This window comes from Gymnogyps californianus, chromosome 10, assembly GCF_018139145.2.
Source record: "Gymnogyps californianus isolate 813 chromosome 10, ASM1813914v2, whole genome shotgun sequence".
NCBI classification, from domain to species: domain Eukaryota; kingdom Metazoa; phylum Chordata; class Aves; order Accipitriformes; family Cathartidae; genus Gymnogyps; species Gymnogyps californianus.
This window is the reverse complement of record NC_059480.1, coordinates 17753985-17878281: the sequence shown is the minus strand read 5'-3', so window position 1 is coordinate 17878281 and position 124297 is coordinate 17753985. Positions and strand designations below refer to the sequence as shown.

General features: G+C 60.3%; 6 protein-coding genes and 1 long non-coding RNA gene across 9 annotated transcripts; 3 read left to right on the top strand and 4 right to left on the bottom strand.

Moving 5' to 3' along the window:
• The first annotated feature begins 495 nt into the window (after positions 1 to 495).
• On the top strand, positions 496 to 20022 carry RUBCN (rubicon autophagy regulator). 3 transcript variants are annotated; one of them, XM_050902368.1, is made up of 21 exons: positions 496 to 642; positions 3258 to 3341; positions 4294 to 4453; positions 4630 to 4736; positions 5667 to 5823; positions 6060 to 6608; positions 7166 to 7210; positions 9094 to 9189; positions 9365 to 9480; positions 9969 to 10170; positions 10542 to 10643; positions 11445 to 11519; positions 14232 to 14292; positions 15309 to 15441; positions 15800 to 15945; positions 16308 to 16372; positions 16953 to 17191; positions 17593 to 17654; positions 17853 to 18006; positions 18393 to 18486; positions 19394 to 20022. In XM_050902368.1, the coding sequence occupies exons 1-21, from the start codon at positions 604 to 606 to the stop codon at positions 19555 to 19557; spliced, it is 2850 nt and encodes a 949-aa protein (XP_050758325.1). In that variant the 5' UTR covers positions 496 to 603; the 3' UTR covers positions 19558 to 20022. The 3 variants fall into 3 exon arrangements, with proteins under 3 accessions (XP_050758325.1, XP_050758326.1, XP_050758324.1); XM_050902367.1 differs by lacking the exon at positions 11445 to 11519 and having other exon boundaries at positions 551 to 642; XM_050902369.1 differs by lacking the exons at positions 7166 to 7210; positions 11445 to 11519.
• Positions 20023 to 22510: 2488 nt separating this feature from the next.
• On the bottom strand, positions 22511 to 26169 carry LOC127020314 (deoxyribodipyrimidine photo-lyase-like). Its single transcript, XM_050902827.1, has 9 exons — positions 25784 to 26169; positions 25451 to 25596; positions 25123 to 25305; positions 24784 to 24942; positions 24260 to 24458; positions 24018 to 24170; positions 23633 to 23754; positions 23373 to 23532; positions 22511 to 23177 (listed from the first exon to the last, which is right to left on the bottom strand). The coding sequence occupies exons 1-9, from the start codon at positions 26013 to 26015 to the stop codon at positions 23023 to 23025; spliced, it is 1509 nt and encodes a 502-aa protein (XP_050758784.1). The 5' UTR covers positions 26016 to 26169; the 3' UTR covers positions 22511 to 23022.
• Positions 26170 to 30207: 4038 nt separating this feature from the next.
• On the top strand, positions 30208 to 34202 carry LOC127020315 (mucin-2-like). Its single transcript, XM_050902829.1, has 5 exons — positions 30208 to 30338; positions 31541 to 31966; positions 32153 to 32269; positions 32586 to 32671; positions 32919 to 34202. The coding sequence occupies exons 1-5, from the start codon at positions 30257 to 30259 to the stop codon at positions 32991 to 32993; spliced, it is 786 nt and encodes a 261-aa protein (XP_050758786.1). The 5' UTR covers positions 30208 to 30256; the 3' UTR covers positions 32994 to 34202.
• Positions 34203 to 51698: 17496 nt separating this feature from the next.
• Positions 51699 to 64210, bottom strand: MUC4 (mucin 4, cell surface associated). Its single transcript, XM_050902660.1, is given in 28 exon segments — positions 51699 to 51860; positions 52088 to 52185; positions 52276 to 52313; positions 53174 to 53347; positions 53434 to 53602; positions 53822 to 54021; positions 54310 to 54374; positions 54698 to 54771; positions 54863 to 55045; positions 55641 to 55739; positions 55836 to 55995; positions 56136 to 56314; positions 56419 to 56553; positions 56932 to 57168; positions 57376 to 57477; positions 57670 to 57840; positions 58086 to 58164; positions 58894 to 59096; positions 59309 to 59428; positions 59539 to 59643; positions 59646 to 59681; positions 59782 to 59958; positions 60279 to 60367; positions 60602 to 60732; positions 60914 to 61069; positions 61151 to 61315; positions 61521 to 61660; positions 62008 to 64210. Coding segments are annotated over 28 exon segments (5850 nt in total).
• A 4994-nt stretch (positions 64211 to 69204) lies between these two features.
• On the bottom strand, positions 69205 to 82230 carry TNK2 (tyrosine kinase non receptor 2). Its single transcript, XM_050902515.1, is given in 17 exon segments — positions 69205 to 69492; positions 69605 to 69732; positions 69823 to 69918; positions 70398 to 70960; positions 70963 to 71712; positions 72045 to 72089; positions 72615 to 72706; positions 74238 to 74432; positions 77431 to 77525; positions 77877 to 78023; positions 78112 to 78238; positions 78314 to 78591; positions 78788 to 78940; positions 79030 to 79242; positions 80498 to 80568; positions 80714 to 80891; positions 82138 to 82230. Coding segments are annotated over 17 exon segments (3201 nt in total). The 5' UTR covers positions 82201 to 82230; the 3' UTR covers positions 69205 to 69485.
• Positions 82231 to 93064: 10834 nt separating this feature from the next.
• On the bottom strand, positions 93065 to 107490 carry TFRC (transferrin receptor). The gene is made up of 18 exons (XM_050902151.1): positions 107403 to 107490; positions 105497 to 105710; positions 104651 to 104873; positions 104308 to 104451; positions 103482 to 103578; positions 102962 to 103084; positions 101634 to 101729; positions 101321 to 101460; positions 100806 to 100966; positions 100379 to 100498; positions 99677 to 99762; positions 99491 to 99554; positions 99086 to 99153; positions 98629 to 98696; positions 98137 to 98218; positions 96985 to 97206; positions 96364 to 96504; positions 93065 to 96072 (listed from the first exon to the last, which is right to left on the bottom strand). The coding sequence occupies exons 1-18, from the start codon at positions 107433 to 107435 to the stop codon at positions 95830 to 95832; spliced, it is 2325 nt and encodes a 774-aa protein (XP_050758108.1). The 5' UTR covers positions 107436 to 107490; the 3' UTR covers positions 93065 to 95829.
• Positions 107491 to 108625: 1135 nt separating this feature from the next.
• On the top strand, positions 108626 to 110165 carry LOC127020237 (uncharacterized). The gene is made up of 2 exons (XR_007767037.1): positions 108626 to 108872; positions 109840 to 110165. It is a non-coding gene; the product is annotated as an uncharacterized LOC127020237 (long non-coding RNA).
• Positions 110166 to 124297: the final 14132 nt, after the last annotated feature.

Below are 124297 nucleotides of genomic sequence, written 5' to 3'. Positions count from 1 at the left end.
GGGGAGTATTGCTCTCTGTAAATGCGAGTGCAGCGCGGTCAGTGTCTACTAGATATGGTGGACATCATGCCATTGCCTTACAGCTGCTGTACTCCTGACGGGCTGCTGCTCTGAACGGTCTCTGATAGAGCATGTGAGTGAAGCAAGCAAGAGGCTGGCTGGAAAGATGCCCTCCAGCTTTGTTGGCCCATACTAAGCAAGTGGTATATTGCAGGAGCCATCAGTCTTTGTTCTGGCTGTCTCCTGAGACCACATTGGCGGTGGCTACCAGTCATCACAAGAATCACTACGATACGGCCTCTTGTCCACAAACCATGCATGGGAGACCACAGGGAGGTGTAAAGTCCTTTAGCTCACCTTTGCTAGCCTCTGGACCACCAAAGGTTTCAGCCTGACCAGAGTCTCCTTGGAGAGAGTGCAATACCGTGGTCCTGTTTCGAAGCTCCTCTTGCTGTATATCTGATGCAACTTGCTGTGTTCCTCTGCAGGAAGGAGCATTGGAAGCTGCTAGGCAACCTGAAGACCACAGTGGAAGGTTTGGTGTCCACCAGCAACCCAAATGTCTGGTCCAAGTATGGCGGCTTGGAACGGCTCTGCAGAGACATGCACAGCATCCTCTACCACGGGCTCATCCACGACAAGGTAGGGCTCTGTCCTGCCAGCACTGCTGTCTGTCTGTAGCAGCTTCGGTGCCTGTCATGAGCAGGTGGGGCAGTCCTGTCTGCTGCAGTTCGCTTCAGTGCTCGTAGCACGGAGTGGGTACACTGCTTGTAGCAGTGTGGGAAATGATCGAAGCAGGGACTGAGCTTGCCTGGCAAGTGCTGTGGTTGTCAGAAGGACCTGGGCGCATGTTCTTTCTGTCTCATCCACCTTTGATGTGGTTTTTCTAAATACCTGTGCCCCCCGTGCTGAGGCCAGCCCCTCTCCCCTTACTTCCTGCGGCAGCCAAGTGATAAAGTTGCATTTGCAATGAGTCAGCCCTGTATCGTCTGCACTTGGACAACTCCTCAGCAAGGTCTGGCAAGAGAAACCTCGCATCTTTACTGTTTCTGGTTAGCTGTGTTAACAGGAGCTGGCAGCCAAATCCACGCTCTGCGTGAATGGGATCTCTCTTTCCAGGCTCTCATCGTGCCTTGCAGTTGCTTACCCAGCCGTTCCCCCTTCCATGGCTGCCTGGAAGAATTTCTCTTTCCCACGTGTGTGCAGAGGCCTGAAGATCTCCCCTTCAGCTTGCAATTATCAGCACAATTAATTTACAATGGAAAGTTGAAGCAAGTCTGCAGGGTGTGCCTGGGGGCAGGCTTCCCATCCGCAGCTCTGCCACCCAGAGAGCGATGCAGAGAAGAGAGCGATGCAGGGGAGCCCCAGGCAGCTTGCATGGGCCAGCTGGGTCCAGGAGCAGAAAAACCGCACCTATGCAATGCTGCACCCAAGCTAGTAAGCCTCCAGGAAGAGCCAGGCTGGCAGGTCATCCCAGCGGGCTGCTTTGCTCCCTGGATTTATTAAGTTTGCAGTCAGCACTCGTTACGGTGCTGCTCTGTTCCCGTCAGTCCCCAGTGGCATGGACCAGGGACCTTCTTTGGGAGATCCACAGAGAGAGAAGCTACCTTTTACATGTGAGGAATGCAGTGCTCCCTTCTGATAGACATGCTATTAATAGGCTTCAGGAAGTGAGATTTAAATGATTTATACTTGTCTGTCTATTGGTAACAGTTCATGCTAGACCTGCAAAGCAGGATGGTGTGTTGCCTTTATGCTTTCACTATAGGAAAAGGCAGCTCTTTCACATAGAAATGTCTCCCCTGCTTGGGCACGTGTGACACCAGTCAGGCTATAAGAGCTGCAATGGGAGGTCTGTAAAAATACAGGTTCCTAACAGCAGTTTTCTCATAGTTGCTCCAGTGAAACACTTCCTTTTACTTATTATTTTCTTACCAACTTTTTTCCTACAACTGGGAATAAATAAAAAAAGGTGAAAAAATGCACACGTACATGTTAAGAGAACTAGGGTAAGAGGTTTTTAAACTTTTGAGTGAATTTTATTTATTTGTCCAGAAAACCCCAATTCAGTCTAGAGGACTAAAATTGCAATGTTAGTTCTCTAGTCTTAAAAAAACAAACCAACCCCCCAAAACAAATAAACCACAAAACAGAACCCATTCCTCTGATGCTTGTGAAAGAGGAAATAGAGATGGAGGAAAAAAAAAATCAGCATTTTGGTGAAGCGAGACATTTTGGGGCTGTTTTTACACCCAATAGGGTGGTGAGGACGACAGCAACTCTGCTGCAGTTCCTCTTTAACGGGAAGAATAACTAAGAAAAAAAGAACTCATTGTCTCAATAAAGCTGAGGCAAACAGCAGCAAAGAGCTGATAGAAATGCAGTGCCAAATTTCTTACCTGGGGTGCTCAGCCATGCTGGTGTCCTCAGTGGTGGCTTGCATCAGAAGACGGCAATGGTTGCTGGTTTTGCTGGGATGTGTTTCCATGTTGCCCTTTGTGTCCCCTCGCTGAGGTCTGACTCTGTGCGGTGCTGAGGTGTCAGGGCTCCCTTCCAGGTCCCGCTCCGGCAGGAATGGGAACGGTGACGTGGGAACTCGGTTGAACTTGGCAGACCTTCAAAGGACCAGGGATGCATACGTGACACTGCCATGCACAGCGTGGTTGGGAGGACTCGGGCAGAGCTGAGCCCTCAAACACACTTTGTTGTAGGTGCAGCTGGCACCTGAGGTCTGTTCCCACCTCCTGTCTGCGTGCCCTTGCCTGCCTGGCAGTAGAGGTGCAGGCTCTGCTCCGCGATCCACTGATGAGCTGCAGTTGGCCTTTGGGATCGTTATTGCACTGCAGCAGGGGTGTGAGCCCTTCAGTGCCACGTCCTGTCCCTGTCCCAAGACCTCTCCTGTCTCCACGGTATGAGGGGCTGGGATCTTACCTGATGGAAGAAGAGAAGCTTGGGGGATCTGTTGTCTGGTCACTTGTGGGCTGACCACAACTGAGAGGTCACCGTGGGAGGGGCAGGAGACAACTTATCTACGTCATGCCAGTGTTTTTTGACTTGGTCCCTTGATCTACAAAACTGTGTTATACCCTTGCTTTGTGCCTCCTCTGTAAAGCAGTGCTGCTCTTCCTCTGCCTGTTTTCTGGCCTGTCTTGCCAGGTTTAGGGGCTGTCCTCTCATGGTAGCAAGGGGCTAATGGAGGATGTTGTCATTTAACTGGGACTTGGGTGGTGGTATCTAACTGTGCCTGTCCCGGGCAGGTGTGCTGCAGACAGAAGGATTACTGGCAGTTTGTGAAGGACATTCGCTGGCTGAGTCCCAGCTCTGCTCATCACCTGGAGAAGGTGGGTTCTGGTGGGGTGGCCTTGTGCGCCCAGCAGGGAGGGGAGAGGGCAGCTGGGCTGTGAGCCTCACCGGTGCGATAGCGGCGCCTTGGCTGTTGGCCTGCTGTGGGTAAAGTGGCTCCACAGCTTGTAGAGGCTGAAGCAGCCGTGTGTTTGTGTACAAGCCACATCCCGGGACCTCAGCGTGGCTTGGGCTGAGACAATTGGCTGCTTATTTCTCCCAGGCCAGTCTCCAGCTCAGCTCGGCCGGGTGCAACAGGCATCACCAAGGGAACTGGCACAAGCAGCACTTGTGTGTGTGCAGGGGTGATTCGTGTGTCTGTGCAAATCTCTAAAGGTCTGGGCTGTCCCATTTCTGGGTTGTGGCTTCACCATGCATTTGGTTCTCCCGTTCCTGGCTTGTGCTGACCGTTGGCACACGGGGATGCTCCAGGTCCTCGGCTGCCCCATGCTGACATCCGTGGTCCCCGCCATGGATGGGTGCAAGGGGCTGGCCACTGGTGGGTCCCTATGTCCAGCCTGCTGCTGGGGGGACATGGGATGTGACTCCAGTCCAACTCTTCAAGCTGCAGCAGCTCAGGCATTGCTGTAACCTTCCCCAGTTAATGTGTCAGCAAGAACATGACCGTCACCACTGGGGTCAGGTTGGATTTGGGAGCGTGGGGTCCCACCGGGTCAGGGGTGAGGCACACGGGTGGGAGAGCATGCAAGAGAAATTCATAGCGCTGGTGGCTGTCGAAGGACTTTGGTCGCTGGCTGACCTTTGAAGCGTTGTTTCTGCCCGGTGCTTTTGCCTCCCTGGTGGCTGGGGAGCTGCCGGGACATGTCTTCCTTCCTGCTGATGGTGACCGGCGCTGGAAAGCTGCCGGTATCAGGGGGACCAAAGCCGTGCGGTGGAACAACCCCTGCTTGCCTCTGCGTGCCTTAACCTGTGCCTGGCGTCCCTTTCCAGTTCATCAGCCTGCAGGAGAGTGGCCAGCCTGACCCAGAGGGCCCGGAGGACCAGGCCATTGCGCAGCTGTGGCTGCAGCACAGCCTGCAGTGCCACTGCCTGTCGGCGCAGCTGAGACCGCTCCTGGGGAACCGGCAGTACATCAGGAAATTCTACGCAGGTAAAGAGAAATGGGCCTTTTCCTTCTTATTAGGAAAATACCTAGCTGGTGGTGTTTCCAAGCCATGTGGGAGTGAGGGAGGACGGCAGAAAAGGTGGTTTGTGTGAGAGCAAGCAGCGCTGTCAAACCACACGGGTGAGAGGGACCCCCCCCGAGCAGCAGTTTTCTCTCCCCAGACACTGCCTTCCTGCTCAGTGACGCCCACGTCACGGCCATGCTGCAGTGCCTGGAGGCTGTCGAGCAGAACAACCCCAGGCTTCTGGCTCAGATCGACACCTCCATGGTGAGTTGAGATCCCGGCTTTTACATCTGGCTCTCCCCAGATGCTGCTTGGCTGTGGCTGCTCATGCGAGGTCTCATTCAGGTCACACGGAGCCCTTGGAGAAGGGGCTGAACTTGGAAGTAGCAAAAGGAGCTCCAAGAGGGGAGGAGAGCAGTGAACTGGTCCCTGCGCTGTCTGCGCGAGCCTGGCAGGGGTCAGGGTGGGGGAGATGGCTGTGTGGAGCCTGTAGTGGGGCACCTTGGTTCTGGCTGGCATCGAGGATTTGAGTATGAGGACCTGAGGACCGGTTCCTTGCAAGAGGCACCTCTAAAGCCCTCTCCAACAGTCCCAGGTTTCAGGGCCAGCAAGCAGACCTGCCTGGTCATGAGGGACAGCCATCCTCGGAGGGGCTGAGCAGCACCCCAGGACACCTGGGTGCCCACTCCTGCTGGTGATGCCAGTGACCCCCCGTGCAGCCCCGTGCCAGCTGCCCCCTCCCCAGAGGAGGGAACAGTGGCTGCTTTCTTTGCACAGAGCTCCCCAGAGGAAGGCAATTAACGAGGCTTCGTTAAATGGGGGCTGTGTTCTTTCAGCTGGCTGGCACGTCACTGCCATCGCTGTGCGCATCAGGTCCTTCTGCTGGGACAAGAGAGATGTGTGACCACAACGCTGAAGGACACGAGAGCCGTCTGCCTGGGGCGCTGGGCTGCCTGGATCGTTTCACTGAGAGCCTGGTAATTTCCCAATGGGAGCCTGCCACGTAGCTGCGAACAAAAAGCCCCTTCCTTACTGTGCTGCCACGTTTTTCCCTCCCCATCCTCCTACCCGAGGGCTGCTGCATCCTTTGCTGGCTGGTGACCAGGCACTCGCAGATCGATTCCTTTCCGTTGCTGCTTCTTTGACGTGTAGCCCCATAAATGCTGATTTATTAATGATGCCACCTCTCTTCAGCTTATCGGGAAGAGTGACGGTTCGCCTCCGGTGACCAAGAGTCAGAGCCTGACTGCTCTCCCCGCGTCCCCGTATGTCCCAGCTGCAGGCTGCGCACAGCAGCGCTGCTTTGGGTCCTTCTCCAGCCTCCACCATCCAGCCTCCTCTGGCCTCTCAGGTAACGAGGGTGGGCTGGGAAGCTCAGGATAAAGCTGGAAAAGACTTTACCTTTTTTTCTGCTCTTGGATTCGTTGTGGTGGATGGGTGCAAGAAGATCTCTGCCTGCAATGGGAGGGAGATCCCTGGCCTCTGCCCGTGGTGGGTGGGCATACTGGTGTGAAGCCACAAGCTTATTGCTGTAGGGTGGTCTGCTTGTGCCAGGGTGTGTGACATCCTGCTCCTGCCTCTGTCCAGACAGGAGACCAGCGAGCTACTCCGTCAGCTCCAGCGCCAGCCAGCCTCAGGAGCGCTGCCCATCAACCCGGTCCTCCTCCTTCAGTGAGGGCAGGTCCCCTCTGGAGCAGCCCGGCTCTGTCACCCGCTTCCACGTCCCGTCATCCAAAGACCCCTTCTCTCCAGCCAGCGAGATGAGCTCCAGCACCACCAGCCAGAGCGAGGACACTTGGACGGGGAGTCAGGATGATCCGCAGAGCGATGTTAACGATGGGCCGGAGTACCTGGCCATCGGGAACTTGGGGCGCCGGGGCCGCGCATGCAGCAGCGCCAGCACCAACAGCACCAAGAGCAGTAGCTCCAAACTCTTCTCCTCCAGCAGCTCCCAGAAGCTGGACTCGGTCTCATCCCTGGGGGAGCAGGGGGCAAGCGGAGGTGGAAGCAGGGGCCTGAGCCTGTTGCGCCGGTCCAGTTTCTCGGAGGGACAGTCATCAGCTCCGCAGGGTATCCTCAAGAAGAGCCACATGCGCTCGCACTCCGACACTAATGTGGCTTCGGGGAAGTTGCACGGTAATGGGGCAGCTTTTCTGGGATGGCTTTGGGGTGTGGGAGTCCCTGGTACCGGGAGGCTGATGCTGGCCACCCCTTTGACTCCATGGATCAGGTCGGCGAGGGAAACAGTGGGTGAGCGGTTGGGAAATTTAGTCTTTGCCCTTAGCTTTCCTGCTCCACACTGGAGTGATGGGCTGACATCTTGTTTCCCTGAATGTATTGGCAGCTTTCACCAAAAACTTAGAAAATGGCAGCAATGCTGTGGCATTAGCCACCCTGCTTCCCCACTGGCCTTGCCCGGCTGGGGCATGGGGCCATGGCAGGGCACTGGGCTGGGGCTTGAGCTCATCCAACTGGTAGGATGTCATCCTACTGGTAACCTGCTGGGTCCTCCTGTGCTCTTGAGTGGGTGAATGCATGGTGGGGGGGAGTGGGATGTGAGGGGACAACCAGTTTATGGGATTCTGCCCCACCGGTGCTGCCTTCATGGGAGAAGTGGAGGTCCTTGCTGAGTAGTAACCAGTCTGTCTCTGTTTTCTCTCCCTTAACGCTGTCCTCCTCCTCTGTCTGCCCAGGAGGCCTCAGGGATATCACCATTATAATAGAAGATCCAGTGGCAGGTTTGGGAGCCAGCGTAACAGCCCTTCATTAGTGATCATTGCATCAAGTTCAGGATTTCCATCAACCCATTAGTGTCCATTTAGAAAACCAAAAAAATTCTTTCTTCCCTGTGTCCCAGCTGGTGCTTTGAAGCGTGGTCCGGTTTATGCATGCAACCTGACTGAAGAACCCAGCTTGGTTTTTGGGCGCAGTGGACCAGACTCAGAAGGGCTCCCCTGCATGGCATTAGGGAGTGCTGGCCACTGAGTCCCTGAGCTGCATCCCCTGCCCTTCCCTCCACCCCGCTGCCTCGGGAGCCAGGAGAGGTTTTGTCTCTCACCTAGCGAATAAGGGCTGGCAGCTAAGCAGGCATGGGCTTGAACATCTTATTTTTCCTTTCATTAGTGGATCTGTGGCACGGGGGGGTCTGATGTTGGCTGAGTTCAGCTGCGTCCCAGCCAGCTGTGCTTACATCCACAGCCAGGACTCCCAGGTGCTCTTCTGGGCTCAGGGCAGGTTTCTCCCTGAGCAGAGGTGCTGGGGTGCTGCCATCCCTTTGCCCCACATGCAGAAAGAGTCAGCAGCTCAAAAAAATGGGCTGTTTTCTTTTGCATCTGTTGAACAGCGGCACTGGGTTTGTTGAGCTCACATCTGGGTGCTAGGGCTCTGTGGCTGGGAAGGCTCCTTCCTGGAGGTGGTGCGCATTCAGACGTGTCCAGCCCAGTGTTCTGCTCCAGCAGAGGATGGCAAGCACGGCCTCACTTTACCCTTCAGCAGTAGGCTCTGTTGTACGTGGCATCCCCCCAGGCTGGAGATAACGAGGTGGTTTCTATGCTGGTTTTCAGCAGAATTGAGGTGGCTGCAGGATACCCTGCCAGGCTGCAGTGATTAGCTGTGACAGCCTCCCACCCCGACAGGTCTCCTTTGTCACCCAGCCTGTGGGGTGGGTTGGTCCCCATCCTGGTGGCTGCCACTTCATGGTCTTGCAGGGAGATGCTGGCGTTGGTGGGCTCAGGAGCCTCCAGCCACATCAGGGTTATGGCACAAAGCTGGGAGCAAAGAGGAGTAGGAGATTGAGAGGATGGGGTTGCCCTTCTGTTGTGCTCGGGATGTCAGCCGGTGCCTGCCCCGCGTCCACACCGGTATGCTCCTGTCCTGCTCCAGTCAGGGTGTTTTCAATCTGCTTCAGCAGTCCTCCGTCACCCAGCTGCTCCATCCAGGTGCTCCCCGGGGCCTTGGCTCTCCTCAGAGCACCAGCCATTGTTGGTCAGGCCAGCTCCTGGCAGTCCGCGCCGGCTCAGCCCGGCAGGGAGTTGCACCACAGTGCGTGCGTGGGGCAGAGCCCTGCCCACAGCCTGTGTAGGTCACCTTGAGCACTGCAGCCCAGGCTCCAGGGTTGTGTGCAGGGAACCCTGGCTTCTAGCTGAGCAAGAGCATGTCCTTCAGATGCCTCCTTCAACTGTTGTCCAGGCTGCTTTGCAGGGCTCGGAGCACCACAGATCCCTCGGCTGCTCAGGTTTCCCCTTGTCTCCTGACTCTCTGCCCTGGAGGATAACTCTTCCCTTGAGATGCTCCAGCAGGAAGAAGGGGCTGGCAGAGGCCTGGTGTGTCCCCCAGCTCTGTTTGGGGGTAAAGAGAGGAAGGCTCGGGTCTTGACTGCTCCATGGCTCTCATGAGCTTCTCTCCTTCTTTCCCCTTCTCCTCTCCTGCCTGAAATGCCCTTCTAGTTTTGTCCCCGCCTGGGCCTGCCCTCAGCCATGGCACAGAGCAGGAAGATGTCCCTCCTTGCTTCCCATCCATTTGTGCCTGCCTGTGTGATGCTGAGCCCCTTTCATTTCACACTGTGCAATGGCTGGGCACCTCTGGGACACTGATGTATGCCTGGTGTTGTCTTCCGTTCCAGAGTCCCACGGCGATCCAGGCGGAGCGAGAGGGCCGGTCTCTGCTTCCACCCAGAGCAGTGAACTGAGCACACCCAGCTCCCTCTACATGGAGTACGGTGAGTACAGCCAGCCTCAGCGAGGACACTCGCTCCTGGTCAGGCTCCTCCATCGGCTGTGGTGGCCTCAGCTTCTGGCACCTGCTTGTTGGATGCTGGTTGGGCACTAGCAGGTCTCGTTAGCATGGGATAGCAGCAGGTCCCTCCCTCATATGTTTGTCTCTTGCTTTTGTAGACTCTGGACAGTACCTGAGCTCAGGGGAAGGGATGTTCAGAAGACCCTCGGAAGGGCAGTCCCTCATCAGCTACCTCTCTGAGCAGGACTTTGGCAGCTGTGCAGACCTGGAGAAGGTGAGGGAGGCAGCAGCAGCCTGTGTGCATTGGAGAACATATCTTACTGCAGGTTCAGTGATACTTCCCTCCGTGGGGAAGGTAATCCCATAGTATTTCCTGCTATAGAGCTGTGCACAGAACTTCAACGTTGAGTTCCTCAGTGGTGTCTGGCAGCCAGGTTCTGCCCATCCAGCATATACACAGCAGCTTTGCAACATGTTAGGCCTCCTCAGGGACATGTGCTGACTCCCCAGAGTGGATGTGTTGCACATCCTCTTCGTAGGATGCCCTTTGTGTTTTGTGAGTATTCTGGTGCTTAAGAAGGCTTTAGTTTCTAGGTCCTCATAGAAGAGTCAGGTTTCGTGGGGTCGACAGGGATTAAGGTCTTTCTACCACCCTCCATGAGTAATAAGCTCTTTCCTGTCACAGGCAGGGAACAAGATTTTACCAAGTCTTCCTGGTTTCTCCATGGTACAGCCTTGAATGCTTTTGCTTTTGCCTTGCAGGAGAATGCGCACTTCAGCATCTCAGAGTCCCTGATCGCTGCCATTGAGCTGATGAAATGCAACATGATGAGCCGGCAGCTGGAGGAGGAGGACGAAGACAGCGACAAGGAGATCCAGGAGCTTAAACAAAAGATTCGCATTCGGCGCCAGCAGATCCGCACCAAGCACCTGTTCCCGACCTGCCAGGAGATGGGCTCAGACAGTGGGTGATGTGTTTTGGGCTCATCAGCTAGTGGGATGTGGGTTTTCTGTCTATTGCCTGTCCTTATAGCATCCTGCCTTCCTGCCTGTTCGTGGGAAACAATCATATTGCTACCAAGGTGCTGCAGAGATTTGTGAAACTCTGCTGCTATTGAAGACCATAATGGGACTGATACTGTACATTGATAACACATGTGTGCTGCTGGCGCTGAGTTATGGAATGTAATTTCATTTTGAACCCATAGTGTTTTCCATCCATGACCTCCATCCCTCCCTGCCCTGGCCATACCTGGCTATCAACTTCTCCCTTAGCTGTCAGTGACCCTTCAGACCACTTCCATTGATGACCTGGCTGTGTTGCATTTCTCCCAGGTCTTGTGGCGACAGACAGCGGGTCCCAGTTCAGCTCCCATGGCTCCATGCGGCTCTCTGACTCCGGCTCCACGGAGGATGTGGAAGAGTATGAGATCCGAGGTAGGAGGGAATGGCTGTGTTGGCTTCTTGCATAGAGACAGACTTCTCCTTGGTGTGGTTGTGTTGAGGTCAGTCCCGCTGAAGAAGAGCGTGTCCCTCTGGCCTTCAGGATGGCTTTTCCCAAACAAATGGCTGAATTCTGAGCATGAGCAGAGCAACCAGTTTCCCTCATGTGGTGGCATGACTTTCCTTCGAAATTCTCTGTAACCCTCTAGCATTCAGTGCCTCTGGCTGGCAGGTGATTTCCATTTCATTGCCTGGTCCACATAGTGGCTGTCACAGCTAGAGAGAGGTGGGAGAGCTGCCATCCTGCTCTCCTTCTCCCCAGGCAGAAGGAGCCATAGCTCTGACCACTTATCTCTTGGGTGGCAGTGGTGGGCACTGGTCACATCTTGACCTGTAATACCTGTAGTCTCTGCTCCTGGCAGCTTGGGTGGCTGAGCTTATTGCCCACAGGAGACCTGTCTGGGTCCCTGGGTGTCCCTTTCCTTCAGAGCCTTGTTCATCCTCTGAGGTGGATGACTGACTTCTCAGCAGTACCTCCATCTCACTGACTTTAAAAAGAAGATGGAGCTGTTTAGTCTCCAGCTATAAACTTCTCATCTCTTGACTGTTGACAGCAAAGCCCTCCTTTTGGTCATTGAGGGCTAGATTTTGGGCTCAGTTTTGAAGCCCATGGAGGGGTGTGTGAATTCAGTTCTGGGCTTCTCTCGTGCGAGTGCTGCTCTTGTATTGTGCCCTTTCTCTTTGGCCTGGCCGAAGCACTGAAGTCAACTGTTTTGTCATCACCATGTTATACAGATGGTAACGATGGATCTAACCTGATTCAAATGTCCAAGAACGGCCTCTCAGTGTCAATGGCTTCCTTGTTCTCAGGTAGTACCCCGCAGTGCTCCCCTGCAGCACACGTGCGTGTATGTGCAAGGTGTGTGTGTGTGTGTGTGTGCACGTGCACACTTCTCAGAAATCTGCCTGATTTGGGAACTGTGAACAGTATCATCCAGACGTCGGCAAGAAAAGCCATGGCAGGATGATATGGCAGGATGGAGCAGAGAGGAGGCAGAGGAGCTCTGCCGTGGGCTCCATCCCCCAGGGCGTTTTGCCGTGCAGTATTTTGGATATACCAAACATGCCTGCTGTGGTGAGGACCTGTCTTGCCTGAGGTAGGGCTTGGCAGGGCGATGGCACAGCTTTGTGGCTCTGTAGCTGCTGAAGGCTGAGCTTGGGCTGGATGAGAGCAGAGTCCTCTACAGTGTGGGACCAGGTCTCCATCCCAGGTACCTTGGGGAGCGTTATCCTGCTTGACCTGGCAGAGCTGGTGTGCCGTAGCTCTGATCCGAACCACGGCCAACCCTTCCCGTCCTGCTCAGACTTGACTTGGAGAAGAATCCTTCCAGAAAGAAGGTCCTGAAGGGAGAAGTAGTGAGAGGAGAAAGGCAGAGGCAGTTTGTTCACGCTGGAGGCCCTGGGCACCGTGATCGCATGCAGCCAGGTCTTGCTTAGTGTTTTTATTGTTTACAGTACTACTAGATAATCCTTCTGGTCTGCTGGCTGCATTTAAATAACCTTCATGTGTTCCCTGTGTGCTTTAGCAAGGGAACAGCCTGCGTGGGCTGCTGCTGTTCTCTCCTGTCAGGTGTTCGGCGCCAGCGCATTGCTCCTGCCGGAGATGCTGGTGCTCAGAGCTTCCCCGTCAGCCCTGCTGTGTCCTGTGTTTACAGCCCAGGGGTTTAATCCAGGGGGGCTCATCCTGGCCTGAAGCTGGCATATGGGGGCTGGGGTGACGTCCTTGGGTTTGGGGGCTGTTCACAAGCCTCCTGAGGACTGTCCGACCTGGTGATAGCATTGGCAGCAGAGGCGTTTTGGGCAGCTAACTGGAGGCTTTTGGAGAGTGTCTGCAGTTAAGGTTGGGAAGCGAGCAGCAACAGGGTCCCAGTGCTAGGCCCCGTGGGAGCCTTGGGTCAGATTTGGCTCCCTCTGTCATCCCTGAGACCATGCCAGTGCCTAAGTGTGCTGGTTCTGCCTCCCCACTTGGCCCACACTGTGCTGCGTGTGCCCCGCTGTTTGCTCATGTTCATCATAGTCTAGGACCATGCGGCACCTTCCTGCGCAGAGCCGAAGGCACCAGAGCATGGCAGGTATGTCTGGCTGGTGCCCTATGTGGTCAGGACACTACGTTTGCCTGAATTCCCTGTTTCCTGCAGCTAGAAGTCTGTTCGCATGATGTAGATATGTGGATTCCTTAGCATTAGGATGCTTTCCTGTGCCTGTTTCTAGCAATGGATGTCAAACAGGGAGGGTCAAGCATCCATGCTGAACTCCACTAGCGTGAGTCTGTAAATTTAGAGGCTGGACTAGGACTTGCTCCCCTTGCTGCCGGGGCTGCCCCGCTCTTCCTAGGGGAGCCGACGGCCCGGGGGGTGGCACTCTTCACTCAGCCGGGCTGTGATTCCCTTGGCCTTGGTGTGTGGTTGGTGTCTGGCCGGGATCGGATGGGCTCTGTGCAGGTCTGCGTAGCCGACCTGCTTGGGGTGGAGGAGCTGGGACCCCGAGCTGTACCTCCCCTAGCCAGGCACTGGGCCACTGGGTCGGGGGGAGCTGCAAGCCTGTGTTTGGGGGTGGTATGGTCGCTGCAGACCCCGTTCCTAGAGCTCCCCAGAGGTACAAAACAGGAGACCTGCTGGGCTGAAGGTTGTGGCATTGGCCTCTCTTCTGTCCTGACCTGTAGTACTTTCCCCTTGCATGCCCTCCTCCCCTTTTCTGGGAGTCTGTCTGCAATGAAGCAGGGTTTCTGCCTGCCTTGTACTGCTGGAAGAGTCTCCTGTCCCAGGGTCCTTCCACCATTGAGATGAATTCTCTGTCAGGGTTTAACCTGCCAGAGTGAAAGAAAGATGAGTGACGAAGGTACCGCTGGGTACTTTGGGGGGCTGTTGGGCAGCTGATGGAGGGGTGGAGGGAGCAGGACGCCAGTGTCCTGCATCTTATCTTGGACCTCGGGAGATAGGTCTGTGGCCTCTGTAGAGGGCTGGCCCCCGTGGCTGCTGGCCCGCTCTCTGCGTGGATGCTGATGTGTCTCTGGAGTGCTGGGCTTAGGCTGCCAGCCCCGGCTGTGCAGTCACTGACAAGCTGTGGCATGGCCACCGTCTGATCTTACAGGTTGCAGTCAAGTAGAGAGAAGGGCTCTGCATCCCATTGCTAATCCCCTGCAGCGTCTATACTGTGTGTAGAGAGCTACTAAACCTTCTTGCTAACCTTGCTGTCCTGCCCTTCTAGCTCTTGTGTGTGTACTGTTTCGGGCCATGTCACTGCTAGGACTTGGTGTGTGACCTGTACCAGCAGCCACTTGTCTCCCCCAGATCCCAGGCTCACTGTTGTCACAGCATCCCACCATGTCCTTCCCTTGTAACTCTGACAGGCAACTGATCAGACTGCACCTCTCCTTGCTGCTCCGTGTCACTGGTAGAAGTTGATGCTGTAGTTCACATGCTTTTGGACAGCTTGATGAGTTTTACAGTGAAGCTTTGGTTTGAAATGAGTGTATTCCCCTGCACTGCCCCATCTGCTCCACCTTGTCTGTTTGTGATTCAGATGCAGACATCAAGAGGAACCCAGACTCCAGCAGGAAGTCCTTTCTCTCCTCGGAGTCCATGTACGTCTTCAACTCATGGCAAGACATCTTACCAAGTTCCTCTTCCTGCCAACTCTGCTCTTCCACGTACATCAGCTGCTATTTTGCACTGGAGTGGACATCCCTCCCTCCTTCCCTCCCTTTACTTAGCAGTGGGGCACTGGGTCCTAGTCTGAAATTTGGGAAGCAGCACCTGGGATGATCAGGATATTCACATGAGGTAGATACGATATGGACTGGTGTCAGGAGAGATGCGCATACCTCCTAGTAGGTAGGAGACTGGGGAGAGGACCTGGCACAACCTGGAGCATCTGGACTGGCTCCTGGCTTGCTGCTGGCTCTGAGCCTCCCCTGCCTCCCTCCTCTCAGCTGGGACAGCCAGTTCAACTACATGGTGCTGCCTCGCTGCTCGCCTTCAACCCTTGCTGCTGTGCTGTCACCCAGAGGTGGAACCACTGGCACACAGCGATGCTCACAAACTCTCTGTGCAGTGCAGCAGCAGCTTAAACGTGAACTGCTCCGTCCTTTCCCAGTACTGCCCTGGCGTGGGGAGGTGGGGGCTGTGAGGAGGTGAATCACAACCTGTTTTAAGCACAGCTGCTGTGTTAATGCTCTGAAAGCAAAACCCCTTTGGGATGCAGGGATCCCTCTGCTCGTTGGGTGAGATACAAAGCTGTGTCCGCGCTTGGCAGCTTCTTGAGTAGGTTCGTATTGGGAGGGCAGTCACTTCTGGCTTGTACAGACACTGGCTCTCACTTTGCAGCTTCCCCTGCAAACAGGCCCAGGTTTTGTTAAGTAAGATACATTTTGCTTGCCTTTCTGAACAGTTGTTGTTGTGCCATTAGCCAGCTTTGCTTGGGGGAAGCTGCAAAGACAGAAATCAATCATATATATCCATTTTAAGCCTGTGTAGCAGTGCAGAAATAAGGTACCAGAGTTGAAGGGAGCATCTTTGGCTTGACCTGGGACCAGCATCAGGGGTTGTGAGGAGGGCACAGCTGTAAGACCCGGTACTAACCACTCCCTTCGCTGTCTAGATCGCACTCCTTCCTCAATTCCAACTCGGCGGAGGCCGTGGCCATGGGCTTGCTGAAGCAGTTTGAGGGCATGCAGCTCCCAGCTGCCTCTGAATTGGAGTGGCTGGTCCCTGAGCATGACGCCCCGCAGAAGGTAGGGGTGTGAGTCCCTGGTCACCGATTGCATTTGATCTTCCCTGAACCCCTGGCTTCAGCCCACTGCCGAGGGGCTTTGCTAGTCCTGGTGATCCCTTTGTGGAGCTGGAGGAAGGGTTTTGTCTGGGCTCTGGAGCTGGGTGCAGCCAAGCAGGGCTCTGCCACCACAGCCTCCTACAGCAGAGTGCCTGGATCCCTGGGGACATCCCTTCTCCAGCCCGCATTCAGCTGGAGCAGCAGCTCGGTGCCTGGCAGTTTTCCAGAGGGCTGTAGTTGCAGGTTTCTGGCAAGCCAGCCAGGTGCATTGCCTTTGTGGTACCAGGCAGGTATCTGACCTTCTTGCCTGCCTCTCCCAGCTCCTGCCCATCCCCGACTCGCTGCCCATCTCTCCTGACGACGGAGAACATGCTGATATCTACAAGCTGAGGATTCGGGTGCGCGGAAACCTGGAGTGGGCCCCACCACGACCACAGATCATCTTCAACGTTCACCCAGCCCCAACGTAAGGACCCATGCGGCCGAGGGCTCTCTGGGGACCTGCCCTTTCCAACCCTTTTCCATCAACATCAAGGTTGATTATCCTCTCCTTCCCACTTGACCGCCGGGGCTTCCCTGTTCTGAGCCTGGTAAATCCGCGGTGGGCACCACCGGCCGCTGGTGCTGTGAGATGGAGCCAGTGCTTGCGGTCGGTGCCTTTGGTGTGCACCAGGGCACATCAGGGCTTTTCCCCTTGGATTTGTTGTCCATACTTAAGTGGCAAAGCATGTGGCATGTCTGCCATCCAGACCTGTGGCAGTGCCCATCCTCTGGTGCCAGGTGCTGTCAGGGCTGGACTCATGCATGTTGTCTTCTGTCTCTGGACAGGAGGAAGGTGGCCGTGGCCAAGCAGAATTACCGGTGTGCAGGCTGTGGCATCCGAACTGATCCTGGTGAGTGCTGGGACCCTGACCCATAGCTGGAGAGTGTGGAAGAGCCTGTGAACAAGTGGGAAGATGCAGAGTGGGTGGGTGGTGGCAGAGCTCAGCGCAAGGTCACTGGGGAAATGGTATGCTGCTTTTGCCAGCTCTGCCTGCACATTGGTGTGCACCACCCACAGAGGAGTCTCCTTCTCCAGAAGGTCATGGGGCTGGTGGAGGCAAAGAGCAGCCAGCCTGTCCTTTGGAGGGCGTTTCAGATGTTGACTCTTCTAAGGCAAAAAGTCATCTGTTGGGGTTCTAAAGCTCGCAGAAGGTTCTGCTGTGGGTACAGCTGCAGAGCTCTTTGATCAGCTGTCTTTCCTGAATGTGTAGGTAGATGTGGCTGCATGAGACTGGACTGTGGTCCCAAATGCTTTTGCAGTTGGCAGGGGTGCTTGCAGATCCCAGTTGTGAGCGCCCTGGGGCTGGAGGAGGTACCGGCAAGGCAGACTGCCTTGCTTGTTGGAAATACTGAGCAATGTTGGGAGTCCAGTAAGTGGTTGGGAAGAGCCCGTGCCTCGGCTGACCTCCCTGTCTGCCTGGATTTGGCCAGATTACATCAAGCGGCTGCGGTACTGTGAGTACCTGGGGAAGTATTTCTGCCAGTGCTGCCACGAGAATGCCCAGACGGTCATCCCCAGCCGCATCCTGCGCAAGTGGGACTTCAGCAAGTACTACGTGAGCAACTTCTCCAAAGACCTGCTGAGCAAGATCTGGAGTGACCCGCTCTTCAACGTGCAGGATATCAATCCTGCCCTGTACCGAAAAGTGAAGTCTCTCAACCAAGTGTGGGTAAGACCCTTTCCACGCCTTCCTGAGTGGGGTTTGGGTGAGGTGGGTGGCTGCCAATTGTAAACCGTATTCCAGGGAAGCTGGGGAGAAGCGGATATTTCAGTTTTTGAGGCTTAAAACCTCAGCACCGTGGGTTTCCATTCACCTCTTGTTATTTGTCCAATAACGTAGGAATTTCAAAAGGAATTTCTGCCTGGTATCCAGCTGGGCTTTGGTTTATCTCCTGGAGCATGTGACAGTGGTTGTGTTCACTTTGCCCTGCGTGGTGTAAACACTTCGGTAGCAGGGGAGCAGCAGCTGAGGAGCAGCGGTCGTTTCACCAGCGTAGGAAACGGGGCAGAGCTGCTTGGCCAAGGACTGTGCTCTGTTTACTGATTCTTGTGTCCCCCCTTCCTCTCCAGCTCCTGCGAATCCAGCTTTTCCACATGAAGAACATGTTTAAGACGTGCCGGCTAGCTAAAGAGTGAGTCCCAGGCTGTGAGATGAAGCTGTTTCGCTGTCCTGGATCTGTCCCGTGCAATTTGCACTGGGGATCTGTGCAGCCTGTGCAATGAGCAACTGGGGGAGAGGGGAGTGGAGGGGGAGAGAAAGCAGAAGCAGTGCAGAGAGGGGGCTTAGTGGAGTTGCTTTGCTCTGACCTCTGGTTTCTCTGTCCTTCCAGCCTCCTAGACTCCTTTGATGCGGTGCCTGGCCACTTGACGGAGGATTTGCACCTCTACTCGCTGAGTGACCTCAGCGCCACGAAGAAAGGGGACCTGGTGCCTCGCCTGACGGAGCTCCTGAAGGCAGGCAGCCTGCACGTTGAGAAGTGCATGGTAAGGCCTCCTCGCCTGCCTCCTGCACAGCTCCCCACCCTCAGGAGCACCCTTGGGAGCAGGCTTTGCTGCAAAGATAACCGATGGGGAGACCTTTGACATGCAGGGCAGCCACCAAATTAACCGATTCAATGCTAACTGCTCCTGCCTGCTCCACAGAGCTCCTACCCAGCACGTATGGGATGTTTGTTATCCCATTTTGGCTCTCCCCAACCCCTGACACATGCTGATTCTGCCTTGCTGTGCTCCATGCTGGGGAAGGGCTGTCCCACATCGTTAGAGCAGGGCACTGTGTCCTGCTGTCTTGCTCCGCTCTACCTCCTGCCCTGCTTGCCAGGGAGATGAGGAGCATTTAGCTGCTTTTTCCTCACCTTTTCTCTTTCCAGCTGTGCCAAGCCAAAGGCTTCATCTGTGAGTTCTGCCAGAATGACGGCGACATCATCTTCCCCTTTGAGCTCAACAAGTGCAGGACATGTGAAGGTGAGATGCTGGGGAGAAACAGGGAGGGGACAGACCCTGGGTCCACCAAGGTCTGCCTCCAGTTTGAGTGGCATTTGTGCTAGTGAGAAGTATAGAGCCAGAGCCAGCCAGACCGGAGTGCCTCTGTGCATGGCCTGTGTCTCTGCACCACGTTATCACAGCAGCAGATCAGCATCGTAACGGTGTTTGGCCAGAGCTGCTGGTGCAGTGGCGCGTGTAAGCCCCTTCCTGACCACGCTGTGTGCTGCCTGCCCTGGTGGCAGCAGGCAGTTGGGTTGTGACTTCAGCGAGTGGGTGTCTGGGAGCCCTGGCTTCCCTTCTGCTGTGGTTACAGGACAGGCTGCAGCCTGCACGCAGCTCCCCTGCCCCTGCTTGGATGGCTGGAGCTGACCTTGTAGAGCAGAGAGAGACTGAAGGCTTTGTCTCCATGCCCTTCCTGCCTGCCAAGAAATCCCCAGGCCCCTTCAGGAGTCATCCTCAATAATGCCCAGTACTAATGGCCAAGCAGAGCTTGTCCCTGCAGCTTGGGACCAGCCTGTGAACTGGCTTGAAATGGCTCCTGACAACATGCAAGCCTTGGTTTGGCAGGCGCAGTGCCAGAGAAAACTTGGGGCAGAGTCACTGTTTCCTTAGAGAATCAGGAAAGTTTGGGGAGGGACCTTGTGCGGAGCAGACAACCTCCCGCCCGTGCTCCCAAAGGCTTTGCAAGCCGGTGCAGGGACCCTGCAGCGTGACTTCTTGCTGCTTCCAGAACAGTGCTTGGACCCCTGCTTCTGGTGCTTGTTCTGCCATGGCTTTGGTTTGAAATGTCCTTCTGGACAAGCCTAGAGCATCCCTCCCCGGGGTGCAGAGCGTCAGGCAGTCTGTGTCAGCCTCTGCCAGCTCTCAGCCATGCTTTCCCCCGCAGAGTGCAAAGCCTGCTACCACAAATCCTGCTTCAAATCCACCTGCTGTCCCCGCTGCAAGCGGCTTCAAGCCCGGAGAGAGCTGCTGGCCAAGCAGAGCATGGAGTCCTACGTCTCGGACTACGAAGACGAGCTGGAGCAGCCAGAGGTGGTGGCAGCTACATGAGCATGTTGCAGTGGAGGAGCAGATCGTGGGTTTATTTATGTGCGTGGCCTTCATCACCAGAGACTGAGCCACGCAGACTGGAGATGAGGAGGACTGTCAGGAGGCCTGGAGAGCTGTCGAAGGGATCTGTTTTCCCCTGTGCAGTAGTGCTGGGCTGGGGAAGGGGCATCTTCCATCGTCCGGGTCTGCTCCAGGTACCGCTCACACTCCCCGATGCCTTTGCCTGGGGAAAGGCGGCTGCTCCTGCCAGTCCTGCAGGCAGAACAGGGGCCTTTTCCGAGCAGTTGGTCATGCTGGACCAGGCAGGGCTGTGCTGCCAGACCCTGTGCCCTGCTCCCCGGGAGGATCCCCTCGGGGGTCAGCACTTTCTGCTCATCAGCTGTATACTAGGAAGCTCTGGCCGTGTCTACACCTTGGAGGGGGGGAATCAGCTCTTTGAGTCCTCCGATCCCCTGTCCTGCTGCTGGGGGTAGTGTGCATGGAGGGAGGGTGGGGGTTTGGGGTTGGTTGTACATTTAACAGCTCCCTTTCTCAAAGCTGGCTTGGGACACTGCCGGAGAGCCGTTGCTCTCACTCCAAGATCAGAGCAGAGGAGGTGGCAGGGGTGAAAATGCCAGATTTCTGCCTCACCTCTCTGTCGTCTGTGCTGAGCTGCTTTCCCTGCCCTCCGCCCGCAGCCTGTGCTGCAGAGGGCATTGCCTCCAGGGCAGCTGCACAAGGGGACTGGTGCTGTCGGGCTTTTGGTGGAGGCAGATCCTCGAGGCTTCCAACCCCGCTTCCTCCTCATGCTGCCGGTCTGTCCTACCAGGGGGACGTCCTCCTCTAAGGGTGACATGGGACCTCACTTTGGTGGCACCAGGACCTGCCTTGCATGCAGCTGCCTTCTGCCCAAGACCTGTCAGGTGAAGGCTCAGCCCTCTGGCTGCATCCCCCGAGCCTCTGTCTTGATTTGTTCTTTTAGGTTGGGTTTTTGTTTTTTAATCTGCTGGATTTGGTTTTATTTTTTTAACGCAGTTGTTTGTATTTTTTACTGTGCGTTCCCCCCCAATGAGGTGCTGCTTGAAATGCCTCTTTACGGGACATGCGATCTGCTTGGGACTCACCAGTATAAAATCTCCAGGGCTGTCCTGCTCCTGGTTCCTCACCCCTAGATGGGGCTGGTGTTTGCCAGGTGTCCCCTCTCCCAGCAGATCTCCAGCTCCCCTTGGGAGAGGGGTCCCTGAGCCAGGCAAAGCCTCGAGGCTTCCCAGCTGCAGTGCAGCAGGGTGGCCAGGCAGCCTGCTTGCAGTGGGGGGTGCACAGGGGAGAGGGGTTTGGCACTGGGGTGCTGCAAAGGGTTGGTCCCTCGCCGATGCAGAGCTGCCTGCCACGACTGACGGCTCCGTGGGGTTGGACCCAGTGGTACAAGGTGGGCTCTGTGCCCTGGGGCTAGCGGTCAGTCGAGGAGGTGCCTCTGCATCGCAAGGGGATGCTTTAGCCCATGGCACAGGTGAGTGGTCAGCACCACCTTAGCATGGGTGGGATGTGGGGTGGCAGTGGGGTGTTTGGAAGGACGATGTGGCCTGTGTATGTGCGAGAAGGGTGTTGAGGGACTGGGGAGCAATACACTGGCAGAAGGCATCTAGGGGCAATGGCTCTTGCAGTGCATGCCCTGGCTTGAGGCTGGGATGTGACCCCTCGGGGGCTGTCCCTGCAGGGGTGGCAGGGTTGGGGAGGCGGGGGGGGAGGCTGGGACCAGGAGAGGTGGCTGCGGGGCTTGGTCGGGGAGGGTGGCTGCAAGTCTTGCTGCTGGGAGCCAGGCTGCTGCACGGCAGCATCTCTCCCCTGCTCTGCAGCACCCTGACAAAGCCAGGTCTAGCCCAGGAAAGGGGGTTCAGCTCCCCAGTCGCTCCCCTGGGGTTTTTGCCGCCTCCTGTCTTGCTTCTGCTTGTTCTTCCCAGGGGAGCAGCTGCTCTCCTGCTTGCTCTCCATCTCTGCAAGCCCTGGGGCTGCCAGACGCTGGTCTGCCTTGGTCTCGCCTGTCCCCAACCCCAAGCCAAGCCCTCCCACTGCTGCCCGAAGCTGGCACCCCCTTCCCTGGAGCCACCTCAGCAGCACACCTCCATCTACCCTGTTTTGTTTGAAGCACTTTAATGTCATGGGACAGCAGCTGAGAGGCTGCCCGCATCCCTTTCTAGAAGCACTGAGTACATTTAGAGAAGAGGGAAGGGATTTTGGCTTATTTGTGGTTTTCACCCTCCGTCTTGGACTTTGTCTGGAAGCAGTGGGACTTGCAAACTCGGCGGAGGTCTCCAGGGCAGGGTTGTGCCCAGCACTGACACTGCTGGCCAGCACTGACTGCTATGAGTAACACTGGAACTGGCCAAGGCAGTGAGCTCTTTGTAAGGGAGAACGAGGGGCTGCCCCGGCTGCCAACTGGAGCCCTCCCCATGGGATTATTGCACAGTGTAGCAATGAAAATGCCGTCCCTAATAAACTAAGTTAATAAGGGGCCTGGTTGTGTTGTGGCATCGTTTCAGGTTGGGTAACGGTGTGTATCCCCCCACCTTGGGGTCAGTGCTGCCAGTGTCTGTTGGCCCCTGGGGCAGGGAGGGAGCGGGACGCACTAGCTGATGGCAGGAAGCAGTGGGGGGGGCAACTTGTGCAACTGGTGATGCATTGCCAGATGTCACTGGGAGGGGGTTATTGTCACCACCCCTTGACTAATCCACCTGGTTTGTGGCCTCCCTCTGCAAACTGCCCACTGGACTCGGGGCAGGAGGTACAAGCCACTGAGTAAGGGGCTGTCTGTAACGCCTGTCCCCTTCCTGAGCCTGCCTTTGCTGCTGGCACAGGGGGCTAGGGGCATGGCCTTGGCTGCCCCATCCTTGCTTGCATCCCTGTCCCATGCAGCCCGGCTCTCCCCTCACAGCAGTGTCATGCATCACCCCATAAACACCACAGACACAGGAGATACAAACTGTAAACTTTAAAACAACTGTTGAAGGATGCATGTGCAAGCCCAGCACAGTGCTGGCTCCGCATGGGGCGAAGCAGGCCTTCCCCGCAGGCAGCACTGCATGAGGAGCCAGTTTCTGGGGGCTTTTGCCCAGAAAAGCCTGCTCAGCCTAAATCTAAGCTATGGTTAGCAGCAGCAATGGCAACTTGGGCTTACTCCTGAGCATGGCGGTTGTAGAAAAGGTTTCTGGCAGGCATGGGCACACTGAGGATGGGCTCTCGCAGCTGCCAGCAAACCCGTGGCAGCAGGAGGGCCCTGCACCGCAGCATGGCAGCTCGAGCAGGGGGTGATGGCAGAGAAATGAGACCTGAAAAACCCCAGGGCTTGCTGCTGTTACAGCGAGCCCTCCAACAGCGTCTGGGGCAATCCCTGGCCCTGGGGTGTAAGTTGCGAGCTGGCACCTTGGCAAAGGTGCGTCTGCCCCCAGCATAGAGGGGCACGAGCAATCTCAAGGCATGCCGTGCCTGTCACTGGGAGAGCGTGCGGGGGGCGTAGCGACGCTCGAACTGGCCCACGTCAAACTTGCGCTTACAGCCAGCGTAGTTCATGTAGCGGATCTTCCCAAAGATGGCCCGCTCTGCCCAGCCCTGGTCGTGTATGCCACAGATGGACCAGAGACAGCCTGCAGGACGGAGCGTTAGCTCTCCCCCTTGCTCGGAGGCATCCAGAGAGCAGGTGGGATGTGGGTGCAAAGCAGGACGGCCTGGAGCATGGGCCGGGTTGTCTGCAGAAAGCCCTCCCCCCCCCCCCGCCCCCCTGCAGCCTTGGCCATCAGAGATAAGACCCCCCCACCCCGTGCCCCCATCCTGCAGCTTGCCTACGTAGCCGTTGGGGTCCCTCCCGTCCAGCTCATAGCGGTCGTTGAGGTAGATGGCAAACCGCAGGGCCTCCTCAGGGGAGCGGGTCCACTCCAGGATCTTCTTGGCCCAGTACATCCGCAGGAAGCCGTGCATCTTGCCCTCCCGGACCATTTGGAGCTGGGGAGAAAGGGACAGCTGCAGGGGTCAGTCTGTGCCAGCTCGCCTCTGCCCCTCGGGAAAAGGCTCAGCATTTTGCGTGGGAGATGCGGGACACTACCTGGGCAGCGTTCCAGAGTGGGTCATGTGTGGTCCCCTGCTCCAGCTCCTGCAGCTTGTAGAGAAAAGGCCTCTTGTCTTTGGCGTGGAGCTTCAGGGTGGTTTGTGCCCAGTCGTAGGCACCTGTGAGCAAGAGAGATGAGGAGCAATGCTGAGCAACCCGCTCCTGCAGGGCCCTGAGGAAGGGATGGGGAATATGGCTACTGGAGCCCCCAGCCTTGAAGAGGGCATCTGCCAGCTCCTGTCCTACCACCAGAAGGTACCAAATGATGGCACATTAGTGCCCCCACAGCCCCTCTCCTAGCAGAAATGGGATTGCCAAGTTGGGGTGACCAGTTGGGTACCAGCCCGGCCCCCAGCATTCCCCACTCGACCCGGGATGCTACCTTGCACGCTGTCATAGTTCTCATTGTAGTAGCAAAAGTTTTCAGCCAGCTCCCGCCGCACCACGGCCTCCTCCACAAATGCGTCAACTGACTCCTTGTACTTGCCCCGGTGCTTCTGCACCTCCAGGATGACTCGTTGGGTGGAAACCTGGCCTGGGGATTTGGGGAGGGAGCAAGTCAGGCTGCCGGTCCAAGCCACCGTGCTCGGTCCTGCGGCAGAGTGGGAAGCCTGGGACACTCACCAAAGTGGAACCATGGGGACAGGTTGCTGAGTGCTGCCTTGTTGGGGTCATTCCGGTGGGAGCTGAAGGATTTCAGCCGCTCTGCGATGAAGGACTGCAGCACAGCCAGCCCTGCAGCCGTGCCGGGGGTCGCCCACTCCACCTCCTTCACGGTGCGGTCCACCTGCAAGCTGGAATAACAGGCCTCCCAAGCAATGGGCTGGGTGGCGACCAAGCAGCATGAGTGCATTTGCAGATGCTCTTCAGCCAGGGCTGCCCTGAGTGTTACATCCCCCAGATGTCCCCAACCAGCAAGTCCCCAGCTCATGCCAGCCTTCTCCTCTTAACCAGCTCTGCATGGCAGAGATGTGGGAATTGAATGAATGCGGCGGGAACCTCCCTTCCCCAGGGTATCCCCATCTCCACACCACCTGCACATGACCTCAGGCAGGTCACTGTCCCCATCCCCTCCCAGGATCACGAAGCAGCTGTGAAGCTCTCTGGGACTGGCTGCGAGTGGGTGTGGAGGTGTCTCCTGCTGGTACCTCTGCCGGGCAGGAGGGAGGATACGGGTGATGAATGACGGGGGGGAACTCGGTGAGGAACTCGGGGAGCTTAGCGTGGATCTTGCCCCGGATGGTCCTGGCGCTGTACTCCTGCTTGGGGGAGGCGACCCAGCAGGGCACGATGTTGTGGGCATCAACCTGGGAAGCAAAGCCATGGAGGAGGGCATGAGCAGGAGGAGCAAACGGTCCCAATGACATGACACACACACTCCCTGCTCAGGTCACTCCAGCACATCTCTGCAAGCACAAAACGCAGGAGACAAGTTTCTCCCACGTCTCACCAGCCAGAGTTTTCCCCTCCAGAGCGTGGGCACCCACCTGCGCAAACGGCACATCCTCCGGCAACCGCTCCCTGACGTCCTCCACCCACTGCCGGGGGAGGCGGAGGGGGCAGAAGTCTGTCACCAGCCCGCCCACGCCATGCTCCACCACGAACGTGGGCAGCACGTCTTTGGCGTAGCCCAGCAGCAGGTGGAAGGGGATGTTCAGCTCTGCACACTCCTGCAGCAAAGGGGAAAGGGCTATGGGATGGTTCATGCCTCTGCAGACCTCATTTCACCACCATCCGCTGAAGGGATGGATCTGCCTTCCCCCTTCCCCAGGAGCCCTGTCCCACCCAGTGTGGACATCCCCGTAGCAGCCGTACCTCGGCCACCTCCTGCAGGCCCCTCAGCATGAAACTGTAGTGGCGGATGGTGGCATCCAGGAATTTGGGCACCAGGCAGAAGCAGACATGCAGAGGCAGCTCCTGTTTGAGGGCCAGGCGCTGGGCGTAGAGGAAAGCCCAGTTATCTGGGGAGAAAGCACACGGGGCAGTGTCGGGGGGACACTTTGCTGAGGGGATGGAGCCGGGGTTTCGCAAGAGGAATCCCCCCTGCAGAGGGGGGACCAGCTCCAAGGCCTACCGTGGGAAGGGACCAAGGCTTTTGCCACCCATGGGAGCTCCGATTCCCGGCCCCCTCTGCCAGCTGGTTCATACCTTGCACCCGCTGGTCCCGGGACATCCAGTAAAGGATGCACCGAGCATTATCTTTCAGGTCCGAGCCCTGCGAGACAAGGCGAACCCGCTTTTTGTTGTACTTGAACTCTCGCACGGATGGGGCCGCCCTCCGCCGGGCCTCCTGCACCGCCTCCTCTTCCTCCTTCCTCCTCCGAGACACGCGTGGCAGCTCCGTGGCCTCGGCCTTTCGCTTCCCTTGCCCCCGCTGCATCCTTAGGACTGCCCGAGCCGGTGCCCGGAGCAGCGTGGTTGCGTGCAGCCGCTGCGAGGTGAAACGGGACCGTACTGAGCTCCCGGTGCCTTGCCCATCCCGGTCCCCGGTCTGCTCCCAGAGGCCGGGGGATGCTGGTACCCTGCGGTCCCGGTCCCGGTCCCGGTCCCGGTCCCGGTCCCGGTCCCGGTCCCGGTCCCGGTCCCGGTCCCGGTCCCGGTCCCGGTCCCGGTCCCGGTCCCGATGCCTACCTGGCAGCCACGAGGCCCTCCGGGTGTTATACAAGCCGGGGAGGGGGGCGGTGCTTAAAGGGCGTGACAGTGGGCGTGGCTTTTGGGAAAGGGGCGTGGCGCCAGCACCTGGTACCGCCCCCCCGCACACGGGGGGCGATGCTCCGCCGATGTCCCCGGCGCGCCCGTGGGCGCGCCGGGACATCGGCGGAGCACCGGCCCCCGGGAGTGGAGGGCAGTGCCCGCCGGTGCCTCCCCTCCCTGCCCCGGGAACGAGGAAGCGGCTCCGGCGACCTTCAGCCGTCACTCGGCAGCGTAATTCCCCGCTGCCACCATCCCCTCGCCCTGCGTCCCCCAGGGATCTGTCCCCATGCGGGGAGTGGGGGTGCTGGCTCTGGACATGGCTGGGCTGAGAGGAGGGCTGCCCCTGCCCCTGCTGCTGCTGAGCCTTGCCGTGCCGGACCTCACGCTGGGTAAGGGCTGAGCGGGATGCGGTGCTATCTCGGGGGCGGGTGGTGAGCAGGGAGCATCGTTCCCCAGGGTGGTGGGTGGTGCCGGGGTGGCTTCACCCACAGAGGTGAAACACTGTGGGTGCTGTTTGCTCTCCGACATCTCAGCCCCGTCCCAGTGAGCGAACAGGGATGCGCTTCTCAACACAGGAGCGACAAGCTTGGCTTTATTTCTTTTGCCTCTCACGTGTGTCTGTCTGGGCAGAGAAGATCTGGGTCCCAGCTGGACCCTCTTGCTGAACCTTGGTTCCTGCTGGGCTCATTGCCTTTGCTACAACCTGCTCACCAGCACCAAATGGCCCCACTGGGATGGCAGTATCACCAGGGGACATCGCGGGCCTGGAAAACTGCAAATGCCGTCCCAATGCTTGCACTTGACACAAAGCAAGAGCAGTGTTGAGTCAAGCACAGGGAATAAACCTGAAGCTTGTACCTCCTGTGAGCCTTGGGCTACAGCCGTAGGTCCCCTCCTCCTGTATCTCTCAACCCCTGCAGAGCTTTCATGGGTCGCTGCACGTCTCTAATGACCCGCCCTGAGCTGCAAGCTGGGGTTTCTTCCTCTGTGGCCCCCCTCTGCAGGGCTGGTTCCCCCGTTACCATTATTTACGCCTGGCGCTATCAGTTCCTGACTATCTGCAGCAGAGAGGTTTGTGTAAACTGTTGCTGCGGTGGTTCCAGCCCGCCTCACGGTCACCAGTTCCTGCACAGTTCTTCCTGTCAGACGGGTTTGTCTGACTTGCACCAGGAATGGGTGCAGGTGGTGGAACGGGTCTTAGTGCTGGTGCCTACAGGAGTTTCTGCCCTGAGACCGGCGATGCCCATGGCTTGTTCCTGCTTTGTCAGGCTGGGGGATTTACGTGGCCTGCCTTGCTGATGCCCATTCAGGGGATCCGCGTGTTTGATCCATTCAGGACAGTGAATCCCCATGCCCAGTGCTCCACGGCTGATGGGTAACTTGGGGAGCTCATGGTGGTGGTGATGCTAAGCCATCCCCAGCACAGCCAGGGTCTCAGACTTCCACCACCAGCCCTTGCGCACCTCACTCTCCCACCTCTTTGCAGGGACCACCACCACGGATGTGACAGTCACCGTGTCCCCGACTCTCCCTACCTCCTCGACACCCACAGACACCACGGCACTGCTGCCCACCACCAACTCCACCACCGCAGCCACCCTCCCTCCCTCCAGCTCTGAAACCTCCACCCCAGAGGTGCTGACGGATGCCTTCACAGCCAGCGCTGCAACGCCTCAGGGGAGCAGCCCAGCAGCCTCCAGCATCACCACACCGCAGACCAGCGGCAGCACAGCCCACAGCACTCCTGGGTCGCCTGCCAGCACCACAGTGCAGCCTGACCCCACCCCAACAGAGCTGGGGCTCACCACTGGCACCCCAACAGAGCTGGGGCTCACCACCGGCACCCCAACTCCAACCCCCATGGCTATGACACCCAACTGTGCTGAGACGACCATTGTCACGTCTGTGGGGACCAGCACAGCCCTGGCTGTCAGCTCATTTGGAGTCAAAACGAGCGCGCTGCCTCCCCCCACCTCTACTCTTCTCCCCTCCACCTGGGTCGGCACCATGCTTGGCACCAGCACCCGCCAAGGGCCAGCCGTGACCACGCCGCTTGGCAGCACATCCCCAGGGACCGGCAGCGCCTCTTCTCCCACCACACCAGCACCGACAGCCACCTCGGACGAGCCCTTGACAACCCCGCTGGACACCACAGCCACCCCCGTTACCAGCATGGGGGTCCCCAGGAGCACCCCTGCCCCCAGCCAGCCGGCCGGGACCACGGCCGGGACCACCCCTGGTACCTCCACACCAACAGCACCCAAGACCCCCAGTGCCGCCGTGGGTGAGTGCGGCCATGGGGCACCCGGGGGGCAGGGGCAGGGTGACAAATCCCCGCGGGATCTCCCGTCCTGCTCCCGCCAGGCACCAGGCTACTTCGCCCCAGCCCAGCCCAGCCCACGGCCTGGCCCCCAGCCCTGCGGCGGCCGCCGCGTCTCCAGGCTCTGCAGGCCGGCGAGTGGGTCCCACGCTGCTCCCCGCGCCCAGGCCGAGCTGGCCGCCCCGTCACGCAGCGGGGACGGGGCGCTCCCTCACACCCCACGCTGCCGGGCGGGGACGGCGCTACCGGGCCCGGGCCTCGGTGTACCGCGGCGCGGCGCTCCGGGCCTCACTCAGGGCGGGGCTAGGGGCGGGGAAAGCGTGGAGGGGCGTGGCGTGTGGTAGGGACGTGCCCGCCGTGGGTAGTTGGGAGGGGGCGGGGCTTCGGGAGGGGGCGGGGCATCCCCGGCCCGGCGCTGGCGGCGCTGCTTGCGCGCCTGTACCCCGGCTGTGCAGCTGTGGCAGCAGCAGTGCGCCTGTACCCCGGGGGTGTGACTGTACCCCAGGAGTGTGACTGTACCCCGGCAGTCCCCCCAGGCAGCTGTACCCTGGCAGAGCCCCTTCCTGGGCACCTGTGTCCCAGAAGTGTGACTGTATCCCGGTGGCTCTCCCAGGAGCATTTACTCTGGGGCTGCAGCTGTACCCTGGCGATACCCCCCTCCATGCACCTGAACCCAGCAGGGAGACTGTACTCTGCCCCAGTGCCCCTGGCCCTGCACATGCCTCCGGTGTCCCTGTACCCCAGTAGAGCGACTGTATCCTGACAGAGTACCTGTACCCTGGCCCAATGCCTACAGCGTGAGAGCACCCCAGCAGAGTGCCTGTACCCCGGTGATGCCCTGCCCTGGCAGTGCCCCAGTATACCTGTACAGCAGCAGGGTGGCTGTGCCCTGGCAGTCTTCCAGCATGCCTGTCCGCCTGCGGAGCGCCTGTACCCTGGCCCAGTGCCTGCAGGCACCTCTGGCTGGTCTTGTCCCTGACCCTGAGAAGAAGGAAGCGGCTCCAGCTGTCAGCGGTGTGCTTCAGCCATGACATGCTGTGACATGGGGAAGTGATGTCTGTACAGACAGCCCAGGGGACAAACCCTCAGCCTGGAGCACGCCCTTCCTGAGAGCCGCCTGTTCTCTTGGCCAGTTCCTCGCGCTCAGACAGAGCGGGCTGTTGTCTCCCGAGGGCGTTGGTGCCGGGAGCCACCACCAAACATCAGCCCTGTGGTGGAGCGCAGGGACGGTCCCAGGCAGCCCAGCTACTTCCCTGGGCTTTTTTCCGTTGTCACCGTCCGCTCAGCAGGCAGAGGACAGCAGGGTCCCCGGCTGCAGGGACCTGGTCTGCTGCAGTGGTGGCCCCGCCGGCCTGCCCTGCCTGCTGCTCGTGGCTGCTCTGGGTCCAGCCGTGCAGCTGATGTCTGCTCAGCATTGCGCCCGTCTCTGGGAGTGTCCGTGTCGGGTGGAAGCCCCCCCTTCACTGCCAACACCTGGGGAATAAAAGGACCCATCTGGATGCTCCTCCTCTGCTGGGCAAAGGTGACCTGGAAACCCCAGTGCCGGGGCTGTGGGGAGCGCTCGGAGCGGTGCCTGCGGGGGGGGATCGGCTCCTGCCCGCCCGGACATGGCTGGGCAGAGAGGAGGGCTGCCCCTGCCCCTGCTGCTGCTGAGCCTCGCCGGCCTTGCTGTGCCGCACCTCGCGCTGGGTAAGGGCCGAGCGGGATGCGATGCTCTCTGTGGGGCAGGTGGCGAGTGGGGAGCATCGTTCCCCGGGGTGGTGGGGTGCTTCGCCCGCAGCAGGCGCCTGTGGGGTGCGGGGGGCGAAACGCTGTGGGTACTGTTTGCTGTTTGCTAAATGGGAAGCAGAGGTGGACATACAGCTCCTCCTTTGTGTGAAGATGGGGCCCTTCAGGGCAGACACCCACCCGGGCACGGGCTGGGATCAGACCTTTGCCCTTCTCCACATTATTATTTAACCAGCTGTTGCCTGCAGCAGCTCAAGGAGGGAACTGCTGCCAGGGGCTTTGGGAGTTTCTGGTGGGGTTGGCTGAAAGCAGCCGGCAGCTTGCGGCTTAGTTCCCCACCCCTATGTGAGCAGAGCCCCAGACTCACCGGATTTGTGCTGGGATCACTGGGGAATCCAGCCTGGCATCTCAAAGCCACTGCCTTGCAGGCACTCCTTGATGGAGGCCCGGGCAGCCAGGTTGTTTTGTGCATCCTTTTGGAGAGGGTTACAGATGTCCAGGCTTCCCCAGGGACAGCACGCTGCCCTGGCACGGGGTCCGTGGGGGCAGAGAGGACGGCCCTCACACATCCCTCAACCCCCCTGCAGAGCTTTCGTGGGTCACTGCACGTCTCTAATGACCCGCCCTGAGCTGCAAGCTGGGGTTTCTTCCTCTGTGGCCCCCCTCTGTGGGACTCGTTCCCCCGTTGCCATTATTTACGCCCGGCGCTATCAGTTCCTGACTATCTGCAGCAGAGAGGTTTGTGTAAACTGTTGCTGCTGCGGTTCCAGCCTGCCTCACGGTCACCAGTTCCTGCACAGTTCTTCCCGTCGGATGGGTTTGTCTGACTTGCACCAGGAATGGGTGCAGGTGGTGGAACGGGTCTTAGTGCTGGTGCCTACAGGAGTTTCTGCCCTGAGACTGGCGATGCCCATGGCTTGTTCCTGCTTTGTCAGGCTGGGGGATTTACGTGGCCTGCCTTGCTGATGCCCATTCAGGGAATCCGCGTGTTTGATCTATGCAGGACAGTGAATCCCCATGCCCAGTGCTCCACGGCTGATGCGTAGCTCTGGGTCCCTCAGGGAGCTCATGGTGGTGGTGATGCTGTGCCGTCCCCAGCACAGCCATGGTCTCAGCCTTTCACTGCCAGCCCTTGTGCACCTCATTCTCCCACCTCTTTGCAGGGACCACCACGGATGTGACAGCAACCATGTCCCCGACAATCTCTACCTCCCCAACACCTATGGAGGCCTCGGCGCTGCTGCCCACCACCGACTCCACCACCGCAGCCGCCCTCCCTCCCTCCAGCCCTGAAATGGGAGCCTTTACCCCGGAGAGGTCCAGCACATCCCCGGGGACCAGCAGCGCCTCACCTCCCACCGTGCCTCCTCCCAGCACACCAGCACCGACAGCCACTTTGGCCAAGCCCTTGACAACCCTGGCAGACACCACAGCCACCCCCATTATCAGCACGAGGGTCACCGGGAGCACCCCCGCTCCCAGCCAGCTGGCCGGGACCACATCCAGGACCACCTCTGGCATCTCCACCCTGACCGTGGGCCTGACCCCAGGCACGCTGACAGTATCTGGAACCCCCAGTACAGCCACGGGTGGGTGAAGCCATGGGGCACCTGGAAGGCAGGGCATGGTCAGGGTGACAAATCCCCACGGGGATGCTGGGCATGTCCTTGGGTGGCTTCATGTAGGTGGCTTCATTTAGGCTCGGTCTGTCCCCAGCTGTAGGAGTATCCTGCACCTCTCTGCAGACAGCACTAATGTAACGTTGCTTTGCCCAGGCACGGAGCCCTCTTCCCCTGCCACCGACTCAACCCAGACCCCAGAGGTTACCCTCAGCACCCCTGCAGACCTGCCAACAACGCTGCCTGTCTGCCCCACTGCCACATCCAACACCAGTAAGTGCAGTGCCCCATGGGCATCACCACCCACCCAGCACCGGTGGCTTTGAGCTTCCAGGGTCCAGCGCGGGGCGTCCTGGAGCCCCACTGCTTTTGCCGTGCTCTCAATATGGGGGCATTGATGTTCTGTGAGACATGTGGTTTGCTGTACAGGTGGAGGGTTCTTCTCCTGACAGTGTAGGGTGTCCATGACATGATTAACCTGGGAGGAGGTCCTGTGTCTGTGCCAGCGATCCTGGGGAGAGACCATCAGATCCTTTGGCGCAGCCCAAAGTTCAAGGGCAATAACCAGAGCCACATTTTTCGTCCCTAGGTGCATCTCACCTCTTTCTGTCACTGCGGCTAACCGTCCCCCTGGACCTGGGAAACACCACGGTGCAGGAGCTGGTGTTGTCCAAGGTGAGGTGTTCCGGGAGGGGACGCCACTTTGCATATGCCAGCCATGGTCCAGCCAGCCGGGGAGGGGATCAGGCAGCCAGTGGGAGGGGAATGGCTGGGTCTCACATTGAATGTCACCTGGAACCCTTTCAGATGAAGGGGAGACTCTCCTTTGGCTGCCATGGTCCAGGATCAGGCCCCTCGTAGGTGGGGAGCGGGAGTAGGAGACCCCCTCCGGTGCGGTTTGACAGCTGTCCTCTCCCCCCAGCTCCGCGGGGACCTGCAGATGACATTCCCGTGTGCTGGCCTGGCGGTGGAGTGGCGAGGGCAGAGGAGGACCTGACCACTGCTCCTCACCTGGCTGACACCCACGTGGACTGGCAAGCCTTCTGCTCCCAGCTCCTTACTCCATGGCGGTGCAGCCCTTTGGGATAACCTGTACAGCTCCCGTTGAACCTGGGACCCCCCCGCCCTTCACTGCACACCCACAGAGGACTCCCAGTGCCCCCCATGGGCTGGGGTGCCCCTGCCCCTTCCCACAGCTTGTCTATAGAGCCCAAGCCCTCCTACCACCCTGCACCAGACCTGGCTCCTGCGGTGGGACCCCCCAGTGCTGCTGGGGGGCTAGGAGGAGAGGACCGTGCAGGGGCTGGGCTTTTACAGCCGGGTCTGATATGGCTCAGCCACAAAAGCCACCCTGGGAACCGATGGATGAGAGAAAGGAGACCTGGAGCCCCCAGTACTGCTGTGCCCAGGGCACTTGGGGGTTCAGTGCTGGTGACCTCTGAGGTTTGCAACCCAGGGAGGCTGCGGTGCCCGAGGTCTTCAAGAGATGCTCCATGTCTGCTTCACATCCAAAGTGGGCCAAGATGGAGCCTGGGGTGGCTCTGGGAAGGAGGCAGGAGAGGAAAAGAGCCCCCCGCTCCCACCTGAACCCCTTCCTGGGGCCAGCCGAGCTCCTGAGCCCTGAAGCACAGAGGGTGAGTGAAGCCAGAGTCTGGCACACCAGCTCTCCTCAGCTCACCTGCAGTATTGCTGACAGAGGAGCATATCCACACCAACACGGGCTGGGCAGTAAAGGGGAATCCCACGTTTTCTGTGGCAAAGATGACGACTTCTTTTTTTGCCAAGTTGCCTTCACCAGTTTTCAGCTTCACCGTCTAGCAGAGGTACCGGCAAGGAAAATCGTCTGAGTCCCAAAAGCTTCGCAGTGGAGAGATGGGCTCAGGGCTGTGCCCTCCTGGCAGGGGCTGCTGCAGATGTTCCCGAGGATGGCTCAGCATCCCAACAGTCTGGGGGTCCCTGCTTTGGTGCTCTCTGCCCCATGACACCCCACGGCTGCTGGGGCAGCTGTGTGCACCGTGGAGCCGTGGAAATCCCGTGGGCTGTGCTCCTTCCCTGTTTTTTTCCAGTCCCCAGCTAAGGAGACGGCCGCAGCGTCTGTCCCCCTGCAGCAAAGTCATTTATTAACTGATTAATTAGCCAGATAAAATCCAACCGAAGCAATTATTAGCCTAAGCAAGTCACCTCGCCGGGAGATTGAAAACTGAAATAATTAGCAAAATAGCCATGTTGCTCATCAGGGGTTATTTTCGGCTGATGCCTGCTCGTCACTGGCAGCCTGCGCTGCCCTGGCACGGGGAGGCCTGGGAGGGGGTGCATGGGGCTGTGGGATGCCAAACCCGGGGATGGATCCCGGGCTTCCCGGGTTGTCACCTGGCTGGGAAGGAGCCAGCAGCCGGACAGGACGGGGAAAGGCACCCTAGGATCACCCGGGGCTGGGGGAGGCTGGGCTGGGGCTGGAGGCTGAGCCCAGGCAGCTCGTCAGGATGCTCCCATTTGGGATGCCCCTTGCATCCCAGGGTTGCCCCTTTGCTCTCTAGGATGCTGCCTGGCTTTTGGGGGCTTGTTGGAGCCGTTGGCACCAAGAGAGGTCCCTTAGCATCCGGGCAGGGAGCCGGGGAGCAGGGCAAAGCCTGCTGGAAGGGGTCCCTGCGCCAGACGCCTGGTGGGGCGCTGGGAAAGAAATCCTCGTGCTCTGCCTACGCCGTGGAGCTGGGCCAAGAGTCCTCCCACGCCGCGTCCCACTGGGCTGCTTTCTCCGGCTGTTGAATCCATAACTTCAGACCCCGGGACATGGCCGGGGGCCAAGGCCGGGGTAATGGAGCCAAACTGCGTCACAAAGGGAGGAAAAGGTCCTGAAGTACTGGGATGAAAAGGTGACCGGGGCACTCGCTGTCCCTTGCCGGCATGGCTGCCTTCCACCATTATCGTGGTTGGGGGATGGTGGGGGGAGGAGGTGCTCCAGTCCCACTGAGCCCCTCTGCCCCCCAGCCTGGGAGGGAGAAGAGGGGCATGGTGCGGGGACATGGCTCCCATGGGGATGGTGGGCACTGCCTGGGCGTTGGCGACACAGAGCTCTGACAAGCTCCTGACACTGCCCGTGCTCTCCGTGCCTGCCGTCCTTGAGGATGCTGGCCGCCACCTTCACCCCACGGCTGCTTGCCTGCCATGGACCCCTGACCAGAGGGGCCTTGGGAGGTTGGATCCGGGTCCCGCTGCTTTCCCAGCCCGTAAATCATTTCTCAGCCTCTTTGCTGTAACCCACTCCCATCTATCAGCATTGTCCAAAGGAGCAGACGCTGCGCCCAGCAGGACTGTCACCTTCGGAGGGCCCAGCAGCATCATGGGGCACATGTCTTGAGTCCCTTGTGACTCAGGTGTCCCTTCCAGTGTCCCCCTCCCCTTCACCCTCGCCGGTGGCTATAGCCTGGCTCCCGCTGTCCAGCAGGAGGGTGTTGCAACACACCCAGCTTGCCAAGTCATCCAGAACCTGCGGAGTTGATGGATAACCCGGTTCCCCCCTGCCACCCCTGAGCCCTCTCCAAATGCCCTTGCCAGGAGGCCGGAGCGGTGCTGGTAGGAGATGCCGGGATCTCCACAGGGCTGGAACAACCAGCCCATTAATTCCAGGAAGGCTGATAAGGCACCATGGTGGGCCATGCCATGCTGGATGGTGCAGACCCCCCGGGTGCTAGGATTCACGGCATTGCCCCTGGCTGCACACTCCTGAGGGACTCCAGTGCCCATACGATGCTTTGGTCCTTGATAACTGTGGATGATGGTTATCCTTGCAGGAGCCGGCAGCTTGCCGGGACCTTGGTTTCATGCGTAGCAGAAGGATCAATGAAAAGCCCCTTCCCAGGCTGGGAACAGGTCACCATCCTCGAGACGAGGGATGACCCATGGTGGCTGCAGGCTTTCCTGGCAGGATATGCCAATGCCAGAGCAGAGGGATGAGCTTGGTTTGTCATCCCCGTGACTCTGCTGGAGGAGCAGCAGGGAGATGGGGCTTTTTGGGGACAGCACGGGCAGGAGGTGCAGGCATAAGGGTCTCTGGATGGTGCTGGTCCCAGCGCACCACGGGCAGGAGCTTGCAGACGGGCTGAGGGCGAGGTGGGCTGGAAGCGCGTTGCTTCAGCTGAGTTATTTTCCCCTATGCTGAGCAGCACGTTTGCAACAATCCCTGTGGTTCCCACCACGTTTTGCACCTCAAACACCAGCTGGAGCAACTCTCTCCAGCGTCAGCACATATTCCCCGTCAGGGTGGCTTTCCAAAGCGATACGGCACTGTCAGCACAGGCAGGAATGACTCTCCCACGGCGGGTTTGCATCCCTCTAATCCTCCATCGGCCCAGGTGTGACAGCCGCTCGGGTGGTCACTGGCTGGGCGGTCACCCCGTGATCTGCAGTGCTGGTTGCACAGGCCCCCGACGCACCGTCCTCCCCCCGGCTTCGCCCCCGCGCTGGCATTTTCGGTGGGCAGGCGTTCGTTCCGGGCGAGCGGTGCTCTCCCCCGATTTACCGTCTGTGCCCTGTTCCTGCTGCTGGGGGTAATGCGTGGGTTTACAGGATGGGGTTTCATCGGCCGTGACTTGGCCTCCCCTGGCATTTCCCCCATCGATGCTGCCTGGCTGGTGGGTCGGGGTGTCGCTCGGCGTGCCCTGCCGCTGCTGCCTGCCCAATGGAGGCCGGCTCTGGCGGGACACTGTGTACTGCCTAACACCCCTAATAACACTTTGCAGGAGTCGCCTGGGGGTATTTCTGGTTAAGAAGCGTTTAATTGACTACAAAACCATGTAGTGGTGGGGGTTTGCATAATGCTGTTCATGGAGGAGCTGGCGGCAGCAGTTTTTAAGGGGGGGAGTGGGAATTGCTGCTCCAGGGAAAGGGGGGAAGGGGAGAGATAGGGGTGAAGTGACCCAGGGGATCCTCATAGCAGGGGAGGGGGTCCAGGGCTGCGCCTTTTCCTGCTCCAGCTCTGGGGGTGCTGGTCCCACCTTGCAGAGGAGCTTCCCTGGCCCATTCACACCCTCCCAGCACCCCGGCACTGCTGTGCCCATACTGAGGTGCAGGTTTAAAACCCTGCTGGGGCATGCTGGGGCTCTGGACAGGGATCCCCAGTGCTCCCAGTTGCAGCTGAGTGCTGGGGGGCTCGGCTGACACCCCAGGGCCTGCCCCCAGCCATACCTCTCCCTGCTTTATAACCTGCCTGTCCTCCTGGGGAAGCCTTGAGCCAAGTGGGGACTTGTGTCCTGCCTTGCCCCGGCTGAGGCATGGCTCAGCTGCTGATTTTAGTGCCCACGGTGTCCTCACAGGCATGGTGTGCCAGCTGGCATTGCCCTGTCACCACCACCTGCTGCTCCATGGCCCTCTCCCCTGCATGGGCAGCAGGTCCTGTGGGGTCTGTGGGGTGGCTGCCGTGGGGAGCAGGTCCCATGGGGACCACGAGGAGGCTGCTGTGGGTAGCAGGTCCTGTGGGGTCTGTGGGGTGGCTGCCATGCCACTGTCGGCAGTGCCATGCAGTGCTCCGAGCTCAGCTTTGCCAGCTGGTGCTGGTGGCCCGGGGAGCTGCACCGGGTTGTGCCCAGGTCCCTGGGGGGACTGGGTCCCTGCAGGGTGGCCTTTGGGTAACCCCCAACGCATGGCCCAGCTGAACATGACATCCAGCCCTTGGGAAGGGGAGGGCTTGGCAGGAAGGGAATGGTGACAGGGACATTGGAGGGAAAGCACCAGGGGCGGGAGGGGACGGCGGCTACAACCTGCCTCCTTCTGCCTTCCCTATAAATAGGAGGGAGCCGGAGCAGGATTGCACCTGTGAGACTCCAGCTCTGCAGGAGAGGCAGGGAGGGACGGACGGAGCTGCTCCTTGCTGCTCTCGCCTCCCTTTGAGCTTCCCAGTGCTCTGCCTGCGTGGAGGCCCGAGGCATGGGGACCAGGGGATGGACGCTTTCCACCTTTGTGGGATGCTGCGTATGGATTCTGCACGGTACGTCCTATATTTTTCTGCTAGCACACGTGCTACCTGAGCCCCTGCAGGGCAAAGCAGGTACGCTTGTGAGGTGCTTTTCCCTCCTGGCTGCACTGGAAACTCCTCTTATGACCAGTCCTTGCAATACATTGCAGCCAAAGAGCTAGAAAAGTGTTTTACCAGGCAGGCATCACCCTGAGGGGCTGGTTGCAGGCGTGGACCCGTGGGAGAGGCGAGAGCCCAGCCCGGGAGCCTGCATGCAGCCGCATACCCCTCCAGCAAGGGAGGCAAAGGAAGCCAGCCAGCAGAGTTGGGCTCCAGGGATGCTCCCATTCCTCCCACGTCCTGGGGAAGAGCAAATGCCGGTGCTCCATGCTGGGGCCCCTCTTGCACAAGCTTCCCATGAATGGGCGGCGTGGGGTAGATGGCGTTTCCTGCTCCGCATGGAAGAATTAAGATAAAACACGGATTTACTGGGGTGAAGTGTGCCAAACTAACCTGAGGGGACTTGACTGATGCGCTTTGTTTTTCCCTGAGATGGAGAGAGAAGCGGCTGAGCTCCTCTGGCTGAGGGGGGGTTGGTGCAAAAAGCTTATTTCAGCCGGGGAAGATGGCAAGGAAGCAGCCTGTCAGGAGGGGGAACAGGGGGGCTGGAGGAGGATGGACCCCTTGAGGACTGGTCTGGCATAGGAGATAATGTTCATTAATGACTCCAGCACAAGCTATCCGAAAGCTAATGAGCTGAGCTGGTGGTGAGGTTGGAGGCACCTCCGCTGCAGGGGGATCTGGCTGCCTGGCAGGGGGAACCTGATGAACCGGAGCACCGGGATGGGGAACAGGCTCGGGCCGTCGGGCTGCGGCAAAACCCTGCTGGGTCTCGCCCTCGGGGTGCCCTTCGTCTCCCCTAATTGCAGCCACCTAAAGCCAAGCGTCAGCAGATCTGCCCGGCTCCTCCTGGAGCCAACGGTGGCAGCTTGGTCTCCCCAGAGCCCACGTCCCTGTCCTACAAATAAGACTGGGTGAAATGTCACCCATGGGTACCAGTGGGTGCCTGGAGAAACGCCTGGGATGTGGGGTGGTGTCTCCTTCTCCTTTCAGCGAAGCTCCTGGATGTGGGGCAGGATTTTGGTAGGAGGAGGAGGGAGCTGTAAGCAGGGCTTGGCCCTGGGAGCTCATGAATATTCCCTCTGCGGGCAGGGAACCCCTGGTGTCTGCACCCAGCTGGGGGCAAGCGGGACAGGGGCATGAGCCGGCAGGCTCCCACCCTGGGAGAGGTTTAATGAACCTGCTTTAACTGCAGTGGGTCAGAACCCATTTGCAGTCAGGGAATGTTTCACTAAGCCCTGGCTGTCCTATCTGCCAAAAGCCTTTGGGTAGTGTATTTAAATGTCCCTCAGACACCCGAAAAGTGAAAAACCACAGGAATGCCCCAGGCTCTGCAGAAGCGACTGCGCTCAGGGCTGTCCCTGCAGCAAGGCAAAGAGGGCTGAGGTCCTCGGGTGGCAGAGCTCCACAGACACCCCTGGGGCTATGAACTAGACTCACTGGGCCTCAGCTCTTCCCAGTGGCCAGGCGGTACCATCCCCAGCGTAACTGGGCTGGGTTGCAGCGGCTGCCTTTGCCTCCGTGCTTGCACCAGCATCTCTCCCTGACCTGTGATGAGTTATGTCCTGTCTCAGCCAGTGCCTGCTGATGCTAGGGATGCAAAAGGTGCTGTGCAGTGCTGTGCCTAAGGCAGCCCAGGCTGCGCTCCTTGGCTCTTAAATCAGAGCCTTGTAAGGCCGCAGGATGAGGCAGTAGCGTTTAAGAAGGGGCGGGAGCTTCCTGATGCTCAACAGGAGGAGGCGCGCAGCTGAGCCTGGCAGGCTGCCGGCTCTGGCACCCGGTGTAATGCTCTGCTTTGTGCTTCTCTGCAGGGCTCAGGGCTGCTGCTGCTGTCCCTGTCACTACCGAGGAGCCATTTGCTGCAGGGACAGCTTCTCCCGTCACGGCAGAGGGTGAGGGGCCCCATGCCCTGGTGATGGGCACTATGGAGACAAGCACCGCGGTGGCTGATGCTGAGATAGCTGAGAGCATCCTCGTGGGGAGTCCATCGAGCCCGTCCTTCCCTCCCGGGGCTGAGCCGGATGCTTTGGTGACAGTGGCGAGCGAATATGGCTCTACAGTACCACGTTTGACGAACGTGACCAAGCCTCTTAACGCGTCTCAGGATATCGAGAGGGGTTCGGCTGCTCCCGCTGCAGCCACGACCGCTGCCGCCATCTCCGCACAGCACCCTGCTGTCACCCCAGAAACAGAGCTTGACGTAACGGGGGCCACTCCCGATGCCCCCCTGGGGACCACCCCACTCTTTGCAGATGTGAAGGAGGACATCCTTGGGGATGTGACCAGAGAAGGAGCAGAAGATCTAGAGCCCACCGCTGGCGCCGTGTCCCTCCCCACCACCCCTCCACTGGCAGCCGCCTCGGGGGCACAGACAACTGTTGGCAGCCCCGTGGGTGCTGATGTCACTGCGCTGCCGAGCCAAGGGCTGACCACAGCCACGGGAGCGGTCAAGGAAGGCGTAACCCTGCCTGTGGATATCCAAAGCGAAGCCAGTGCCAACTCCTCCAGCCCCAGCCCCGGTGCTGGGGGGCTGCTTACGACACAGCAGGATGGGGCGATGAGCGGGGCCGTGGGCATCACCCCAGAGCCAGTGGGAGAAATGGCCCCGGCTGCCGAGGAAAATCCCTCTACTTTGGTGCCTGGAGACGCGGGAGATGCAGTGAACGGTGAATTCAGCACAGCTGGCTCATCCCACCTGCCTCCAGAGAGCCCAACGGTGTCCGGAACAGTGGGAAACCCAGGGGAGCCCTCCCTCCTCCCTGGCCAGGCAGTGCTGAGCCCGGCTGCTTCGCTGGCACCGGCCGGTGGTGGGGACAGGGATGGGCAGGGAGCTCCTGGGGTGTCATCGGAGACTCCTGGTTCACCCCTGTCACCTGCACCCAGCGAGGCACCCGTGGCACCTGAGGCAACAGGGGACACAGCCACTTCACTGCTGGCCCCAAGGGTTCCCACTGATGCACAGAGTGACATGAACCCCCCAGTCCTGGCCACTACGCTGCCCACAGGGGATGTGGGGGCTGTGGGTCTGGCCAAACCATCCCTGCAGCCTGCCCCATGGCAGACCCCCACCAGAGAACAACCACCGCTGCTTGCTGCTGCTCTGCCATCTCCCACGGACACCCCCAGTGCTCCTGGGGCTGCTTACCCACCCCTGGGTGCTGCTTACCCACCCCTGGGGGCTGCTTACCCACCCCCAGGGGCTGGGACCGGCACCCTGCCTGCAGCTGATGATGGGACAGAGACACCAGCAAGCCCCAACCTCACTGCTGCCCCAGGAGCACCCATGTCTCCATCTCTCGGGGGGTCACAGCCATGGGGGATGGCAGCTGGTGCTCCCCAGGGAGCCGATGGACCTGGCACTGGCTTGAGTTCAGCTTCATATGCCCCCAGCCCAGCATCTTTTGTACCTGATGGACTGGCATGGCCCGATGCTGGGGTCCAGGGTCAGTGGGCCGATGGTGCAGGGGACACGGCACAGGCAGGAGGTCCAGGGGATGGCAGTCCCTATGCAGACACCCAGAGTGACACGAGTTCTTCAGCCTTCAGCACTCAGCAGGATCCCGCTAACACTGGAGAGCTGCCGGCAGGAGAAACAGGGGCTTTGGTGAATGCTGAACTGTCCCCTCCATCAGCTCTCGGGGATGGAGCAGGAGCAGCACCGGTACTGGGACAAGTGTCCCTGCCTGGTCCCGCACCTCCCAGCAGTGCTGGGCTGGAGCCCAACCTCTCGGGGGCTGAAGGACCAGGGGACCTGCCCGGCAAACCCGCTACCGCTCCTGGGGCTGCTTACCCACCCCTGGGGGCTGCAGGTGGCCCCATGTCTGAGGCAGAGACACCAGCGAGCCCTGACCTTGGTGCTGCCCAGGGAGCACCTGTGTCTCCATCATTCGGGGGGTCACAGCCATGGGGGTCGGCAGCTGGTGTTCCCCAAGGAGCAGGTCTCCCTGGAGTAAACGGACAAGGCACTGGCTTGACTTTGGCATGGGATGCCCCCAGCTCAGCAGCTTATGGACCAGCAGGACCCCCATCACCTGCCCTTGGGGACCAGCTTGGCACAAACCTGGGGCTGCCGGCAGCGGAGGGGCAGGGAGCCAGCATGGTGGAGCAGGTGCCGGGAGGAGCAGGCAGCGGGACTGGGTTTGAGCCGTCCCCGAGCTCCGCTGCAGGCAGCGGGATGGCAGCTGAGATGGATCAACTGCCTGGTGCAAGTTCCTTGTCCGGTCCTGCCTCTCCCAGTGATGTAGTGGCAACATCCTCCGTTTCAGAGGGTGATGGAGCAGGACCCATCCCAGCCGCAGCCCCTGGCCCTGACAGCCTGTCCCCGGCCTCTCTGGACAGTGAAACTGGCCCAGAGCTTGCTCTGGTGCAGGGGGCTGAGGGTGCAGGGGAGGCAGCACAGGCTGGAAACCCAGAGAGTGGAAGTCCCTACATGGAGACAAGTCCTTCAGCCTTCAGTGCTCAGCAGGATCCCGCTAACACTGGAGAGCTGCCGGCAGGAGAAACAGGGGCTTTGGTGAATGCTGAACTGTCCCCTCCATCAGCTCTCGGGGATGGAGCAGGAGCAGCACCGGTACTGGGACAAGTGTCCCTGCCTGGTCCCGCATATCCCAGCAGTGCTGGGCTGGAGCCCGACCTCTCGGGGGCTGAAGGACCAGGGGACCTGCCCGGCAAACCCGCTACCGCTCCTGGGGCTGCTTACCCACCCCTGGGGGCTGCAGGTGGCCCCATGTCTGAGGCAGAGACACCAGCGAGCCCTGACCTTGGTGCTGCCCAGGGAGCACCTGTGTCTCCATTGTCCGGGGGGTCGCAGCCATGGGGGTCGGCAGCTGGTGTTCCCCAAGGAGCAGGTCTCCCTGGAGTAAACAGACAAGGCACTGGCTTGACTTTGGCATGGGATGCCCCCAGCTCAGCAGCTTATGGACCAGCAGGACCCCCATCACCTGCCCTTGGGGACCAGCTTGGCACAAACCTGGGGCTGCCGGCAGCGGAGGGACATGGACCTGGCGCAACAGAGCCAGTGCTGGGAGGAGCAGGCAGCGGGACTGGGTTTGAGCCGTCCCTGAGCTCCGCTGCAGGCAGTGGGATGGCAGCTGAGATGGATCAACTGCCTGGTGAAGGTTCCTCGTCCGGTCCTGCCTCTCCCAGTGGCGTGGTCACAGCATCCTCTGTTCCAGATCCAGCCAGCCCGAGTGTCCTTGGAGGAGTGGGCGGTGCTCCTGGAGCTCTGCAGCCTTCCCTGGGTGCTGGGCCTGGGGTACTTCCAGCTGCAGAAGAACGGGCAGGTGACGCAGCTGGTGACGGAGGGTCCCCAGGACAGTCCCAGGCTCCTGCCGGAGAGGGACCAGCCAGTTCAGGAGCCCCTGATGGAGAAATGGGAGCCGTTCTGCAGTCTGTGTCTTCTTCCCCATCTGGGGAGGGGTCCTCATCACCTGGGACAGCTGGCGAGGCTGCTAATGGAGCAAGCCGTCCTGGAGCTGGTGGAGCCAGCGGTGGCTTGGACACAGGCTTGGAGGCTGCTGGTCCCGAGGAACCCCCTGTGTCTGCCCCCAGCATCCAGAGTGGTGCCGATCTTGGACTTTCTGATGCAAAACTGAGCCAAGTCAATGTGGTGGAGCTGCCTGGAGGAGCCTCGGTGAACAGGGGATCTTTCCCTGGTGTCAGCCTGGGAGAGGGTCCAGGAGCCATCGTACAGATTGCATCGGGAGCGCTGGCCCCGTCTGCCCTTGCCTCCCCCCAGGAGATGCAGCCCCTGGTCCCAGTGACTCCAGATGGCAGCAGTGTCTCTGACAGCATGGCCGCCTCACTGGCTGCTTCTCTGCTTCTTCCCGGCCATGGGCTGAGCTCGGGGCTGGCACCCAATGGGGACCCCCACCCTGCCCCCGGCACCCAGAGTGGGAGCAGACCCCTGGTGCCAGGGGCACTGGGTGGGCCGGCAGAAGATGCTGGGGGCACTCAGACATGGTCTCTTGAAGACGAGGTGGCCTCAGGGATGCCGGCACCTTCGGGAGCAGCATTCCCCCGTGCCCCCGCATCCCCCAATGCTGCCCCAGCGCTGCCTTCTGCTCCACAGAGAGAAAATGCTGCAGAGGGGGTGTCCGCCAGACCCGGGCTTTCTGCTCCGCTTTCGGCACGTGAGTCGATAGCAGGGCCCTCTGCAGGGGGAATGGGAGAGCTGGGGGCTGCCACATCGGGGGGCCCTGCCCTGCTCCTGCCTCCCCACCAGCCAGGAAGCCCCAAAGCCCCCTCTGGGGATGCTGACAGCCCCATGCCTGGGGAAGCGAGTGCCGTGCTCCCTGGAGTGATGGCAGGGCGAGGGGACATGGCTCAGCTCCTTCCCAGCGTGACTGGAGCCGGGGCAGGTGTGGAGAGCCCCGCTCGCTCCCCGCTGGGGGGGAGCCCAGGGCTCCCTGGCCTTCCTCCCACCGGAATCGCTGCTGGCAGCCCCGGATCAAAGACCCCAGGGCCAGGACCTGCCGGTGGCTCATCACCCGCTGCCCTGCAGCCATTCTTGGGCGGTGAGCTGACCACCAGCCTGGCAAACGGAGCCCCTGCCGCCGGTGGGTCAAGCCTCCCCGCAGCGTTCCCAGCCCAGGAGGGAGCCCGGGGGGGGTCCCCAGCCACCGCACGTCCAGCTGTGTCCTGCAGCCCAGCCACCGCCAGCCCAGCCCCGCCAGCTCCCCTCCCCAGGAGCAGGGAGGTGCTCGCCAGGCCAGGAGCAGCCACTGTCACCTCCCGCACATCGTCCCCCGTGTTTCCAGCTCTGCCAGGAGGGCAAGTGGCTGCCCCAACCCCACCGCCCGGCCCCACAGGTATGTGATGCTCGTGAGGCAGTCCAGGTAGGAGGAGCACGTCTGGCCTCCTGATGGACTGTCCTGGGGGACACTCGGTGCCCAGAGACTGAGGGGGCTATTTGGGGCCAGGACCCCTGGGGGAGACGCACCATGAGGAGCTCCTGCACATGAGCTTGCATTTTTGGCAGGCTGAGCCTGCCTTCAAGTATGGTCCCATCAGCTGGAAAACCCATCCCCTGCAAATGCTTTGTTTTATTTAACAGATATAAATAGGGAGCTGGAGGCTGTAAACATCTCTAGAAAGAGCTGTGGGTGTTTAATTCCCTGCCGTCCCCCTACCACAGTCCCATACAATGTTCTTCCTGTCCTGACAGCAGTCCTTCAGCGTGGTGCCCCAATGGGGCTGAAGCAGGAGGGGACAGTGACCACAAAGGCCATCACAGCAGGTTTAGGGCAACTGTGTATGTGTAAGGCAGCGAAAGGGATGGGAGCAAGCTCCTGCAAGGGAAGGTGACATGCGGGGTGTCCCAGGCAGGTATTGGCAGTGTCCCCCCATCCTCCTGCTGCCCAGGCTGTGTCCCTTTGGAAGCAAAATCATTTCAACCCTTTGAGTTTTTGGCACAGATCAAAGGCTTTGCTGTAAGTGTGTTTTGGGGTGGGGTTCTTTTGTTTTCTTTTCCAGTTGCAGCTGTGCCCCTCTATGGGTACGGAGCGAGGGAAAATGATCGGGAGTACGTGGAAAGGAGGGTGGATTTTAATTCTCCGCTTTTCAAGCCCGAGACTGGATTCCCATTTGGGAAAACCCTGCGCGACTCTCTCTACGTGAGTCTGCCTTGGCTTGACTTGCTGTTGGGCAAGCGGCCGTCCCCCAAAAACCTGGGGGAGGCACCAGGGGCCAGGTGCCTGGGATGGGACCTTTGTGGGGGTGAATCAATTGGGATGCTGCCGGGGTCTGTTTGCAGCAGGACGTGACTTTGTGGCCATTTCGGTGGTGGTGGGTGGTGGCCTTCCTTGGACATTGCTCAAAGTGGGCTTGGAAATGGGAGGGCTGCCATGCCTGTGTCAGGGGGTCCCGCTGGTCCTGACCTCACTTGATGGAGGGATCCCTCTACTCAGTTTACAGACAACGGACAAATAATTTTCCCAGCCTCGGACAACAGCATCTTCACGTACCCCAACCCTCCTCCCAGTGGCTTCAACGGCTATGAGGAGGTTCCCATGATCGCCGTGTTTTGGGACAACGCCGACTTCTCCAGAGGTGTTGGCACTACCTTTTACCAGGTGAGTGAAGCCACCTGGATGCATGGTTGCATGAAACACCTTTTGATGATAAACTCATCACCTATTCTGTGGATGCCCCTTGAGATGTGTAATTGATGGTGCCCATGAGCAGTGTTTCCCTTTTCTGGGCCAAATCTAAGAGCTGTTGGTCCTGTGTGTGTCATCTCTTGAGCCGTCCAAACCTCATCCAGACTCTTAGTCGCAGTGCTCCGTGCATGACCCCAACCTAGACCTCTCTGCCCTACTGGGAGCTAACGCAGAGGTGGGTGTACCCAACCCGCAGGAGTTCTCCACCCTCAACACGGCCAAGCCTCCGTTCGTCCGCGATGTGGAAGCGAAGGTTCGGCAGTACCTGAGGTCCTCCTACTCCGCAGCCTGGACCCTGAAGATCACCTGGGAGAAGGCACCTGCCTATGCAGCACAGACTGACACCCAGAGGGTAAGGGGCTGATGGAGTTCAAGGGCTTGTTGAGTTGTCAAAAAAAACCCAAGACCCATGGGCAATCAGTCTGTGCCTGAAAATAAGAACCAGTTTTGTGAAAAAGGTCAGTCTTGAAGACTTTTGCCAAAAAGAACTGGGCTGTGCCCATGTTTTGGTGGTTTTCAGGTTTTTTGGGGGACATCTTTAGTTGAACTCTCCCTGCTCTGTAAAGTCTTTCTCTTTAATGTGGTGGGACTTTATTGTGCACCAGAAACACTGTTCTTCAGGAGCATAAAATTGGGTGAATTTGAGGCTTCTCATGGAACAGCATCAAAGTAAAACCATCAAATTTTCCATGCAAAATGCAAACCAGCCCAGGCTGCGTTTTGCCTTGCACATCAGGACCTCAGCCCCGCCATTCCCCAGCGAGCACTGACCCACGCTCCTAATTTTAAACCCAACAGTTTTGCTCGCTTTCTTACCTGTCCGCAACGCTTCTCCCCAGACGATCACATACCAGGCCGTCCTGACCACCGACGGCTTCAGGTCCTACGTCCTGATGCTGTACCAGGAGGGAGGCATGCAATGGGATTACACCAGGCTCCCTGCCACCAATGTGCTCATCGGCTATACCAGGTACCGCAGGCTCAGCACCCTACCCCTGCCTCCTCCGAGCACCAGGCTGCGTCCCACCCCCGGCTCCGGCTGGTTTAATCCTTCCCCCCATGTCCCATGAAGTGCCCTGCAAGGATAAGGGCAGCCCAGCTGGGGTCTGCATGTCCATATAGCCTAACATATGGGGGTCTCACAACAAAATTTGCCCCGTTAGTGGCTGGATCATGCTGCAGCATGCTGACTTGCCGGGCTGTGCTTGTTGTAAGATCCACACATCCCTCTGGGGTCCCAGGCCCGCAGCATCCTGGTGGTTTGAGTGGAAGAAGTGGTGAATAGGGGATGTTTCCTGAACTTTGCACCAGTCGAGGGAAGGGATTTCCGCCGCTTGGCCAGAGCGGTCGGTCGCTTCCTGCCTCCTGCGTTATGTCTCGCCCTGTGAATGCCATCTCCAGGGTTTGCTCATTAGCTGCTTGCTGCAGCTGAGTAAGGAAAAGGTGGCCGGGACGGGAAGCACGGGCAGCACAGGCGTGTGTGTGTGTGTGCTTGCCCGTGCATGACCACTCGTGGGTTTCCGCTCCGTATCACCCTGCAAGATGCTGGAAACCATGGAAGCTGCTCATGGGGGTCTTGAGATGTCCGCAGGTTCAGCCCATGATGCAGCAGGAGCGTTTGCAGCACCCAAAACTAACTGCACCTGTAGAGAGGAGGCAGTGGGCTGGGGGAGCTGGTGCCTTTGCCCTCCTGTCCCTGGAGCTGCAATTTGGGTGCTGTGGGGTCCCGCTGGCTCAGGATCAGGGTGGCTGAAGGGCAGGCTGGGCCTGGGGCTGGGATAAGCCCACCCAGGAAGAGCAACCCCTGATTTTTCACCTTTCCTCTGCACGCAGCGGGGATGGCTTTTACCGCAACGATGAGCTGACTCAGAGACCTCCAGCCGCTAAATATCGCCCTGACCAGTTCAGGGGCTACAACACAGGTAGTGCCGCACAGCCGGGGCGGGTTCACGCAGCCCCTCGGGGGGTTGGGGAAGGGCTGCGTGGGCAGGGGGACATTCCCAGGGGATGAAATCCAGCCTGCTGCTGTGGCAAGGCTCTCACTGAGTTCACCGAGGCCAGGCTTTCCCCCCAGGCACGTAAAATGCTTCCCCTGAGTACCGGCTATGCCCTGAGGCTGAAACGTCCTTGATGTGTCCAGGGACCATTTTTGTTGCAATGGCTTTGTCCCAAGGCTTTCTTCTTTGGCAAGAGCGTCTCCCCCTGTTTCCCTGCCGTTGGGTGGCTGTTAAGCATGGGGTCCCACGGCTGGGGGTCAATGCGTACTTAGCTTCCAGCATCAGCATCACTTGGCTCTTGCCTCAAGCCGAAACTGCCCCTGCGGTCTCCTTGGCCGGAGGTGACAGCTTACAGTTTCTCTCCCTGGTCAGACCTCCGCGGGCTGTGGATTTACAAGCTGGAGAGCCGCGTGGGCGTCAACTACCGGCTGAAGTGCCTGGCGTGGACGGGGCAGCAGCAGGAGCCGCGGGTGTGGAGCCAGGGCCTGCCCGCCTGCCCCTGCTCCCTGCAACAAGGGCAGCAGGACCTGCGCTTCAAAAGCAGCCGCAGAGGCAAGTGGACACGCCGCTTCCCCACACTCCTTGTCCCCCAGCTGTCCCTCCCCACCTCCCCTGCAAGGGTGGCTGGGGTCCCTTCTGGCCAGGTGGGCAGGCGACCCCGAGGAAAATGAGGAGGGGGCTGCCCTTCCCTGCAGAGACAGAGAAAATGAGGAGGAATGAGGGCTGACCTGTCTCTGTCTTGTTAGACTGGCTGGAGCTGGTCTAAGCTGCATGGGGACAGTGGGGATGGACCCTGCCCAGCACCGGGGTCTCACCCTGGGGGACCACTTGGATGGTCTCCATCGGTCCCTCCAAACCCCCATAGCACCGTGGGTGATGTGGTGGGAGTGATGGATAACAAGCAGCCAGCCCTGGCCCCACTCCTTGCCCTGAGGCAGGGATGCTGGCCGGGGAGAGCTGTGCCAAGGCTCACTGCCACCCGTTGCAGGCTGGTGGGCTGCCCGCGTCTCCATGCTGCACTCCGCCTCCCCCAACCAGCACGGCGCCGGCGTCCGCTGCCTGTACGACAGCCGGAGCCAGCTCATCGAGGGGCGTCAGGAGAGGTACTGGAGGTCCTCCAGGCAGGCATCCCCCTACCGTGGTAAGCACAGCCAGCCCTGGCATCCCCCGGCTGAGGCTGGCATCACTGTGACCTGTATATCATTTTAATCTCCGTGCCAACCTGTCTCCTGACATACTGTTGCCCTCGGAGGGAGCGTGGGCTTGCCAAAAGCCGAGGCGAGCGCCCTGCCTGCCCAGAGCCAGCCCATCTCCCTCTCCTCTCCCCTTCAGCCCCTTACTCTCTTTTTTGCCTCCAGACCAGGAGCTGAAGTTGTACGACTGGTGCTGTAACCAGGCGGGCAGCGCCCGCCTCTGCGCCCGCTACAGTGAGAAGAGACCGAAGATTGGCTGTGATGGATACCAGTCACCCAGCATGGGTGGGTTTGCAGCCCGTGTGTGCCGGGGTGATGCCGTCTTGGTGCCCAGGGCTGGCGGGGGAAACGTCCCAGCCATCCCGTGATTAAGGCAGCAAGAGTCCTGGGCAGATGAGGGATGGGTTTTGGGGTGCCCATGTGCAGGTTGTACTGTGCCCTGGGCTGTGCGGGATGGCGGGGGACATCTCCTTTAGCACATAACCACCAGCGTAGTCTGGGGGTGGCAGGGGAGGACCACAGCTAATGCGGTTATCGGTGTAAGCTGATGTGGGGCTTTCTTGCAACCCCCAGGAGGTTCCTCAGAGGAGGCAGAGAGCGACTCAGAGGAGCAGAGAGGTGAGTGGGATCAGTGGTCTCCTCTCCACCAGCCACTTCCCTCTGTCCCTGTCCTCCCACATGGAAACTCCCCCGGGGATCCCAGCTCGCCCCAGGCCCCCAGGGAGGAGGTGGCTGGGCAACTCTCATTTCTTCTTCTTTGCAGACGGAGAGGATGAGTAACTGGGAGGTTGCACACCTGCAGCACGGTCTGGGCCATGGCTGATCCTCCAAGTCATTTGCTCCTGCTCATCCTCTGTGTCCCACCGCTCCCGCCAGCACCCATCACCCCTGCCCAGCACGCAGGGCAGCTCACTCAGTGAGTGCCTGCGGTTGCCTTCACTGGCACAAGTTCATGTTTCTAACCCAGTCCTGTCCCAAGGAGTCAGTTGCTTTCGTCGCCCTTCCCCAGCTGCAGCTGAGCAGGTGCCCATGGGCACTTCCTTGCTGGTGGGGAGGTGGGCAGGTACCCCCACACCGTGTCCACCACCCCCTGTCCTCCCTGCATCCTGCTGTGCCTCCCACGCTGCGGGGTGAGGTTGGCACCCCGGCACCCAGGGAACGGGTTTTTGTACCTTGCGTGGGTTGACTGTGGCCGAGCCAAGTGCCGTGGTGCACCAGGCTCGCCCCGTGAGCTGGTCCTGTCTTGTCCCCCACTTCTGTCCCCCAGCCATCCCTTCCCGGGAGGTCCCTAGGCCCTGTGCCCAGGAGAAGGGGTGATTCTCCAGATCAAGTCTGCTTGATGCCTCTGCTGGGTGTGTGAGGGCAAAATTCAACCCCATGATCAAAACTGCTGGGAGAAAAATAAGTTTTTGTGTGTAAGAGAGCATCTGCCTTTCTTAAAAAAAATCCTTGTCAAATCTTGTTTGTTCAATAAAGCCTTCGAGGAGTCTGAGCATCACTGATCCTGCGGCAGCCACATTCTCTGCTGAACCGGGGTGGGAGGTGGTGATGGGGGCAGGCCGGGGACAGTGGCATTGCAGGATGCTGCTGCCCTCCAAGCTGGTGCTGGGGACGTGAGCATCTGGGCTGCAGCAGAGCCGGGCTCTGGGGCAGCGGGACTGGAGCTGGGGTCTGCCGGGGTCTGCTGGCACTCTCCTTGGGCGCAGCATCTTCCCTCAGGAGGGGCAAAGGGCTGTGGGGTGTTTGAGGGGACCACAGCCCAACCTGTGTGATCTGAGCCACTGTGAGTGATGCCTGGGGAGAGCAGTGAGGGAGACTTGTGGCTTTGCAGGGGGAATGAGGGGATGGAGCAACAAAAAAAGCTACATCCATCTTCTCTTTGGCCCTGTGGATGGGTCAAGCAGAAAGCAGGGACTAGAAAGCTCGATGAAGCAGGGCTGGCGCACGGGCACCATGGGGTGCAGGCAACTTACTCAGCAGTATGCCATAATTTTTGGTTTATTCTATTTTGTTCCTAACAGGTTATTATTGCTGCATTGCCCAACCTGAGTCTGCTATCAGCGGCTCTGCCGGGTCCAGTTACATTGCACTAGGGCATACCCCAGTGCAGACACGCTCAAGGACTATCCCGGTTGCCTCTGCAGGTCCTCAGGGGAAGGTGAAATCCTCTCGCTTTGGCCACCCAACATAAAACCACATTTTTCATTCAAAAAAAGCACCTCCTCCAGAGTCAATCCTCCCACAAAGACCAGACCCGAAAAGGCAGCTGCCCGTCCTCTGCCTTCATGCAGACGCTGTTGCTGGAGACCCCGAGAGTGGGTGGCAGGGCCGGCAGCAGTGGCTGGTTCCTCCATGAGCCTGGAGGTGCCGGGGCAGGACCGGTGGCAGGCTAGGGCTGCTGGGGGGCTGGCTTGGAGGCCTGACGTGGGGTCTCTGGATCCTTATCTGTAAAGGAGGGACAGGCCACACCGTGCTGTCGGTGCTGCACAGGCTCTGCTCTTTGCTACGAGCTCAGACAGTGGCGCAGACCCCAATGCCAGCCAAAACATCCCTGATGCTCCGGGATGAGGCACAGCTCCCAAGCATCGTTGAGGCACAGGGCCAGGACATCGGTCCTCAGCCCACAGCCCTCCACCCTGACCCCCCACGGGGACAATAACACCCAGGCAGACCTGGACTGAGGGGTCGATGGCCTGGAGCTGCGGTTCCCAATGCCTTTCCGAGGAGTAGGAGCGGGTGGGCTCCGCTCGCTCTCCTGCCATCGTCAGAGCTGGAGCAGGGAAGATAGATAAGCGAAGTTTGAAGAAGACTGGGGTGAAGCAGAGCTGGGGTGGGGTGGGGTTTGCAGGGATGTACTCACAGTAGAAGGGCCGTGGCCTCCAGAAGGTCTCCTTGGCCCTGGGAGGGGGGGAGCAGAAAGGGGACGACATGTCAGGGGCAGTTGGGAGAGCCCCTGCCTGGTCCTGGTGCCCAGGTCAGATGGCAGAGGGGAGCAGTGACTGAGTGTGGGGGCGAGATGGGGCTATGAGAGGAGGAAAAGCCCCAGGTGTTGTGCACACACAATTTCTTGCCTTGCCACAAGGGCAAATGAACAGAGGTGCTTCCCAGAGAGCCCCGGCTCCAGGGCCGGCAGGGAGCCGGCAGCAGGGGCAGGACACAGCTCTGACTGGTGCGGGGGGCTTGGGGCACTGAGGTTCCCCCGAGCGTGGATGCCACGCCGGGACCAAGGGCTGGGGAGGAGGGAAGGAGATGCTGGCGCTTCCACCCCAGCCTTGCACCTCGTCAGCCATCTGCTAACTCCCTGCTCTGCAAGAGAGCAAGGTCTAATCCTGCAACTGCCTTTTTCTTGCTCCAGACCAACTCTTTCCAGACCAACATGAATTGCAGTGGAAATCATTTGGATGGTATTCAAATTAAAATTAAATAGAAAGCCCATCTGTAACCGAGCACTGGGTGGGATGAGGAAGAAATGCAAATATTCCCTGACATGGGGGAAAAAGGGAAGCTAATGTTCAACCCACTGACGTTATCGCACCCCTGAGCAGCAGATGACTGGGAAAGGGGCTGGAAGATGCTAAAAGATCACCCAGCCCAGCCCCGGCCCCACAGCAGGCTTCCCCTGCCTGGGCCAGACGGGTCTCACCAGTGGTGGATCTTCCAGAGATGGATTTTCCGCCAGTTTTTCTTCCTGACACCCAACTGCCTTCCCTGCCGCACCCACTGCACCCACCCCTGCATGGATCCAGCCCATGGCTCACCCCCGGTGCTGATGGCGGTGTCGGCGGCAGAGGCGCAAGGCCAGGCAGGCAGCGGTGAGCAGGAGGCAGAGCAGAGCCAGGGCTCCCAGCAAGATGCCAAGGAAGGCAGCGAGGCTGATGGCCACCCGCTCGCACCGGGCACCGGTGGGGGAGAAGATGGGGAAGGGGAGGCAGCTGCGGACGGGGAGGGAGGAACAGTGATGCCGTGGGGAGAAGTGGCAGTGCTGGGTGGCCTTGTCCGCCCCTGGCACTGCTGCTACCTGCACATGGGCCCCTCGGGCAGGTGCTGGCACCGGCCGCCATGCTGGCAGTAGCCTGTCTTGCAAGGGGAGATGCAGACGAAGCCAACGGTCCCCACGTAGTGGAGCTGGTAGCCTTTGTAGCCGTACAGACCGCAGGGGAAATAGCGCCTCAGCTCAGCCACTGTCACTGGGGAGGGAAGGCACAGGTTTGGCCACACAGCAGCATCACCCCTTGATGCTTTTCCAGGTCTCCCTGAGCTGGATCCATGCCTGGAGTGGGGACTGCCGCCCACCTGCCTCCCCTGCGGGCGTTACCCAAACCCCAGGGCACGCAGGGTGATGGGGACAATGGGGACAGCGGGGTGCTCCTCCTGGGCTACCCAGCTTGGCACTGGGAGCAACTCACGCTTCACCAGGTCGGTGATGTTGTCCCGGTGCAGGCGCTGGAAGAGGAGGTGCGCGCCCACCTCCCGCCGCCCCCGCCGCCCGTTGAAGGCACTGGTGATGGCCCCCGGCAGCTCCTCGTTCAGGAAGCGGATGACGGTGCCGCGGCTGTCATAGGCGAACTCAGACACCACCGCGAAGGTGAAGCCATCACTGTCTGTCCTGCAGGAAAAAGACGGGGCTGCTGGTGGAGCCGCTGCTGCATCACAGAGCGACTGAGCCTTACCGTGCCTCAGTTTCCCCATTTGGGGGGTGGTAAAGAAGGGATGAGGCAGGAGATGGAAGGTGCCATGGCGCATGTGTCTCCATGTTCATCAGCATCAGGGCTGGAAAAACAGACTCTGGGGTGGGGGACAATGCCCTTTGTGTCCCAAACCCTGTGGCCCCATGCCCAGCCCTGCCCCACTGGCTCCCTGGGGTGGGCACAGGGCCACTCCACAGCTGACTCACGTCTGGGTGATGTTGGTGTTGCTCTGGAAAGCCTTTACCTCCAGGGAGCCCAGGATGGCTGAGACCTGTGGCGGGAGGAGCGGGAGGGCATTAGGGGAGGGCAGGAGCCCACTGGCGTGGGGAGAGGTTGAAGGTCAACGCGGGCACTGTGGCCAAACCCCAAGGGCTGCGCTGGCCTTTTGTTCATGCGCCGGGGACCTGGCACATGGCCACAGCCACAGCCAGCATCACGCAGCTGGCACTGCCTCCCTCCGGCCCTGCAGATCCACTGGATTCCTGGGGATCCCATGGGAAGGGGGCACACGGAGGTACGGGTACCCCAAGCTGCCATGCTGCCCGGTGTGCCAGTGTGTCCCGCTCCCCGAGCCCATCCCCTCCGGCGACGTACGGTGCTGTTGACTTCCCCAGCAGTGGCGTTTCGCAGTGTCCTGATCCGCAGCCTGATGCTTCTCCGGGGGAGATCTGCCGAGGGAAGCCACAGCATTGGCTCTGGCATCCCAGGACTGGGGCAAGTGGGGTTGGGGTTCACCTGCCACCAGGCACAGGCACGCACCTGCGTTGGGCAGCGGCCGAAAATCCCCCCCTGCCACCAGGCAGCGCTGGTCGGTGAAAGCCGGGGGGCAGGCACAGATGGGGGTGCAGGTGATGGGGTGCAGGTGGCAGTGTCCCCCGTTGCTGCAGTATCCCTCAGGGCAGGAGTGGGAGCCGCAGGCTAAGCCACAGCCTGGCCCCTCGCCTATGGGACGGGGAGCCCAGGTCAGGTGGAGGCACGAGTCTGGCTGCAGGGGGAGAGCCCCAGTGCACTGATCCATCCCCAGCCGCTCTGTAATGCCTTTCTTCCAAGTCTGGGTTTTTTTTTTTTATGCATTAGGACTTTTAGCATAAATTCAGATCCTCAAGGAAAAGCCCTGCGCCCCCTCCTCCCAGCTGGAGCCTTTTGCCCTTGTGAAGTCCCAGCCTGCTGCATTAGAACAGGAGCAAAAACGATCACCCTAACCCCACCACAGCCATCTGAAAACAGGATTTGATTTTAGCCCCCAGCCTCCGCATGTACATTTGAACTTTGATGGGATGAGATTTTTTTTTCTCAAAGAGAAAAATTGCACAGGGAAAGTTTCCCTTCCTGGCAGATTAGTGAGATCTGCAGCCTGGGAGCATGAGGGGCAGCTGGACTCTGGTCCTTTCTGTTAAGGACAGCAAGGGCTTGGGTGCAGAGCTCAGCCGGCTCCCCCTCCTATCCAGCCAGTTTGGGTCCCATGGAAGCCCTCTTCCACCAAGACCCGAGGGGTGATGGGGACGAGGACTATGCCCACCAGGGTGCCCGTACTCACCCTCCTCGCTGTCCGGGCAGGAGCAGGCATAGCTGCCCACCGTGTTGGTGCAGGTGGCGTTCCCTGGGCACGCCATCCCCTGCGCACACTCGTCGATATCTGCCAAGGCAATGCAGCATGGCACTGGGAGGAATACCTCGGCTGGGGTCCCGCGGGCACCCCAGGTTTGCGGTGGCTATGGCGAGCCCTCGTCACCTGAGCAGTGCCGCCCGTCGCCCGTCAGGCCAGCTGGGCAGGGGCCGCAGCCGGCGTGCGAGTTGCAGCCCACGCCGGGGAAGCATCCCTGGGCACAGGGGTCCGGAGGGTCCTGGCAGAAGGGACCCGAGTAGCCGCCCTTGCACCTGCAGCCTGCCAGCTGGGAAGGGGACAGTGACACTGGCTTAGGGGACATGAGGGGACATTAGGGGACATTAGGTGGACAGAGAAGACAGCCGGCGCGGCTGGCATGGGGACAGGCATGGTGTGGCACCGGAGAAGAGCTTTCTGGCACACTACCTGCAGGGAGGACCCCCCAAGGGTGACAGTGTCGCTGTAGTCGCACTCCTGGCTCCTGCTGCAGCTGCAAAGGGTGAAGTGGAGTTGGAGCAGGGCAGAGAGGTTGTTGGACCCGACAGCCTCCAGGTTGATGGTGAGCGGGGCAGTCCCACGGGGCTCCCACGTCAGGGTGCCACTCTCTGCCGGGGCGAGAGGTGGGAGTTAGAGGAAGTGGCAGAGGAAAGGGGCTGGGTGGCCGGTGTCCCCCCATCCCGTCCCAGCTGCCCCATCTCTCCTTCCTTACCTGATATGTTGAGCTCTGGTGAGAGGTGGGGGACAAAGCGTGCACCCACCCCCACGGCATGGTACTGCCTCCTGACCCTTTCTGTCCTGAAGGCCGTGAGTGACGCGTCACCGGTGATGACGGGAGGGAAGGTGTCTGAGGAAAGAGCAGCCCAGCACACAACTGGTTGATTGCTACATGGCCTTGGCACCCCTTGGCTCTGAGTCCCTCCTGGTGAGGATGGGACCCCAGGCAGATGCTGCCATGACTGCCCACCAACGAGACCCTCGTGTTGCACAGCATGGTGGCTTGGAGACCAGCCAGCTGGGCAATGCAACTCAGAGACTTTGGTGGCAGCTATCCTGCTGGTGGCATCTCCCAGGCTTGAAGACCAGCCAGCCGGGCAATGCAACTCCGAGACCTTGGTGACTTCTCTCCTGCCTCACATGGAGTAAGAGAGCCCAGGGAGGGAGAAGGGCACTGCCCGGTTATCCAAGCTGTGACCTCTTGGAGGTGAGGATCTGCTCCACTTACTGAGTACTGTCTTCTTCTGCTGGAAGTCAGCTGCAAGGCTCTGGGTGGCCAGGCCCAGGGCCACGTCCCCTGTGCTCAGCGAATCGTAGATGCACTCCTTGCTGTCATGGCACTGTGAGGCTGCCAGCTGGTACTGGCTTTCATTCTCCTGCCGCAGCCGAGACAAAAAGATGGGTGTGAAGTTCATTACCGGTGAGTCCAGAGGCTGAGCAAACAGGCTGTGCTCTCCAACAGCCCCTGCAAGAGAGCACATCATGGGTACGGCCTTGGGTTTTTAAGCTTTGTTATATTTTAGGGCTCATTTCCACAGAGCAGTGAGGAGACCAAAGGGCTTCCCTGGCATCGCTTTTGCTCAGGCAAGTGTCTAAATATCTTCAGCCAAAGCATGGCCAGAAGGTGCAGGAATGGGAGGATCATCAAGGTGGATCCTGAGCCTGGACTTACAGGTCATCCCATAGCTGTAGATCTCCTCCTCGCTGCTGTTCACAGGGATGCTGGTACCGTTCGGCATCTGGAAGTCATCTGCGGGGTCGTGGTCCCACACACCTGGTGGAGCATCACCAGAGGACTGGAGTCCCCCACGCCAGGGTTGACCTCCTTTCTGGTGCTGGCCAGTGTTTAGTTTAGACCCAGGGGTCCCAGCCCTCACAAGCATGTTCCCCCAGTGTTTTCCAGCCTGCTTTAGGGTGGGAAGGGGGCTTTGCACCCTGGCTCTGCAGCGGTGCCAGAAGTCCTCACCCAGGAGGCCCTTGGTGCTGTTGCGGTACTGATCGGGCAGGCTGCAGACCACGCTGAGGATCCTGGAGGTGGCCGAGATGGAGACAGCGATGGCCCCATCAAAGATGGCCGTGACAGAGGAGGCATTGACCAGCAGGACACCGGGGCTGTAGTACACCTTGGCACCCATGTCTGCAAGAGAAGGAGAGCACAGAGGGAGAGTCCACAATAGGCTGGGGTCTGAAACTATGCCCCTGAATTTGGGGAGGGGAGCACTCTTCATCTACCCTGGCCGAGTCAGAGACAGGGTGCAGGTGGCAGATGTTTGATGGAGCTCAGGATGGCTGCCCTCGCGCTGGGCAGGGCTGGTCCCCGTGGGATGGGGACAGCCCTCGCCCCCCAGATACATTTAACATTTAACAGCACATCCTGCTCACCTTGGGAATAGAAAAACTGGATGGTTTCGTCATTCAGGAGGACTTGGATGTCACCCTGGCTCCCCAAGGTCCACTCAACCTGCAAATCACGGCGGATGTCCCAGTCAGCCCCTCTGCTCGTCCCTTCCTGCTGTCCCCCCATGCTGGGGACACTCGAGCTAAACCCTGTCCTCCTCCAGCCCTGGCAGAGAGGCTCAGCCCTGGGGGCCATGTTGGCCTGCTCTTCACCCCAGCAAACACACGATAAAACAGCTTTGATGGTTGCACAGAAGAGGACAGCAAGCTGTCCCCATCACTGCTGGCATGGGGCACACACAGGCCACCACCGCTGCTCGGCTGACTGTGGCAGCATGGGGAGCTGTGCTGGTGGGCTCCAGGCTCTGAGCCCCCTCCTCATGCTGCTCAATGGCTGCTTCTGGTGACACCAGGAGATTTTGCTTACTGAAACAGGTGTGGGGAGCAATTCTGCAAAACAAGGAAGAGCACGCGCTTGTGCCAACATGTCTGGAGGAGACTGGTGATCAGGGCAAAGGGTGTGCAATGAAGAAGGTGGAGCAGACTGTGTTCCTGCAGTGCTCCAGGCCCTTGCTGGCCAGCTTGCAAGAGGTGTTAGAGCTGTGTCTCATTAGTCTTAGTCCAACCCACCACTATTAGCACTTTGTTGGGGTCGTGGGAGGCGGCAGGAAGAGGAGAAGGGATGCTCCTCGGGTCCCAGCCACTTGTAGGTGATGCAGAGGCGATGCCCAACCTGCCAGAGGGGTCTCCCCCGTTAGAAGCTCAAATTGATACCCAGGTCGCTCCTACTCACTGTTGTGGTGGTGGCAGAGATGTACTGGGCAGCGAAGGCCACGAAGTTGGTGGCCTGGGCCATGCCGGTCCGGGCCGTGCGCCCGTGCAGCACGAAGCTGGTCTGGGCATCACTGGCCAGCAGCAGGACAAAGTCCCCAAGCCCATTGAAGGTGTAGGTGACTCCATCCAGGGTGGTGATGTGGGGGTCCCCGAAGGCACCAGCTGGGGTCCAAACGAGACGGAGCCGTTTTGGGGGGAGGAAGAAAAGCAAATGCTGGTGTCATTGCACAGAGGAGAGCAGCCCCCGGTGCTGCGCTGGGCTCAACAATCCCCACCGGGATGCTGCAAAGTGTGGCTAATGCATGGGGTCTGCATATGGCCATGCCACCCGCTCACTGCCCTGGCACAGAGGAGGTAGAGCCCTGGGGACTCACCGGGGGTGGGCGGCATGTATCCCTCGCAGCCGACCCTTGGTCTTTTGTCAGCAAACCTGGCGCAGAACAGGGGCTTCCCCACGCGCCGGCAGCACCAGTCGAATGCCTCCAGCTCCCCATCTGCGGAGGAAAGCGGCGGGGTGCTGGAGGGTGTCAGGGTCCCCGCTGCGCCTGCAGACCACTCAGTGCTCGGGGTGTTTTAGGGCAAGGGAGCACCGGTGCCTGCTTACCAGCAGCGGGGTGGATGGGGAGGCTCCATGCTCTCTCCTGCCAGCCTTCGAGCAAGCTCCCATCTTGGTACAGACACCGCACTCCGGCTCCGGCCGGGCTGGGGATGCAGTGCGCAGCATCCTCACAGAGGCGTCTGCCAGGCCTGAAATGGTGTGGGGGGATCACAGCCACCCCCAGAGCAGGAGGGGAACCCCTGCTGTTCCCCCACCCCACGGCTGGCCCTGGGGGGCCGTGCTTGGCACCTCTGCTCTGGCGGTAGCGGGGGTCCAGCTCTGCCTGGGGCTGGGAGCAGGGGCACGGCAGCAGCTGGCTGTTCCAGGAGGCCGGCGCTGGCTCTGCATCCAGCCACGCCAGGCACCGTAGCCTGTAGTTCACCCGGGAGCGACTGTCCAGCCTGTATATCCACAGCCCGCGCACGTCTGGGGGAGCAACCAGAGAACAGCACAGCTCGGCCAGGGTCTCGCCTTGTGCTGAGGGGGATCCCATGGGACAACTGTCCCCGGCCATTGACCTCACACGAGGTCTCAAGGCTCCCTCTAGAGCCGGCGTGGCCGTGGCAAGCCACAGGAGAACACGGGACACCCGTGCTCTGCTCTGCTCTGCTCTCAGTGGCCAGCCCTTGCCCAGTGGCTTTGCTGGCCCATCCCTTGCAGGGACGTGTGCTGGGGACATGCTCCCAGCATGGAGCACATGGCTCCCTCCATCCCCACCCGCCCCGAGGGCTCCCCCAGTGCCATACTGGTACCGGTGCCGCTGTGCTGGTCGGGTCGGTACTTGACAGCACGTGGCTTTTGAGTCAGCTCGTTATTTTGGGCATAGCCGTCGCCGCTGTGTGGAGAGAGGAGGTTTGGGGTCACCCTCCCAATACAACCCTCCTCCGCTCCCCGTAGAGCAGCTGGGGTGGGAACTGCTGCAGTTTGCAGGAGAGAGGGCTTAAATGGGATGGGGTCACTCTGAGGGTGGGAGCTGGGCTCTCCTGGGGGTAACGTCTCTGATTGTCCCAACATACTGCTGGGAGAAATCCCTGCTGTCCCAAAACACAGCCACACATGTGCACAGCACCTGGAGAAGCCGATCAGCACGTTGCCCACAGCCAGCTTGGTGTAGTCCCACCGCATCCCGCCGTCCTGGTAGAGCAGCAGGGCGAAGGAACGGTTCCCATCAGTGGTGAGGACCGCCTGGTAGGTGTTTGTCTGGAGAAACCCAAGGCACCCCCTTAGCACCCCCAAAGCCTCCCCCGCTCTCCCCACAGCGCAGACTGAGGTGGTGAGACCCGAAATGCCTGCATCAAGCCACAAGAGACCAACAGCCCAGCCCTGCCCCAGCCATTGCTAGTGACAGTCTCCTCTGTCACCTGGGTCCCCCACTGCTCACCTGAGCGTCATCCTGCCGGGACGGGTATGCCGGAGCCTTCTCCCACGTCACCTTCAAGGTCCATTTTGCTATGTAGGAGGTTTTCAGGTATTTCTCAATCTTTGCTTCCACGTCATGGACAAGGGGATCTCGGGTAGAGCTGAGGGTGGAGTACTCCTACCGGTTGGCAAGAGAGAGGGTTAAATGGGCAAGCTGGGAGCTGGCCTCTCCCAGGACAACATCTTTGGTGGCCCCGACCTGGTACCACGTGGTGCCGACACCCTGGGAGAAATCTGCGTCGTCCCAAAAGGCGGCCACTATCGGCAAACCCTCCTGGCCGCTGAAGCCCCAGGGAGGTGGGTTGGGGTTGGAGGGGATGTAGTTGTCCGTGGGTGGGAAAATGATCTGTCCATTATCTGTAAACTAACCAAAATAACTCATTATTTGCTGACATCCCAGGCAGCTCCTGGGATGGCTTTTAGCCTCCAAGGGTGAGCAGAAACCAGCCATTTTAAATTCCAAAAAAAGTAAGATTCGGATGAATTTCGGTTTCTGCTCCATTTCCATGGGTTTTTTTCTACCAAAGAGGCTGCACATCCCTTACGTGCTCGGCGAGGGGGGAACTCACATAGAGAGCATCCCGCAGCGACTTCCCAAAGGGGAATCCAATCTCTGGCTTGAACAGGGGGGAGTTAAAATCCACTGTCCTCTGGACGCACTCTCGGTCCCCTCCCTCTGTGCCAAAGGGGTAGAGCGAGGCCGCCGGCACTGACACGGGCAGGAGATTAATCAAAAAGGTGAAAACCCATTAATGTCTGCTCCATCCTTCCTGCGGCCAGGGCAAACTCGCCTGCTCGCCGCTGGGATGCTGTGCCTGTAATCCCCCCAGCCGGACCAGTGCTCTGATGGCTTGTAACCCAATTTTTAACCCAGTTTTTAACTTGGAATAGAATGCTCTCAGATGTCCTATTTCACTTTTCCCCGTGAATCTGGCAGCCCAATGTGCAATGCAGATGAGTTACCCTGGGCTGGGCCGTAACCTCAGCTACTACAGTGCTTCATCGGCTGACAACCCCTTCCAGCTCTTTGCTTTGGGAAGAAGAAAATCTACTTACTGATAAGCCCGCGGGTGGGTCGGGACTCAGGGGCAGGATTTCTGTGGCCAGCGGTGGTGTGGGCAGATGTGCTTGGTGCTGTGGCCGGTCCCCTCTGTGTCCCAAAGGCAGGAACCGGGGCGGTGGCAAGGCTGGTGGTTGCTGGTGGTCTCGCTGGTGCCATGGTGCCTGGGGCTGGGAGACCTCCCGCCTCCTTTGCTGGGCTCACTGGGGCTGTGGGTGCAACAGCCACGGTGCTGCCTGCAGCGACGGCCACGGTGCTGCCTGCAGCGATGGCCGCGGTGCTCCCTGCAGTGATGGCCACGGTGCTGCCTGCAGCGATGGCCGTGGTGCTCCCTGCAGTGATGGCCATGGTGCTGCCTGCAGCGATGGCCGTGGTGCTGCCTGCAGTGATGGCTGTGGTGCTCCCTGCAGCGATGGCCACGGTGCTGCCTGCAGTGGTGGCTGTTTTCTCCGCCCAGGCAGGTGCCCCTAGAGGTGTCCGGAAGCCGGGAGGTGACAGGCTTGCTGCCTGTCCCATGGCATGGTTGCTGACGGCCATGGGAGAAGTGGAGACTGTTGCTGGCTCAGGGTGGGTCTGTCCGGCTGTCGGCTCCCCGGTTGCACCACCACCAAGCAGGGACGAGGGGGCTGTTGCTGGCTCCTCCGCTGGGCTGTGCGGGCTGGGGAGGGGTGAACCAGGCACCGCGACTGCAGGGCTGGGACCAAGGACACCCCAGGACCCAGCAGTTGTCTCCACCAAGGGGGTACGTGCTGCTGGGGATAGGACAGGTCGCCTGCCTCCGCCTGCTTCATCGTGCGTTACAGCAAGGGACAGGGCACTGCTGGTGCTGGTGGCCTTTGCCATGGCAGATGGCATGGCTGCGGTGGCCCCAGTCACCGCGAAGGTCTCCCCGCTGGCTGAGGTGGCTGGCGGGATGGTGTTGCTGGGTAACATGCTGGCAGCTGGTGTGGTGACCGGGCTTGTGCCAGCGGTGTTGGAGACAGGCACATGGGTGCTGTTGGTGCCGGCTGGGGGTGCTGCACCCTCGGCACCACTCTCAGAGGGGGTGGTGTCCGCCTGGGCAGTGGTACCCCCAGCACCTGACCAGGACGCGGCTGTAGTCTCCCATGCGTGTGTGTGGCCAACAGCCAGCGAGGAGACCCTGGCCATGGGCTTGTCCTCAGCAACTGGGCTGAGACCCCTTGAGGCTGGGTCTTGGGTGCTATCAGTGGCCTCAGGGGATGGCCTTGGGGTGACACGGGGGCTGCGTGGAGCGGAGGCACTGCTGGGGACAGCAGAGGGGGGTGTTGGGACCCTGTCAAGACTGGCATCACCTGCTCCTGCTGCTGGACCAGTGACAGTGATGCTGGGGGTGACAGAGGGTGCCACCACCACTGGATGGGTGTTCCCGGGGACAGGAGGGGACACACTGACATCTGGCTCAGCAGTGCTGTGAGTGAGGCCAGGGGAAGGTGCTGTAACTGCCTCCGGAGCTCTGGGTGACACCGTGCCCACGATGGCCACTGCCGTAGGGCTTTTGCTGCCCAGGGCAGAGCGTGCCGATGGGGTGGCATCACCGGTGCCTGGCTCAGCCACCCCCGCCATAGGAGTGGGCAACCCCAGGGGAAGCCCCGCAGCCCTATTCCCCGTGGTAGGAGAAGCCATGTCCAAGTCCATGCCCGTGTCCGTGGTGGGCTCAGCAGTGCGATAGCTGTGGTCCGATGCGGCCACGCTTGGCTGAGCAGTGACGCTGGCTGTGGTGGGGGGTGACGCTGGCGGGACTGTCCCCAGGGTGGTGTCACCGCTGTGGGGGGTACCTGTCGCGGCACTCACCCTTATGTTTTCAGCTGGGGTTGAGCCTGGAGCTGCCTGTGTGGTGCTGCCATCTCCTGCTGGCTGGGACCTGCCCGCACCTCCCTCCACAGCTGTGTTTTCAGGGGGCGGTGGTGTCACAGGCTGGGGCGTCTTGCCAGTGGCGGCGTTGGGGAAGGGGCTGGCTGTGGCCAGCGCTGGGCTGGGGTTAGCCATGGCCGGCGGGGCCGAGCCACCGCCCCTGGGAGCCAGGAGAGGCAGATCCGCTGAGGGCCTGCTTTCGGGAGCATCTGTCCCTTGGGCAGGTGGCACTGGTGATGGCCCGGTGGTGACGATCGCGTGGCTGGGAGCTGGCCCCACTGCACTGGCACCTAGGTTCTCCTCTGTGCCCACCTCCAGGGACGCCATCTCCACTACTCGCCCTGCGGTGCTGCCATCGGGGCGGGGGTCACCTGAAGCACCCATTGCTGGCAGCGGGGTGGCCAGGGACAGTGGGGACATGCCTGCTGCCGTCTCTTGGGGGATGCTGGATGGTGACACCCCCAGAGCCATCCCTGCAGTGGCACTGCCTTCCAGGAGAGGGAGGATGCCTGCTTGCGATGCCATGGAGACGCTGGCTGCTCTGGGTATCCCTGGTGTGCCTGGCACAGCTGTGCCTGTGCCTGGCGCAGTGCTGGGTGACCACGTCTCTGTCCCCGGAGCTGCCCCACGTTGGGGCCCAGCCTGGAGTGGTGGGGCTGCTGCAGGTCCAGAGGTGACACCAGTTCCCGTGAGTGCTGAGCCTGCAGAGGGACCAGGCTGGCTGCGGCTGGGAGATGCATCAGACACAGCCAAGGTGGCTCCAGTGTCCCACAGCATTGTGGTGGCATTGCCACTGGCCAGCGGTGCTGTTCCCATCCCTGCTTCACTAATTGCAGTGTTGCTAATGAGGGAGGATGGATGGGCAGCTGGCCCAGTCCCGACGCCATACGCACCAAGGGAAGATGTTGGTGCAGCAGCAGCTTGAGGGGCCCCGTCTGGCTTCGCTCCACCAGCACCCATGAGGGACAAGGACATGGCCACGCTGGGTCTAGCTGGAGGGGATCCGCCTGCAGCCACCTCTGCCGTGGTGGCCCCAGGGCCTGCTGAGAGGGTCTGGGGGAGCAGAGACCCCATGGAGCGTGCAGAGGGCCCCGGAGTGGGACCACCAGGGCTGTTGGGAGCTGCGTGGGGGGACAGCCTCATGCTGAGCCCCACTGGGGTGGCCTTGGTCTCCGGGGAAGCGGTGCCTGCTGTGGCTCTGGCGCTGGACCCACTCCTGACGGACACCAGCTCAGCACTGGTGCTTCCCAGAGCTGGGAATGACGTGGTGGGGACGTGCTTTGCAGCTGTGACATCCGTCACCACAGCCGGTGTGCCCAGAGCTAGTGCAGTGGCCTGGGGGTGGGTGACAGTGTTGGCTCCAGGCAGCCCATCTCCAGCAGTGCCGGGGGCCGTGCTGCGGCTGGGGGGAAGCGTCTCTCCTGCACCCGGCACAGCACCACCGGGGAGCGGGGGCGAAAGGGCTGGAGGCGGCTGAGCCAGGGGCACAGGGGGGTCCTGCGATGCTTTGTGGCCGGCGTTGGATAAGGCATATGTCCCTGGCTCTGTAGCCTTGCTGATGCCAATGGTGGCAGAAGAAAAGGTGACCTTTGCTGAGGATGTGCTTGGGGGATCTGCAGACAGTGGGGCTGCTGTGCTGGCTCCCTCTGTGGCTGCATGGGGGGGACCCCCGGGGAGGCCAGCAGCAGAGCTGGCTGAGGCTGCTGCCGGCTTCACAGGGCTGTCCGTGTCCCGAGAGATGCTGGCTGCTGTGGCTGGAGGTGAGGTGGCCTTGTCCAGCCCTGGCATGACCTCCTGGGACAGTAGCATGGCGGTTGCATGCGGCTCAGCAGAGCTCTTGCTGATGCTGGGGGGTGACGTCCTTGTGCTGTGCTCGTCCTGGAGGAGTGATGGTACTGTGGTCCACGCTGTCCCTGGCGTCCCCTCTGCAGCATCACCCAGCTGCACCAACTCATTGGCATCAGTCAGTTTGCCAGTGACTGAGGAAGATGCTTTTGTCCCTGGCACTGGTTGAGCAGCTGGGACGTGTGCCACTGGTGGGGACAGACCTCTGCCTGGTGCTGTGGGGGCACCTCTCAGTGCACTGGCAGCACCCACGGGTGGCTTGGCCTCAGTCCCCTTTTGCATGGGGACAGTCGTTCCCAGGACTGGCTCTCCACGGATGCTGTCCAGAGCCACTCTGGACACTTCCACAGCCTGCTTGGGAGCAGTGCTGCTGTTTGATGGTGGTTTGCTTGTCCCCATTACAGCAGGGACACCTGGCACTGGGGATAATGTGGCTGTGGCTGGCCCAGCACCGCCACCGCCCGTGGCAAGACCCACCGCGTGGCCCGTTGGCACAAGGGACAGAAGCTGAGTGGTGGTGGAAGCTGGAAGGACGCTGGTCGGGTGGCTGGCAGCGCCTGGAGAGGAGACCCCAGCCCCTGCTCCTGCCTGGGGGCTGCCTTGTGTTGCTGGACCCCCGGGGAGAGCTGCCGCGCTGGGAGGCCCCCCCTGCTCACCACTGGTTCTGGCTGGGACCAACGCTCTCACTGTCACCTGCGGCACCGGGCTGCCTGCAAGACAAGGCAGCCCCAGCTGGATCAACCCTGCCATGGCCCCAGCAGGCAGGAACCTGCCTGCGGCCAGCTGCCTGCCGGCCTTACCTAAGCCATGGCTGCCCACAGAGGCGGTAGTCCTGCCGGTGGGAGAGCAGTGCTCTGGCTGGGCGGCCGCGGTGGTGGGGAATGCCTGGCACGGGCCCAGGTCTGGAGGCAGCTCGGTGCTGGTGCTGTTGGCCGCAGGGGAGATGCTGCCTGGCTCTGCCGGGGCTGACACGGGGGCAAGGGGCTGCTCCCCTGTCTCCCCAGCTTGCACTGGTGGCAGAGCAGGTAGGTGAGGTCAGGATGAGGAAAAAACCAGCCCAGGGTCCCCATCACCCCCATCCCTCCTCCCTGCTGTGGGAGGAAGCTGCCCCCAGCCCTTGGGGCTGGTTCCCACCCCAGCACCCACAGCCAGACCAACGCCGAGAGCAAGACAGGCACCTTCCCCACGGGCAAGAGTCCCCATTTGACCCACAACCCCCCGCTTCCCCTGCCGCGGTCGGGGGACCATGCTGAGCCTGTGGCACCAGCAGGCAGAGACGGGGCAAACCCTGGCCGGGCACTCGGGCTCAAACTCACAGCATTCGAGCAGCCGGAGAGTTGTTTGCAGCCCATCACCCAGATGGTATCGGCCACCTGGTCAGCCCGGCAGCAGTGCTGGCAACCCTGACACTTACCTGGTAGCACCCAGAGCCCCCACAGCATCCAGCTGCAGAGCAGCCACTGGCCCCAGCACCCCATGGTGCTTCCTCGGCGGCAGGGACAGGGCTGCAGTTCTTCCTGTCCCAGTGGAGCGACGCAACTGGGTGGCTACGCCGGTGAGCACTCCCCCGGCTGGGGGGGACGGGAACGCCACGTGCCCTGCCTGGGGCACTGACGGCTCCATGTCCTCACAGCCTGCCACGGAGGTGGCCACGTGCCAGTCCTGGGGACCCACTGATGCTGGGGGGCACCCATTTTGCCATGGGAAGTTTTAAGGCCCTTCCCAAGGTGACCCCATGGTTGACACCCCAAGGTTAGGGTCCCCAACCCCTGGGGAGAACCCGATGGGTTGCAAAGTCACCTGGCCCAAAGGCCCTGGAATGGTAAGCAGGGACAGAGGTCCCCAGCACCTCTGGGAGGGGTAGGTGAGCCCTGGGCCCTGCACCCCCCATCCATCCCCCTGTTTGCTGCCGGGTCCCCGTCACGCTCAGCCGTGTGGCCGAAAACCCCTGGCAGGGGTTGGCTCGCCACCAAAGAGGAAGAAGGAAGGAGCAGCCTCCCGCTGCCGCCTCAGGGTCCCGCGTGTTAACCCTGCTCCGGCCCCCCTCCTGGCACTGCCAGCACCAGCGCCTGGGGACTTGCGTGCAGGGGTTATCTGTGCCATCGCGGCAAACGCCCACGCAAGCCCAGCCGAGGGGGGTTGTTCCCGCATGGGCTGCAAGGCTGGGCCTTGCCCTGGGTTGACAGGTCACCTTCCATCGGGGACAGAGGCCAGGCGCACCCGGCCGTGCAAAGGGACCCAGTGGAGCTGCTGCAGCAAACATACGTTTGCTTCTTCATGGAGCCTAGCCCAGCTCTGGCATCATTTAAGTGGGGGGAAGTAAGTCGGCGAAGGTGTTGTGCCTTCCTCGCTTCATTGACAGCCATCCCACCTGGCTGCCATGCCATGGTAGCTGCACCTTAGATTGGGAAACTGAGGCACGGAGAACCCAAGGCACCTATGCATGGCCATGCCCACAGCAGCACCACCAAAACTCCCCGTCCCCACACTCAGGGAGGGCCAGGGGACCAGAGATGAGCGGAGCCATGGGTGCACATGGCACACAGGTGATGTGGCCGGGTACCATCTGCCGCATCAGGGCTGATGAGGCAGCCCTTCCTGCCAGGCGACTCACCGTGTGTGCCGGGGTCTCTCCTCTGAAGCCACCAGCTCTGGAGCAGAGGGCATTCTGGGGACCAGGTACCACCAATGTCCATGGACCCGGTGGGTTTGGGCACCGAGGTCCTCCTCCACCTGCATGGAGACCCCTTCCTGATGCTGCTGCAAGGCGGCGCCTCCGGGAACCCAGCTAAGGGGCTCTGTCACCCACCTGGGGGAGGGTTAGCACTGCCACCTGGCCTGGGACCCCATGGGACCCACATGCTGTCCCAGCCTCCCACCCTCCCCACCGGCACCTGGCTCTGGTTGCGCGGTGGCATCCGGTTGCACAATGCCCCTCGCGTGGGTGGGGGCGCGACGCAGGTCCTGCCACTCCCTGCCTGGGCATGAGTCAGGCGACGGCCGGGAGCCGAGCCCCGCGGGGCACCGGGGCAAGGGGGGCCCTGCCGTGGGGGGCTCCCCTGCACGGGGGCATCGCCATGGGTAAGCACTGCCTACTCAGAGGGGGCAAAACCGTGCCCGGCCTTCAAGCTTTGGGCCTGGGGGTGGGACAGCATGTCACTAATTCCAGCAGCCCTGGATGGGGAGACCTTTGCACCCCAAAACAGCCTGGGAGCCATCACTGGGGGGTTTTATAGGTGCCCGTGTCATACAGCTCCCTGGGGATCCCCAGCACCTGCTGGGCACCACAGCACACGTGCATCCCCTCCCGGGCACCCTGCACCCCGGCTCCATCCCTGCGGCAGGTCCCGCGGGTCACAGTCCCGGCTGCCTGCAGGGAGGAATGGGCACCCATGGAGCCATGGCCTGTCCCTGTGCGTTGGCAGGGATGAACCTGGGAGATGGCCACAGGCACCCTCCTCTCCATAGAATATTTTTTATATATATAATATATATATATATTAAAATTACATTTCTCTTTACAAAAACAATTCAACAAGGGGCCAGGGGACGGAGCCCATCGCCGAAGCCAGGGCGCAGGCACCCCGGCAATTCCGGGGCGCTGGGCAGGCTCCCTTTCAGAGTGTCCCTGTCCCCCAAGCAGGGGCTCAGTCCAGAGTCCAGCAGCAGGTTGCGTGGGTGGGGGTGGGCACCGGGGGGGTGGCCCCGTGGCGAGATGCCTGCTCCGGATCCGACACAGCCCGCCCCATCCCCGCTGTCACCGCCTGTAAGGAGGGGAGAGGACATGAGCTCAAGAGGGGTGATGGTGCCAGCTGGCCAAGAGCCGCGTAGCATGCAGAACACCCCCCCCCCCCCCAAAAACACCTGTGCCCCTACTTCTGGCGGGCAGTGCTGTAGGGATCAAGGAGGTGGGAGCTGGCCTGGGCCAGGTTCCAGTCAAACATCTCCAGCACCCGGTGGCACTCGACGCGGGACTTCAGCCCCAGGCAGAAGAGCTGCTCCACCTGTAAGGGGACAGGGCACAGCGAGGGGGGTGACAGGGGTGCCACCACTCTCGCGGGAGCTGGGGAGGGGGGGCCGGGGGCGTGTGGTACCTTCAGGTACTGGATGGCCCGTTGGACGCTCCAGCCGTGGTTCTGCAGGGCTGCCTGGCACTCCTCAGTGGTCACGCCGTGCACCGTGTCCTGCACCTGGGGGGAGCTTGTGGTCAGCGCCCGCCACCAACCCCGGGCAGCAAGGAGCCTGTGGCTGGAGCAGGGGGGCACCAGGGCTGTCCCCCACCCCGGCTCTGTCCCCAGGAAGCACCGTCAGCCCAGAGCTGGGGCCATCCTTATCCCTCGGATCTTCAGCCTCTCCTGGGCTCGGGTGCAGACTCCCGGCCACCACAGACCCAGCCTGGAGAGCCCAAGGGGACCACAGTGACAGCCACCTTCCTTCCCCCCTCCTTGGGGCTGTGGGTAGGGCTAATTTGGGTTAAAAGGGCCTGTAATCCCCATTTTGGAGTTACAGTGACACTTACGTCCCACAGCACATCTGGGGACCCCTTGTAGCCAACCCCCTGGGGCTGAACTTGGGGAAACGGAGGCACAGGGTGGGGATGGCTCTTGCCCAAGCGAGCCCATGGCCACCGTGTCCCCTCTTGCTTGCGGATGCCAGGGATGCCGCTTACCAGCCGGATCTTGTCAGCGGGGCGGCAGCCATCCGGCCCATCGTAGACGATCTTCTGGAGGCTGCAGGAGGCTTTCACCAGGCACTTGTTCCCGGGGTTGCTGTTGTTGGAGGAGAAGTTGGCCTTGCAGTCCGGCAGCGGCTGCTGCACCATGGGACGGACGGTGGCTGTGGTGACCAGACGGGATGCCGGCACCTCCTCAGGGCTTTTGGCCTCCTTGAAAAACTTCTCATACTTGTCCAGGTAGGCAGGGCGCTCAGGCAGCAGGTAGTAGTGGGTGCTGCTGACCTTCTGCCCGTCCTTCACGATGGGCAGGATGCAGGGTCCCCTGGAGCAGTCCTTGCCCTGTGCCTGGATGACCTTGGGGGTGGCATATTTGGGGTCAAGGGCGAAGCTCTGCGTGGTGGGCATGGGCTTCCCTGGCGAGGTGGAGAGGCAGGAGCAGAGGGCGGCACGTTGCTGGGGGGAGCCCACCTGCAGAGCCATGGGGCTGGGCGTCCGAGAGGTGGGCTGCGACAGCGGGTCCCGGGGGGGAATCTGGGGTGGCCGGTCTTCCTCGCCCCCGAAGCTGGGGAAAGCTCCCCCGACCAGCGCCCGGGCTCATTGCGGCGTACGGGCCGGGGTGGGATGGGGACACGGGGGGGGATTTGGGGCTTGTCGTCGGCAGGGGCAGCTGGTCCCAGGGGGACATTGAGCCTCTTCATGCACTCCTGCTGCAGCTCCTCGAAGAGCTCGGTGGTCTGCGTCAGGCTGGGCTGCTTGGTCTCCTTGGGGGGCAGGAAGAGGTTGTCCTCCAGCACCAGTCCCCGCTCGCCCTCGTCTACAAAGCCATAGTTGGTCTTGCCCCGCCGGCTCGGGGGGCTGGTGATGGAGCAGACCTCGAAGTCGTCCTCGTCCTGTGCCACGTCGTCGTAGGCAGGCGGTGGGGGCAAGGGGCGGGCATCCCAGTCCACCACCGGTGTGGGGTGCAGGGGCCGGGGTAGAGCCCGTGTGGGGCTCTGCGGTGGGGTCTTGTCCAGCAACGAGAAGGCCTCCATGGCCAGCTTGGCCAACGATGGGGCCGTCAGCTCCCCCACTGGCGACGGGCTACCTTGAGGCACCTCCTCCTCAAAATCGATGAGGGTCACCTCACCGCCTGCCGGTCCCTCGCTCGGCGGCCGGCCAGGTTGCCGCTCGCCCACCTTGGTGCCCGGTACCCGTGCTGACGGCTTGACTGATCGCAGACCCTTCCCTGTGCCTGGCTTCTTCAGGCAGAGCTTCCGGAGACCCCCCGGCAGACCCTCCTCCTCCTCACTGACCGGGTCGTAGCAGGGCTCTAGGAGGGGACAGAGAGGGATGGTGAGGGTCCCAGCACCCATCCCTGGAGTGCAAGGGGGACCACCTACATCCCCAAGCCCCCAGATTACCCCATAGCTTCAGCCACCTTTGCTCCCCCCTTGGGCACAGCGATACACACCAGGACCCCGCGGTCCCCTGGCACCCTGCCCCAGGCTGACCACCCTGCTCCACATCTGTGTCCCCACCACAGATGCCATCACCCATAGGTGCACTGCGGTACCCGGGGGGCAGAGGGGGTGAAAGGAGTTAAGAGAGAAAAGAAGGGGGGCAGGAAGGAGGGAGAGCAGCACCCGAAAAAGCCTGACTTACTGGTGAGCAGGATGGTAGGCTGAGGCGGGCGCGGAGGCGGCTGCCCTGCGGGAGAAGAGAGAGCCCGAGAGGAGGGGAGGCGCGGGGTGAGCGCGCGGAGCAAGCGGTAGCCAGGGTGCTCGTTAGCGGGGTGCATGCTTTGTCGTGTCCCCCGTCACTGGTGGGGTGTGGGGAGGATGCCGGTGGGAAGCCCCCCCAAGGGAAAATTGCAGGTTTAGGGGGGTTGCGGCACACGCACGGCATCTGAGCTCCCTCCCCGTGACGGCTCTGCTCAGATCCCGTGTACCCAGGAGCCCAGCCGTGGGAGGCTGGGATGAGACAAGGGACCCGGACGAAGGGCAGCGGGGCAGAGTCCAGCTGGGCAGAGCCACCGGCCGCCCACACTGCTGGCAGTGGCACATGGCCAGGTGACAATGCGCCCCATCACCCCAGCTCCCCCCAGGTCTGCGAAAAGCAAGTGGCAGCAGAGAGATGGAAAGGAAAGGGTCCAGCCCATCACCCTGGCAGCAGGGCACGGGAACGGGGGCTTCGCGCAGCTGACGGGCAGGGGGAAGGGGAAAAACGGCTCACTTTTAGCCCTGCCTGGAAGCTGAGTGGGTCTGGCAGCGCTCGGGTCCAAACCTAAAATGTCAGGAGGGTCCATGGGATTTCCCAGGTACAGCCTGTGGCGAGAAAGGAGGAAAGCACCTGGGGGTCAGCGGGGGCCACGTGGGACCCCTCACTCCCACACCATGTCCCTCAGGACACCCCACAGCCCCTCCATCACACACCATGCCCCGGCGAGTACTGCCCCCGCAAGTGTCGGGGCACCGCACCCTGGAGGCTTTCAGTGCTACGGCACAGAGCCCGGTGCCATCCCGGTGTCACCCACCCCTCTCCAGCTCCACGTGCATGATCTGCCATACCCAGGGGATTGCAACCAGGGTGCCATGCCCAGGGTACCTGTGCAGGGTGCAGTGCCCGGGACACCCTCCCAGCACCGGGGTGCCACAGTGCAATGCTGCACCCAGGGCACGGCACCCCGGTACGGCACGCTGGTGGGGTGCCGGGAGGTCCGGGCGAGCCGTCGCAAGCCAGGCGCGGTGAGGCAGGGAGCCGGCGGGAGCCGGCACAGCCCGAAGGCCTGGGCGTGTGCTGAGCTCGGTGCGTTCTCAGCGGCCCGGGCGGCACGTACCCAGCGCCCGTGCCCACGCAGCGGGGCGCGGGGAGGCCTGCCGGGGCACGAGCCAGGTCCGCGTGCACGGCGCCTCGGTTCAGCCCTCCAAGGGCCGCCCGCACAGCCTGTGGCACATGGCACCGGGGGTGTGTGTGTGTCAGGCTGGGACCGAGGGCACCGGCAGAGCTGTCCCAGGGCTGGGACGCCGAACAGCGGTGTGGATCACGATCCCAGGGGAGACACAGAGTCTGGAGCAGGAGCTGGCTCTACCCAGCAGGAGCTTTCCAGGCTTTGAAATCCTATCCTGCCCCCCCCAGCCCTCCCACGTCCCCCCAGCCCAGCGCTGGAGGAGACCCCCCATGCCCCTGCGCCGAGACAAGGCGCCCCTGCCCACCACCCCACCCCTCCGTGCCCAGCACCCACGCTGGCACAGCCAGTCCCACCTGGCAGGGGGACATGGGGTGCCCTGGGGTGCAGGCACCCGACCCCCCCCCCCTCCCCATCGCACACCAGCCAGGGTCTCTCTTAATGGAGCATGGGGCAAAAAGAGCATTTTGGTGGACTTTTTTCATATTTTGCTTTTTAAGAGGATTCATGCTGTTAAAAGTGTGGGGCCCAGCTGCACCCCTGCCATGGCTCCCCTCCACGCAGGCGCTGAAAGGTGCGGGTTTAGCAGCCCTGGAACACCCTAAAAGCGTTGGGGTAATGTGGCCACCTCCAGGGTGGTGCTTACTGATGTCCCCCCACCCCAGGACAGCCATGAGGAGCTGCGGGGCTGGGAGAAGGTGCTCCCTCCCAGGACAGGCCCCCCACAAGCACAGCAGCCCCCCACATCCCTGACCCCATTAGTAAGAAGAGGCGAGGGAGTTAGTCCAGCCGCAAGGATCCTACCCGGAGCCACCGTCCCCAGTACAGCGGAGGGGAAGAGATGCTTGAAGGGGGGGCGCAGCCAAGCCGCGGCTTGCTCCCGTGCCCAGCGGGCAGCAGGGAAGGCAGGGAGCAGGCAGGAGATGCAGAGAAGACAAAAAGTTTCTTACTCATCAATTTTATCGGGAAACCCCCAGCAGTGCTGCGGGTTGGTGTCTCCATGGCCTGTGTGGATGAAGCTGTTTTTAAGCGGCTGGCTGATGTCGTGGGCCGACAGCCCCGCCACCGAGGTCACTGTGTTTCGTGGGAACTGGCCCACTTTTAGGGTCCGCTTATTCTGACCCCGCCACCAGTAATTCTCAGCCCTAAGGAATAAAAAGGACCTCGTTACTGATGAGGGGATGGGAGGGGGACATGCGCCTGCCCCAGTGATGGGGAGGAGGCGAGGTGACTCGCCCAAGGCCACGCAGGCAGGCGGTGACACAACTAGGAGGGGAACCCAGGCGCCCAGGATCCCAATCCTATGCCCGCAGTGTGCTCTGCCTCCCACCCTGCGTGGCTCCTGCACGGGGAGGTGCTGGGGATGTGGGTGGTGGGGAACAAAGCTCCCCATTTGCACCCGAAAAGATGTGCCCCTTCCTCCTCCTCCCAGCTGCCCCAAATTATGCAGGAGCCTTGGCGTGATGCCTGCACCAAGCTGCTCACTGCTGGTCCCCCTGTGCCCCATGCAGTCAGGGACTGCACAAGGGACGTGCACAGGGTCTGCTGATGAACCCTCAAATATCCCAGTCCTGCAGGGGAAACTGGGGGGGCCACGGTGGGGGACAGGGGGCTGGGGGGTCTCCCTCATTCCCTTCCTGTGTTATTGGCGAGCCCCGTGCAGGCTAGCATGGGCAGGAGGAGATGGGCAGGCAGGCTGGGGGACTCAAGCTGCAAAGCCTCCTGAGGCTATGTGAGTATGGTGGCCAGGGTGCTGGTCCCCCAGAGAGCCCGGCATGCCCCAGGAGACAGCCAGGAAATGCCTGCCTGCCCCAAGATGCGGCCACCTCCAGGGTCGGACAGGGTGGTCACCCAGCCCAGGTGGACCGGGGCAGGGGGCGGATAGGGACAGGTAGGATGCAGGGAAAGGCATCCCAAGCGGTGTCCCCCGCCCAGCCTGAGCCAAATCAATGGGGGGGGGGGGGGGGGGGGCTCCGACCCTAAACCGCACCCCCTCCCGCCCCCGGCTCCCTCCACATCCCCCTCCTCCCTGCCTGCTGGGGCCCCCCACGCTCCCCGCGGGCACCGGGCAGGGGGTGGCGGGTGGTGTGTGGTGCCAGCCCGGCGAGGCTGGCACGGGCCCCACGGTTTCCTGGAGTCACCTGTGAGTCACCCCCGGCCACCAGCTCAGCCCTTTTCCTGTTTACCTTCCCCGCTCGCCGCCAGCCAGCCGCCTTACTCAGCGCCGGGACCCCTCGGCGAGGCCGCGGCAGAGCCCAGCCGGCACCGGGCATCCTCCCTCACCCGCGGTGGACCGGGGAGGGCGGGGGGGGGGAGACGGTTCCCCTCCCCGGAGGTCCCCTCCGCCCGCCCTCCCTGCGCCCCGACACCGCCGCATCCCGCTGGAGAGATGCTGCGGCTGGGCCGGCCCCTCCACTCCCCGCCTCGTCCCACCGGATCCGGGCTCGGACCCCCGGCACAAACCGGCTCCGGCTCTGCCCTGGCTTCCCCCGAAAGCCCCCTCCCGCGGCCGGCTGGGTCCCCGGGGGGCTTTCAGGTAGGTCCCTGCCCCTGCCCACACACACGTACGCACGCCCGGCGCCCGCCGAACGACAGGCAGGGGCTTGAAAAGGGGTGGGGGGTGTTTACGGTGCCCCGGGCGGCCTCGGCGGGGCCGGATGCGGCCCCCGGGAGGAGCCCCCCCTCGCCAGCCCTCCCCTCCCTGCCCGGGCACCCCCGCCGGCAGCGCGGTGGGGGGCAGCCGCCCCGGGAGAAACTGAGGCACGGGGAGGGGGCTCCCCTCCGAACCTTTCGGGAGCACCGGCAGCCGCTGGGGCCCCTGCCACCCCCTGGCTGCAGAGCCCACCCCGCCTGCCCAGACCCAGCACCCCCAAAACGTGCCCACCGAGGACCGGCGTCCCCCGGGGAAACTGAGGCAGGGGAGGCTGCGCCCCGGCTCCACCGCGTTCCCGGCCCTCCCCGACCCATCGGCACCCCTCAGCGCCGCAACGTCCCCCCCATCCCACTCCCGCCACCCTCCCGCTCCGTTCCCCCCCCGCCGTGGTTCACCTGGGGCCGGCGGCGGGGCGGGGGGCGCGGGAGAGGGACCCCCAGCCCGGCCGTGATGCGGCGGCGGGGACGATGTAGGCGCACTGGCGCGGCCGCGCCGCCCTCCGCCGCTCCTTCCCTCCCTCCCTCCCTCCGCCGACGCCGCTTCCCTTCCCCTCCCTTCCCTTCCCTTCCCCTCCCCTCCCCTCCCTGCAATTAAACCGCCAGACCCTGGGCAAGAGTCATCCCTGGCGGCGGCGGGCAGGGAGAAAGCCGGTCCCTGCAGACACACAAATCCGGCCTGATTCACCTCCCGGCCGTGACTAACCGCGGGGAGCCGGCCCCGGGAGGGGACGAGGGAAGGGGGGAAGGACAGAGCCTTCCTCCTCTTCATCCCCCCGGGGCTGGGGGGGCCGGCCTCCCGTGTGCCTGCGGGGCAAAGGGACACTGAGCTCCTTTGGCGGGGTCCCCGCTGTCCCTGAGCTGGAGGGGAACGGGCACGTCCTGGGATGGGGATGCAGGGACCAAAGGTCCCCTCAGTCCGCAGGTCCCCAGGGCGGCGGAGGGGGGTGGCTGTGCCCCGGCGTGGCCAGCAGGAACTGAGGAGTGAAGCCCACGGCGCAAGGGGTGACAGGTCATGCCACCATGGTACCGAGCCCCCCAGTGCCTCTCCCGGCCCAGTGACAGCAGCAGGTCCCCATCGCTATCAGCGGGGAGCGGCCCTGGGGCACGCGGCTTCCCGGGGTAAACCCACAGGCACAGTGGGGTGAGTCAGTGGGGGCAGGCAGCGTGGGCAGGGCTGCGCTGCCCGCAGGCACGGCCGTGCCCCCCCCCCACCGGGGTGGCCCCATGGCACTGTGCTGCCTGGGGATTGCACACCTCCCAAGGGAGCCAGGGCAGCTCTGCCCGCCTGTGGGGTATGCAGCCAGGTGTTCGGGGGGGGGGGGGGGGGGGGGGGCAGAACCCCCCCCCCCCATCCCTGCTCCCCACAGCTCTGCCAGTGCCCACAGTCTCCCCATTCCTGGGGTCCCCTGTCCCCACGCAGGCTGGCAGCCCTGAAGGTGGCAGCTGGACCATGACCCCCATGCAATACCTGCCACCCCTCCCGTGCAGTACCTGCCCTCGATGACTGTGATGATGTCGTTCATCTGGATGTGCAGCTTGTCAGGCTCCTCGAAGTCCTGCAGCGCCCTCATGTCCGTGGGCTGGGCCTGGGGGAGAGAGGGGTGAGGACACGGGACACAACCCCCCACATCCATCCCTGCCCCATTTTGAGGCCAGACCAAGGCCCACGCAGGGCAGGGGAGCCCCAAAAATGGGCAAGAGACAGCATCACCACTCCCAGCCCCTCCTCAGCTGTGACATCCCTGGGGTAGGTGAGGACAAGGTGGCACCCAAGGTCCTCCTGCTGTGACCACGTCACTGCCCACCACCTCCCAGCCTGCAGGGCTGCCTGGCCTGAGCCCCCTCCCACCTCAGCAATACCCTTAACTCTGCCCACATTCGAGCAGAGCTGGTGGGAGGGGGTGTCAGGGCCCCTGTCCCCCTCCCTGCTCACCCACCTCCACCAAGAAGTCCCGCAGGGCCACGAAGGTGGGTCGGTCCTCGGGCTTGTGCGCCCAGCACTGCAGCATGACATTGTAGATGTCCTGGGGACAGTCCTCTGGCCGCGGCAGCCGCTCGCCCTCCTTGTCTATCTTGTGCAGGATCTGCAGGGCAGGGGGGGCCGTCAGGGGGTCCCAGGTCCCCCCCAGCACTGCTGGGGCGAGGCGGGGCAGGTCCCTGCTGTGCACCCACCTGGCTGCCGTTGAGGCCGATCCAAGGCTCCTGCCCGTAGGTGAACATCTCCCAGAGGGTCACCCCGAACATCCAGGTGTCGCTGGCATGGGAGAACGTGCGCGTCTTCAGGCTCTCTGGAGCACACCTACGCAGGGAAGGATGTGAGCATCAGGAGGTTGTGGGTGCTGCACCCCCAGGTCTCCCCCTCCCCAGGGCTCACCAGGCAAATGGGACCTTGCGATGCTCCTGCATCACATAGTGGTCGTCATTTTTGGGCAGGGCCCGCATCAGCCCAAAGTCCCCGATCTTGACCAGCTCGTTGGAGGCCAGCAGGATGTTGCGGGCGGCCAGGTCACGGTGGATGAAGCGCTTGGACTCCAGGTAGGCCATGCCCTTGGCCACCTGGATGGCATACTGGCAGAGGGTGGAGATGAGGAAATGGCCCTGGTTCTTCCGCAGGCGGTCCAGGAGGGAGCCCAGTGGGGCCAGCTCTGTCACCTGGGCCATGAGGAGGCGATAGCAGGTCAGTCAGGCCAAGGGCACCCTGGTTGGGCTGGTTTCCAGCCTTCTTGTGCCCCACTGGGGATGCCAGCAGAGGACTTGGGGTACGGACCCAGCCTGGCTTTGCTCACCCCATCATGCGGGTCCCCCCACGGGGCAGCATCAGGGTCAGCCCTGTCCCCCCGCCACTCACCATCTTCATGGGGTGGGAGAGCACCACGCCATAGAGGCGGATGAGGTTCCTGTGGTCCAGGGAGTGCATGGCGTTCACCTCCCGGATGAAGTCGTCCAGTGCCTCCGGCTGGCTCAGCACGTCCGTCTTGAGGCACTTCACCGCCACATTCAGCTACGGCCAAAGCAGGGATGAGCCCCGAAGCATCTTTCCCCCAGGTGGTCCCACTGCCCGGCTCCCCCCCACCATGAGCAGCCCCTCACCGTCTTGCCGGCGGGTGTGCACCACTCGCCGCGACGCACGACGCCGAAGGAGCCGTCGCCCAGCTTCTCGAAGAGCGAGAGGTCCCGCTCCCGCACGAGGCAGGTGAGGGAGTGCTGACCCCCAGCTTCGGGGGGCGGTGGTGTGGGGGGCTTGCGGAAGGTGCTCTGGGGCTGGGGCGGCAGCTCTGACTCTGGGCGCTTCCCACTGAACACCTGTGGGACATGGAGGCAGGTGAGATGCAGGCATGGAGATGCCCCAAGCCGTTGGGTCTGTGAGTGAGCAGTGCGAGGATGACCCTCTGCCTGAGCTGTACACTCTGGAACCTAATAATGACCCCTAACTAGTGATTACCCAAGGCAGGCTGGCTGTGGGAGCAGGCTCTGCTCCTCCAGCTGCCTGCACACTGAGCTGCGATTCGTGTCGAGGAAAGGGGTTGTGCCTCTTACAGCAGCCCTGCAGAGGCTCCCCAGCAGCCCCAGCAAACCGGGCCGGTAGCCAGAGGGCCCTGGGCACTCCTTGGCCAGGCTGCGGCCACACGATGTGCCTGGGCATGAAGCCAAGAGAAACCTCCAGCTTGGGCCAAGTGTGGTGACACATCCCTGTAGCGACGTGGGCCTTGCAATATGCACTGCCACCACTGCCAGCCCAGAGGGGACACGGACGGGCTCTCCCTCCCTCTCCCCCAGCTGGGACCGACAATGTGCCCCACGGGACTGGGTCCATCCCAGCCTCGGCAGTCAGGACCTGTGTGGGGTGCGTGGGGGCTGGGCCCGGCATGTGGCTGGGGTGGGAGGTGGCATTTCTGTGCCTGGTGTGAGGCTGAGTAGCCTTCTATTAAAAGCCCATCCCGTCCCTGTCCCGGCCCAGATGAGTCACGCAGGGGAGAGGCCACAACCCAGCGCCCAGCTGGCAAGCACCCTGCTCTTTTGGGGGTGCAAGGTGCCGGGGGGTGTCAGGGTGGCAGCAGCACCAGCTTTGGATGGGATGGCATCAGGGTCATACATGAGCATCCCAAGGTCCCCTGCCCCGGTGTGCCCCCAGTCTGCAGGCACAAGGCTGTGCCCCCTCACCACAAGGCAGCGGGGTGGGCAGGGGGCCGGGCAGCGCTGCTGCCCACAGAGCTGGCTGGGGCGAGATGCACAGGCTCTGTGGCTTGTTAGCTGCAAACGAGTTTCCTGGCAAAGAGGGCAAATAACACGAGGGGAATGAATTTCCCAAGTGCCAGGGCGGCAGGGCCGTCCTTCGCTGGGAAGTGACCCAGGAGCCCACGTGGGACCGGGGCGCACGCTGGCCGGGCCACGCCGCAGACAGGGCAGGTGTGGCAGGGGCTTCTGCCCATCTCCCTGCCAGCCCCCAAGGACCGGTGGCATGGAGAGAGCCAGGCACTGGCGAAGAGCATGGGAAGAGGTCCAGCTCCTCCTGCCTGCCTCAGTTTCCCTGCCACACCTGTCCCTCTCCCATCCCTACCTTGCTCATCCAGGATTTCCGCTTGCACATGGCTTTCCTCCGCTTCACTGCCTCCCACAGCCGCCGCTGGCCTGCAGGACACAGTGACTGTCACTGACCCAGCACAGGGTGGGGGTCCCCTCCAGCCCCATGGACCGCATGCTCCTCTGGGCTCCCCAAAAGATGCTGCGCAGCCAGACAGGGGTACGGGGGGAGGTTTGGGGGGGACGTACGCACCGGGGCGTCCCATGCCGATCTTCTCCAGATCCTCATTTTTTACGTACTCGAAGTGGGAGAGGCGGGTGACGTTGAGCTCGTCCCGGATGCGCAGGAAGTACTGCTGCAGCTGCAGCTCGGTGAGCAGCTCCAGCAGCCAGTCCGTGCCCTCCTCTGCCTGCATGCTACAGCTCAGCCTCTGCCGGGACACCGCACCAGGTTAGGGGGAACCCTGCGCTGCTCTCCTCTGCCCCGTCACCCCTGGTGGAGTCACCTGGAGGGGCTGAGAGCCAAGGCTGGCGTTCTGCCTGGGTAGGGTGTGAGGGATGCTTGCGGGACTCATCTCCTGAGCCTGCCCCCACCTCCCCGGGGGGAGGCCAGGAGAGGCACCCCATCAGCAGGATCCCCATGGATGGGCAGGGACCCCCGCTCTGCCCCGTTGTGCCCACAGAAACACCAGCCCATCCCTCCGCTCCGGCACAGGCTGTCCCCAGGCAGCGGTGCCAGGGACACAGGAGGGGGCACAGCCTCAGGGAATGGGATGGATGTGCCCGGCAGTGGTCCCCAGCTGAGGGGCGCCCCACAGTCTGGCACTGCGCCTGCACAGGGGGTACCCCACACCTGGCACCGTGCCTGCCAGGCTCCCTTTGCCCAGCTAGAGAGGCTGACCAGGGAGGGGACAGCTGTCCCCAGCAGGGACAGCCACCTTGGCACTGCCTCTCAGCCCCCTGGCATCCCTGCACACCCGGCTGGGCTGCGGCACAGACCCATGGCGGGCATCCTCTGCCATGGCTGGTGGCACCTCACCAGGCAGCCACAGGGAGCGGGCAGACAGGGACATCAGAGCCTCTGGCAGGTCCTGGTGCCCCGGGGTTGAGGCACAGGGCACCCCAGCACTGCCAGTGTCACCCCCCCTAGCCATGCCAGGGCACGGGGAGGGAGGGGATGGGGCGAGGTCTCACCCACGGTTCCCCATGCCGCCCCTAAACACGTCCCCTGCTGCTCTCCATCCCTGCCTGCTGTCCCGGCTCTCCCCCTGCTTTCATCGCCATCTTTCCGGGAAGGGACACAGCTCTGCCTCCTGCTGCCGAGAGCCAGAGAGAAGGTGGGACCCCCGCGTCCCATCCCCACAGCAGGGCAGCCCCCTCCATCCTCTCCTCTCCCCTGGGAGATGACGTGGCCCCCGGCATCTTCGCCCCCCGCGCTCGGGTCCCTCGGCCGCGTCACCGCAATTACAGCCCTTGGCACTGGGCTAAAAATACAGCGGGTGTGGCAAGCAGCTGGGCACGGGGGCGCATGGGGGCACGCGGGGCGAAAGCAGCCGCCGGCCTTCGGCATATGCCCGCGGCTGGCTGGGCACGGCCAGTCCCCTGCCCACAGGCCATGGGGACAGGGCCGGGTGACGGCCGGCGTAGGGTCTGCCCGGGGCGGGGGTCAGCACTTACTCGGTAGAGGCGGAAGCGGGTGAGGAAGGGGAAGGATCGGCGCAAAGCCTGGAAGCGTCGCATCCTGCCTGGCTGCCCGCCGCCGGCCCCTGGCACTGCCGATGTCCCTTCCCTGGCGCCGGCGTCCCACGGCAGAGCCCGCTCAGTGCAGCCGAGGCGCCCACAGCCCCGTCAGCTTGGCTATAGAGATGCCCCCCGGGCTCAGCTGCCCCATATATCCCCCCCGGAGCGGACAGGGGGGCTCGGGGTGTCCGTCGGCCGGACGCAGGCTGTGGCTCTCCCCCTCCTTCCGTCCGGCTCTCGATCTTCCCGGCCGGCCCTCCCCTTCCCCAACGCAACGGGGCCGGGGCGGGGGGTGGCAGCAGGCAGGGGGTCACCCCCCCCCTGGCTGGAGCCGCTTCCTGGGGACCTCCGGCCGGCAGCGGGGTTCGGTCCCGGCCGGCTGCCCGCGCAGCGCTCCCCGGGAGGGGTTATTTTCGGCTGGGGCTGGGACGAGCGCCCAGGGGGCCGGGCTCCCATCAATGTGCTGCTTTCTCCCTTGTTCGGCGGGCGCCAGCAGCTGGGAGCCTGGACCCTCGCTCCCATTTCCATGGAAACTCGCCCCGGCCTTGGGAAACACTCCCGGGCCTCAGTTTCCCCCTCAGGAAGCGGGGAGAGAGGGAGGGAGAGCAGACATCCGGCTCTCCGCTCCCCAACCGAGGCCGCAGGCACGACGCCAGGGCGATGGGCACTGCGGGGGGAGCTTCTGGCTTGGCAAACATATCCGCTGCCCAGCTGCCAGACCCCACGGGGCTCTGCCGTGGGGTGCCACCAGCACCCTGAGGCTTGTTCCCCTTCCCTGGCGGGGCTGGCACCCAACCCCAGCGCTGCTGTCCGCCTGCGGGCTCCCCAGGGAGAACAGCTGGCCATGCCGGCAGCTGCGGCGTGAGAGAGCAAAGACCCGTCGCAACCTCTTGCTGCGGCCCCCGCCTGCCTGGCCCCCCCAAACCGCAGCCACCGCTGTGCCAGGGGGCAGCTGGGAGGGGGTTAAGTGCATCCCCAGGCGCAGAGGAGCCTCCGCTGCGGCTTCCACCACCGGGATCCCGGCTGGCACCCGGCGGCACAGGCACCCGGCACAACAAGCCCATTGACTGGGGACACCCGGGCACGGTGCCCTCGGCACCAACCTCTGCCACGCGCCAGCTCCCCCCTCCCTGGCCCAGGGGACACCGGGGACATGGGGGGTTCCCTGCCCTGCCACGGTGCATCACCCTCATCACCTGGTACTGGCACCCACTGGGGCTGGTGTGCTGCCTCCTGTGCCCCCGAAACCTGGGTGAGGCTGCCCAGTTCAGCGCCTGCACTGGGAGTACTGGTATCCAAAAGGGAGTGGGGACACCCAGCCTTGCCCACTGTGCCGGGGGGAGGCTCTGTGCCTCAGTTTCCCTCTCTGTGATAGGCCCGCGGACACAGGGGGTAACACCACAACCTCGGCTCTGAGATGGGCAAGCAGAGCCCTGCCAGGGAACCCCCATCCTGGGGGGGGTCACAGATGCCCATCCAGCCCACACAACCCGGCAGGCGGCAAAGACCCCTGGCGCAGGTGCCGCTCGGCCCTCTGTGCCCTGCACACACGCCATGCCGTGCACACCCACCCCTGCAGCCCCAGGGATGCACCCTACGTGCACCCAGGCTCATGCACGGGCAGTGACGACTCTCACGTGCACCCTGGGACCACACAGGCGCAACCCCCGGCACCCCGCGCGCCTCCCGCCACCTGCACAACCGCAGCCACCCCCCCACGCACGCGTCACCTCCGTGCACCCCCCCCAGCTACCGCCCTGCCCGGCCACACGTGCACAAACACACCGGCGCCGCACAGCCGGCGGCAGCGCACCGGCCCGCTCCCCCGCCTCCGCCTGACGCACACCTGGAGCTGCCTGCACCCCTGCGCACCCACGGGTGCCCGCCCCTGGCGTTGCACGCTCCTTGCCTCCACGCTCACCCGCCATCACGCACGGCCACGCACATCTGCCCGAGCTGGCACATGGGTGGCCAAATCCCCCTCCAATTACTCCTACCCACAACGACACCCCAACACCGGCCCTAGACCCCAAGGCAGCTGCACCCTCCACATGTACCTACACGCTCCCTACCTGCCCCCCCACCCACCCCCAACACTCCCATTCACAGCTTGACACCCCCTCAGTGTCCCCCCCTACATGCGGATGGCAGCCTGCAAGGGCCACCATCCTGTGCCGGGCACTGTGTCCCCCACCGAGCTGTGCCAGGCCTGGCCGAGCCATGCTGCCGCACACTGTTCCCCTGTGCCTCAGTTTCCCCAGCAAGAAGGAACAGGCAGCCCCACTCCTGTGGGTCTGGATGGGAGCACAGCCGTGTAGGTGGGTGCTGTCCCCACGCCACCTACGCCAGATGCCACGGCGTACTGTGAGTGCCAGAGAGGGGAGATGCCATGCAGGGGCCCCCCCAGCCGCATGCCAGCCACCGACCTGCGCCCCACAGCAGGACCCTGCCCCTCTTGGGGACGTCCAGTCCGGCTGGGTGCCCCTCGCCACTGCCCCCCCCGCCGGCTCTCCCCACACTGACCCGCCGGCATGGCATGCCCGGGGCGATGTCCTGCCGGGGGGACGGCATGGGGTGCCCGCTGCCCGGCCGCAGGGCCCGCTGCCCGGTGCTGTCCGAGAAGCTGTGGGGCAGGGAGCCAAGCATCTCCTCCTCCTCCTCGGCGCTGCTCAGGCGCTGGTAGTCGCATCTCTCGCCCATGGCCGGGGCGGCGGTGGCGGCTGCAGCGTGGCGACGAGCGAGGGGCTCTGCGGAGACGCCCGCGCCTGCCTGGGGGTGGTGAGGGCTGGAGCCAGGCTCAGGATCACATGGCAGAAAGTTGCTGCAGTTCCGGAAAACAGCGAGAGGGTGAAGGTGACCGTGACGGTGATGGAGGGGAGGGAGGGATGGAAGGATGCAGAGGAGACGGGGAAAAGAGAAGGAGGGGCAGCCCCTTGAGCGCCTGTCCTCACCCCAATCCCAGCCTGGCACCGCTGTCTTCCTCCTGGCTCAGCAGCCCAACTGCCTGCCTGCTGTCCCCGCTCCGGCACCCGAGCGGAGAGGCGGTGGCATCACTGCCAGCCCCAGCGCCACGCTCGCAGCCTCCTTCTCCCCCCACCCCGGCACGGTGCAGCCCGCCAGCAGGGATGCGGTGCAGGCAGCCGGGTGGAGGAGGAGGAGGATGAGGGGGGAAGCATTGTCCAGCAGCCAGGGCTCTGTGGCAAGCAGGGTGGGTGAGGAGGCACTGCACCCCCCCTCCTGGGCACCTGCGGAGGGGTGGGGAGGGCTCCGGGGCTGGCAGCATCCCTCCCGCTTCCCTGCGCCGGCAGAGGGGGATGGGATGTGCCGGGAAGATGGCTGCTCCGCAGCAACCCGGCAGCGTTGGCGCAAGCACGACAGGGCCGGGAGAGCAGCCAGGCCCCGGCAGGCACTGCCGGGATGGTGGCCTGGGGGGCACGCCAGGAGGACTCCTCCCAGGGTCAGTCCTCTCCCCTCACCCCCTCGCAGGGAGCTGGGGGACTCCCAGAACTCTGCCAGGCGCTGCACCAGGCACAGCCCCTAGCAGGGGCAGGTGGCACTGGGAAGCCGCCATCCCCCCCCGGATGGAGAATCCCCCACCTGCACATCGGGACTGACCCGTACCCCAACACCGCCCGGCCGCAGCCCCTCTCTGAGCCCCCTGGGCCAGAACTGCAAGCAGGCTGAAACCAGAGGGGGCCCCTGCAGCCCCCCCACAGTCCCCTGGGACCTGCCTGTCCTTTGGGGCATGGCACAGCCCCAGAGACCAATTTGCTCTTCATGCCAATGCCACGGGGGCACGATGCCCCGTCCTGACTCCTAGAAGCGCCCCCACAACCCCCTTGATGCTCCCCCCCCTCCCTGCCACCCCCCCCCCCAATCCCCCAAGACCCTGGCATAGCTAGAGGAGTGACACCAGGCTGTCACCATGCCAGGGCAGGGGGCACGAGCCCATCCTGCACCACCCCCCCCCCCACCCCCCCCCCCGCGGAGAAACACCCCCAATCCCAGGGGGCACCCACCCCAGCTTGGGGGGCTGGGGGGGGCCAGGCGGGGGCAGCCCCTCGGTGGCTCCTCCTGCAATACCATGGAGGTGAGCTCAGCCGCGGAGCCGAGGCGGGCTGAGCCCGCGGCGTGGGAGCAGCGAGCCGCCCCCGCGCGCGGCCCGCCGGCGTCACCGTGCTGGCACGCCGCGGGCCGGTGACTGATGCACGTGCTATGCCACCTTCCCTCCAGCCCCAGCTGCCCCGTGCTGCCCCGAAACCCTCACCAGCCTGCCCAGCAAGAGCGATGCTGCGGGGTCCCCAAGCCGACAGGGGACAACCCCTGTCCCCACAGCCCTGGGCACGGATTTGGGTCACCTCCCAATGCATTAGGTCCTCCTGGCCTGCCCAGGCTCAGCTGAAACCCAAACGACAAAGTCCCTGCAAGAGGATGGATGGCATGGTGCCATGCCACCCCTGACCCACCTGCCTCCAATTCCCACCCTGGGGGGACTCCCACCACAATGACAGCCGCCGGATGGGGTGTGCTGTCCCCTGCCCTCCAGGGCAGCAACAGTCACAGTGACCACAGGGTGTCCCTCCCCTCCATGGGAACACCGGACCTCCCCAGCCCTCTTGGACACCACGCTTGGCCCCGCATTCCTTCCAGCATCCCTGGGGACGGGGGCTGCAGCATCCCCCGTGCCCTGCGTCCACCACCCCGCACAGAGGACCCCGGAAAGCGGCGGGTCCCCAAAACAAGCTCCCAGAGGGGGACGAGGTCCCCCACTCACCTCCGGCACATCACCCGCTCACTGTCAGAGCCTGTCTGCCACCTTCCTGGCGGCCATGTCACCTGGAAGTGATCTCACCAGCTGCGGCGGCAGCAGGGCGGCCGCAGCAGCACCCCAGGCTGGCTCGCTCAGCCCTGGCGGGGCCCCGGGGGCGGCCCCAAATTGTGGTGACACACTCCCCGGCCGGCCGCCATGGCGCAGGCGTGCGGGCATGCACATACCCACGCATACAAACGCACCCTGCTCCCACCAGAGACCGGGCTGCTGGCTGCATCCTGCCCACCCCCGGGATGCTGCTACCACCCGGCTCCCTGGGGACCGTCTCCAGCCCCTCGCTAGATTGCGCCACCCCAGGCCCCCCCGCGGCACCCCGTACCGGTGAGTGTTTTGCCTCCCTCGGTGCTGGCACCTGATGCTGCTTGCTCGGCCGGCTCGGGCAAGCAGGAGGTCTTGGGGGTCCAGCACGGAGGGCTGGTGACCCCTGCGGCGGGGGTGGCCGGGGAGGCCGGGGTGCCAGGTTCCCCCTCGCTGCTGTCTCCGGGCTCCTAGAGCCTGGCCCCATGGCCTGATCCTGCCTGCCGGCACTGAGCATTCCCCACTCTGAGCCCCTGCCTGCAGCAGCAGCCGCCCAAGGAGGAGATGCAGCTGAGTGGGGGGGCCCCCCCCACCCTGACAGAGCCCGGTGCAACCCCAATCCCCTCCCTAAGCCTCTTTCCTCCACTAAATCCCCTCCGCAGGTCGAGCCAGGGCGGGCTGAGCCTGTCTTCTGCCTCCTGGCTCCACGGCGCGGGTAGGGGACAGGCAGGAATTGCCAACCCTGTAGCTGATCCCCACCTCGGCCCCGAGGTCTCCCACCAAGGCAGGGACACAGCGCGGTGTTTTGGGGGACAAGCAGGCAAAGCAACACCCCCCGGCGCCCACAGCACCCTGCCCACACCGCCTGCCTTCGGCTCTGTGCCCGCAGGCAGTGCCACGGAGCGGGAGAGGGCAGCGGGCTTGGCATCACCAAGCCTTGGCGTCACTGCCCCCGGGGACGCTGCCACCCTGCCCCAGTGCAAGGCTGGTTTGTGCCCGCTGGCCCCGGCGCTCGTCTCACCTGGGCCGCGGTGGCGGCGCTGCGGGGGTCCCTCGGCAGTGCCAGCCCCAGTGTCGCAGCAAGCTGGGTGGTGTGCGAGGGGGCACGGCATCAGGGCTCAGCCATGGGGCTGGCAGGGCTGCAATGACACCGGCCGTGGAGTCCCTCTGGGGCGAAGTGGGAAGGAGAGGTCAGGATGGGGCCCCCAGCCCGGCACCCCGCATCTGCCCACCCTGGACCCTCCAGACCCCTTGGGAGCTAAGGGCTGGGAGCGTCTCCCCACACCCAGGGCACCCCCTGCCCTGCCCAGGCAGCTGAAAAAGCTTTTGTGGAGCTGCCCCCCCACCTCCCTGGAGCACGGGTGGCCATTGCCCCCGGTCCTGCCAGGGAAGGGGGACACCAGCACGCGCCCTGAGCTCTGGGTCCAACTGGCCCCTCTGCCCTAGGGGTGCTGCCAGCGGTACCCCCATCCCTCGGGGTGGGCTGCACTTAGCATGAAATGAGTTTGCCAGGTCTCAGGCCAGATAGGCACAAAGCCATGTCCATGCCGCAGCATCTCCCCTCTGTGCTGGGAGCAGGAGAGGTGGGACCCCTGGAGGTGGGGGGGGCAAAAGCTAAACCGCCCCACTTCCCCAGCACCAGAGCAGAGCAGCACCCTGGCCAGACCATCCAGCATCTGCTGGTCATTAGCACTAATGACAGCAGCCTAATTAGCCAGGCTGCGGCATGGGCAGTGCCACCTCTGGAGCCGCTCAGCAGAGGGCTGGAGCAAGACTTTCTCCTTAAAGCCTTCCTGTCCCATTGGGGGCTGTGTGTGGGGCAGAGCCCCCTCCTGCTCCCCAAACCCCACACGAGTGGGTAATGCCCCCCAGTATGCTTTGCCCCAGCCGGCTACCATCCCTCGTGGGCATGATTGGAGTCAAAACCCCAGTGCTCCAGGGTCAGGACAGGGCCTCTCAGGAGGAAAATGAGGCACAGAGCGAGGTCTGGTCTGCAGGGTGGCTGGGACAGGGCTCGGCTACAAGCCCACAGCAGTTCCTGGTCCCGCGGGGGGCTGCTCCTCTGCCCACGAAGGCCCCCCATGCCCGGGGGGAGGCTCAGTCATGGCGGGACAGCAGGCTGGCAGCTGCCGGAGGAGGAGGAGGAAGGCATCGCCAGCTCCCCCAGCCATACCCACAATACCCTACCGGCAGGGCTGGCCCACACCCTGCACTAACGAATACTGGACTAACAAATACCGGGTAGCTCCAGGGGTTGGTAACAGGTTGCACAGCCTGCGCGGCCCCCACCCCACACCCCCGGGCCTCGGCGCGGCGGGATGGGGGGTGCAGAGGCTGCTTCTGCCCCGCTCCCTGCGGGGAGCAGCGCGCTTGGGGCCGGCGGTGGGACCAGGGCTGCAGCCAAAGGTGGGCCCGCAGCACCCAGGGTCCGTCCTGGACCCTGTCCCTAAAGAGGGGCCCAGCAGTGCAGACCTGCTCAGAGACACCCCTCCAGGCACATCCTGTTTTTAGGAGAGTTTTGCAAAGCCTAGCACTGAAAACCTTTGTTAAAGGGCTTTGCCCTGAGCCAGCTCAGCAAAGGGCTGAGTAAGGGGGGGATGCACGACCCCCAGAGCCCGCAGCACCTGATGAGGGGGGACCCACCTTGCAGGGCAGCAAGCCCATGCCAGAGCCCAGCGGCACCGGGGCACCACGGGGAATGCTGCGCCAAGGCGGCCCCAGGGAGACGGGTGCGTGGGGAAGCACCAGCGCCAGGCTCTGCCCCGGCCTGCCCTGCCCAGACGGCCCAGCCCCGGCACAGCCTCTGGCTCGCGGCAGTTCTGCGGGCAGAGACGCTGCCCCTGCCTGGGCTCCTCCAGCCACCTGCAAGCCCCCCTCCCCAGCTGCCGCTTACAGAGCAGGCAAGGGGTCCGACCGTGCCGGGAGAAGCTGAGCAGGGTCCTCCCGGCGAGATGGGGTCCTAGCCTGGGCTGTCGGCACCACCTTACCAGGTTTAACTAAAAGGTTTTATTAAAAAAAGCAAAACCAACAAAGACCAAAAGTACCCAAAGGGTCCTGAGCATTTAGAGAAAAACCTGCCACAATGTGGTTGGACACAGCTGCGGTGCTGCCCGCCAAGCCGGCAGACAGACTCCCCGCACCTCACCGCTGCTCCGGGTTTCAGCAGCAGCACAACACCCCGAGGCGCAGGGCCGGCCCCGGAGGACAAGGATCCTCTGTTCAGCGCCAGAGCTCCCAGGGAAGAGAAGAGCAAAGCCGCCTTTTCTCCAGGAAAAAAAAACCTTCCCCCGGCTTCCGCTGCCGTTTGGGAGGGTTCAAGGGCACCGCGCACCCACTCGCACCAGACCCCACTGCCTGCTCTGCCCTGGCATGCACGAGCAGGGGGGTCGGGCGTGCTGCCGGCCGTGGTTCAGCAGCCCCGCAGTGCCTGGGCACGACGGCAGCACTGGCAGCCCGCAGTGCTGCAGGGCACGGTGCCAGCAACGCCCGGTGAGGCGCAGCGGGCAGACGCAGACGCCGACCTGGGCAGTGCCAAACCCCAAACCCCGAACCCCCCCTGCCCCTTGCGTCGCCCCCCAGCAAGGGGTCGCGCCTCACTCCTTACCTCTGCGCTCACCGCCACTGCATCCTGCGTCGGGTCTGCAGCGTCACCACGGGGAGAGGACGGGCACGGCGGCGCTCCGGACAGCCTGCATGCCAGGCAGGATGCGCCCGCCCGCCTGCCAGGGCGGGGTGCGCCGATCGACGCCAGCGGCGGCCGGGTCCCGGGTGGGATCCCCCGCGGACAGGCGGCGGGCACCGGGTGCCAGATCCGGCCTCACACCCGGGCAGCCCTCCTGCGGCTCTGGTGGTGTGCCGGCGTCTGCGTGCCGGGGGTGCCGCCGGGGTGCTCCTGCTCCCCCGGGTAGAGCTCGCCCTCCTCCTGCACCCCGCCCCGCGCCTCCCCCTCCTCCTGCCGGCCCCGCCGCACCCACCAGCGGGCGCGGGCCGGGGGGCTCACCTCCCGCCGCCCCCCGCCCCGCTCCTGCTGCGCCCGCCGGCTCAGGCCCTGCTCCTGCCCGACTTTGGGGCCGTACTCCTGCACCCCCGCACGGCGCCCCGCGCCCGCCGCGGGGGCTGCGCCCCGGGACTGCCCCCCGCTTCCCCCGCCGCCGCTTCCTCCGCGCCCCGCGCCCGCCGCCGAGCCCGGGCCGCCCCCCGCTCCCGGGGCCGCCGCGGCTCCGCGCCCGGCTTGGGGCTGCCGATGGCGGTGACCGGCCCGGGCCGCTCGCCCCACTCCTGCAGGCCCGTCCGCTCCCCCAGCGGCACCCAGTGCCACCGGCCCGGCCCCCCGCCGCCGCCCGGCTCCCCGCCGCCGGCCACCAGCTCCTGGCCGCGGGGCAACGCCCCCAGCCCCGCCTCCTGCACCCCCCGGGAGAAGCCCCCCTCCTCCTGCACCCCCGGGGCCACCCCGCCGCCCTCCGGCACCCCCGGGCTCAGCCCCCCGCCCTCCGGCACCCCCGGGGCCCCGCTCGCCCCCTGCCCCCGGATGGTGCACGCGGTCCCGGCCCCGCCCCGGCCCCGCACGCTGGGGGAGCCCCCCCGGGGCCGCCCCCCGCCGCGGCCCCCCCGAGCCGCGCTGCTGAAGCCCCGGCGCCGCCGCTGCCGCCGCCGCTGCCGCCTCCTCCTCCTGCCGCCGGCGCGAGCTCCCGGGGCGGCGCGCACCCGGCCGGCCCCCGGCCCCGCTCTTAAAGGCGCCGCGTCGCCGCTTTACGTAACGGTAGTGGTGGGGGGGGGACGGGACAGCGGGGAGGTGGGTACGGACGGACCGAGCGGGGACGGACGGGCAGGAGGATGGGTGAGGAGTAGGGCGCGGGGATGGACAGACGGACAGACAGGTGCACGCGCAAACGGACGCGGACAGACTCACCGCGGAACAGCGCCGGGCCCCGGGAGCGCTCCGCTGCAGGGACCGGGGAGAAACGGAACACGGGGCACGGGCTGCCCTGCACCGCCGAGGGGCAGCCCAAATTCTTGCCCTCGGGTGCGTGGGGAGGAGCTGCACCCCCCCTTCCCTGCTGCCCCGGCGGGGCTGGCTCTGCCTGGCTGCAGCAGGGCTCCACGCAGCCCCGGCCTTGCCTCTCGGGGTGCTTTGCACAGCCACTGCAGGGAGAGGAGCCCTGCCAGGTTTGGGCAGGGAGATGCGGGAAACAACGCGTTTCCCACAAGTAAATCATCCCTGTTGGAAGAGGAGGGACCAGAGCTGTGCCGGGACAGCCCATAAGGAGTGAGCAGGGCTCCTGGAGAAGCTGCCTCCCACCCCAAATGCTGCATCTTCACGGGATGCTTGTAAAGCAGGAGGTGAGACTGGCACCAGGGATGGGCTAAGACAGCAGAGAAGAGCTGCGCATATGTAAAATGCAAAGCCCCAAACCAGTGCAGCCCCACCTGAGCAGGCCTCCGGGGCTGGGGATGCAGCTCCTGCTCCACCAGAGCTCTCTGGGGCTCTAAGCAGTAACCAGATACCCATCTGCACTTTGATGCAGGGGAGCTCCAGGATGGCGTGAGGGGGCAGGGGACAGCTCTGGCTTCCTGGGACACAGACACAGCCACCCACGGCCCTGCCCAGCCACCTTCGCACCAGCAGAGACCTGCAAAGCCACAGCCAGGGGGAAGTCTGACATTTCATCCTCCTCCCAAAATCCACCCCAACACCGCAGGCTCTTTCGGGTCAACGTGGTGACGGAGAGGCAGCAGGCAGGATGTGGCCATGAAAGGAGAGGGGTGGCTGGGGGACTTGCATACGTTGCTCCTCCACCTCATTGCCAGAGTCCTCATCCCACTCGCCTGCAGTGAGGCAGGACTCAGAGCCAAGCAGCATGGTGAAGTTTGGACTTGTTATTGCACATCAACAAGGTGGTACCGAAGCTGCCAGTTACCAGCCCTGATGGGGCAGGAGAGCAGCCTCCCTCCAGCTGCCCGAGCTCACCTGTGGCCACAACAGCATCGTGGCTTTGCAAGAACCCATGAGAGGAGTTGAGTGTTCAAGCTTTAAAACTTTATTCAAGCAGACAGCAGGTAACCCAGAAACAGAATTTCACACCCCACACCAGTCAGATGACAGCACTGAGCAAGGCATCCTGACATCCCAGTAGTCACAGTTGTGCTGCCTAGCCAGGAGACAGGCTTCGTCTTTCCCTGCTGGCTATAAAGCGCATGATTAAGTCTGACATCAAGATGCATGCAAACACTGCAGTGAGGACTCCCAGACAGCAGCTCTTAAATGCCATCCAGAACAGTGTCACTAGGAAACAGTAACACAGACAGAGCTGTACACATGCCTCAGAGACAGCAGGGTAGTTAAGGAAGAGCAAGGAGTTGCACAAGCCTGAGCATCAGGCTTCTAGAGAGACAGATGAAAATCCAGCCCTCCCAGCTGGTGAGCACTGAGCTCAGTAATTAGGCTGGGGGCTTGTCCTTGCCCGTTCCTTGTGGAGGCCCAGGTCTCTGCTCCAGCTGAACAATGTTCTTTCCCTCAAGGACTACTGCTGGGGCTCAGGTCACTCACTTGGTTTAGGTTTAAGCGCCAGAACAAACTGTTTGCAGAGTACAGAGCTGGCGAGAGCCAGCCAGCTGCTTTTTGGGAACAGGCAGTACAGTCAGCAGGTGTCACACAGAAGCAGTGTTCCGCTTCAGGTCAGAGAGCAGAGGGGCACCATGAGAAAGGTGCCACCGATTTCCCCCCTCCACACAACATCCAGGAGGCAAGACTGGAGTTTCCAGCGAGACCTGGGGAGCAAGCAGCTTCCCATGCATGCACGCCAGCATCGCCCCAGTGCCAAAGCAGGCCAGCCTCTTAAGTAGTACGCACACCCGTCTAGAGCGGTGACCAGAGCCCTCCAGACAGCAGTCAGCCCCCAAGCCCTACATTCACCTTTAATTCCCCAAGTCTTTGTAACTGATTTGAAGGAAGTTTACTAAATCACAGAGCACACAGTCTAACTAGTCTAGTTTCCACTAAACATTCAAGCACCAGTCCCATGACTGGAGGCAGGAAGCCACTTCAAGAGAGCACAGCTATTTGAAACAGTTCAGCATACAGAGAAGGTAGAGTCTAGGGAAGTACATAACAGACCAAAGTTTGTATCTGCATCACCACAGGAGAGTGAAAAAATAGGACTGCAGGAAGTTGATCCACGTTAGATACTAACCATCAAGCTTTGCAGATGACATTGCATGATAAGCATAGAACAATTATGGGAAACACTGTCCCCGATAATTACATACACCCATAGTGCAACATATGGAGGTCACTGCCTCCGATATAACACCGTGGTAGGCAAAAACTACCTTGTTCTTTACACATTATGGAAGACACTGCTCCCGATAATGTTAGGTTTCATGATACATCAGGTACTGGAAGTTTGCAGGAAGCTGCCATTTGAAAATTGGGCCAATGCCTAATCTGAGGCACAAGAAATTTGTGTGTGTTGCTGCAGACAGAGCTAGGGCTACACAGCGAGCCCCTCCACCAGGGCTGGGGCCAGGAAGGAAGCTGTGCTCCCCATGCAAGCACACCATGTCCAGAAAGAGGGGCAAAGAGGGAGTCCGAAGCCCACAGAGGAGCACGGACACTGCAGGGAAGCCGAATTTCTAAGTATTTGAGTTTCCACCCAGGTTTTCAGTATTTCAAGGATCACTTCGGAGTGCAACCCAGAGACTTGCTACCAGGTTTACACCTTCGAGTTTCTTCCAGAGGGGTGTTTTTGCCACAGAAAGCTTAATTGCTAGTTTTCAAAAAACTTTTTTTTTTGAGGGGCCTGTTTACATTATTTTAAATGCAAAGTTCCAGTATCATGTTTGATTGTAATAGCAGATGCTGCTTTATTCAAAAACGACAGTATAACTGTCATAATTATGGAAGGCACTGCTTCCGATAATTATCTTCTATAAAAAAACCACACCATTTATAGTGAACACTGTCACTGATAAATAAATAAACAAATAAATATCTCAGTGCCAAACAAGAGCCACCCTGCAAAATGGCATCAGTCAAACAGGGTTTGGCCAGCAAGAGACTATTTCACAAAAAGCCCCAGAGCAGCAAGGTCTGAAGTGCCAGTCTAGAGCCATTTCTCAATGCTGCAGGACTCGCTGAGGTGCCAGCTAAGGATATAAAGGGGGCATTAGATAATCTTTGGGTCATTTTCCCTGGGTATTGAGACCTGCCTCAGCAGAAGCAAGCCTCCAAGATGTCACTGAGACCCTGCTGTTGAGTAAAGGCAGGCCGGGCACTTCAGAGCTTGCTGATAATCCAGCACTTGCGGCTATTACTAGGTTGTTTTATTTTTGAACTACAGGTTGGTCTCTGCAGCTCCCTGCCAGAGAAGGGATCCTCATTACAAGCATTAAGAGGAATCCATTCCCTGTTTTGTCACTAGGTTTAGGGGGCCAACAATTAAAATCCTAAATAGATGAGGTACCTCCCCACTCAAGGTACCGGTTCAGGAGTCACCTGAGCTGTTAGTTCTCAAGAACACAGGAGAGCAAGCCCCACAAGCAGCGGTATGTGACCGGTTTTGACTGTGGTCAGATGGGAGCCTGGTCAGAGGAGATTTCATCGTAATCTTAATACCTGCTTTCAAACTGCCTCCTGTGAATTTGTCAAGGTGAGATTTAAATTTTATGCTCAACTTTGGTCAAAAAAGATTTGTTGCCAGAAAATCTACAGAAAGATAACACCATGTTAGGGAGTGGGTTTCCCTAATCCTGTACCTTACTTAACCAGGTGTTTGCTGTGTCTAGAATTCGTTGTCTGTATCCCAGATATCACCCACTAAGGCATTGGCAGCCCCTTTAATGGTCCAGGTCGCCAGGGCCAGCTGCTCTTTCAGCATGTTCACATCCACGCTGTCCCTGTTGGTTCTCAGCAGCTGCAGGTTCTCCAGCAGACTCTGCAGGGTGTGGGAGCCTTTGCCAAAGAAGATGTGGCGAAAGGGAGTATCTTTTGGCGAGAGGTACGGGGAGAGGAAGTCATACTCCACCTGGAGCAGGGGTGCAAATTTAGGGTTATACTCTCACCTCCCAAGTTCTTCTTTCCTCATCTGCCCCATCACGAACTCCCAACCTCTGATCCGCACCCAGCCCTTTCCCACAGTGGCTCTGCGAGGGCCAGACCCTCTCCCAACAGCAAGCGCAGAAGTCAGTCACGTTGACACTAAGCAAGCGGAAGAGATACCAGTCTGCACAGTGCCCATGGCTCCTAAGGAAGGAGCCCATCCCAGCCAGCACTCTCTTCCTTTGTGAAGAAAGGAAAACCAGTTGTAGATACCCACCTTCATGATCCTGTCATTCAGGGCTCTGCGGACAACCCTGTTTTCCCTGTCGCTGTTTGCGATCTCTCTTCTCAGTGCATCTGTAGCTCGCTGGAAGTCACCACGGGCAAAAAACAGCCAGTTCAAGGTCAGCCCCAGCGCCTGTGAGGGAGGAGCTGTTAGCAAACCTGATTTTCTTCTTTTGCTGCTCTCTTACCAAGAGAAAGTCTTGGGGTTTTTTTTTGCCAGTTTAACCAAGTAGCAGAGCGAGTTCCTGGCAGGCTCTTCTGAGGTCACTGAGCTCAGTGACATCTCTCCCACCCACAGTTTCTTGTAGGCTTTCAGCAGAGGTGCAAATGAGATGCAAAGCTGCACTGTGCTGTAAGTGATAACCAGACAAGAAACCATCCACATCCATTTCCTGGCTGTAGTGAGCTCTTGAGATTAGCTAAATCTGTCTGCCACAGCTACTCTGCCTGCACTGCTCTTATAAGGACCATCTATTCAGGTCACATCTTGCTACACTCTCGTGCCCAAAGGAGGAAGATGTCCACCCTGTTTTACCCAACGGCAGCAGAGCCTTATTAGCACATGGCCCCATAACAGTCTACAGGGATTGAGTGCACTTGGAGCCTTTCTTACCCTCACATCCCGATCATAGGGCAAAAAGTCCTCCTGGAACGCTAGCAATTCTTCACCATATCTCTCAAAGTCCAGGAACAGCTCATGGTCATGGGTCAGTCTGAGAGCTATTTGTCCAGCAACTTCTGCAGCAGCACGCATAAGAGCGTACAACTTGTCAGTCATCTTCAGGTTCTCCACAGTGTCCTGAGTAGTGCCCAAGTAGGGATATTCCTCATCTTTCTGCGAGAAAGAAGGCATTGAAGTTAGGGAAGAGTGCTTCTCCAGCTAGGATTTTTCACCTCCCACTACAGTTTGCTTGCTACTTCCACCACATCCAATCTCCTTGTGTTCTTAAGTAGCGAGACTTGAGTGGCAAAACTTCAAAGCACAGGGGAAGAGAATGGAGCTCCTGCATCTCGTCCCTCACAGTTTCCAGCGATCACCAGGATGCTCTGCTAGTTTGTTAGACCCAAAGACATATAGACCTTTTCCCCCCTCAGAGTTCACTGCAGAGGTGCAGGTAGGCAAATCCCAGTTTGGTATGTGCTGGCAGCACCCTCCAACCCTTCTTGGCAGGATAACACAAGGTTTTTTTATGGAACAAGTCTGACACTAACAAAATCCAAGCATTCATAAGCAGAGGAAGCTGTTTTCAGAAAGGCTCCAGGCTGCAGGCCTGCAGTAATAGAGCAGGCTGCTTCGCTGATGTCATTTTTGCCAGCCCCAAGCTGCAGCAGCAGACCTGAACAGTCTGAGTGAGTACTTGCTCTGGCCAACGGTACTGCTTCCCCAATGCACTTTGCTTGCTGACCAGCAGGCTGTAGTACAGTCTTTCACTGAAGCAGCAATAGCTTGACATCTTTATAGTGCTTTTAGCTTCCGAATCATTGACATCTGAGCCTCCAGCAAAGCAAGTGCCCCTCTCCCAACAAAACACGAGTGTTCAGGACTCTGCAATTGAGACTGTAGGCCAACCATGCCTCAGGAGGAGCCTTCACAGCAAGTACTGCCACAGCCACCAGGTCCAGAGGCTGCATCTCCTCCCCCAGAGAGGCTCTTGCATGGACAATGAGCTTAGGACAGCACCTTGTGCTCTGCCGTCCTGGACAGCAGATATCCTTACAGCACTTTCCACGGAATGAGTACACCAGGCACGCAGACAATACTTACATTGCAGAAACCAAAGGAAACCACCGGGATTCCTGAGTAGGCCAGGAAAGGGAACGCTGCATTATCCAGATCAAGGGGAACGCTGCAAAAGGTAAGTATTGAGTAGTTACCAACTGGTTTGGACATCCCAGGAAAAAAAGCTACAAGCCCTAGAGTTGAAGCTCTGAGCCAACTGGACTACCCTGTCTAGACAGGGCTGGTTTTGGCAAGGAGTCCCGGCCAAGTGCCGAGGGCTGCTCGTCCATTTCCGGCCACTGGTCTTTGTACAAGGCTGTTCTTGCCCTACAAAAAGGTGTCTGGGCTGCCTACAGGCAGCTTGGGGCAGCACTAAGCACAGCTAGTGTTTTACTGTTCACGCTTGCCTGATCGCATTGCGGCAGGTAGAGCCTGCTCCGGACAGCGGTATGACACTCCAGCACAAAGAGCAGAAGCCATTTAGTTTGTTCCTTTATGGAGATTTGCTTTCCCAAAGAGCAGGATGACCATACTTACACTGTTTTTACCCAGTCAGAGCCAACTCTGTCATACAGGCTTCCTGAATCCTTTGTTGGGTCCTTCACCTGCACAGAGATGACAGTCACTGCACTTGTTCTGACCTCTGCTTGGGCTTCCAGGTCCATCCTGGAGCTTGCACTGCTGTGCAGATGCCAGAGTCAGGTCTGCTCCCCTAACCTTTCTCCACACAGGCACAGTTCATGCAGGACAGGCATTCACCTCCCACTGAACTGTGGCATTTGCTGATTTTAGCTTCTGCATGTGTGAACTGCAATTCCTGGAGCCCAGCTGACTTCAGACAGGGCCCTCCAGAGTATCTCAGCCCTTTCTCCTAAGTGGGGCTTTCTCCTCAGAAGATGCCAGCTAGGGAAAGTGACCCAGCACAGCTCTGGCTGCTTTCAGTTCCTCCTTAAAACTACAGTCACCTTAATTAGCCCAAGACCCTTCAACTCACCGCCTTCATAGTTCTCTCCAGCAACGTGTACAGCAATGGGCTAGCAGAAATCTTCAGGTGGTTGAAGCCTGCAAAAAAGAAAGGGTGTTTGACATGCCAACACAATTAACCACTACTGCTAGAGCTGCTCAGCCCTTTGACTGAGCAACAACAGATCTACATCTTGTTGCCAAAGAATCTTCAGACACAGGACAGTCTACTGGGACCTAGCAGAGCTGCCTCTTCTGGCTCAAGCTGCAGCAACCTCCCAGCTTCAACGACAACAGGAGAATAAATGGAGTCTTGCCAGTCTTCCACCCAGCATCAACCTCAGGCACAGTCCCCATTGCTGGAGGTTAAGGGATGTCTGATCCCAAGCTATTCTGATCCCACTCAGTTTCAAGAAACTTAAGAGTAGCAGGTTACCTAGGACTGCAGCATCCAAGTTAATGTAAGTGAAGGCTTTGGCATGCAGCGTGGCAGAGTACCCCTAGAACAAAACAAGTATTTTAAGATAAGCAGTAGCAGTACAACACCAGGATGTTTAATCCACAGGAACAGGAAATCACAACTGCACAGTCATCATGCAGAAGTGTATCAAAGAAACAGTACCTCCAGCCATTCAGTAGCACCCACAGCTCCGTACTCTCCCGCACTCCAGCTAGCGAAGATGATGCTGCGCCTTGGTTTGTAGCCATCTGTAAAGAGAGAGAGACTGAGATGTCTGCCCTTCCCCCACGGAGATGTAGATTAGCACTGAGGGCCTGGGTTGATGAATCGCCTGCTCCTCAGAGCTGAAGCTTTCTGGCTGCTGCAAACATGCACACTAGTGGCTGCACAGACATCGTACCCTGCCCCTTCAAGCTGCAGAACTGTCTAGGAAAACCATGCTGTCTGCATTTCCCCCCTTTTTTGTTTAGCTGCCTGAAGCCTAAATTAACCGTGGAGACAAGAGCACTCACACAAAGTGCCACCATGCAGCCCCTGCCGCTTCAGCTGGTCAGCCACTTAAGTGTTTTCCCACCTTCAGGCCTGGCTGTCCAACAGACGGCTCAAGTTTGAGGTTTGCATTGTGTGTTATCCAAGGACATTCTTGCATTCAAGCCATACCAGATACAAGCAGGCAGTCCCTTGGAAGCAAGTGCTCACTGCAGGCAAGTTGTCTATGCTGGACAATAGCTTCTCAAGAAGCTTTGTCAGATTCCCTACGCCTTCCCAAAGGATTATTTTGTAACTGGGCTCTCCAATGTCAACACACACAGAGCTAAACCTGCATCACCTCCCACCCCCATGCTTTTGTACACAAATATTTACCATTTTTCACCATGTCTGAGATCACACGGGCAAGTTCCAACAATATGGCAGTTCCAACGCCAGCCTTGGCCGCTCCTGGGCCCCAGGAGTCTCTCTGGGCTCCGATCACAACATACCGATCTATAAAGGAGACATCAAGATCTGAGCTGCAAGCTTCAGGTTGCAAACACCATTTATCAGAAGAGTAGCTTTGAGCTTCTGTATTAGGAACATAGTACAGAGTCTGACCCCTGAATCTGGCACACTGCTTGCTCTCATTCAGCCTTTCCCTGGCAGCGTGGTTCAGCTTTTTCCTTGACCCTTAGGGAAGGGTCTTGGTTCTGCTGAGGAAGTGGGTGTCTCTGCCTGGGAGCAGCTGTCATATTCCGATGATCACAGAAGAGGAAGGGTTCCTCTCAAGACTGAGCCACAAGGCAGTTGCTGTTACCTGGTTCTTCAAATCCCTTGACAGCACCAAAGATGTTCAGAATCTTCCTGTCCACCATAATGTTGTTCACGCTCAGTTTCACTGTCATGTTGCTCTGCATCCCCTGACATCCCATGAACGCGCTTTTCCAATCCAGAAGGCATTTTTCTGCACCCATTCTCCTGAGGGAAAAAGAGAGATCCTTTGAACTCATTATCCAGCTCTGACCTCAAGGCTGCAGGTGCAGCCTTGTTCAGGGCCTGCTCAGGAAATAGCCTGCAGTCCTGTACCACTAATTATGCAATGAGAGGCAGGATGCAGAGGCCAAGAGGAATCCAACACTAGATTAAGTTCCGTCTTTAAGACATGAGACATGGACACAAGTGACATTTCTCCAGCCAGTTCCAGTAAGCGCTCCCTGCGATACACAGCAGAGACCAGTAGAGAGCTCCCTGGGCTCACAATACCTCAACACCACGCTCACCCCTGCAAAAGGGCCACAGCAGCCTAGCCTGCAAGCCAGGAGAAACAGTTACCTGAACAGCCTGGATATTGCTTCGCTAGAGATAGTCTGAACAGCAATGCGAGGTAGTCCAGAAGATTCCACTGGTGGGAACTGGGTGTGGTTAAAAGAAGGGAAGCCTGGGGTGAAAGGGTCTCCAGTTCCAAGGTGGGCCTGTGAAAAGCAAGAGGAGTCCTCAAGTCTCAGAGGAGACCAACAGTTTTCATCTACACAAGGGCATGAAGCACTGCTGAGCCAGAGGCCTGCAGAAGGACTGCTGCAGTCTGCAGTACACAGTGAGAAATGTTCTCGAGAACAACAAACAGGGGAGCCAGTTGCATACTCACATGTCCAAAGGGGACAAGTGCATCTGTATTCTTGTACTCGGAGGGGTCCAGGTACATCAGGGCACCAACTGCTCCTGCCTCTTTGGCATTTGCAACCTGAAGCAAAGAGGAACATTAACTGCACATTTGCACTGCAAGCAAGGGGAGTTAAGGGAAGTACACAGAGTAATGGTGTGAAGGGTTGTGCTCCTCAATGCCCAACTCCACAACAGATTTTAACAGCTACCTGACAGCAACAGATACACAAGGAAGCTGAATACTAGCAGCTCAGTCCTACTCCAGGCAGAGCATGTCTAACACCCTTCTGAACAGTTAGGACACTCCACAGTTAGTGTCTCACCCTATGATTGCCTCAGCTCATACTTGCTCCTCAGAGCAGCTTAGAAGAAAGATGTTATTTAATTTTGGTTATGCTCCATGTTTTCCCAAGACAAGATAAGCAGCCACTGGAGGCTCACCTTCACATGGAAAATGGAGGCAGAGTGGCCTAGTCAGGTCCCTGTTTAATACACCTACAACCCAGCTGCCTCCAACATGCCACCAGTACAAACACTCTTGCAAGGCTAGACACCAGTTTGAAAAGTGGGAAGGGGATTGGAGAACCAGTGAGCACGCCTTGCGGAAGCACTTTTCAGCTCTGCCTGTGTCTGATGCATGCAGACAGGCAGAGTCTGACTGGAAAGAGTCCTATGCACCCCAGCCTCCCCAGGAGCACCGATCTGAGGGGCAGCTCTGGGTCAGAGCTAGAACAGGCTTGCGTACAGAAGGACTTGGATGCTTTAGGCTGCTTGGCTATTCGGTTCTACTCGCTACGGAGGGAATATTACAGCAACGTGCAAGGCAGCTGACTGGGTATGCAGTGCCAGCACCTTCACTTGCTCCAAGTGAACAGTCAGCAAGGGCCCAAGTGAGACACTGCAGCCAAGCTTTGAAAGTATCTGGCTGCAGCAGCAAGAGGTGTTCTGGAGGCAACGCTGTTCTGCTTCTAGCAGCCCTACTGCTGCATCTAGCAATACCAGCCAGCTCTGCACCCTCTAGCCCCCAGGCTGCCTCCCAGCTCCATCACTCCAGATGCTTGGCGGTCCCAGCAAGACTGCCAGAGGCCAAGAAGAATACCACCATGAACGGTAACCAGCTCTGTTCAGTCTTGGTGTCCAGACCTGCACATGGAGGCTTAGTGCAAACAAGCAAGACCAGACCGGCAGGGACAAGCCTACATACACAAGTTCTATAGACCTGAACGAAGACACACCTCTGTACCTCAAAGAGGAGGAAGCATAGCTTCCTGCTGCCAAGTTTGGCCAGGCTTTGGGGCACAGACTGCTTACCTTCTCAGCAAGGGTTATCTTTCCAGCTCTGAAGATGACTATGGTTTCATCCAGTGAAACACCCTGCTTCTGTATCTTCTGAAAATCAGCTTTCAGTCCATAGTTCACATGGACTGGTTTGCCCTGGAACAAAAACACTGGTTATAAATGCAGCAGTCCCATGTCAGTAAGATACCTGAAACAGCCTACAGAGTCACCGTAACAGTGACTCCCATTAACAGTAGAGAGTTCAAGCTCAGCAATGTAAACTCTGATCACATGCAACATGCCTGTTGGAGTAGCACTTCTGCTGGGATCCAGACAGGAACCTTGACAGAGAAGTTTAAACAGTCACTTCTGCATCTTGCTGAAGTAATAAAACTATGTGGGCCCACTCCTCACCCCACTCTCCCCACCACCCCCCTCAGCTCTCTAAGTGGGGAGGGCTTTATACACTCCATATCTTGAAGGGACATATTTTGGACATTGCCACCTGGTAAGTGTGCAAGCACATTTCCAGGATCTTCTTGGAGTCACTTACAACAACTGAGCCACTCTTGCTGTATGCCACATATGCACTGGGACTCTCCAGTTCCTCTTCTTTACCATTTTCCAGAATAGACACTTTGTTGTTGCTACTGTTAAACGTAAAGAGACAGTGTTATGCTCTTTCATACATAAACTCCGTATTTAACTAGCTCCCATCTTTCAGTCTGTGCCCTAGTAATTCTGATCAAGGCAATGCAGAGCCTGAAACAGGCAGACTCATCCCAGTACTTCTGTGCAAGAACCTCTGGGGTTGTTCAGAGACATTAACAAAGGCTAATTTCTAAGACAAGTAGCAGAAAGAATCTCTGCTTCCAAGTCTTAGTCCCCTCCTTAGAGGAGTTAAGCAAATTCATTCCCCCCCACCCCGACACAAACGGGCAGGTAAGACATGAGGGTATGAGCTGTCAGCCAACCCAATGCCTGTCGATACCCTCCTGAGCTACTACAGGAGCGACTGCCAGGTCTGCAACACCTGTCTGGATGACAAGACAGAGTCGCCCACGCTAGCAGCTTTAGACACAGGGAATCTGCCCTTCAGCTGAGTTTTTAACTCAAGTTGTTTTCTCTCCACTTCCTAAGCATGCTTTGAGGAAACAGCTGTCCCAGGAAAAATCCAGAGGGCTGCTACCAGACCCTCTGGATTTAGAAAGCCTGAGAAGAGACAGGAGCAGCTATTGCTTGGCTAGATTGAGGCATTCTTTGGAGAGGGGTAACTGGCTTGCAATTTTAGCACTGCTTTCAGCAGAAATCACGTGTTTGCTCAAGACTACAGATATCCACGCTGTAAGGAAGAGATCTGCATCTCTTCATTAACGTACCTCCCTTTGACCTGCAGCTTAATGTAGTGCTCATCGTTCCACACTTCATCCAAGTGGAAGCTGGCAAACTGCTCATGAATGTAGCTGGCAATGCTCTCATCTTCACTCTGGCCAGCTTCAAAAGAGTGCTTATTTGCTCTTTGCCTGCAGGTAACAGATGTATAGCTTAGGCTACAGCACCAGGTTGCACTGCAGTGCTCCAGCCTGCAAACCCAAGTTGGATGCACCCTTTAAGCCCATGTTTAACCACATGCCACCCCACAACATCTTTAAGAGGCCCTTGTTCTCAAAGGAGCTTGAGTTCTGCTCTCATAGCTGTAGCTAAGCTTTCTGGAACTGTTACCTCAAGTTGTCCTCAAGATGTCTGGCTGACAGCTTATCTGACAACAGGGTTCTGAGCTCAGGCCAGTAGAGGACAGGTGGTCCAGGAATCTCTTCTTCCTCAGTTTCATCATCATCCACTAAGTAAGATGTGGTAGGATTCATCTCACAGTTGCCACTTCCATCCAGACACCTGCTAGCCTTTTGCATTCGTCCACGATAACTCAAGTAGCCAATCAGAAACCCTATGGACAGAACAGGTACTTCTTTGTGCTGCAGAAAGATGACTAAACCAGCCCCACACCATACAAGTGCATTCAAAGCAGCTTCAGGGTTAAGATGCATCTCTGGTCTCACACCATTTTTGACAAACTGGCATACCTAAGGACAGACAGGAATATGCAGCCTGATATTGTGCCTGAGCTGGCATATTTTAAGGTACACTGTAAATCTGATCTTGTACTCGGCAAAGTCCCTCCAGCACCACTCAGGAAGGAGAATGCTTACTTTAGGTCAGTGGCAGTCTTAAAACCCATCAGAGACAAGCACCAGAGGCTTTACTGATTATGTTGACCCACATCTCTAGAGAAGTGTTAAGAGTTAATCGAGGGAAAACCAGTACACTTGCCACATGGACCAGTTTGCCCTTTAGCTAAGTCACAGTTCCACTGTCAAAGTTCACACTTTTTTGTACCAATTCTGTACCATAAGTCTGAGCTAGACATACTTAGAGTTAGTGCGAGAGGCTGCAGCCTGGATCCAGGCTCTTTAATTATCTCCTGAAACAATACAGATTCAAATGTTAACAGCCTCAGATATACTCAATACCAGAGTCCACTTCATGCAGTTGCATCCCACCCTTCCTTACCAATCAAAAGGAGGAGGACAGCTGTGATGACTAGGAAGCAGCGGTTCTTGCCACTCCTCCATGGAGGAGGCATGCTGCCATGCAGGTGCTCTGGTCTCCCAATTTCACCTCCTTCCTCATCATCAGCAGACAGCTTCATCTCCACATGGCTGTTGTCTCCATCCGTTTGCCGGGCAACACTGAAGCGTGTGTACGACATCGGCTCGCCACCAAACTGTGTTGAAAGACAGTCATGTGACGGAAGTTTGCTACACCAGCCTACAGTCCTTGCAGCCAGCTGCACCTATGCTCCAACTCAAATACAGCTTGTTCATCTGAAACTGCTCCAGTGCAGCCTGAGCATTTGGCTGTCTATAAGTCAGGTTGGCTGCTTTGAACAGACAGTTAGACTCGGACCCACTCAGGGTCTCCCGAGTCTATTTAGCATCTGTTTGCCCTACACAAGTTCAGAGCCACACTGGTCAGAGTCTAGCTTGGAGGGAACTATTGATCAGGACAGAGGAAAGGGAAGGCAACCCCTCCATGGTTGTGCCTTTGAGCCACATCCACTTTGACGTAAATACTCTCATCCAGTACCTAGATAACCTTGTATTAAACTACCCCAGGCTACTCTTATATTACACTATTGATGAGTATTATAAAGCAGCTAGGCTGAAGAGAGACGACCCATGGGAATCCTGCTGCCTCAGCTAACATGAAAGTTGAAGATACACCTCCCACATCCACCAGCGACTGGAACTGTTCAACGGCTGTTTATCAGTGCCCAAGCAGGACAGCTTCTAGTCTGGAGCCCACTTTTCTAAACAGCTGCAACACACAGTCCAACCACCCACAGAACAGCAGCCTGTGCACAAGGCAGTCGCTCAGATTAACAGAGTTAAACTCAATTCCAGGCACAGCCAGGCACTGAGCAGAACCACTCAGCTTCCATCAGAGCCGCTGAACTTGCCTGCAGCCACAGTTGTGCTGGGGACAGGCAGGAGACTGGCTAAAAGGCCAGAATAGTTTTGGGAGCAACAGTCCTGCAGCCCCTCTCCACTGTACTGGAGAAGCAGCTGGTGGCAAGCACCCAAGCCCTGTTAAAATCTCAGCAGCTCATCCACAGTTCTCGGCTCACTCTCAAACTACAAATCAGCAGTTGGAGGTGAAGAGACCAGACATCAGCTTGGTTGGTCAAAACTAAACCAATGTCATTTCAGACCTGCAGTTCCATTCTGGCCCACGCTACCCGCAATGAAGTGGCTGGCTGCTCACATTTCAAGAAAGGGCAACACCGCAGTCTATTCTAGCAGTCTCCCTGCTCAGCTGCTTGATAGCTTGGCTTCCCTCATGCTTTGCAGAGGACATGCCTCAACCCCACATAACCTCCATACTTGTTCAGAGACCAAACCATCACATTCGCAGTCCTAACCTAGGATCATTTCACAGTCCAAGCTCTCTAGGACTGGCGGGCTTGGCTGAGCAAGCTCAGAGCTACCTCCTCCTGCACATTTGTTTCAAAGCACAGGTCGCATTCAAAGGCTGGACTTGTGGTTGAATTCCCACCCCCAAAGTAACATAATAGAACACATGTTGATTGTCTTGATATGCATTTAATCAGCTTCCTCAGCAGCACTTCCTCCTGGAACATTGTTCAAGGCTTGCCCTCCCCCCTTATCAGCTTCCTGAGAGACCCAAGACATCGTAGCAGTTAACGATAACCCCACCAGCACTGAACCACTTAAGCCACCACCTTATCATGGCCAGCTAGCTGCAGTGACATTTGGCTCGCAACCCACACAGTAGCACCTAACACTGCTTTGGATTCGTCATCTTCTCTGATACTGACACGGACATTGTTGAACCTTTCTTCTGCAGTATCGTCAGCCCACCAAGAGACAAATGGCACAGGGGGACTGTGTCTTACCAAGTTAGAGATTGCTGCTCTGGCATGGTCCATTGCCTTCTGAAGGAGTGCCCACCAACTTGACCAAAGCCCTAGAAGCTCAGAACACAACAAGTCAAGTCAGGCTGTTCCTCTGCCACTACATAAGAGTCAGGGAAGTGCAAGGGGCCCGTGGGCATCGCACCTGGCAGGGATGCTCCCCGGGATGCTCCCCAGCTGCCGGGGAGCGCAGGGCCCCCCCGAGCCCACCATCCCGCTGCAGTTACCCCGAACCCCTCAGGGCCCAAACCCCCTCCGCCAGCCCGGGGGGAAAAGCCCGCGCTCCGGGCGCCTCACGGGGAACGGACCTTCCCTCCTCCCGCCAAGCACCCCGGCAGGCGGCCGACAATCCCCAATCCCTCAAAAATAAGGTAAAGAGGAGAAAAAAAAAAAAATAAAACCAGCATAGAAGTAGCCTCCCGCGAGGGGCTGGGCTGCCCCGGTATCGCGGGCAGGGCCCGGCTGCGGGCCGCCAGATAAGCGGGCCGGGCGATACGCCGCCCGCTAAGGGCACGTCTCCCCTCCGCCCGGGCCTGCAGCCGCGTCCGAGCCACGGGGGCGGCCCCGCACCGGGGCCCTACCCACCTTCAAGGTCAGGCAGTTATGGCGGCCTCCGCCGCGGCCACGTGCGTACGTGCGCGCCCGCCCGCCCGCCCCGCCGCCGCCAACCGCGGCTGCTGCTGCTGCCGCTCCAGCAATAACAGCGCCGCCGGCGCCGCCCGCCCCGCCCCCACGTGTCGGCCACACCGCCTGCGCCTGAGGGCGGGCGGGCGGCCACCGTCCCGTCCCGTCCCGTCCCGTCCCGTCCCGTCCCGTCCCACGGCCGGCTCGCGCTCCCCGCTAACTCACCCGCCGCCCCTCCGCTCCTCGCGCCGCGGCCAACTGCCGCAACGGCAACCGCAGCGCGCTTCTCCCTCCCCTCCCCGCGCCCCGCCCCCGCGGCCCGCAGCCAATCCGCGCGGCAGGACCGCCTACTCCCCCCGCGGCGGCTGCGCCGCACGCTTCCCGCCGCGCTTTGAGGCCTCCGCGCCGCCCGTGCTCCCGGCTCCGGGCGACCGTTTTCATGGCTGCCCGCGCCTCCCCTGCGGTGAGGGGCGGTCTGTGCGCGGTGCCTGCAGAGCCTAGCCGAAGGGCTTGCGCCTGGGGGTGCGAGGGTGGGCTCTGCCTGGGGAGGTGGGGCGGCTTTGGCGCCCTTAGGCCGCCGCAGCGGCGGAGGGGAACCTCCTTCCGCCGGCTCTGCGTGTTGGCCGGTTGCTGCTGCCCTACCTGAGCAGCCCCCGCCGCGGGGAAGGAATATGAGGAAGCCGCGTTGGTTTTAAATTGCCTTCGGATGCCCTCGGGACGGCGGAGGAGCCGCTTGCAGAGTGGCGTGTGTTTTACTGGGCAGACGCGAGTTCCAGCTTCCCCCACGGGAAGGGCTGGAAGCGGGGCAGCCGCCTGCCGCGCAGGGAGGTGAGTTTAACGCTTCTTCCTGCGACGGGTGTGCTTTTACCACAGTACGCGGCGGCCAAAAGGAGAAGCAGGTCACAGATTCATCACTCCCACCCTCTCAGCATTTTGAGGGAAAAATATTTTCCTCCCTGCGTGGTGCAAAGCAGATGCAGGACTCGCTCTGGCCTGGGAAGCGTTCAGCATCTTCAGGTCCCAGCAAGTCATGCGTGCTCAGGGCTGCCTTTTTTGATCTGAACAAGCAGAGGCACCCAGGGTGCCTTTCCTTCATGTTGTGCTGCCCGAGATTGCTATTTTATTCACATGATGAGAAGCGTGGCAGGCCTTTATGAGAGCCAGCGCCAGCAGTGCATAAACACAAGAAGCATGGACAGCCCATGTCAGGCCATGGTCTGCTTGTGGCCCGCAGAGCAGTTTCTGTGGCCACCCAGGCTGTGCTGGCAAAAGCATCCGTTTGGTGGACACCACGGGATCGCTCCAGCTCTGAATTAACTGGTCCTCACCCCAGCCCTCTCCCTGGGGCAGGCAGAGTGATCCCACGCCATGGTGGGAGCTCCCTGCTGTGCAGAGCTCAGTCTCTAAAAGCCAGCAGGTGCAGAGCGGTGAGGTTCCCTGTTTTGTTTCTAAGCAGCTTGAAGGAGAAGCGGAACATATCCGTTGTTTGACAAAATGAAGTTCTAGCACGCATCTTTCAGTAGGCTTCATAAGGTGAAGCAACGGGTAAGGAGGCAGCTCAGTGGGTTTAGAGTGAAAGTGGTAAATAATATACTGGGGGTATCTGGGGAACCCATAAGCCACCCATGCCTTTGGCAAGTCTATCTCCAGTTGTCAGTGTGATGCTGGGTTGAGGCTTGCAGCTTGGCCAGGCACCAGCTGGGGCTGAGAAGGGAGCTCCCCCTGCCAGGGGCTCTCTCTGCCTCGGCTTCCCGAGGACTACCAGGGCTGTGATATTTCTTCTGCTTCCTTTCAGCTGATGGCTAATCTCATAAAGACCCCAGCTGCATGGACCCTGCAGAACATCTCACCCTCCTCGAGCACCCACTGACATTTGCTGTCTCCAGAATTGCCCACGGTCATGAGTGGGCCCTGGCTGCAGCTGCAGCCTCCTCTGCCCTGCCTGTCTGGGCTCCAGCACGAGTGGAGGTCACCACTTCCAGCCTTGGTCCTTCAGCTCAGGGCATCCGTCAAAGGCATGCTGGAACCGGGGAACGCTTCAGGGTTTGGGTGTGTGCGTGTTCTGCAATGCTGTGCTCATTTTTCCCTTGCTCATTAAAGAAATAAATTGGTAGGCCTGGATTATTACCTCAAATCCTCTCCCAGGAAAGAAGGATGGGAGCAGAAAGTTTGTAGCTTGGCAGAACACATGATTGCAAAGAGGATTATGTTTTGTGAAAAGCAGTACATTCCTGCGCTGATAAAGGGGGAAATAACTAGATCTGAAACTTGATGCGGCTGTGTGGAGACAAGCCTCCTGTAAAGCGGCTCTCAGGCAAGACGTGGTGGTGGACCCGCTAGCTCCATTTGCCAGAGAAGGTTTGAGCCAGGCTCCAGTGCTGAGGCTCTCCCTTCTCCAGCTCCATCCATCACTGGGTGTGGTGATGCCAGTCATGGGGGACACACCATTGTCACTCGGTGTGTGGCTGCCCTGTGGGATGCACTGCTGCTGGGTGCCTTGGTGGAAGCCGAAGGTGTAAGAGGATTCAGAAAGAGATTAGATCAGTCCTGCAGGCTGGATCCTCCGATTGTTTCTCAACGTAACAGTCTGGATGCAGCCTGCTGCTCAGGAAAGTATAACCCTGGGAAAACAGTCCCAGCCCTGCCCTGCCCTGCCCTGCCCTGTTTTTTATGTTCCTCCTGGGCTTCCCCCCACCAAACCTTCACCTTCCAGCAGCGCCAGTACTGCTGCGTGCTGGCTGGGTGCACCGTGCCAAGCGCAGGGCTGTGATCTGGCCAGTGCCGCCGAGCAGAGCAGCGTTTCCGCACCAGGGTCCTGCCGGAGGAGGGACACCTGCAGCAGAGCTCAGACTCAGGAGGTTCCCAGGAGCGACTCCAAAATGCAAGCCAGGAAAGGGGCAGTCTGATTTATTTCTCCCCGTGGCCTCAGTCCGCTGTGTCTCCCTTCCAGCTAGCAGAGGAGGTGCTGTGCGCCCCGCTGTGCCAGCCCCGACCTGCCCTGACAGATACTTGCTGCAGGTGTTTTCTGTTCCCTCTCACAGTATGTTTGACCACGTGCTGAGCAGTTCCCCATTTCTACACCTGCCAGGAAAAAGAGAAGAAAGCTGACATTCTAGAAATAGATATTTTTGTACCGCAGCCAGCGTTGGCGGTGAAATACCTTAAAATGAAGGTTCTTCAAATGCAGCGTGGTACGCGAGAGCAGTCGAGCACCCTTTACCTTGCGTTGGCTGCAGGCGGGGAGTGGGAGTCGGGTGGCTACCGGCCGTCAGCGGCTGGTGCCACCTCTCTCGGGCCTGGTGCCTGCGTTGTTTGCAAAGCAGTGCCTGTACTGCAGGTGAGCCCAGGTGCTCAGGCTGCCCAGCTCGGCCAAAAATCTTTTCAAGGAGCAGGGATAGCCAAAGCTGGGCAATGGCCAAAGAGGGAAGGGGATGTGGGATTGGTGACTGCTGACTTCTGATGCCTCATCCCAGCAAGATGCATGGTCTCTGTGTGCATGATTTTAGCACGGTTCAGGCCCATAAAAATCAAGAGCCATCGCCATCCACCTCAAGATCTCTGTCTGGTTCCCAAAGATGGGGAGCATTTAAACTCTGAAGCTGGCTGGAGCAGACTGTTTGAGCCCTGCTGCGCCACGCCGTAGGTATCTGCAGCTTGCATCAAGCTCCTGCTTGCTTCTGCCTGCTCTGCTCCCTGCCTGGCCCAGCTCCTGCCTGCAGTTCAGTGCAGGAGCCTCCATGCTTGTCCTGACACCTCACTTCAGCCTAGCTTCCATCAGGGCATTCCTCCTCATTGCAGCTTGGCCCTGGTTTAGGAGATGTTTGTCCCCGTTTCCTCTGAACTCCTGGGGGGCTTGTGGGTCCCCTGACTTGGACTCAAATGACTCCACATTCCTTTGTGCAATACCCCATAATGTGACAGTGTCCCTCCTGCAGGATTTTGTATTGAAACATGAGACCAAAATGTGGGAAGGAAAATGCAGTTTCACTTCAGTTTTGCAGCATGGCTGACCCTCGTGTGACCAGCTGTCCTACCCACATTTTGGGAAGGCAGTTAAAAAGCAGAAGGAAGACAAGAGCCACAGAGATAAACAGGCTGGAAAGGATGCCCCGTGCTTTGTGAGCAGCTTATCAAAAACAACATTGGGAGGTGAATTGAGCACTTTTATGGCAAGAAATACTGGGACTAACATGGCTCTTCAATCTGGAAGGGATGGAAAAGCCAAGAACCAAGTGCTGGAGCGTGGTGCAGTCGGAGGTGCTGCAGTCAAGTGCACGCTGCTGGGCTAAGGCCGAGGGTTGCGGGAGATGCGATGGCCCATGGGGTGGGAGGTAGTCAAAGGGCTCCTATGGGCTGTGCACTCTGCGAAACAGAGGCTGTGAGGCACCCCAGGCACCCCAGGGTGCAGGGCCAGGTAGACAACAGGCACCTGGGGACAAAAGAAAGACTTTGATCTTCTGCCCTGTGTGTCAGCCGCTTCCTCTGCATCACAGCCACTCGGAGAAGTGGCAGTGCCAGCTCCTGCCTTCTTGGGAGCAGAGTTGAGCGATACATCGGCTGTGCTCCCTGCTCAACTCATGGGCTGCACTGGGGTGCAATCAGCTATTATAGGTCCCAGAAGGTAGCTGGGAAATCCAGGTTTTTGCAACCTCGGAATCATGCTGCAACCCCGCTCCATGTCGGGGTTGTCAGGCATGGCGCCTGGGAGAACCTGTCCTCTCTGCTCCTGTCTCCCCCAGCCAGCAGTGCGACATGCAAGAGCTTCACAACACCGTGAGTATCCCCATCCTCTAGAAGACCTTGTGTTTTTGGCCTTTGCTGCTGCATTTCTCAGTTGCCCTGACTGAAAGAGGGGTGAGGTAGTTGGATCTGACCCTTGCAGGAAAAGCCATCGTGCTGCCTTGGAAGAGGTCACCCCATCCTGCTCGCTCCCAGTAATCCAGGGGCACATGGCCGAGCTTGGGAGCTCTGGTTATTCGGCCACAGTCCTTGCAAGTGCTGTGGTGCAGCCTGAAGAGGGAGGGGGATCCCGGCAGGCACTGGCATCTGGGAGAGGATCTGCTGCCTCTTCTCCTGTAGCAAAGGGGCTGTGGAGGACGCAAGGGGTGGGCCACGTGCAGCCAGGAAAAGGCTTTTAGGAGAGTGGAAATGCGGCAGGTAATGCTGAGAGCTGGCCACAGCTCTGTCTTCCCTTTGAAATAACACCCGTCTTTGTGTCTTTCCTGGGGAAGCACCTGGGTCCGGCCTGGCTCTCTGCATTGTCCGCAGCTGCCCTGGTGCTCCCGCCTGTCAGCCGGAGAGGAGCCAGAAAGCACCGAGCGCCTGGGAGAGAGGCGTGGGGCCAAGGGCAGCGTGGTCCCTCGTTCCTATGAATGTGCAGACCTGGGGTATTCCATGGACCCCCTCCTCAGAGACCTCTGGGGGTTTTTTTGCCTCCCTGCAGTGAGGAGGCTCATCTCCCCCTGCCTCTCCCACCACAGAGACCACACAAGGAGGGAAGTGGACGTGGTGGTGCTTCTTACCGCTGCTCTGCTTGCCAGAGGCTGGCACGGAGGCTCGGCAGAGAGGCTCACACTTGGACACTCTGCCCCAGTGGGGTTAAAACACTTTCAATGGGGCTTGCTTGCTTGCAAAGACTGGGTTTCGCTGGGATTTTAACCCCCAAAGTCCTGGAGACCCCTCTGTGCTCCTTGTACAACCCGAGCCTGCCTACAGGGAGGAGGACGGGCAGTTATCCCTGCTTTATCCCTGCTCAGAGGATGCAGGCAGATGAGGCAATTAGCAAAGAGCAAGGCCTTAGCGTTGCTTCCCACCCATCGGTTATATCTTTTGGCAAGATGCTGGCCCTCCCCAGGTGCAGCTGAGGGGGAGAGCAGCAGCACGACGACAAATCCTTGGTGTGCGTGGGGCTGATACCGCTCCTGCCAACAGACAAAGTGTGCAGGCAGCCCTGCGGTGGGCAGCCGGGGCCGGTGGAGATCTAGCAGGAGCTGTTGTTGACCCGGAGCCTTTAGTGGTGCGGGGTCAGCCCGGCAAAGCTCCTGCTATCTCAGTGACTGCACCGCGGGACTGTGCCACTTGTCGTTGCTCTGATAGCAACTCTGCCTGGTGAGCCTGGCTGCTTTTATCTGGCAGTCAGGGCGGCTGTCGCTGTGGCAGGGGGGCTGCGGGGCCGGGGGCCTGGACGAGTGTACAAACAAGCTCAGGATGCGAGCACAATAGCCAAGGACGGGCCTTTGAAAAGCAGAGGGATGCAGCGCGGCCACCCTGGGACACATCAAAGGTCCGTCTCGCCCTGCACCGCCGAAAAAGCCCATGTGTTTGATGGCTAACCGTGGACCTGGCCCCGGCATTGCGTCGGCGCAAGGGGCAGAGGGTTTGAGCAGTGGGAAGTGGAAAGGGAAAAGATGGCAGCGGGGAGAGGACTGACACAGGAGCTGGGACACAACCCTGAGGGTCTCTGCCTCCAGATTATGGGTTTCTCAGGAGTTCCCTCCATCCCGCTTTGTTCTGGCCCTTGTTGATCTGTATCTAGAGCGCAGCACACAGGCCCTCTCTTTCCTCCTTCGGTGCACCTCCAGGCAGGCATTTCAGGTCATTTTTTGCGAAGTGCTTTGTGTGCAATTTTGCAAGTACTTTTCCTGAATCAGCAATTGCCACAGCTGGGGGCTGTCGGGGTTTTTCCCTTGCAGACTTGGTGGTTTGAATCCTGGAATGCCAGGGATGCCACCCACAATTTATGGTGTTTCGCTTGAGAAGCCCATGTAGCCAGAAGGAAAGTGACGTCACCCAACAGCCTTGGAAAGCCGAGCTCTGAGCGATGCCTGGATGGAGCCGTGAAAGGACATGAAGATATGGTGAGAGGGGTCTGCTTTGTATGCCGGACATGTGCCTGCCCTACAGGGTCCTGCAGTACCTGCTGTACCTCTCTAGCAGGATTGGTCCTGCAAGAGTCCCTCTCTGCTCACTCCTGTGCTCCCAAAAGGGCCTTGGGAAGGGGCTGGAAAGCCCGGGAAAGTTTTGCCTCTGATTTGCTCTGCAGTGCACGCACACGCTGCTGCCTTTGGATAAAGGACAGCCCGAGCCTGCTCGGTGGGAACCACCCTCTGCGATAAGGGCACATGTTGACTCAGGAGATTAGACCTGTCCACTGCTTTATGTTTTTATAAAGTGCATTTATTGACAAAAGAGCAGCCCAAAGGACAAACGAAAAAACCAACATAAAGAAGAAGCCAGCACCCTGTGCAGCATTGCAGGCTCTGCAGGGAAAAAGTGTCCCCAAGAGGGCTGGATGATGGTTCTGCTCTTGGGAAGCGGCTGCACCCTGCAGGTGCTGGCCCCAGGCCTCCAGCAGCAGCAGGCTAAGCCAGCGCCGCCTCTGTGGGTTTTTGATTGCAGGGCTCTCCTGGCTTCCGTGGCTTTTCTGCTTTTGAAGCCATTGTCAGGGTAATGAGATGCTCCCAGGCAGGTGCCGGAGCCTTTTGCAACCTGAGATTTGGTTTTGTCTTCTCTGCCTGCTGGAAATACCTTGTTTTGGGGCGCATTAATCTCTCTCAGCAATATCTGAAAGCAAAGAGGGGGCTTTAATTGGGGTGGGATTAGCGCAAGCGCGCTGAGAAGGGAGAGTGGGAGCTTTCTCCCTACCTGCTAATTGCCACTTGTCTGTGCTCGCAGCGACTTCGACACCTGCCCGTGGCTGCCTGCGTGCCAGCTTTGTGCCACGGGGGCCCAGGCGATGCCATGTGCCTTGTAGGTTTATTTACGGAGCAGAGGGTGAGATGTGGTGCTCTAAACTAGGGGAGCTCCGGCAGCCAGAGGGCTCGGGATGCTTTCGGCACGCAGGTGCCTGGCACTGCCCTGGGGGCCTCATGCCTTTCCTTTGGGCTGTTGTGGGGTCCTGGGGACTGAGTTGAAACCTGCGGGCTGCAGTTTGGAGCCAGCCCCTGCCCCTGGGCACAGGCAGGCAGCAGGCACGGTTGATTTAAACGGTGAGCCCGGGCTTTCATTTTCCCCGGGGGATGTGAAGCAGGTCAGCGCCTCGAGGGCAAATCTCCCGGGAGGTGAGTACCTGCAGAAGGGCTATGACTCTCCCAGCTCTTGGAGACAAGAGATAAGCAGCCCTGTGCCTAGGCCAAATTGCTGACCTTCCCATCCCTGCTGGTCTGCCCTGCCACAGCCTCCCGCCCCGGGCAGGCACCGTCCCCCAAGGGACGGGGTGCCAAAGGCAAATGTCCGTGGCGGGCTATGTGGAGGCACAGCCTTGCCCGACCCCCCTGTTTCGGCAGGTGTCCTTTGGGTTGCGCACACAGCAGGGCCGGGCCCCTGCTCGGTGGGAAAAGCTGACTTTACCCTAGGGGAAAAAAGAATGTCAGTTTGTATTTTTGTCTCGATATGGCCTGAAAGTCGAAGTCTTTTCTGCAGCTAAAAAACTTCTCTGGTCAAGCCAATAGAAACAACCTCTCCTGCTCCCTTTCCCACTTCCCCAGTGAAGAGTGGGCTGGTATTTGTTCTTACCTTCTGATGTTTAGTCATCCTTGACCCATAAAGGAACAGTCAGCAGGGACCGTTTCCAGCACCAGCCTCTCCTTTAGCTCTGCTTGGCTCAGTGTGTCCACAAGAAGTGCCCCGGGGGCTGCTGAGCCCGCTGTGCTGGTGCAGGCATCCACCCCAGCTCCCTCCTCAGCTGGGTGCCGTTGTGGGTTTTGTTGGGTGCGATTACCCCTCTCTGGAGAAAACACCTTTCTTTTTGCCTGTGCATGTCCCAGCAGCTTTTACAGCTTCCTCCAGATGTGAATTCGGAGGTTTTATTTATTACCCCATGATGCAAAAGGGGCAAAGGGGCACGTGGCGATGCGCACCTCTCCAGAGGAACTGGTGCTGCCCCAGCCCTCCCTCCCCTCCTCACCATTGGAGCCTGGGGGTGAAACGCTGTCCTGGTTTCGGCTGGGATAGAGTTAGTTTTCTTCTTAGTAGCTGGTACAGTGCTGTGTTTTGGATTTAGTGTGAGAATAATGTTGATAACATGCTGATGTTTTAGTTGTTGCTAAGTAGTGCTTAAGCCAAGGACTTTTCAGTTTCCCATGCTCTGCCAGCAAGCAGGTGTGCAAGAAGCTGGGAGGGAGCACAGCCAGGACAGCTGACCTGAACTAGCCAAAGGGATATTCCATACCATAGAACGTCATGCCCAGTATATAAACTGGGGGGGGAGGAGTTGGCCAGGAGGGACGGATCGCTGCTCGGGCATCGGTCAGCAGGTAGTAAGCAATTGCATTGTGCATCACTTGTCTTTTCTTGGGTGTTATTTCTTTTTTTTTGTTATATTCCTTTTCATTAAAATTATTATTATTATATTATTATTATTATTCTTAGTCAGTAGTGTATTTTATTTTACTTTAGTTATTAAACTGTTCTTAACCCACGAGTTTTACTTTTTTTTTTCCTCCTCCCCACCCCACTGGGAGGGGGGAGCGGGAAGCGGCTGCGTGGTGCTTAGTTGCTGGCTGGGCTTAAACCACAACAAACGCGTTGTCCCTTTGCTTTATCCCTCAGCAGGGACTTGGGGGAAGAAGTGAGACCCAGGAGAGAGGCTTGGCCAGGGCTGAGCGTTGCTTTGCAGTCAGCGAAAAAGAGCCGGTGATGGTGGGCCCCCGCCACCCTCTGCCTCGGCTCCCTGCACCCCGTAGGGTGCCACAGGGTGCTGTGCTCGCAGGTGTGGATGCCAGCCAGGGGAACAAAACCACATGCACCCACACATCGATGTCTCAAGTATGGGCACGCACACATGTACGTCCACACATACGCCCCTATCCACACGCGCACCCGACGCGGGCACCCACGTGTGTGCCCGCACATCTCTGGGCATGTCCACCCCCTCCCGCCCCTCTGCCTGCTTGCCTGCCAAAGCAAGAGGGAGGGACAGCGGGGCGGGAGCGCTTGCCAGGCACCCTGGCGTGGATCCGGCACCGGTGGAGGCAACAGGAGGGGAAGGGAGGTGTTTTTCTTGGTTCCTACTGAGCTGAACTCAGGATGCTTTCCACTTCCCACCTGCGATGGGAGGCAGCATCACTCGGGGACAGCCTTGACCTGCTGAAGGCGACCCACTGAGGGCTGAAGACTTTCCCCCGGCGAGTGGGACTGCTCCCTGTGCCCGACCCATGGCAGTTGCAGGTGTCCCCATGGGGTGGCTGAGGCTGGCGGGTGGGTGTCACGGAGCTGGGAGGGCTCGGGGCCATCAGGGGAGCAGCACCCCCCTTCCACAAACACACCGTGTCTCTACTCGCTCTCTGGGAAAATATTTGTCTGTCTGAGGCAGGGCTTTTTAAAAGCCTCAGCATTTTCACCTGCGAGCTTCTTGCAGGAGACAGACGAGTATGAAAACAAAACTCCCAACCAAAGCAAATGTCCGCAGCCCACGCGGAGTGTGTTTTTACCTCCTCATTCTCAAAAAGCAAACATCTGCAGTGACTTGCAATATTTTAGGTGGCCGTGGCAGAAAAAAGCCCCTCTGTTTTTCAAACAAGGTGCCTTTTCATTCAGAGCTTGGCGGCGGCTCTAAGAAACCGGCAGCGTTTCACCAGGACGCCCGCTGGAAATGCAGACGTTGCCTTACGGCAGTAAAACTCTTCTTTGCATCCGAAGCCTTGGAGCGGGGAGGAAGCAGCGCCCGAGGGTGCTGACTGCGGTATTTCCGCAGGATCCCCCCAGCCGGGTTAGGGACTGCCGGCTGTTTGTTTGTCCCCTTTGAAGGAGACAAAGCCCCCACCATGCTGAGCCCCGCGGCTTGGTCGCTTCCGCTCCAGCCAAGCGTGGCACCGTCGGATGTGGGGCTGCTGGGAGGAAAAGCAAACAGAAAGGAGGCCAGAAGGGCTGGGCAGAAGATGGGGGTGTTATCGGGTGCCCCATCTGCGAGGCTCTGTTCAAAAGGGAGAAGGCTGGAGCCATCAAAGCTGCTCCTATGGCCTCGGTCCAGATGGGAGAAGGGTTTCATCCAGCTTCTGCCGGGCTTCTTCCTGCTCATGGTGGGCTCCCCTTCCTCCTGTGTCAGAGACAAGCCCCACCATCCTCCTCTCCTCCGGCTGGGAGACAGACCCTCGGAGTGACAGTAACGGGATGCTGGGCATTGCAAAGGGCAGCACCCTGCCCTGGGCATCCCCTTTGGTCACCTTTGGGGCTGGGGGCACCCTTGGGCAGGAGCAGCACGGCCAGTCCCCCAGGAGCACCGGTTTGGAAGTGTGATTGAGGCTTGGGTGATAAGCAAGTGAGCTGGGATGGGTGTGCCCATCTGCAATTTATGTACATGATATAAGATCCTATATAGTATGTAAAGTCATATACATATTTATAGATGCATGTGTATACATTATGTATGGCTTTTCCATGAGTATATATATATATGGTCAAACAGTCTCAGCAGTTTTGGGAAGAGGCATTTTGCTGACATGAATTGCAGAGTTGGTCTGCTGAGGGCCTGCAAGCAGATTCCCTGGGGGGTGACCCCTCTAGATGCTCTGGGACGGACATGGTGACCCCCCTGGTTGTGCCAAAGTCCCAGTTCTCTCCCCAGCCTGGCCCTGCGGCACAGGAGCCTGGTCAGGGTGGCAGCATCCGCGCTGGCAGCCAGACCTGCCCGGGGAGGGGGCAGGAGGGTCCCTGGGGGTGTTACCAGGGCTGTGCGCGGGAGCTGGCCCCATGGCCATGGCTGGGCAGTGTTTCTGAGAGTCGGGGCTGGCGGGGAGTGGGGCACAGGGGGGATTTTGCCCATGCACCCTCTGTACCACTTCTGCCTCCTGAGAGGGTGAGGGAGGGGATGATGAGACATCCCGGGGCTGGCTTTTCCATGAAGCGGCGTGCTGCTCTGGTGTGGTGGGTTGACCCTGGCTGGATGCCAGGTGCCCACCAACGCCGCTCTATCACTGCCCTCCTCAACTGGACAGGGGAGAGAAAATATAACAAAAGGCTCATGGGTCGAGATAAGGACAGGGAGATCACTCAGCAATTACCATCACGGGCAAACCAGACTCGACTTGGGGAAAAGAAAATAATTTAATTCATTACTAGTCCAATCACAGTAGGATAATGAGAAACAAAGCCAAATCTTAAAAAACACCTTCCCCCCACCCCTCCCTTCTTCCTGGGCTTAACTTTACTCCTGAATTCTCTACCTCCTCCCCCCCAGTAGCGCAGTGGGACGGGGAATGGGGGTTGCGGTCAGTTCATCACACGTTGTCTCTGCTGCTCCTTCCTCCTCAGGGGGAGGGCTCCTCACACTCTTCCCCTGCTCCAGTGTGGGGTCCCTCCCACGGGAGACAGTCCTCCACGAACTTCTCCAATGTGAGTCCTTCCCACGGGCTGCAGTTCTTCACGAACTGCTCCAGCGTGGGTTCCTTCCACGGGGTTCAGTCCTTCAGGAACAGACTGCTCCAGCGTGGGTCCCCTCCGGGGTCACAAGTCCTGCCAGCAAACCCGCTCCAGCGTGGGCTCCTCTCTCCATGGGGCCACAGGTCCTGCCAGGAGCCTGCTCCAGCGCGGGCTTCCCACGGGGTCACAGCCTCCTTCAGGCATCCACCTGCTCTGGCGTGGGGTCCTCCATGGGCTGCAGGTGGATATCTGCTCCACCGTGGACTTCCATGGGTTGCAGGGGGACAGCCTGCCTCACCATGGTCTTCACCACGGGCTGCAGGGTGGGAATCTCTGCTCCGGCACCTGGAGCACCTCCTTCCCCTCCTTCTTCACTGACCTTGGTGTCTGCAGAGTTGTGTCTCTCACATACTCTCACTCCTCTCTCCGGCTGCAGTTGCTACTCCCTGCAACTTCTTTTCTCTTTCTTAAATATGTTATCCCACAGGCGCTACCACCGTCGCTGAGGGGCTCGGCCTTGGCCAGCGGCGGGTCCGTCTTGGAGCCAGCTGGCATTGACTTTATCGGACATAGGGGAAGCTTCTAGCAGCTTCTCACAGAAGCCACCCCTGTAGACCCCCGCTACCAAAACCTTGCCATGCAAACCCAATACATCTGGTTAGCGAAAACACCCAGCCCTCCTTTGCACTCCTGCCCCGGGGGGGACACGGGTGATGCAGCCCACACTGGGGGTGACACCCTCAGTGTGCTGCACGCCTCCAGTCTCACCCTGCCATCACTGCCCCACGGCCACCCCACTGCTGAGTCCCATCACCTGCAGCTGGGCAGGGGGCTCGGGGCTGGTGTCTCTGACAGGAATGATCCTTACCCCCTCGTGCTGGGAGAAGCAGGATTTTCCCTGCCCAGGAGGGGAGGCTGAGGCCAGCAGGACTCCTATCCCACCGAGCCCCTTCGAGGCCGGCATTTCTCCCAATGACCTTGAGGCAGAGACTGGAGGCAGCCGGCTGGCTCCGAGGGCAGCATGTCCCCATCTGAAATGCCAGCTCAGTCTATAAATAACACCAGGCATAGGTCTCTCCCCGGGCATTGGAGCGATGAGAGACTGAGCCCTGTCTGCCCTCGTGCTGCAGGGCTCTTGCCCCATTTGACAGATGGGGAAACTGAGGCACAGTGGGGTCCTTGACCCTGCCTCGCAGCGAGCCTGTGAGGCAGCCCTGTGGGTTTGCAGGGCGCTGGGAGATGTTTTCCAGTGGCAGAGGGACCGCTCCCCGCTGGGAAGGGGAGGATTTGAGGGGTGCTATTGCTCTGCCAGGGGGTCCACACCTTGTGCCACCCCAGCTGTGCTCTCAGGGGAGCCAGGGAGCCTTCCCCTGCCCAGAGAAGGGGACCCGCAGGGGCCCGGTGTCTCACACCCCTGCAGTAGCCCCTGCTCGCTGCTCCCTCCTGGCCATATCTCCAGGGATGGTGGCTCCTGCCCCACCGGCTGCCTCCCGGGGCAATCGATGGGGAGCACACGGGCCTTATCTGTGGGGCCAGCCATGGGCAGGGCTCCCCGCCATCCTTATCAGCGGGGCAGCTCCGGGCCTGGGGCAGAGGGGAGCCAGCCCCATCCCTGCCGTGCTGGGGCCAGGGCTGGGGGCATTGCCACGGCCCCATGCTGACCGTTGCAGGGGGATGCTCAAGGGGCCCGGGACCCCTCTCCAGCCCGGCAGCGAGAGTGACGTTGCCAGATTTGCAGGGGTCTGGCCGAAGCTGTCGTGCTGGGCGGTTGTGAGTTGTGGCGGGGCGTGTGAAGGCAGATGGTGGCAGCAGCCTCGCGTGACCGCCAGCAAGATCCGGCCCCCCCATCCACTTCCACCAAACTCTCAGCGGCGGTTTCCTCACGAGGGCAAAGCTTGCGGGTGCCGGGGGCGGCCAGACAGGGCCGGCGCCCTGGGAAAGGCTTTCCTGTCCCTTTCACAAGTCTGGTTGACCTCCACGTTTTATTTATTTCTCTTGAGTCGCGCCCACCCTCCTGCTTCCAGTGGCTCGGCGGGATGCTGCCGGGACACCAGCGGGGTGGGGATGCCGCCTCTCCCCTAAACCCCTGGGGTGGGGGGTACCAGGGTCATCTGTGGTCATGCAAAGCGTGGGCATCCCTACGATGAGGTGCCCATGGAGTGTGGTTTCCCCCAGAGGTGGGTGCCAGGCATCCCCCCACACCACAGGGTCCCATTGCTCTCGGGGTGCTGGTCCTGCCTGGCACAGGGACTGGGCAGAGCAAGCGATGTTCCTTGGGAGAGGGAGCGTCCTGGCCGCTCTATCCCACTGAGCAGGGTCCATCTCTCTGTGTCCTGGGACAGCAGTGACCATGGATCACCAAAAGCTCGGGGTGAAGATCTTTATTGTCTGCTTGTCCGGCTGGACCACAGCCTGAGCTGGGTGTGAGGTTCTCGCTCCTCAGCATCCTCGCCGTCCACCACAGCCCCAGGCTCTGGGTGGGAGAGGAGAGCGTGAGGAGGAACGTGGTTTGGCCTCCTACCAGCTCCTACCAGTGCTTTGAATGAGGATTTTCCTTCCCTACCATGTCCTGGCCATGGGGAAGCTGGTGGTGGTCGGCTGGGAGCCTGCCGTGCCTGCCAGGGTCGGCCCCTCTGGCCATAACCGCAGGGAATTAGAGACGAGTGGAAAACTGTCTAAAAACCTGTGCAAATATTTGCATTTCAAGCGCTTTTCCAAGTATTGGGGAACGCTGACAAAGCAGCAGCGTGGGCGATGCAGGCACACCAAGAGGGTCCACTTGGCTTTTTCTTTTGGGCAGGATTTCGATGGTCAAACAGTTTTGTTTAAAATAAAAAAGCTAACAGAGCAAATGGGGAGATTTGCAAGCGCTGCTGCTGGGCCCTCCACCAGCACCTCAGGGCAAAACAGCCACCCTGATGCCGAGGGGGCCATGAGCCTTCAAACCACCCCTGCCCTGGGCCAGTGGGTGCGTGGCTCCCATCTCGGTGCTCCATATTCCTTCTCTGCTGAAGGGGTTTTGGCAGGAAAGGGGCTCCCCGTGCCCAGTGCTGCTCTGCCCTAGAGCATCCCGCGGGTCTGGGGCTGAGGTCGAGCTGGTGGGGCTTGCCCGGAGCCTTGCGTGGCCCCCCCGTCCTGCCCATGCCAGGGGCTGCTCACCTGCTGTTGGCTCCTGCCCGTCCTGCCAGCTTTTGGCCGTGGTAGCAGCCTGTGTGGAGAAGGGTGACTGAGGGAGAAGGGTGGCCATGGACCCTGGTGGCCCCAGGACCACCCCAAGCGTGGACAGGGGCTGGAATAAGGGGAGAAGTTGAGGGTACCCTGGGCTACCCCATCCTGCTGCATTTCCTCTCTCCACACTCATCTCCGCCAGCTCCCAGGGCAGGTTGGAGCAAGCAAGTCGCAGGCACGTCCTGTCCTGCTGGCGCAGGGAGGGCTTAGGGCCGTGGGCTGCAGGGGCGAGAGCCCTCCGTGTCCCTGGGGGACAGCTCCGGGGTGGTGACACCCAGCCCCACAGCGCACTGTCCACAGTAGAACGGTGTGACGGACATGTCCTGGCCCCACGCAGGGTGGGACGGGGTGTGCTTGGGCACAGTGATGGGGCTGGGGGCTCAATGCAGGTGGAGGTGGGTCAGGGCTGCTGGGTGTCACCGGTGCATCCGACACCAAGAGGGGATGGAAAGGGGAGTGTATACAGTGATGGAGCCCCCCGTGCACGCGTGTGCAGGCATAGTGGGACCGACTTAGGCAAATCCCCCCATTCCATTCCCATAGCAACCACAGCATCCCTCTCCTCCCCCCATCCCATTCCCACGGCAACTGCAGCAATCCCCCCCTGCCCCACCCTGTATCCCATTCCCATGACAACTGCAGCATCCTGCTCCCATGGCAGGGTGCAG

What these genes read in the sequence shown, in the direction of transcription:
- RUBCN (XM_050902368.1), top strand. Translation starts at nt 604, where the DNA reads ATGCACAGCATCCTCTACCACGGGCTCATCCACGACAAG. An exon ending in CTCAGATCGACACCTCCATG is followed by an intron (nt 4,737 to 5,666) that starts GTGAGTTGAGAT and finishes ACCTCTCTTCAG; the next exon opens with CTTATCGGGAAGAGTGACGG. An exon ending in TTTCTCTCCTCGGAGTCCAT is followed by an intron (nt 14,293 to 15,308) that starts GTACGTCTTCAA and finishes TTCGCTGTCTAG; the next exon opens with ATCGCACTCCTTCCTCAATT.
- LOC127020314 (XM_050902827.1), bottom strand. Translation starts at nt 26,015, where the DNA reads ATGCAGCGGGGGCAAGGGAAGCGAAAGGCCGAGGCCACGGAGCTGCCA. An exon ending in CCGGGACCAGCGGGTGCAAG is followed by an intron (nt 25,597 to 25,783) that starts GTATGAACCAGC and finishes CTTTCTCCCCAG; the next exon opens with ATAACTGGGCTTTCCTCTAC. An exon ending in GAACTATGACAGCGTGCAAG is followed by an intron (nt 23,755 to 24,017) that starts GTAGCATCCCGG and finishes TCTTGCTCACAG; the next exon opens with GTGCCTACGACTGGGCACAA.
- LOC127020315 (XM_050902829.1), top strand. Translation starts at nt 30,257, where the DNA reads ATGGCTGGGCAGAGAGGAGGGCTGCCCCTGCCCCTGCTGCTGCTGAGC. An exon ending in AACCCCCAGTACAGCCACGG is followed by an intron (nt 31,967 to 32,152) that starts GTGGGTGAAGCC and finishes TGCTTTGCCCAG; the next exon opens with GCACGGAGCCCTCTTCCCCT. An exon ending in CACTGCCACATCCAACACCA is followed by an intron (nt 32,270 to 32,585) that starts GTAAGTGCAGTG and finishes TTTCGTCCCTAG; the next exon opens with GTGCATCTCACCTCTTTCTG.
- TFRC (XM_050902151.1), bottom strand. Translation starts at nt 107,435, where the DNA reads ATGGACCATGCCAGAGCAGCAATCTCTAACTTG. An exon ending in TGTCCTCCTCCTTTTGATTG is followed by an intron (nt 104,874 to 105,496) that starts GTAAGGAAGGGT and finishes TTCTGTCCATAG; the next exon opens with GGTTTCTGATTGGCTACTTG. An exon ending in TGGAGAGAACTATGAAGGCG is followed by an intron (nt 98,697 to 99,085) that starts GTGAGTTGAAGG and finishes ATCTCTGTGCAG; the next exon opens with GTGAAGGACCCAACAAAGGA.